The following is a 131,581-nucleotide window of genomic DNA, read 5'->3' on the forward strand; positions in this document are numbered from 1 at the left end:
TCCGGATCGGGCGGTCCGGTTCTCGATCAGAATCGGGAATCGGACCGAGAATCGCCATTTTCAATTTTCTGGAATCGAAAGCTGAACTAACGCCCTGGAAAAATCAGACCGGACCCCTAGTGCGGTCCAAGCGATTTCTGGTTCGGTTAAGTAGTAAGTAATAAATAATTTCTGCTTCTTTTATATATATATGTATATATATAGTAGTTTTTTTCAAGGGAAAAGAAAAGGAGAAAGAAAAGGAGTGGACGGAGGAGAGGGCCAGATCTGGCGAGGAGCGAGGGACATCTTGACGTGGGACCCGGGCACCGTTTTTGCCCTATCGGTCCAGCTAATCCTTTTTAACACCTTTCGTCTTGTTGGCGCTCTTCTAACCATTCCACACCACCGTTCTCTCTCTTCCCCTATCTTTGGCTTGCGGATATTATGAAAGCCCTCGTCTCCATTTTCCTTATATTCTTTTTCATTATTGAATATAGTCGAGAGAACCGCTAACCCGACAGTCCGACAGTAGACTGTCAGTTATTTCTTATCACACGATCTCTCAATCAACGAGTGTCTTATACAAAATACGTGATGATGAACGAATCTACGGATGAAATTGTATTTTCCTTTCTAATTTTTGTTCTTCATCCTCTCTTTTCCTCCCCTATATAAACCATTTTCCTCCCTCAATCTTTCCACTCCAGGGAAAAAAGTTGTGTGCTGATGCTCCCCCCTCAACCCGTTTTCCAAAAATTATGATCATGAGCTTTTGCAAGAAAGGTCTCTACTCTTTTCTGGGCCTCACCTACTTCATTGATAGTAACACCACCGTGGCCGCCTCCGTCGCCTGCCCCGCCGCGAAAACGTCGCCTCCTGCCTCCACCACCGCCAGCTTGGCGAGAGGAGTCGGTCTCACGACGGCCACCGGGGACATGCGCCGCCTGCCGAACGTGTTGGAATCGTCCGCCGTCAAGTCGTCGTCGCCGGCGGCAGCGAAGGAGGGGGACCCAGATGGGAATAATAGTAATGTGGGGATGTTCTTGGATGACATAGGGGAGGTGGTTGATGGGTTGATGTCATGCACCGAGAGCCTAGGGTTTGAGAGCTCCGACGAGCGGAGGGTCGATGGCCAGATGATGATGGAGGACATAGAGAGCATGAGCAACAAGAACTGTGATGGTGAGGGGCGTCACGTGGGGAGGACGAGGACGAGGTGGAGGGAAGAGAGTGAGAGGAGGAGAGAGAAGAAGTTCCCACCTCCATTGTCCTCCTTGAACCACAAGGGCCAACCTAGCTTCTTCCTCAGGCCTGTGAGGAGGGATGGGAGGTTGGAGCTGACCGAGGTGAGGCTCGATCGGCCCGAGATCCTCCGCTCCTCACGGCAGGATGGGCGACTGCGGTTGGACTTCATTAGAGACGAGGAGGAGGAGGAGGAGGAGGAGGAGGAGGAGGAGGAACAAGGAGAACAAGAAGAATTGGAATATGAGGAGGAGCAAATAGTAGAAGAAGAGGAGGAGGACAGCGACCTCTGCGAGGCGCAGGATTCCGGCGATTCGATAGAGTACTGGACAAGCGAAGACGATGGTCACGACGAGGAGAGATTTGAGTTTGAAGAAGAGGAAAGGGTGGGCGACTGGAGGTTTCATCATCATCATCATCATCAAGTGAGCAATGAAGGGTTTGGCAGATGCCACGGACTGTTGAACCACCATGAACACCACCACCACCACCATCCCCTCCATCACCACAATAACTTACATGTGTGGAGGCAACCTTGTGTGACCACAAGGTGAAGTTAAGCACATGTTTCACAAGCGGTTGTGTGAAAAGGACTTGGTATGGAAAGAAGGTGGCTGTTTATTTTTGCGTCGAGGGTTAATGTGTTTACCTTTTTCTTTTTCCTTTTCGTCATTGGGGTTGTGCATAATATCTGCTGAAATTTTTTAGAGAGAGAGAGAGAGAGAGAGAGAGAGGTGATGATGTGTCTCAAAATGGACCAAAGTACTTCGGGCACAAGCGGTCGATGTGGATAAAGGTCGAATCTTTGGAAATGTCAATGACAGCAAGGTGGTCTGCATGAGATCGGAGAGAGGGAGAGAGAGAGAGTGAAAATATCAGTTATGTTTTTACCAAATTTAGAAATGCTTCAGCTACTAGAGCTCAGCAACCCACATCATCATCTTTCCAAATACAAAAAGTCTACTGTTCGATTAGAATCCAGAAGTATTTTGCTTCCAGTATCAGAATTTCATCTTTCTTTTCCGTTTTGTTGGGGGTTTGTGAGGGAAACAAGGTGTTGGAGATTGAGATTGTGAATTGGTGGTGCTGAATGGTATATTCTGGTCTTGTAAGGAACTGTTCTTTTCTTCCCCATTTCTCTGGTCCCTATCTCTGTCTCCATATCAGAATGCAAACAAGAGAGATCTTGGTGAATCCATCTGCATGATCTCTGGACAGACGAAGGAAATGAGAGATTTTGAGACACGTGACAAAGTTGATGAAAAGGAATGGAGAGAGAGAGAGAGAGAGAGAGAGAGAGAGAGAGTTCATTGGAATTGACAAGACAAAAGGAAGGCCAACCACCGGAGGTGTCAAAATGGGCTGAAAGCTGATATTTTAATCCATATTTAATGTGATTTGTCAAACTAGACATGGCCGGTTCCGGTTCCTAAAAAAGGTAGAACCGGAACCGGCTCTTGAAGGGTCCGTTCCGGTTTCGGGTTTGGAACCGTCGGTTCCGGGCCGGTTCCGGTTCGGAATCGCCGGTTCCAAGGCCCAATTGCTCTTTTCACCCGGCCTCTTTTTTTTTTTTAATCGGCCCGGAACCGCCGGTTCTGAGCCGGTCAACGGGCCGGTTCCGAGCCGGTCAACAGGCCGGTTTCGGGCCCACGGGTCTATTTGGCCACCTCTATGTCAAACATGAATTTGTCAAGTTTTACTAAAAAAGTTCGAAATAGATTTGAATTGTAAGCCCAATCACATGTGGGTTGTAAATGGGTTTAAGGATAAACTCATTTACAACCCATTTAAATTATAAAAGTTATTCGTTAAGTCTACCCATTCAAAGAGAAAAGTGTCCAAAAAATCATAAACATTTTTGCATTTGTGCTAATTATATCATAAACCTTTCAATTGTATCAATTTAATCCTAAAAATTTTGCATTTGTGTCAATTGAGTTCATCCGATCAATTTTGTCTGAAAATAGCTAACATAGACGTCGGTAATCCTATGTGACCCTCGTCGACGCTAACATTTTAAATATTATGTACTTTTTTTTTTAACAGAGGACCAATGGCTCTTGCCCGGAGCCAGCGCCATCACTTGGGGTCAATGAGGACGGCGACGCCCTTGCCCGATCTTGGAGAGGGTCAACAATGGTTGCGGTGCCCCTGCCCGGTGCTAGCAAGGGTCATCGGCCCTCTCTATAAAAAAAAAAAGGTAAATAAAGACCAAAAAATTTGCTAAAAAATAAAAAAATTAATAATTGTCCACATTAGCTTCAACTGTTCAACGTAAGATAATCGGAGTCAACGTCAGCGACTTCTAGCAAAAATTGGCCGAATTGACTCAATTGATACAAATGCAAAATGTCTATGAATAAATTGGCACAATTGAAAGGTTTATGACTAATTGCATCAATGCAAAAGGATTATGACTTTTTGGACACTTTTCCCCCATTCATGAGATGTCATCCTCTTGAACAACTTTCATATTTCTTTATTTTTTTCAACCTACACGCCTATACCGGGAGAGGGCCACGACCCTTGCCCTACCAGCGAGGGCTCTCTGGCCTTGCTAGATCTAGGTGAGGGCCCGAACCTCACTCGCGGTTGGAGAGTGTCGGCCGGCCCTTGCCGAATTTCATAGGAAAAAGGGAAAAAGAAAATTAAAATATTTAAAATTTCTTTGAAAATTATAAAAACTGTCAATTGGATTTATATTGTATGAAAGTGTTTTAGTCATACAAATTTTTAAAAACTATAAAAGCATAAGTTTTCCTATATTTGCATAAATATGGAAGTGCTTAAGTAATATGAGTTGAGTCAAGTATATGTCGTAAGATTTCTATTGCATGAAAATGAATCAAGGGTTAAATAGGTCAATTTGGGTCAGACAATTTTCATCTCGATCCATTTGACAGGTTTACTAACGACTAGGTGATTTCAAAAATCTTCAACATATGACGTTTTCAGTGCAACCATTTAATTTGTTCCTTAATAGCTCAGTCATGTTTAGGATGATCAATTCCTGGGCTGGTCTGATCCAATCCTACCGATGAACCGGGAACTGAATTGATTGCTCGTTTCTAGATTTTGGAACTGGACCACTTGGTCTTGAAATCGATCTGCTTCCCCAATGGTCCAATAAAATTGGTCGCATTTTTTGGCATTCCGATCGTCAATAATGAGATATATAACATCCATCCCCATTACCTTCTCTCTCCCTCAGCTCCAGCTTCATTTCCCGTTGCATTTTTCACCCTCTGCTCTTTGTTGCAGCTCTGTTCTTTTCAGCAATGCACTCCGGCAATTTTCCTGCAAAGACCGGTCTTTTCTCTTTGCTCAAATTAGCTAAGGCAATCCCTTGACTTTAAGTGCTTCTTTGATAACAATTCTCATTCTCTAGTTCTGTTGCCCGAAACAGAAAAAAAGATAATAAACTTGTCTGGTAATGTAAATAATTCTAATTTTTAAATTATCCGATTCTGTTACCGGAAGCATATTTGGAGCAAAAAAAAAAAATTTTTGATTCTTGGTTCCAGAATCACTTTTGAGAAACAAAACCAATAAAGTGAGAAGACTCAAGGAAGGCACTCACTTTGTTCCCTTAACCCAAAAAGAAGAAGGAAACCTCATGGAAGAACGCTCAACTAATTAGCACCCCTCGCTCGCCCGCTGCTCCCGTCGTTCGACCAGCCGGCTCCACCATCGTCGTTCTCCGCCATCGTCACACGACTCCGGTGAGTTTCGTTTCATCGTTCAATTCTCTCGTTGTCTCATCATACGGTTCCCTCGTCACCTTGTAGTCTCTTTCCCAAGAATCTCGCTCGGGGAGGCCCTCTTCAACCTCGGGCGAGGGCTGCCTCGATCGACCGCGAGCGATGGTTGTCCTCACCAATTTGGGTACGGCCTCGACCGAGGGTTGTCTTCGCCAGCCTTTTGTTCATCGATCCGGGCGAGGGCCGCCCTCATCAGCCTCGAGCGAACATCGTCGCTCAAACAACGTCCCATTTTGTCTCTACCTCTGCTTGATTGATGCTTGCCTCCGCTTGATTGATGTATGTCTCTGCTTATTTTTTCCATTTGTTTTATTGTCCATGTCTTTGCGTATTGTAATTGCATCTTGTGCTCTCCATAATTGCATTCATGACCAAGACATGATGGATAAAAAAAAATTCCTATATGGAAATCTGGATTACCTATTTGGACCTATATAAGAAGAGGTTGTAGATGATATATCGCATGAGAAGGTAGCTAAGATAAACATGCTTTGGAGAATTATTGTAAATAAACTGGCAAGGGACCACAATATGCGTGAAGTTTCATGACTTTGTGTCTCCGGCTTTTATAATCTTATTTTTTTAAATATTTTGCAACATTTATATTTATCATAGCAAGCAATTTAAATGCAAACTTTGTGGAGTAGTACCATTGAGCTTATGTTCAATCCATCTTTACATGATTAGTACCATTATGGGGCAGTCTAGGGATTATTCAAACTTCTTTCATAAGCTAATTTAAGTGCAAATTTGCGGCAAAAATTTAAGTGCGAATTACGTATTGAGCTTATGTTCTTTGGATCTTCCATATGTCTTCATGCTCCACGAAATAAATAGACCATATGGATTATGCATAATCTGTATTTATTTTATTAGTGATGCTATATATATATAGACTTTATAGCGACAAAATGTAATCATTTGACTTGAATGAAAAAAATTCGGGAAGAGAAATTGCTCCTGGGAACAGAAATTCCGTGCAATTACTGAACGCATTTTTGTTTCAGGAAGATAAATTTTATGCAGTTATCAAAACGTGTTCTGATTTTCTAAAACTCGATCATAAAATAAAATAAAAAAAATCATCCCGTAAAACTTCCTCGAGTCGCGTCCACTTCCATTTTGAGCTTAACCTTCCAGCTGCAGCTCTTCAGCTTTGACCCGTCCCTTCCCGAGAGCTTTTAACTTCATCATACTGCTATTATTGCTGCAATTCCAGCTGCAGCTGCTGTTGTCGTTGCTGCTGGAATTCCCGGTCCAAGACAGCAGGGCTGCCTCTGTAACCTTCGGCCAATGCACGCTCGCAACCTCTTTGCGTCTGAGCCAGCTGCCATCTTCAGCTTCATTTTCCAGCCTTGCGCCCTATAATTTCCAGCTCAAGTGGCGCCAATTTAAGAAATGAAGAGATAACAAAAGAATCGGTCCGGTCCGGTCCGGGGAGGGCGGTTCCGCTTGAGAAATTGGACCGAAAATCGCCACTTCTAATTTTATGAAACCGGGAATTGTCCAAGACCGGCTGATCTGATCCGATCTCGATGCCGCTTATGGGTTTTTAGCTGAGGAGGGGTTGACGCAGGTAGAGCTAGGTGATCTGCAATCCATTTGTCCGTACTGGATATATTTTATGGGTGAAGTGTCAATATCTAACCCGGAACCTGACCACACATCTTTTGTCCATTCACATAGGACGAGGAGGAGGTGTTCAGTAGTTCCCGGAGCTCGACAACACAGTGGACACAAAGGGATCTTGGTACCATTTTTAGCATACAGAGTAGGTTTTCTGTGTAATAACGCCCTGCTAACTACAGAAAAACCTACTTTGCATTGAGCTAATATTACAATTACATTGAAAATCGGAAGAGAAAAGAAAAATTAGAATAACAACACAAGTGATCCATTGACTTTGGTCTGATATGAAATGTGGTCCCCCGAACGTTTAATTTATTCAAAATGGCCCTTAAACTTTAGCTGGATATGCAATATGGCCCTTGGACTTTCGGTGCATATTCAATTTAGTCTATAACTTATATGAAATACGTTCAAATGTTCCTTATATTAAATATGAGTTTAGGGACAACAAGGTATGTATTCTTATAATTCGATGATTAAGCTAAATTTGTACAAAAATTTCAGGGACCATATTGAATAATTTAAAAGTTTAGAGATCATATTGTATATTGGATTGTAATTCGGGAATCACATTGAATATATTAAAAATTTAAGGATCACAAATACGTGTTGGGTCAAAGTTTGGGGGACTGTTTGTATCATTTTCCAAAAAGAAAAAAAAACAAGGAATTGGACCGGCCCATGGGCTTTAGTTGGGCGGGAGTCGAAACACAATGCGGCCCAATAATCTCTATCGGGAGGCATGAAAGAAGTGAAAAAAATAAGAAAGGAATCGCAAATTGTTCTCGTTCCCGTTCCCGTTTCAGTTTATTCATCCGAATCCTTCGTTCTCCTAGGGTTCACTTCCCTTCGGTTCCTCTGAAACTTCAGCTTCAGCCAATCTCTTCCTCGGTAAGACTCTCCAACCTTCGCGATCTTTTCATTGCTCATCGCTGGAAAAGATCACGAATTTTAGGGTTCTTCGTTCTTACTCTGTCTAGGTAGGAATAGTTTGGTATGAATGCTCTGAGACCGCCTCGTGTTCGTGTCTGAGAAGATTACAGTGACACCTCGCTTGTCTTTTGTGGGGGAAAGTTGAGGCATCCTCTGACACAGCTATTAGAACAAGAAATGTCGTGTGTGGACCTTTGTTTTTTATTTGATTTAACTGGAGATTGTTGGTATAGTTGATTATGTAACCGATTGCGACATATGGTGAAAGACTGTCGAAGTGTTTTATAGCTCGATTAATGTGAATTTTTAGACCAATTTTCATCTTATTTTCTGGGTTAACCTGGGGAAGACGTTTCACCATTCCTGGATTTCGTAGTCTGAATCAGGATTTCAAGCTTTGTATTGGTCTTTTGAGTTATTCCGGTGGATCGCAGAATCGGTTTCTATGTTCTGCTGCTTCTACTACTTTGAAGCTTTATATTTATCTTGTTTAGTTATTCTGGTGGATCTCAGAATCGGTTTCTGTGTTCTGCTGCTGCTTCTTCTTCTATCTCCATATTTGATCATCGGACTGTTTTTTTTTTTTTTTTTTGGGTTGATTGCATCAGGTCAGTTACGTATATTTCGTTGGGTCATTTAAATGTTATGGCGCTTCTCTGCTTATTTGAACAAAAAACTGGCGCAATTGAGCTTGAGTATGTACTCGATTGAGTTCTACTTGAGTTTTGGGTGCTGAGTATGTGAATTGAGAGCTTAAGCTTAAATCTGGATTGGCTCACTTCAGCTCAATTACATCCTATTCTTGGTGGGATTCATTGTCGTTCTATACTGCAATTCACTCAAGACTGACCCTTTTTATACTCAATTGAATTGTACTTGAGTTTTGGGTCCTGGGTATGTGAATTGAGAGCTTAAGCTTAAATCTAGATTGGCTCAACTCAGCTCAATACATCCTATTCCTGGCAGGATTCACTGTTGTTCTATACTGCTTTTCACTCAAGACTAATCCTTTTTATACCCATAGATGTCGTACATGCATGTTTTCTCTCGCCCGGATTCCCACATGTAGTGATGTCTGATATATGCAAGAATTTTTTATATTTTTTTTTTTGTACACATGCCTAAGCAAAATTTAAGATGAGGTTATTATGACCATGACATGCAGATGGCGGGACCATTTGCATTCAGGAATCTCGCTCCCAAGACAAAGAACCTGGTCGTCGCGGGCGGTCTGACGGCATTCGTGTTTGGAGTGTACTTCTACACAATGAGAGCTGTCGGCGGTACGGATGAGCTCCAGACGGCCATCAATAAGCTTGAAGAGCAAAGAAGCAAGCAAGAAGCTTAGGCAGAGAAGTTGCCCAATGCTCGAGACTGGACGCGGCTTTGACGGTGGCCAAACTATAATTTTGGATTTCCTGGACTCCACATGCGGCTTGCACGCTTTTTGATTCTGTTAATATATGCACACATAGTGATTGTCAAGTGCTGTGATAGTTGAATGGTCGATCCCGAATCAGGCAATGCTGGTGTTATGAGACGATCTTGCATTCAATATTTGCCCATCTCGGGCCCTAAACATGTAAACGCGCATGGCAAAATTCATTAGAAATTGAACTTCTAATCACTTCAATTTATAAATACAAAGCCTGAGCGCGAAATTACTATGCATGGTTCTATGATTCTACAATTGGCATTTTTCATAAGCTCATAAATGAACCGCACTTGATAATGACTCTTAGCAATGCTGCTAGAAGGAGTGTAGGCGAGAGGGAGCCTCGACAATGGGTTCACCTTATTTACCCACGCCCAGGAATGGGACGGGCCTGTCCTGGGCGTTCTTGATTCTAGGGTGGCCGCATGAAGCCCTGGAATTAGGGTGCTTAGGGCGCTGCATTGGTTTCCATAAGATGGACACAGCAAATAGGATGGACCAGTCCTAGGTTTGAAACATTGGTTTACATAGAAAGCTGCGAGGGTTTCCTAAGATTTGTGTGCACGGTGTAATCTAGCGTGCCCTAAATTATTTTTATCGTAGATCAACACAACGTATCGATTTCTCAGCACTTGTTATCAGAGTCGCATGTCGGTCTGCAGTGCGTCTGCATCCATCGGTCGGGATGTATATAGTCCACACTTTTGATAGGAATCTGTAAATTACCCTGGAAATCAATGACTGAATAATTGGATTTAGGTGCCGGATGTACAGCGAAGCATGAGCGAATCTGCGTATTTTTTTTCAACGTAATGCAGAGACTGAAAATCTCTCCGGTGTTGTTTTGATTGGCAATGCGTACAGGACAGAAGTCAAATGTCAAAAAGTCAAAAGAAGAAGAAGAAGATCCCAAACGATCCCAAAGAGAGCGACGCTATCTAAGACGAGAAAATATTAGGTGGAGCGCCAACACATCTATGAACCACTCTACTAATAATTAATTAACACATGTCATATGGGGCCCACATTTCCGATTTTTCAGAATTGCACTGTTCACTGATCTTTTCTTTTCCCTAAACACCCCTTACTTCATCTTCACATCCCCAACAAAATCGCCAGCCGAGTCGCGGTTGAAGCGACCTCGCGCTCGTCTGCGGCCGGCAGCGACGGAGACGCGGGCTGAGCCGCCCAGATCGCGGGCGGCGAGGACGCTGCGGCGGCTAGGCGGAGGCGGCAGTCAAGTTCTCTGCTCACGAGCTCCCCTCCTTGAACTCTCTCCCTATTCTCTGTTATTCTCTGGGTTTCAACCACCCACCCACAAAACAGACTTCTGCCATTTCCTTTCTCGGTCAATCGCCCAAAACTGAGCTCCTCCCGTTTCTCTCGCTGCCTTTTTTTTTTCCTCAGTAGAGAACCCCCCACTGACCTTGGTAGAGGGGAGCTCATTCAAAAAGAAAACAAAACAGCTATCCATTTTAGGGAATTTGGGAAAGTTTGCGCAAGGCAAACGACAAGTCATGTGGTGGTGGTGATAGGACCCCACACTTTCAGGCCGAGTACTTGAAATCTCGACCCACTTTAGACACCGAATCGAAGGGAATCGAGAGGCCGTCGACAACGGCGAAGACCAAGGAGACGGCGCCTCCGTGAGACTCAGCCATGGCGGTGCCGTCTCGGAAGAGGATGTCGTGGCAGTAATTCCCGGCGACGAGACCGCGGGGGATTGAGAAGGCATGGTCGAGTCTCTCACCGTGAGGAGCTTGTGGGGCCAAGAGAGAGAAAAGATTGAAGGAGCATGAGAACTTTGGGGAAAAATCCAAAAAAGGGTTCGAAGTCCTTTTATTTTTTCAAATAAGAGCATCAAATGAACGTTGTTTTAAAAAAAGGCTCGAAGTTCTCATGTTTTTTCAAATAAGAGATTCAAGTGAACACTATTTCAAATAAGAAATTGAACCGATCACAAAATATCAAAAAAAGGCTTGATTTTGATTTAAGGACATTTTAGTCTTTTTACTTATTTAATTTTTTTTTTATTATATTTTTGTTATCTGTTTTCTCCAAGGAAAAAAGAAAAAAGGAAGAAAGTGGACGTTCATAGGCTACCCCTCCCGCCTGTGGCCACCGCCCCATCGCCGGAGGGTGGTAGGCGACAAAGGCCGGCAAGGTCGCCGGCGCCTTGGCGAGGGCCGGCGACCCAGGTGACCGGCGGGGTCGCCGACCCCACACTAGCGGTGGGCCGGCGGCCACGGGCGGGAGGGGCGACCCTCCCGCTTTGTGCGTGGCTTTTTATAATTAGAAAAAAAATGAATAAAAAAATTAAAATGTGAAATGACGAAAACGCCTTTCAGGCCAAATCCTTTTTTGAAACATTATGATCATTTCGGACCCTTAATTGAAAAGTACTATGTTACTTTGAGCCTTTATTTGAAATATAATTCATTTTTAGTCCTTATTTAAAAAAATAAAAGGACTTCGGGCCTTTTTTTTGGATTTTTTCCAACTGTGATCTAGTAACCATCATGAGTGAAGAGGGAAAGGAAAATAGGAGGGTTGACGGAGGGTCCATGGGAGGAGGCCGACAAGAAGAGAACAGAGATTAGAAGAGAGAGATCAGAGGGCGGCGAGGAGAGATTTTGCAGAAACTTTGGAGAGAGAAGGTGGGTCGTGGGGGTGTTTATGGAAGGGAAACGGTGAGTGAAAAACAGATTTTAGAAAAATCTGAAACGTGGGGCTTATTGGACACGTGTCGAATTTTGAGTGAATCTTCCTCGTAGATGTGTTGGCGCTCCAAAAGCACATAATATTTTCTCACCGACGCTGAGGAGCGCGTATGTATAAATTTCACTCGCAAGCGGAAGGGAACCATCGCCATCAATTCATCATCCCTCGCACGTTCGATCGCACGAAGACGGAAAACAGCCGGCGGAACGCAGACGCGATGGTGCACCCGCAGCACAGCTCGCTGCTCCCGAAGCGCATAATCCTCGTCCGCCACGGCGAGTCGGAGGGCAACCTCTCGGAGTCGGCCTACACCACCACCCCGGACAACAAGATCCCCCTCACCCCGCAGGGGATCGCGCAGGCCCGCCTCGCCGGCCATCAGCTCCGCTCCCTGATCTCCGGCGGGGGGAGTGCAGCGGACTGGCGCGTCTACTTCTACGTGTCGCCGTACGAGCGGACCCGGTCGACGCTCCGCGAGATCGGGCGGTCGTTCAGCCGGGGCAGGGTGATCGGGGTGAGGGAGGAGTGCCGGATTCGAGAGCAGGACTTTGGGAATTTCCAGGTGGAAGAGAGGATGAGGGTGGTGAAGGAGGCCAGAGAGCGGTTCGGCCGGTTCTTCTTCCGGTTCCCAGAGGGCGAGTCGGCGGCCGATGTGTTCGATCGCGTTTCCAGTGAGTTCTTTTGTCATCCTTCGGTCTTCATTTGCACGTCATGGTTTTTATATTTTCGCTCAATGGGATTTCATGTGAATGCTGCGTGTTGAGTGAAGACTGGCTTGAATTCGATCATTCGACTTTGCTTCGTTACTGGTTTCGTGTGCGGATGAACCACGAGAGATGTTGGCAACAGAAATACGCTCGAGGAATGAATTGGTTGTGGCTGGCTTACCAAATCATACTTGATCATTTGTTCTTGTTGTTGGTCAGAGAAGTCTGCTGTTTGTCGAATTTTGCTTGAGTATATGCTCTTGCTCAATTTGCCAAATTAGCTGACTGAGCGAGCTCCATAAATGGAAAAATTAAACGAGAGGTTAGAATTTCGTGAAGGGCCGAGTTTGGATTGTTGAAGCTCGACTCATTGCAATGAGACTCACATATTTTTTAGAATCCATGCTCTGCAACTGTTCCTGGTGAGAGCTCCTCTTGATCTTGCCTAAATGGTTTCTGGCTAGCTTCTTTTGACTGAATGGATTCTTCTTACCAGGGGAGAGAGAGAGAGAGAGAGAGAGAGAGATGCCCGTACTTTGTCAACAATGCTTGGGTAGGCTTTCCGAGGAGCAAAGAAATCCTATTCGAAAATTTGACAGGGGACTCTTAATTTAGTCAACAAGTTGTCTCAAAGCTGCATTTTCAGCCTGCCCAGAAGATTGATTTATCTGCAGTTAATTCAGAAAGATTAGGCTTTATTACTTTGCTGCTGGTTTCACCAGCTAATCTACAAGTATTGGTTTTTGTCTGATCCTCTGAATGATGTACTTTAAAATTCCAAGAGCTTGAATTGTTTCCTTAGTGTGCAGAAAAGAGAATGCAAACATATGGTCATCCAGCTTTGGGATTACTGCAGTTTGAGGGTATAGCTTATCATCGATGCGAAATCTCTGCACATAGCATTGAACCTGTCTCGCTTAATGTCTTTCGGGCCAGACCAAGTATTTTGGTTCATGAGTAAAGTTGAAGGTAGAATCTTCGAGGGTGAAAAAATATCTTGATGACTGGCATTCACATTGCTCGGTCACATCATAAGCTTACCTATGCTTTTTATGTCGACGATGTGCTTTACCAATACAATGTTCGGTATGGTGAATTAAATATTTCATGGAAGTTTCGTACTAATCCTATGGAAGATGAGAAAGGAATAACATGGGACTGCTGAGGTGACAAAATGGTTATAAGTATTTTGACTCGGCTAGTATTCTAACAGTAACTTGCAGTGATTGGTTGTTCTGTGGTTATCAGGGAGGTAAGGTAAGCTGACAGACGAATATGCAGCTTTCATTTATTTTTTAGTGTGATGTAGAGTGCTCTTTTTTGATGTTCTACCCCAAGAGGGGCAGCCAAATAAGCTTCGTGGAGTCTCGTTCATACAAAGTTCTGGTTTTTTTACTGTGCATTCGATACTGCAGAACTGCAGTTAAGAAGCATGTAAAATTCTGCAGGTTTTCTGGAATCGTTATGGAGAGACATCGATATGAACAGGCTTCACATTGATCCTTCTCACGATCTGAATCTCATCATAATATCTCACGGATTGGCATCGCGTGTCTTCCTCATGAAATGGTTTAAGTGGACGGTTGAGCAATTCGAGCATCTCAACAATCTAGAGAATTGTGAGTTCCGTGTGATGCAGTTGGGGGACGGCGGAGAGTACAGCCTTGCCATCCATCACACAGAGGAAGAATTACGCAAGTGGGGCCTTTCCTCAGAGATGATTGCAGATCAGAAATGGCGAGCTGATGCGAGGAGGGGTGAATGGAACGAACACTGCCCTTGGTACCTCGACGCCTTTTTCGATGTATTCGCGGAATCGGATGATAATGCAGGAGAAGGGGATGATTATGCATGCGCATAGGTGCTGCTAACAATTGGGTCCATTCCAATTTGACGTGGCCGATGGTAATCCGATCTAATAATTCTCTTTTCTTGAAAATATTTTGACATTTTAGCATGGAAGCCGTGTAACCTTTCACATTTGCATTCGGCCTTGTGATCATGGTAAATATGATAGAAGATGGAGACAGACGCAAAACATTTAATTAACTGGCAGTGATTGAGAAATACCATTGACTATTCTTTTCTTTTCTGTTTCGCTACTTACAAGCGTCCATTTGATTGCTACTTTACAGGTTAAACGCGAGAGCCGGTGAAATCGCAAGGCATTAGCAATTTAGCACAATGATGCAATCTTGGAGCATACGCAAAAGATGCAGAAGATTACAGTGTTGGAGGTCAGAACTTGGGAAACAGGAAGATCAAGGGCTGCAATAACTTGCCGGGACCTGAGTATGAAAGAGTCCACCCAGAGGAAGATGGAACGCCAGCAAGAGGACACTCGACAATAGAACTTAGAAGACATGCCTCTCATTGCAGGCTGTAAAGAACTTAATGCAAATTTTGTAAGTCGAGCTACTGCGAATTGCTTGCAATTTATGCATATATCCAATTCAACTCAGAATCTTACCCATAATCGGGCTCAAACAGTTCAGAGGAAGTTCAAAATAACTTGAAATTACCACTTGGTAAAGCTTACAAAGAACCAACATCCCACTAAGACCTTCTCAGGTCCTTATGTCATGTCAAGTTAAGATACGTTAGGTCAGATTGTTTTCACTGACCCTGCACCTGACTTTTGCCAACAAATTGGAACACGTATAATCCCCTCAATTGCCTCCTCGATTCAAGAATCTTCAATTGGAATCTAAAGCGGAATTTCCATATTCAATGGGGTGTCAGAACTTGTTCGGAGGTCTTGTGAGCAAGCATCAGTCACTGTCAGTTATCGGAATGAATAACAATAGAACACAAGCTGAAATCCACGCTTCTCAATTCTCAAGTCAAGTATAAGCTATCCAGAACTGCGAATCCAGCAGCAACTCCACCTTCATTTGATGACGATGTCTTTGTTCTCATTAAATAACCACACTGTTCGTTTACGATGAGATTCTCTTTGTTCCTGTTAAGATGAATCTCGGATTACCATGAGCACGTCCAATGCATTTACAAACATCGTCATTGAATTCACTAGTGCTAAAACATGTAAACAACTGCAAATATTAAATTCCAAGTCAACGATCCCATTTGACCAGAGATAACGTCCATCAAACCAGTGACGGACATGGAGTAACATCAGATAATTACCTCAAATAAGCACCATATACCCCAAGTTCTGACACGGCGTGATCTTTATAACAAATGCCATCACGAATGAGAGTTGTGGGAGAAATGGTCGGAAAAATTCTTTGCATAAGGATGTAGGCAGCATCCTCCTCAGTCCCTTCACGTTGCAGCCTCAAGAGGGTTTCTCTCACATTGCCATCGTAGATGTTGTTCCCTAAAGAGAGAAATGACTTCATTTTATAAAGCAGATAGCACGGCTCATAACAAAGCAATCCTTAAATAATAGTCAAGGTGAGAGATGATTACCTCCCCCTTCCCTCTGGGGCTTCATGACAAATAGCTCAGGGCTTTCAATTGCTTTACCAATGATATCAGGGTCTTCTAAGCTCCATAGCCCTGCGAAGCATTTCCGGACCTTGGCAATGTCTTCTTTGTTGTCAAGGAACCTGATATATGCACCAAACGATGAAGTCTTATAAGCGAATAAACACGAAGTAGATAGAGCCTATTCAACACTGCATCTTCTCCTGTAATTCAATTGACTACTAAGGTTCTCATTGATATGTTATCGAAGCTGATTGGTAAGACATAGGAAAAGAGCTAAAATGGCCATTTGGTATTAAAATAGTCCTTCATTTGCTGCCCTGAGTGCCATTGATCACATCTCAGCTTCAGATTCAATTGAACATCATCACATCAACTATATACATATGTACATATATATGCACGTGTGCAGCAGTGTTTTTCTAGGAACACTACGACTCATGTATAAACCACAGAGGATAAAGAAACACGATCTTTAGAACAAAATATATCACCTTTCAAGTACATTAGGTTTTGCAAGTTCTTGCTGAATCTTTTTGGTGCCTGCTAAATGATAAGATATCGATGGGCACTTAATAGCAGCCGACTCTTCCATGAGTAGCCTGGCTCTCCACTCCTACAACACAGCAAGAAACAAAACTCAAGTCAAATCTTTCAAGCATCAACCCAGAGCTTCAGATTTCCGCATGACTTACTATTATATAAAGTAGGGTTTTAAAGTAGTACTATTTTTTCCGACAAAAAAAAAAAAGTACTGCTATTTTGACACTTAACCACTTCTTAAGCTAGGTTTGGTGAAGAATGGATTTCTTATTTCCTTTTTTCGGTTTCTTTCCTTTCCCTTTGTTTACTTATTCTTTGGGTAATCATGTATTTCCCCTCCACCTGAGAAACTTTTTTGATTATATTTTCAAGGTCAGTTTTGGCAATAACCGATTGGACATACTTCGTTACTTGGAGAAAATGCCATGATTAAATTGTTTATTAATCTCTTATGTTGCTTAAGATATATGTTTTGACCATGAAGCAATTGTTTAACTAAGGTTGGCTTACTAATGTTCACATGTCCTTTATCAAGCAGTGTTCACTGAGGGGAGTCTCATAGAATTATGATGGTAACGAGTGAGTCCTAACAATCAAAATGCGCAGGAAAAAGAGAAACAAAATATAATCTTAAATCTAGTAGAAATAATCAACTTGCATTATTCATTTACAACAATACTAATAACTATTCATTTCAATCATCAAAACATATGAAGGAAAATATTTATGAAATATAGAGTATGGTTGCGGTCAATATAACATTGATGAGAAAAAAAAAGCCCGCTGCAAAACGCGGCCTTTTTCAATATATAGTACTTAAACATATCAGTAAAGAAGTATCTGGTAAAGCTCAAAGCAGGGAGAAAAAGTTTCTGAAAATTAATCACAGCCACAGTCAATATTACAAGAAAGACAGTCTCTTCTCAGTTGCTATTAGCTAATAATTACAACGATGCTTAGGGAAGTACCGATTCTGAAGGATAATCATTTGGGGTATAACCAGCTCTAAAATAAATAACTGCTACAGGGACTCCACCTCTGCACCAGCAAAGCTTAATATTTAAGTGAAACATGCATGAAAAGCCACATTTCAAAGAGACAAATAGAAATATGAACCACCACATACACAAGTAACGTGCCATCAGGCTGAAGTTTCGCCTCTGCATCAATTTCTGCTAAGGTCTTTCGAATAGACCTCACATTATGTGTGTTATAAAGCTAAGGAAGCATCTAAAGAAAATTATGGACTTGACGAGAATGAAGGACAGAAATAGAGAACTTTATAGTTTAGAAAGCAAATCTTTGGACACTGAGCATCAAAGCAGATAGATGTAAAATACGAGGAAAGATTTCAGAGAGCGAGATAGAGAGACATAATCACAGATTTAACCTACCCTTCTGATATCTCAAACAAAACACTAGTTAAAATTACTGACAGGGTACACAGATATAGAAGGATATCTTTCCCTCAAGACAGAGCAAAGCCAGTGCTGGTCGTACATATTTCGTTCCTCCATCTGAACCACAACTAGAACAGCGGCCCTGTTACAAGTAATCAATTGAAATCAGGTCTTAATGAACTGAACTCCACATATGCAGACCTAGCAATTAAAAAAAGAAAAAAGGACGGCCATAATTATCTTGCAGTTCTCACTTCGGGTTATTGAACTCAATCCAAGCTTTGGCCAAGGCCTCTGCATAACGACTCACAGCAGCATTGGCAGGAATCCTCCTGGGATCTAACCCAAGAGTTTCTCCATAATGGTTGAGCAAGGACCTGTGTCATCACCACCTGACGTTAAGATCAAGCTTTTGGTTTTACATGACCATCTTTGACGGTGCATGTGAACAGGCGCAAACAGGCTTAGCGAAATCATAGGGAATGTACGAGTCAGTATATATGACCAACCTAACCTGTGAAGCTCACTAACAAGACAGCTAAGACCCGGAAATGAGGATGATATGGTGTTCAATTCTATCTGAAGCAGTGACTTGGTCTGTTCATCAAGCATATAATCTGATCGATGCAGACCTAGTCGTATCTCCTGTAGAGAATTGAGAAAGCAAAATTATGTAGCACAATAATCATAGTCAGCAATCAGCATATACTTCTTTAAGACAAGGAAAGCAGCCCATCAAAGTGACAAGAACTTGAAAAGCCAATTTTAATTTACTATTGCGACCAAACTGAAGGTAAAGCTTTCACAAAATTCTAATTCCATGAACTTACATATTTCTTATTAGATTCCATCATCTTGGAATGGATATCTAAGAGTCGAGAGGTGAAAGCATCCACCTTCTTTGTTCTGCAATAAGAAGAAGTTACATCATGTAACTCAACAGTAAATTCGGACTTGCTTCATCAATGTGAGAAACTTAAAACTGAACTACAAAATAACCACTGAGAAAAAAAAATTGCAAGGAAGGTAGAAGGGCTCATAATATCCAAATAACAGGTTTTGAGAAAAAAAAAGATGGAAGACCTGAAAAGAGTTGAATTTGTCATGAGCTCAGAAACAACCAAGAGCATATGATACAAGCTAAAGCGGAGTGAGAAATAAATCCATAAAATAACACCTAAGAATTCATGTGAAACGATGGTCTTAATCTTGTTGAATCGGACACTAGATACTTGCAGTATAAGCTACATGCCTAGACATATAGATAAAGCAGAAAACTTCCAGAGGTTCATGCTTGGGTAGCATAAATAATGTAAAAGGTTAAAGTGAGATTGTTAATACAGCACAGGCCATCAGAAAGGAGAGAAAAAATTATTAAGATTATAGGTCAAATACAGCAAAAGGAGTAAGTTATGCGTTCCATTGATCATTGAAAATCAAAACAAAATCACTGGCATGTTGGGTTGATATGGCATCGAACTACAACGAGCTCACATCTCAATGGATATAACAGTAACATGAGCCGGAAAGATATGCCATGGAACCGATGACCGATCATTTACTTCATTGAAGATTGAGAATACTCATATATAACTAACATCGGTAACTGTTAATAAGTACCTGGATAATGAATATTGTAAAAACTTTCCGTCCAAACTCACACGATCAACAAGCTCATTGAAAATAGGAGCCAATTCGCAAGCCTCTCTGAAATGACTCTCCGGGAATGAGATGGGCAATAGAGCAAACGGAGCATGCACCAGACCGACACCGGGTACTTTTCCCGATATCTGCAACACATCAATATATACTATTGTCAATCAAATTATAGAATTAAAAACCCAGTTCAAATTCAACAGGAAACTTCATAAACAGCACATCAGAAAGTCGCATAATCTTTAATTTAAGCAGAGAAAAATAGCATCTTTACAATCATCAACCCGAAAACATGCACTTTTCTATGCTAAAATATATGAACTTTGCGATACAATTCAACAGTATTATACCAGAAGAGAACTCCACAAATGCCTTCATCACAAGCACTTCAAAAAAATGCAAGCTTCTTATCTTCATGGGTACACTGACCTTAACATTTCTGTCGCCAACGACGAGCCCATGAAGAGAACTCCACACAAGAGCGTCATAAACCATCTTATCAACCAAATCCTGATCAATTTCGACGAAACCCAACGTGGGTTTTCCTGCGACTTCATCGTTCTTGGTCCCCATCTCGAACCTCGCACACTTCAAAGGGAGAGACTCGGAAAAGATTGAATTTTGGGCAACGGTACTCGTGAATATCGAAACGGGTGGCCCTAGGATTTTATCTTCTCTCCGAGTTCGGCCAAAAAGGGAAGAGTTTGATTTGGATTTGGACACTTTGGATACGCAAGGAGGAAGAGTGGAAGTCACAGGGACAAAACGAGGGTCAGTGGAGAGAGCTAGAGAAGATGAATGAACGGCTCCCATAACTCGTTCTCTTTTGACTTGGTTTTCTTGGGATTTTTCAGATACCTGAATCTTCTTGGGCACAAATTCACAATGGAGGCATTGCCCCGGCAATAAAGCAAAGACAAATCCGATTTGCATTGTTCAGTTAGTAGCATTCATTCGATTCTGCTTTTCTTTATTCTATGGGTGGGCTAGCTTTGTGGCCAAATATTCGTATATTCTCCATCTCGACATCATTTTGCAGATTGGACCATGATCTATTTGAGTCCCCCTTCTTCGGAAAAGTTACACAATAAGTCATAAATAGATTATATGATGGCCAATTAGATTTTAAACATTTCAATTATGTCAATTCAGTCCTAAATATTGAATTTGTTCAATATAATTCCCGAACTTGAATTAATGAAATGACAATACCGAACATCCAGAGACTAAATTGAACATGTACTAAAATCTAGAGACCATATTAAATAAATTAAAAGTTCGGGAGCAACATCATAAAATGAGCTAAAGTTCAAGGACCACATTATACGTTAAGCCGAGGTTCATAGATAATTTCTATCGTTATCCCTTTATATTGCCTACCATAGAGGCGCATGATTTGTCCTCCAAACCGGATCTCTGCGGAGATTTCTTCAAGTTTCAGGTTTCATAAGAACCATTTCTTCACTTTCGGTGTCATGAAAGTTGGTTTATTTCCCTTACCAAAAAAAAAAAAGCTGGTTTATTTATTTAACCAAAAGCTGGTTCATTCTAACCAGTCTTTCTCCGATGCTGATTCTGCATGCTTTCCATATTCTATCAGGAAGAATACTATGAAAATGCATCGAACCTGGACATGCTTTATAATACTATGAAAATGCATTGAATCTGGACATGCCTTTATGCTTCTTCACCAGACACCAGCACAGATCATATGTTGTTTACCGAGAAAACTGTCCAACAAGTCTTAAATTTATTACACTTTTATCAATTAAGTACTAAATTTTTTTTTTATTTTACCAATTGAGTCCTAAGTATTTTCATATTTTGCCAATTGAGTTTTTTTTTTTTGTCGAAATATTTTGCCAATTGAGTTTATCCGATCAATTTTGGTCAGAAATTACAAATGTGAATGCCGGCGGTCCTACGTGACACGATTGGCGCCGACGTGGATAATTTTTAATAATATTTTGATTTTTAATATTTTTTGAATTATTTATTTATTTCTTCTCTTTTTCCTTTTCTTCCATTTTTTTTTCCTTTTTCTATTCAAAAGGCCAGCGGCCCTACAAAGGGTCGATGACCTTCGTTGCCCTCGTTGTGGCCCCTCACCGGCCGTGGGCGAGGGGTTGCGGCCTTAGTGAGGAACCGACACCCCTCACCCGGGGACCAACGGTCTTTTGAATAGAAGAATAATAAAAATAAAAAGAAAATAAAAAATAAAAAATTGTTTACATTAGCATCGGCCATGTCACGTAGGACGATCGTCAGCGATTTCCAGCCAATGGACTCAATTAGCAGAACATAAAGACGTTTGTGACTCAATTGAAAAAATTAAAAGGTTTAGAGCTGAATTGACAAAAGTGCAATAGGTTTATAACTTTTTGGATAATTTTCCCGTTCTTTAATCTATTTTTTTTCTTGTTCAAAATATCTTGTTTATTCTTTCTATTTTATTTGGGTTCTTTAATAGGAAGAAGTGAACGCTTGATGGCAAAGAAAATGCCTGCTCCTTTGTCTCAATCCTTTATCTATGTCAAATGGAATAAATCCAAGAGAGAGCAAGCGTTTGCTCATGTCCAACATGGGAAGGCAGCAATAACCAATTACATGTTCTCCCAAAGCATAATGTAATTTATCAGTTTGTCCACGTCAATGAATATGTTGTAATAAGAGTATAAACAGTTTCCTGAGTTGGAAATCATTTGTAAACATTAGCTGACAGACAATCACCACTCTCAGACCTATCAGTTTGCACAGAAAGTTCCTGAAGTTCTACTTGTACTAAACGTTTGATGGAAGAATAACACGGCAATAGGCTTCTTCATTTCGCCTACGGACCGCGTCATCGTGATTATCTGGGTTGAAATTTAGATGCAAAGACCAACCCTTATGTTGAAACAGCTTGCGTTGGAGACAATACAAAGAGAAGAAAGAAAAACTGCTCTATGTGAATCCCTTTACTGTATTATATACAAATAGACGACTTGTTTCCTCTTTACCCTGAATACTCACGATGTCTTGGCTTCATCTGGTTGTTGTGTACTGGGGTCCGATGTCGCATCCAGGCCCGAACCCATCTTCAGAATAGGCTTGAGAGGCGTTATTATCTCGTTGTCGTCACGCTCCCGCGAGCTCGTCCTCTCTGTTGATCTAATCTTCTTCAATTTTCTCTTCCTCCGTTCGATTATCTCTACCTTGTGATCAAAGCTAACGGCCTTTCTCACACCCTTTTCCTGAGACAGATATTCGGGGTTTGGATTTTGCTGCTCTTTTTCGCCGGGAACATCACAACATGAATGCATTCTCTCCTTGTCGTCAACATCGTCACTGGTGCCGTTTACAGGCGGATGTTTGTCATGATCGTTTGGAGCCGACTTGCCAGGAAAATTATCCTTCTCCAAACTCAAACCTTGACATGAAAGATTTCGAGCTGAAGGATGAGACTTTCGTTCTGTGCCAGCATTGGAACTGCCCTGTGATTCTACGGTGTCGGGCGCTTCGGCTGATTTATTGCTGAGCCTAGGATTGCCCAATGTGATGATCTTGTGAGTCTGCGATGCTAGGCAATTCATGATGACATTGAATAGCTTTCGGCATATGGTCGGCGATTGGCATTGGTTCTCTCTACGATCCATCTGATAGTACTTTTCTTCGAAGATGTCGAGTTCGGTGTTCGATATAGAGTTTGCAATAGCGGTAAGAAAGGAGATGTGAAACGTTTGAAGTTGAGTTGCAAGTTAGAATTATTCTGCTTGGGGAACATATTCTTTTCTTTGCTTGGGGTCAATCTTAGCCCAAAAGCTATTACTTAAGCAGAAAGGGAAAGGGATCCATGAAGAGCTCCACAAAGAATTTCTTGCAACGATAACCTTCCTTCCCTCTATTTGGTCACTTTATCCTTTTTGAGATATTGAAAAACAAAGTTACATAAACTTGGCGGCAAAGCAGAGGAAACTTATAATAACAATTTAAACAGTGCGAAAATTGCGATGAAGTGTCCTCCCCTCTCTTTACAACCGATCTCGAGCTTCCTTGCACATTTATTGATCCTCTAAAAATAATACTAATGACTCCTTGGACAAAACAAAAGGAAAAGCAATGGCACTCACCATCTGATTTAGGAATTTTCATGACTTTCTTCTGCTACGCTAGTAGGTGATCCAGGAACAAATGGAGCAAAACCCCTTCCACCAAAGACTGGCCTCATGAATTTGTCGTCAAATTTCCTCCACAAGTAATGGATACTTATGCCTGGGTTCGTCATGAGCAACCTCCAGCTTCGCTTTCTCTGATCACTTCGCTGTTCACTCGGGTCGCCGTTTTCAATGAACAGAAATCTCAAGTCCTCTAGGCTTGGATCATCAGTGGCATCAGAAAGCATCGGTCTCGAGTGCCGTAGCAACAGTGCTTCTATTAGAGGCTTTGTTATGGAACCGAACACCTGTCCGAAAAATTGAAGTGTCTAATAATATCCAATATTGAGGAGATTCAATCAATAGTACCACCAAATACAAGTGATTTCATGATGTAGACAAAATCATAGAAGAAACTGGATTCATCCTAGTTGCATTGTAGATCCTTCGTGCAATGTCAAAGGATTCATGGCTTTGCCCTGCTGTTCTGTGAGCAACATGGCAATCTGGTTTTGATATGCATGAAAGAAAACTTTGGAGATCAACGGAGAGTTAACTTACAACTGTACTAAACAGAACAACTATTATGGTGGAAGTGATCATCAAACTATCTTGCGCTGATGTATCCGATGACGATGCAAACTGCAATAAAATTGCATAGATTGAATTGATCAACAAGTTGACAATGCCGGCAAGTAGAGAGTCCTAACTCATGGCAGGGCAAAGCTAGTTACCTCGCTGTAAGACAATGCAATCGTAACCGCACCTCGCATCAGACCTGCCCACCAAATAATGAACTGAAAACATGAATGGTTAATAATGTGATAAATCCTGAGTTAAAGGATGGGATCGATCTCATATTCCACAAGATCACCTGTTGGCGAAACTCGATTTTGGTACCATCTCTACTTTTAATGCAATTCCTGATGTTTGAGATGGGAAACACGAACGCAGCCCTTCCAACCAATAGTAGTGCAACCAAAGTTGAACTGACGGCAATCGAAGTTCCTGCGCTGAATCAAAAACATGTGAAGCAAGTTAGGACAGCTCTTCGCACATTACCCCAACAACAGACCTCTGAACTGCAGAGCAGACAAACCATTCAAATCAAACACCGTTGAAGCAGTCTCAAAGTCATCGTCATGAGAAAAATTAGGGTAGATTCAGTCTAAAGTCCACGCAGTAGACAGGACCAATCAGAGTGCAGGAAGGAAATCTATGGGATTCATTTTCTTTAGCGGGGTCTGGCATGTGCTTTTTGAGATGATGTTGGCTTGTTCTACTAGAGCGATTCATGATAGTCTGCAATAAATGGTTACGCGCAAAATATACATTTATTTTCAATTTATCTTCTACTACTATAGTTGATCAAGCCACCCATGCACTTTCTCTTTGGAGATCCGATGCAACATGTCCAGTTTTCAACTATTGATCTGCATAGGAATATGAAGGGGGAAGGTACCTTGCCTTGCTGCTTTTCCATTTATCAATGTCCAAGGCGTCCATCCCAACATATAAGAATATGAAAGTTTCGGAAATGAATGAGATTGTCGCAAATGCATGCCTGAAATCATCGAACCATTTGAACAGTACGGATGCAGTCAGAATTCCTTTGTCATCTTCTCAGACATAACTTGCTAAAACATGATTGGAAACAAGGTGAAGCATAGGTGATGCATACTTAGTTGTTATCCGTGAACTTTCTGTGACGTTGTGCCATGTGTAGTGAGACATGACGATTCCACAGAAAAAAACTGTTAATATCCCACTGAGATCCATAAGCTGCACAGACCAAATTAATCAGTTTATGAGATGCAGTATGAACAATTAACAGCAGCAATAGACTATAATCTCAACTCCATTTCGCTAAGGCCAGTCATATATTGGTTTCTGAATTGGTGATATATACCTCAGTAAGAAATATCACATGCTCATTGTAGTTACTGGAGTATAGGGTTAGTAGAGAATTCAGGAAAGTGGGATTGAGATGCAATTGAGAAGCACTAGATTGGAGATTTTCTTGAAATGAAAGCTTCAGAATCATAGAGTTGAGAAGCTACGGATAGGCTTAAAGCTACTAATGTTTCAAGTTATTCTTAACAGCTTGATTTATAAAATAGAAAGTTTTCATGGTTAAAAGGATATATTTACCTCAGCCAACATGTATGACAAATAAGCCATTAGCATCATCAACGCGACTTCGCGATCTGTTGAATGCCTGTTGGTCAAATATCGGTAATGTCAAAAGTGTACAATCAGAACCTCTTTCACAAAGTTAGTAGATCCTGTGAAGACTTGGTCGATGCATAAACTAGAGAACTCACTGGGAATACCCAGGATTTAAGCAGAACACCAACATATTGGAGACAATGTCTAGAAAACTTCAATGCAAGAAATCTAGAGTGCAGAGAAATGTAACGTTGATGCTGGAGTCAGAAATAAGTCATGAAACTTTAGTTTACCTTCCAAAGTAAAGTGTCTTTATGATGAAAGCACTCAAAAGTCCGGCCTGAAATAATTAAAAAATTTCAGCCAGGATAATGCATTTATTAGGAAACTCGAACAATATAAGCTAGCTAATCGAACATTTATGGTAATTTTTGGCTCCAATTATACACAATGCCAGTGTGATAGTAAATCATGCTATGTATGATCTTGACACAAACAATTTATTGGTGGATATTTTTTAAAGAAGCCTCTAGAGTCACATTCCACTTCAAGTGCATGAGGGAAAAACGGGGAATGGTACTATTCTCTGGTGTCTTACACAAGTATGAGGTGTTAGCAGTATATCGCAATGCAGAAAACATATGGGAACTTGTCTGAAAAAATGCTTTGCTCTCGATGAATCTCATAATGATCCAGTGCACATAACTAACATGGAAATTAACCATAACTTACCACGATACCAAGAGCGGTACTAGTGAAGAACAGGTAGAGGAAGGTTCCGAGCAGATTTAAAGCTGTAAGGCCACTAATCTTTTTCAAGTCAATTGACTGTACAGCATTATAAAGCACGATAGATGTTGCATCATTCACGACTCCTTCTCCAAACACAACACTGTAAAGGAAGGGTGTCTCGTCTTGATTGAGCACCTATAATATCAGATTTATCTTTGTATTAGTGAATATTCTATTGCCATGTAATAAAGCCCTGTCGAAACCGATATTCCAACACGTACCTGTAGCGTGCAAACCGAATCAGTGGCGGAGAGTATTGCACCAACAGCTGTGCACACATAAAGCCCTCTTTATCAGTGTACGAATGGGTAGATTTAAATTTAAGGAAGTATGTTGATCTACCTAGGTAGTCCTGAACACTGAGGGATGTCACACCGATTCTCTTGAACACCAAAAATACACCTGCAAATCGCCAATGGGAACCGGCAATATTAAACCACCATGTGAATAAACATAGAATCAGTGACTTAGCAATGACCAGCTGAGACTTCGGTCCAACAAGCAGTTTGTGACAGTGCTTCTGGACTAATAGCTTCAAGCAAGACAGAAAAACTAAAATAGCATAGCCTGCTAAGAGTTTGATATCTTACCAAGCGATATGATGCAAAAGGAAATAACAGTTCCGAGCACTCCAAACAACAATATAATCGATATATTCTTGAAGAATTGCTTTTTCTTGACCTGGAACCTGTAATCAGACGAAGAAATGCAATGGTCAAAATGACAGAAGAAATAAATTTCCTTTTGACTGCTGAAACATGTACCCTACAGTTCCTCAATCAACCATTTATTTCAATTCCAATTCCATTATAACCTCTCACAAATATGAGAACTAACATATCGAGTCTGCTACTGCAATCACGCACATGAGAGAGAGAGAGAGAGAGCATACCCAGCATTGAAGATGATTGGTGGAAGCAAGTAGAGGAAGAAGAGATTCTCACTAAAATTGAGCAACTTAGAACTCTGCCCTTTACTAACCAGCAAAACCACCCCTCCAGAGCACAATCCCTGAGTACCCACATGATCAAATCATCAATAACCGAACAAGAACGATCGACCAGTCACCGGAGAGAACTAAAAACGAGTCCTTTTGCACCATAACATCACATACCAACAAAAGGGCAGTGATGGATTCGTTGGCCCACCGGTTCCCGTGGAGGAGATGGCCAATGATGATGCAAGCACACAGGAGAGCGAAGAACACGCACAGGGCAATAACGGTCGTCAAGTTAAAGAACGACGAGCCCTTGACCTGAACGGGCAACTGCGACAACGTGGTCTCGAGAACCTCCATGTCTGAGCTTCTTGATCTGAATTTGGCATTTACAACTTGTGTACCTTGGAGAGGGTGCGCTCCAAAACGATCTTGGGCAGGGGGACTTTTAAAATGGACTGAAACTGAGGTGTGACAAAGACAGCAGGGAGAAGGGCCAGCGCAATGTCCCGTCTTCTGGGTGGGGGGTGCTGCTTCAAGATTCAAAGCGGAGGGGGAAGACTGGCGGTTGAGGGAAGGGTTGGCATCCAGTGTGTGGGGCACAGATTGACACCAGGCACTGCGACTTGTCGTTTTATTTATGGGTCTGTAGACCCCCTTGGAAAAAAATCCCATCTGAAAAGTTTCACATTGATGGGAAAATACTGAATGTAACAGACTAATTAAGCTCAAACTTCACCGCCCACGTATTTGGACCCGGAACCAATATTTCGTGAGGTTATAATATCACGAAAAATCGAAACTAGTATAGTCATGTTGAATTTATCATAAACTAATTTTTTTATCGCGAAAAATCTCGATCTAGTACATTTGTAATACTAATTTTTTTTTTTACCATGAAATTTTTCAAACCGATACATCCGTGACAAATTTATCTTAAACTAAATTTGTTATCATCAAAAATCGCAAACCGATACACCCGTGATAAATTTACCATCCGTTAGTTCCCGTTAAATTAGGTTATTGTCACGAAAAACTCTAAATTGATACACATGTAATAAACGGATAATAAAAATATCAAATCGGTACACCCGTCAATTGGTACGTGTATATGTCATCCAACTTTAGCGATTTAACGGTAAAATTTAACAAAAATTAACGAAGGATAAAGTTGTCATGGGTATATCAATTTGGAGATTTTGATGATCAAAAAATTAATTTGAAATAAATTTATCATATATGTATCGGTTTGAAGTTCTTTGTGGCATTTAATCCCATTTCATACCATTTTCTCAGTTTTCTTAGATTTGTGAAATGACCGGAGCCCTTGTCCATTGCAGGGAGCATGGAGTGTCCGATGAAAGGCTCTGTACAGGATTAGGACAGAAGCGGGTGCTTCAGCCGTTCGTTGGCGCTTCGAATATGACCGTAGAACTATCTCAGCCATATGCCATTTTAAGATCAAGAGACGTGCAAGAGACTGCAATGACTGATGTGATGTGAGGCAGACCGTCTGCGTGGACCTCGTCCATCATTGGGGTGGGGTTGGGAGAGGGGTGGAGCAAAAGAAATGAATAAGTATTCTTGAAAGTACTGTATCAAAAAGATCATGGGGTGGAATAGAATAGTCACGTAAAATCCCAGATCTACTGCATGATGATGTTAGAAAAATTGGAGTGCAGGAATCAGATCTCTGTAGTACAGTCAGGGCCAAGAAAGAAGGTCAAAACAAAAGAACATTCTGGGAAGTGGGTGTTCGAACCGAGAGGTTTCTTGGGTCCGAGAAGGATTTCAAATTCGATGACTGATAATAATTCTTCCGAGGCCACCGCATTTAACCTTGATTATTGACTTTGGATAAGGATGAATATGCTTCCAGAGTATAATCGAAACTTGAAGAATCGAATTGGCAAATAAATGATAAGTTTTAGAATATGTAGTACATGTTTCGAATTTCAAAAGTAAAAATACCCATGCCGATGGGTAGGTTTCATCGGAAGGATCTTAAAATCCCTCGCCCTTAACTCTGAAAAAGTCCAGCTTAGAGATCGACCAATGAGGAAAGCTAATACCTTTCAGATAAGGCATCTATGAACAAGAATGAGCAGACGTCGTACAAGTCTACCTGAAGTTCTTGATGTTGATACCCCTTTTCGGTGTTTTTGGTAGTTGAGCCCTTTTTGAGATCTCAGCCCGCTGATCAATGGACGATGATCAGACCGTCCTTCGTCGCGATGATAAGCCACAGTGCTTTTCTTTTTCACGAGGGGGCCTCACGGTGTGTCATGGTCTGTCGCAATCATCGGCGACACCTTGGATCCATGGGGGAGGACAGGACAACCCACAAGATTGTACCGTGAGAAATATCATCTGCAGCATCGCAGGAACTGGCGACAAGTGTCTCTGTCATGAGAGGAGACAAATGAATGCTTGAAGACAATGCCCAACTGTCTACTGGGTTTGGTTGTAGCTTCGGTGAGTTGCATCTACAGCTGGCCGAAGTTCTTTGTTAAACCCAGGAAAGGAAAGTAAGTAGTCGTACGGAAAACCAAAAGACTTGCTAAAGTTTAAGCTTTTATATTCTGAACAGGGTGCTGGAATAGGAGTTTGTTACTTGAGGGAAATGCATTGCTTCCCAAAGCAAGCAAGAAACAAGAGCTACTGACTTCTTCATTTGGAAAAGCTGATGTAGTCTAGAAGGAAACAGCTAAAATGCACTTGAATTAGTCTCAACTTGGTTGGAAAGTGATGGTAACTTGTCGTCACTCATAAAGAATAATTATGTGCATGCTTGGAGACTGTTTCTACTTTGTCTGATCCTCAGCAAGGGCAGGAGAAAAACCAGAATGAAAAGAACCATGCACAAACTATGGCAGATGGAAATTAGAAGACAGGCTTTTAGCCCTTCTTTTCATATTTCTACGGAGACGGTCTACGCATCTCATTGCTTCGAATATAGATACAAATTACCAAAAGAATCATAGCCGGCACTTCAACATGACCAATCTCCGAAGAAGTTTAAATATACCCATGCAGATGGCTCACGGATAAACGAGGTTCAAAATTTCCCTCATTCAAGAATTCTCCACCAGGTTCTCCAACCTCATAAAATAATAAATGGCATGAGGCCAGGTCTCCATGTACCGAAGCAATTGCAAATGAATGCAGCTATCATATCCATTAGAAACTTCTCACGCATAGGCAGATCCGTTAGCATTAAAGCCCGACAGAAGTTGCAAATAGAACATGTGCAAAATTACCTGGAAAGGAAAAACAGTAAGTGTTCCATATGAAGGTCTTCAGAAGTCAAAATGTCGATCTACTTGATTAAACTAGACTAAACATGTGCAAAACAAGGTTATTGCAACAACCTTCTACGTCCAGCAGCATGGTTAGAGAAGTTTGAGGGATATAGCAGCAGAGCGGAGGCGCACTCCATCATCTTCCCATTTGAACTGCGGAGCTGTTGCTCCAGCAATAAATGCCTGTAGATGGCAAACCATGCATTCATAAGTAATTTAAGAGGAAAAGAGTCTTCTATTCGACCTTCTTTGCGTGCAAAATCGAGAGCTTTGTACCATTTCTTTTTATTGGCATCAGTTCCGATGCTATAACACCATCCCCATGTACATCAAAGAACGTATATGTTACGAGCTCCCGCATCTTGTATTGGAAAAACCTCGTACAATCAATATATCATTTCTTGGGAGGAGTAATTTTGGGCATGAAAATGGCATACTGACTCTTAGAGTTCAATGAATGCGGCTAAGACCTTCTACCAGCAAAGTTCCCCAGCAAATGTCTCGAAGGGTCATGTCTGCATGACATAGGAGTTTAGAAGTTGAAGGGGATCAACTAACCTTTCCACTGTCCACAGCAGCAACCAGCGCAACACGTTGCTCATCTCTAGAGAATTCATAGAAGTAATATGTCCTGTATCAATAAAGCATTAGATCAGTATGGATTAAAGAGTCATGTGACAAGAAATCCTTTTGAAACACTGGATCTGTGTGGCATTTTACAAACAAGTTATCAAGTGGAAAATTTGCATAGTGCATCTGCTATTAAGAAAATGCTGCTGCACTAACAACGGCCACTGAGATTGGAGAACTCAAAACATTTCCGACAGAGAAGAATAAACTCACTTGAAACCTTCTTCCTTTATTTTGATATTTCGGGCAGAGTATACAGTTGCACCACCTGCCATTGCAATGCAGTACACACAAAATCATAAGAGACCTATGAAAAGTAAACAGCTGAAAAGAAAACAATCCGTCTACGGTGAAATAATGAACAAGAAGGAGATGAAACAGCTCAAAAATTCTGAAGACACATATTGGTGAAAAACCACTCGGTGGCAGAATCCTACCTGGAATGAAAATTTTGGCAGCCTCCTTCAAGGAACCCAAGTCGGTAATATCTTGGGCCTAGAAATGCTTGTAGTCAATGGCAATCCCAAAAAACAGCACACAACAGTCGATCAAACATGTAACAAAAGGATCCAGACCCACTCAAATGTAGCACTAACACAACCAATTTAGCACTTCTAATTAATATTCTAGGTGCAGACCACAGCAAAGCATAAGTCAAAATGGAGGATCACGTAATTTCTATATCCTTTTTATTCTTTGTGGGAGCTAGGTAAGATGGGACTTAATATCTTTGTAAGGAAAATTTATTCATCTTCACGGGTATCCATTCAGCTGCCAAAGGGTAATCCTTCACTTCTCTAAAGTATGAATCCCGCTTCTTATGCTCATAGTTTTTTGCTAGGATATATTTAGGCCAACAAAATGAACCTTATTCTCCCAACAGAAGCAGAAATTAAGCGCATTATTTACCCTTAATCAAAGACACAGAACGACAGCCTCAATCTTCAATTTTCTTGACTAATTGCAAAGCAAACTCCCCTAATAGATTCAATGTCTAGTGAATGAAATAAATGGAGTCCCACTACAGTCGCATCACGAAAGCTATCTCGATAGCAAAAAGCTCTTTCTCGAATACTAATAGGGTATCATGAGAATTCAGAATTTCCTATTGTATATACACTAACCTCCAAAAATGTGATCTTGAGTTGGTTGGTCGGGCAAATCATGACACTTAAGACTTCAGATCTGCATCAGATTAGCATTGAAGTAACTGTTTATATAAGTGCTATCAAACAGTTTGGATTTACAGTATAGCAAAGAGACCTGAGGTTACAATTATCAGCCAATGGCTAAGAAACGGAGATGGAACGTACTATGAACAGAACCCAACATGAGTAACATACCCATCAGGCGATGCAAACCGAGCTGCAAATTTTTTTGGCTTTGCCTTATCTCCATAAAGAGACATACCAGCATTAAAATCCTGAGATCACCAAACCTTTTAGACCACAATCAACAAGAGGGAATATGATGAGAACCGATAGCCAATGGTTTAACTCTCTCAAATGATTATTCAAAGATTGTAAAATCACCCGAGACTCTTTTTCACTGTTGGACCAAAAAAATCCAATCTTTCAACGAAACAGAAGATAGCAAGCCACCAAGATTGATTGCTCAATGAAAGAAACAATCTTAATAACAATCCGCACACCCTATAAGCAATTCCCACTTAATTTATTCCAGCATGTAAACAAAGACCAGCCGAAAAAGACAACACAAACTTTCTATTTTGCGAAAACAAGCAATTTCTAGCGACTGTCAGGCAAAAATGTAGTCACACATGACAAGGGAGCAATACCTCGGGCTCCATAATGTCCTCAAACTGAGGTGGGACGCGAATTGCGAACCCATCGCCATAAAACTGGAACCACGACTTGGTGTTGGCGATTCCCAAAGGAGCTGACTTTGGAGGTGACGACGGTTCAGCCGAGCACTGAGAGAATGTCCATGTGGGTGTGAGTGAAACAGTCAAGAATTTAGTTGTTTTGGAGATGAATTCTCTCTTTGAGAACTTAATGAAATGAAGGCCACTATCTATGGAGGAGGAGGAGGAGGATGACGAGATAGAGGGGCTGTTTGGTGGGTGGGGAGAGAGGGACAGACAAATGGGAATGGCCATTTGGGAGAGCGGGGGTAATAATACTCATGGTTGCAGGAAAAATTGAAGGGAGATGATGGTGTGGGAGTAAGAGTTGGGATTTTCGTATGTGCCACTGTGATTGGTAGTGGGGTAGATCATGGAAATAGTCAGGGGTGCTTCTGTCTTGAAAAATGCCGTAGAAAGTTAGAAACCAATATTAGGTTCTTTTCTCAATACCCATAATGAGATAATTAATGGTATTTAAAGTTTGAAACGGAATATAATTATGATCACTTACATTGGAGCGTAATTAATAGACAATTCAAAAATCATGTCTACCGTAACAGTCTTTGAGTGACCGTAAGAATAACAGCATATTATGAGCCATAAATTATTAATAAAGTGAACTCCATAATAATTTTTAGTTAGTTATTATCTCTTTTTTATGGTGCAAATTGGACGGTTAGTCTTACCGTAACCCAGAAATTATTACATAATCAACTCCCGCTCATTTAAATAGAGCACTTATCCCATACACCAAAATGAGGCCTTAAGCTGTTTTCTTAACCTCCTAAATCTGACTGCCAAAATGACATTGATGTGTTCTGCAAAATGGACCAAAAAGCCCTCAACTGTTTCCATGGCCAACACCAACGTTATCCCCCCACCAAGTATCAGCCAAAAAATCCAAAACACAAACAAATGCCATCCACCCAAAATCCGAAACCAACACAAACCAGGAAAACAGTTGAGCACAGCAAGCAATCGGTAGAATTTGATATGTTCTGTCCTCTCTGTGTCATGATTCACAGATTCTGAAGACCGTTTGATCTCGTAGCCATGGAGACCATCCTCTCTCCTCGTTCACTCTCTCCACTCGTCGCTCCCAAGCCATGCTCTTCTTCGAGATCTTCCCAACCCAGATCAAGCACTCTGTTTTACACCAGACCCATCTCTTGCATCCTCAAAAGACACCATCTTGAGTCAAAAGACCCACCTTTCAGCGAGACGAAGAGCTGGTTCTCTCATGCCCAACAAGGACTAGCAGCTCTAGCTCTCACTCTGGCACTCAACTTTTGCCCTGTACCACTGGACAGTCCTGCATTGGCTTCGGAGTTCGATGTACTCAGTGAGGGACCACCACAGGAGTCTTATATTGTGGATGATGCTGGAGTCCTCAGCCGAGTCACGAAGTCCGACTTGAAACGGTTGTTGTCTGATTTGGAGTCGAGGAAGAACCTCAGAATCAATTTCATCACTGTCCGAAAGCTGACAGTAAGTTCTATGGTCAACACATGTTAATTTTCTTTCGTTGGAAGCCATTTTGCGTCTGGCGAGACATATTCAACTCCTGGTCAGAGTTTGCCACAATATACCGATTCTGTACACCATTTACACCTAGAGTTTTCCCTTGAGATTGTTCAAAGCTCATTGGATGGTTGACCAGCAAGCATGTCAGTGCTCACTGCATACTTGTGTAATTTCCTAGACTGCATCTTTTTTAAGCAGCTCACACTTCATTTTGTGTGCGCACAGCAAGAGGATGATAGTTCATGACGAGATTAAGTGGCGATGTAATTCTCAATTCTGCTGCAGAGTAAAGCTGATGCTTTCGAGTATGCTGATCAAGTTTTGGAGAAGTGGTATCCGACAGTGGAAGAGGGCAACAACAAGGGCATTGTTGTTCTTATCACAAGTCAAAAGGAAGGAGCAATCACAGGAGGCCCTGAGTTTGTCAAGGCTGTCGGAGATAATATCCTCGATGCAACTATCTCAGAAAATCTTCCAGGTAAGATTGCATTTTCTCTTATGTGATCTACAATCCATGGCTGCTTTGTCCAATGATCAGTGGATCAGAAATTCAAGTTTGTGGCTGATTATTGAATATGAGAAATTCGTCGACTAGGTGCTATTCTTGTCCTTTGTTGACCGCCGCTTGTGAAAAATTTTATTTTCCTATAGGGATGAACGTCTTAATAATCCTTGCCGTGTTCTAGAAGCATCTGAATCTAGAGTTATCCTTCTCACGTATGCAATAATGTCGGCGACATTCATCAAACATGCCTATATTTTAAGGCCAGTGTCGCATTATTCTGTCCAGAAGTGAAGAGTTATTAGAGGCTCTTGGTTGTTTCTTTCACCACATTCTAGGAGACGCTTCCATTAGTGCAAATTTGTATGCATGCACCAAAAGGAAAAGAAATAGTGTTCAATGGGGGCCATGATGCTTTAAGTTATCGGAGTCCATATCAGACTATGCTAAGATTTTAACGAACATATAGACATTACTCACTTGAAGCTGGTTTTCTGCTCCATGATGCTGCGGTACTGATAATCAGACTATCGGTTTATTCATTGCAGTATTGGCAACAGAAGAGAAGTACAATGAAGCAGTTTATAGCAGCGCCAAACGGCTAGTCGCCGCCATTGATGGTCTCCCGGATCCAGGTGGGCCTCAATCCAAGGAATATAAGAGAGAATCCAATTTCAAGACCAGGGAAGAAACTGAGGAGAAAAGGGGGCAATTTAGTCTTGTAGTTGGCGGTTTGTTGGTAATTGCATTTATCGTTCCGATGGCGCAATATTATGCTTATGTCTCCAAAAAATGAGCAAATGTATATCTTTGTTTGTTAGATACTTTCTCCGAATTCCTCCTGCGCTGATTTATAAAGAGCATGTTCAGCAACCACGGTTGTGAACATGATGATACTACAGATAAATGTTTGAGAAGCTTGCCCATCAGAGGATAATATGATTTTGGCATCTGAGCAGTATCATCGGTATTTTATTCTGTTTTCCAGTATACAACGAGAAATTATACATACATGAAACATCCATGTTTGAGTGGATCCACGAGTAGAAGCACTTTCCCGCCCTGCAGAGTGCTACTTGTATCAAACCATAGATAGGATCCACTAGATTGCATTGCACCGAGTTGAATGATTTCAACAAATTGTCAAGTGCATACTCTGTTAGCATATAACAAATCAGCAATCACTCAAATACATGAGTTGTCATTTGACTATCATGTATGGCCTTTAGCATTTTCGTGTCCAATAGATGCTGAGGAACGGTCAAATTTTTATAGCTGTGGAGGATGATCATCCTTCAGAACTTGAGCTTCATTGCAAAAGGCATTTTGTCTGCAAAAGGCGGATCTGAGTATCTTCCTGTTAGTATTTGAGAGGAAACGAACTGGTTTGCAGCCTCGGTGTAATGAATCCCATCCCAATTGACATACTCGGTGCTGTCATCGCATGCTTTGGCCGTGACTGTGGTCCCGTTGAGAACCTTTGTTTGCCCACAAGAAATCCTGCTGTCGTAGTTCAGGGGTGCGCCCCCATAGCCGCAACATGCCATGAGCGGTTGCTCAAATCCTGTAAAACATATTACACAGAATGATTGTTCTTTCTTCCCAGATTCAATCTTCTATAAATTAAGCATCCAACTTCAAGATGGAGAATCTTGTTGTCACAAACCAGCAATTGATGTTCCAAACTGACAGTAATTTCCCAATCAACCATGAGACCTTAAATTCTTCTCTTATGCAATCTTAATTCTGGGAACTGGCAGGATGAAATACCATGGATAAATTGAGGAAGAGGCAACTGCAGGCCACGACTTACCATAGCGGGAATAATTGGCGATGAGGTTGGACTTTATGGAGAAAATATCGACATATGTGATACTGGCATCAGTGTATTGGCCCCGCAATTTCATGCATAGAGCATGGAGTTGCATGTTGAAAAGCTTAGCCGCTTGGTTATGTCCGCTGACACATCCAACCTCATCAAGCTTTGATGGATCAGTCCCGAACTTTGCAACATTCTGAGTTATGCATCCAAGAGGACCCGTGTTGTGTATCCAAAAATTTCTACCTCCTTGATCATACAATGTCTGTAACAAGACAGCAAAAGTAAATTGGAGCAAATTAGAATTTTATCTTCTGTGCTTGCTTCTTTCCTGATTATTTACATCCTTAGATAGAATTCCTGTATATGTCGAAATTATAAAACGGGTGTGTGCAAAGTTAAAAGAATAATGAACATGCTGTCATCAGGATGAAATGTACCTTGAATCCATTTTCAAACTCTACAAGAATAGTCGGAATCAAGGCGAGTATCTGATCCAACGACTTGGAGTAAAATGCGCCGGCAAGGTCATTCTGTCCTATATCAAACATGTAGAGGCCCTCTGCAAAGTAATCTTCTGATGGTAGATACTTGTTAAGCTTCTTACCTGGAACAGAATTTGCAGAGCGCCATGAAATTGTCGATGGCTTTTAACAGCAAAGCTTTTCGTGAAGTCGAGGGAGAAAAAGAAAAGCAAAAGACTAAAAACCTTTGGCCAGCAACTCGAGCACGCGGGCTTTAAAACGGAGAAACTGAGACACCTGAACTCCGAAAGAAAATGGGCTCAGCGATGTTGCAGTCGCCGGAAGTATAGTCGACGCCGCTGTTGCATAGTTGCAACCTCTCCGGAAATTCGGTGTGCCGATTGAATCTAGATAGGCATTTAGAAATGGAAGGTCCATTGCATCCACTGCAGCATCAAACAAGACGCGTTCAATTTCTATTCTCGAAAGCAAAATTCATCTATACCATAGAAAAGAAAGATAACAAATAGCGGCAACAACAACAGCAAAGCATGAGCGGAATGAGGAAATAGAACAAACAATGACATGACACCAACAAATTGGAACAGAGGGAATCCAAGCAACATCAAAACCGTTGTTCTTGCGTTGATTGGTGATTTACTCAGGAAATCAATGACGAGGCGGCCATCACAGTACCGCCCGGACGGCTGCTGGAAATAGCTCTGGCCATTAGGAGAGTAGAGGCCCTCGATCCCGGCGGCGATGAGATTGCCCGTGTCGGAATTGGAGTCACCGAAGTTGAAAACGGCGGGGAAGTCGAAGAAATCAACTGAGTTGCCAAGAGGGAATGGACAGAGCAAAGCCAAGATGACAATGCAGGTTTTGGAGGCCATGGATGATGCTGCAGGAAGCTTGTGATTTTCTCTCAAAACGTTAGATACCAACAACATGTAGTTCATGGTCCCCTCTCATTATTTTTTTTTTTTTGTGTGGGTCTAGGTTGCTTTCTATGAAGGAAACCCATATTAAATAAGATATTTAAGAAGGAAAGTTCCCCTGTTTTCTGCCTTTGTTCACCAACTAGAGGGTGGAATTCTACAAAGTCTTATCTTATTCCCTTGTGTTCTACAGAACTAGTTTGATAATGTTAGTATATTAGAACTATACCTCTCATGCAGTAGAAATTGGAGGACAACCAAGCAGGAGACAATCTACTGTTTCTTCACATGTTAAATATTTGCTCACTGTTCAAGGGAGACACATGTTGCTCAACTCTTGTTGGCTAGTTTGAGCTCATGTACCCCAAACTCCACAAACATAGCTGGAAAAAACAATCATCTCTAGCAGTACAAGCATATAGATGGCATGAGCAGTCTGCAATCCGCAATTTTTCCAAATGAATGATGGGGTAAGGAGTTAACTGAGAAAATCGACGATGAGGCGGCCGTCGCAAAATCTCTCCGACGGAGCCTTGAAGTAAGTTTGCCCATTGGGAGGGGCCAAGCGGATGCCGAGCCCCGCGACGAGGTTACCGGTGTCGGAGTTTGAGTCCCCGAAGTTGAAAGCAGCCGGGAAATTGAAGTCGGCGGAGGTTGCAAGGGGTAAGAGGATGGAAAATGAGATGAGGATTTGAAAGGGGAGGATATTGGTGGGCATGGCTCTCTGTGGGGTATTGTGCTTTTGTTCTGTGGGTTAGAACATTTTGCAAGTAGCAAAAGGCCAATCTCCAAAGCTATGTAGTTTTTGGGGGGGCCATTTTGGGTTGGTATTTATGTGAACAGGGAGAGATTGCTTCAAGCCTATGGAGGTGGCAACATGAATGCCCTAAGCAAAAGATTTATTTCCTTTAAATTACTACTCTGCCACTGTCCTCCCAAGTTACTAAACTGCCCCTGGTGGATAGAATTGAACTATGAGCAGCTCAGCACAACTGCACAGGTCGATTGTAATTTTACTGCGGTCGAACAATCTATGACCATGCTCAATTGCTCGTGGTCATTGCATTTGTAGATAAATTAATAACTGAGAATCATGATTGATGAAATGATTTTCTTGTACATCGGAAAATATGAGAACAATGGAAAATGCGATGCGAAATTTCCTGTACACAAAGATATAGAGTGAGTGCATATTGCTTCACTCGGCTCGTGAAAATTGATGATACACCCATCCATATTTGACGAAGTTCAACTACCAAAGTATTCACCAAAGCTACCTAAGTTAGTTCTCTAGCAATTTCAAAGGCCAGGGACATATTTGCATGAGAAAATAATGGAAAATATCTGATGCTAGCCTGTTGGCAATCCTAGCAATCAAGGGCAAAAGGCAAAAAATGAAATTGTGGAAAAGCGAATTGAGAATTTGGAGTAAGCAAGGTGGACGCCATTCTGCAAGCAAGATGTTGAATTTTCCTTGCAAGGGCAGCAAAAACTATTTTTTTAACATAGAAAATATAAGGGAAAAATCAATTAAAATATTGCAAATTACTTGGAGTGTTCCGGGACAAAAAGAGAAGGAATCGAGGAAAACGATAGAAGGAAAAGAGGTGCATACCGTATAGTATGATCTATACACATAGCAGTATTTCTATTATAAAAAGTGATTCCTCTCTTCTTTCAGAAACGTCTTTGTTACTAATTTTACGTGTGCCAAGACACGTTAATAGATATAATAGCTTAGAAAATTTATGGCATAAAAATTCGTATAAACCATTTTCTATTTTCACTACTTCCAATTATGCTTTATACCCTCTCGAATGGAGTGTTCACTTTTTGATTCCCGCCCGATTTTTCCCTATCACATTTTTAATATATAAGTCTTACAAAAAATTTCGCATTACATTTTCCATGTAGAAGTCATTGTAAATTATGAGTTTGCAAATTTTAATGCCATTTTTCTGTCTGAGAATTAATCATATAAACACAACAATTCGATTAATCCAGGAATATTATTTTAATGTATCCGTGTATATTTTCTGTGATATACTAAAAAAAATGGAGAATATTTCAATATATTAATGCTCCGTTTGTTTCGCGGAAAATATGATCTTTCCGGAAAATGTTTTCCACGAAGTCATTTTCCAAGAAAATGACTTCCTTTTCTGATGTTTGGCAAAAACTTGAAAAAGATCCGGAAAATATTTTTCGCCGTTTGGTAAGGAAAATTCGTCTTATTTTATGGTCGGAGACTCGATTATATTAATTTTTTAATTAATGTCCTTCCGGTACCAATTTCATGAAAAAAGTTCAATTTGGCAATTTCGATGAATTTTGACTTGAAGTTCAAAGCTCCTCCTTAGAATGGAGCTTCGCTTGGCCGTTAGTAAAAGCGCGAGAACAGAGGGAGAGAGATGCCCCTCTAATTTTTGTGGAAACAAATGAAGGTGGTCCCCGTCGACTACGCTGCGGAGGTCTCGCAGCGCCTCTTGGAGGCCACCCTTGGCGGCGACTCGGAATCGACCTTTGAATGCCTCGTCGACCCACTCATCGACGTCAACTACGTCGGGGCGGTGAGCCTCAAGACCGGAAGGCCGACGTCATCCCGCGCGGCGAGTCCGCCACCGAGCTCTGCGTGGAGTACAAGAAGTTCGGGACGGACGTCACGACTTTGTTCCTTGCTATAGCTTTCCTTGCTCAAGGCCGGAGCCACGGGCTGCGGCCGTGGCTGGCAACCCGCCGAGGGAGAAGAAGAAATGCTATAAAAAAAACGACAACAAAATAATAATAATAAAGAAAGTAATTAAAAAATAGATTTTATCCGAAAAATAAAAAATGAAATTTTTGAATTTTGAAAAAATAAATAAAAAACGAAAAGAAAGAAAAAAAATAATTAAAAAGAAAAAAATCGTTGAAAGAGAGGAGGAATGAAAAGTGTGGAAAATGTTTTCCTCTTCTCAAAATGAGGAAATCATTTTCCTTAGTTTTAGAAGGTTTTTTTTGTTGACCGGAAAATATTTTCTGTTGACCGCTCATTTTCCGCCCCCCAAACACCGGAAATTGGGGAAAATGTTTTCCGGAAAAATATTTTCCGTGAAACAAACGGGGCCTAAGTTTTGGATGAATTTCCGGTTTTTCCATTGCCTAAATAATCCGATTTGAGATTCGTATTCAAGCCGACCCAAAACCCGAAAACCGATCCAAACCCATCTCCAGCTTCCTCCTCCTCCTGCTCACAACTCCTGTCTGTTGAGGGCGTTGCAGAGAACGAGGTGAGAAGAAATAATTCTTGAACAAAATGGAGAAATGGAGAAGCAAACTGCGAGTCTCCATTTAATCTCTTGTGTTTCTCGCCATGGAACCCGCTGACTGCGTGATATCACACGCGAGGTGAAATCTCCTCTGTTTTCACTGATCTTCACCTTCTTTTTCCCCTGGTCTTTAGAGTGTCTTGATCCTCTGTGCATTGAATTTGAAGCAATTGTCTCTTCTGTCCGAAACCCAGATCACTTGGTGGTGGGTCCGTGACAGGGGAAGTCCAGAGGTTCGTCTGGGATCATGGGTGGCATCAGTAAAGCTGTAAGTCTTGATTCAGAGCTTTTCCCAAACTTAGGGAACCCGAATGAACCGAAGTGCCTTTTAAGTTTAGCTCAAATGTTGATGTTCTTTTACTTGGTGACGCCATTTACACTAGCCGAAATGATAATGTACTTCTGTGGAAGTTATTGCTCTTGTTGCTACTTTTTGAGTTGTTGCTCTTAGCCTGCTAGTACTAGCTCATGTGTTAGTTCTTGATTATTAGGTTCGTTGCCACATGTTTTTGCTGCATTATTTTAGTGAAGGACGTTTACTGTGTATTTCTCTGAACAGGCGGCGCGTGATGCAGATTGGCAAGTGTCATCATGCTCCATGCTTGAAATGCTTTTTGAAGGAACTCATATCAGAAATTGAGTCTAATCGTGGTAATCCGCCAGATGAATTGTATGAACTGTATGCAGAGCTCGTGACTTATGTAAAGGTGAAGCTCTTGTTGTTAATTTCTCTTACAGCGTGATGTGTCTCATTTCTCCTGGTTTATTTATTGATCCTTAATTTACCAATGACAGAGTCTTTTGTTTTCACCAGGATGAAAATGCAGTCAAATCGAATGTGAGGGCCTTGAAATATATTTCTTGTCTTATCCCAGATGGTAAAGTTTTCGTTACTTTTTTCAGATCCATCAACCAAATCCTTGGCTAATAATTTCCTAGATGCAGGTTGTGCGGATGGCATGTTGAGGAAATTGGTGGTTCCACTGCGTTGTCCTCTCAACATGCTTGAAGCCGATACAGGGTACGTATGGGATTGGTTCGTGTATGTTTCTTAAGAACTGAACGATTGTCCTGGGTCATATGCTTGCTTGGTTTCGTTCAACTAGATTACTAGGCTGTCGTCCTAAGATTAAGGAGTTGATGTATTCTTCTGTTCTTTTCTTTCCTGGCAAAAAAGGGCGACTTTATCAATCATCAAGATGGTCTTAATCGCAGATGGTTTACTGTCTCATGCATTTTGTGGATTTGTGTGCCGACTATAATTAGCTTCCAGTCCATTCTCCCATCTGGTGTTCGATCCGGCCAGCCAGTCTATTGTTGTCAGAGTTCATAATTTACTTTCCGGAAATACTCTTCAGCAAAACATGATATTGAACAAGCTGTCCGAAGTGCATCGAAATTCAATTTCTTGATTTTTCCATGTTAGAGTTATTTCTGTTACAGATATTCTGTTGGAATATTTTTGCCAACCTTATTGTTTTTATTTTCTGTAGTGACAATCTGAATCATGAGATCCAGTAATCTACAAAACACGTCAGAGATCAAACTTGTGGTCACATAATCACTTTCCCCATTTTTTTCTGAATAGTTCTTCGATCTGTCTTAACTTTATATATCATGCACTAGAAGTGATCTCAGATTCTCAGGAACTGACTAGAGCATTGGACTTAGGTTGGCTCACGGGTTGGCTTGGTGGGCATCTTTCTCACCCATGTGAAAGCTTCAAGGTATCGTCCTTGAGCTTCAAGCTCCTTTCTCTCTTGGGTCTTTTTCTTTTAGTCGAACCTTCATATGTTTATGCAGTGTTCTTGTTCCATCAATCAGTATATGCAGATATACTATGGTGCTGTTCACTGTGGTTTTCGCGAGCTACTCTTTTGCTGTACTTGGTTCTTGTAATTGTTCTTGTTCCTATGAGCTGGATATCAAATGCTGATTTTGTTGCGAAACTAGTGATCTGTCCTTCAACACATATACAAACTTCGCTGAATAAGGTGGACTTAGTTTGTGATCGTATGATATAGCAGCTTAGAAATCGATTATATTCATGCAGGTAATGTTAAGTGATGGCGATCTATCACCTTTAAGCATCATGAAGCTTGATTTGAAGATGATAATTGAGCATGGATGATGATGAGCCAGTGTCTTTGCAATGTACAGATTCTGTGAGTGATGATGTCATTATCCTTGCACGTTCGATCAAGTTCCAGTTTCATATTTAACGCGCACACTCCGTAGTTTTCCTTCTTAGATCCCATCATGGACATTTCTTTAATTGGGTATGGTAGACATCGTTATGTAATGCCTTGAGCCTAAAAATGGATTTTATGAAGAAAAGCATGACTTGAATGAGGTCTTCTCGGTCAAGCGATGATTGTTTCCGAACAATATTCATTTTATGTGATCATGTGGATCTTGATGCAGTTTGACCATGCACAAAGTGGAGAAATACGAACTGAGGTTGATGTTATTTCTTCATCCCAGGTAAAATGTTTACACCTGCCTTGGGATTGTCCATCTGAGAGTGAACTCCGGGATGGACACCGGACATTATGTGAGTAATTTCTCCACTAACACACCTCTGCTGTTGAGCATTAATCTGAGATATACGGTTGTTTTCTCTTTTCTGCAGTCAGTGAAGGCTTAATTTCTCATTTTCTACAGCTTAGGTGCTGACGTGACATACGACCCGTCGTGCCTGCCACACCTTGTGCGTTTGCTCTCCAGTCATCTTTGCGATTCCTGAGAGTAGGTTGTGATAGTGCCATTGGCGGTTCACATGATTACAGCGATGGATGTGATTCCCTCGATGTCGTGGCAGCTTGGCGACAGTGCAGGAAATGCCAGTCCCATTAAGCATCCAATGGCTAACATTTCATCCGTCATCCGCAATGCCAATATTTTCCATCATTTTCTTGCTTTAGTTGACGAGGCAAACCTTGCCGTTGCTGACCTGACCAGAACGCTTCGACCTGCCAGTTGCTTCCTTACATGCAGTCATACGATTGATCGAGCATTCAACTGTTCAGGCTCTAGAGCAGATGAGGCTTGGTGTTTGCACCTTACCATAATGCGAAGTGTTTGTGCCCCATTTTCGAGTTAGCACATTCCCGCGGGCACGGATTGCAGATTGTCCTGATAGTGATCATTGTCGGGGCATTTCTCGGACGTTTTTCCTCTTATATTTTTGCTTGGCCTATGGAATTTGATGTAGGGACAGCGAGCATTGTTATAGTAGTTCTGAGTTATTAGAGGAAATGCTTCACCCTCGCTCGTATGAATGAAGCTTACTCCATGTTGTGTCGCGACCTAAAAATTCAAGTTAATGGATTATCAGATCAATTAAATTAACTAACCTAATTTAGATCCTCCCAAGTCCTATGAAATCGCAACTTAGGTTTATTCATAAAAAAATGTTCAATTGCAGCCGTCATTAATCATTTATGGTAGGCTGATTAGAAACTTAAATAAAATAGCGAGAGAACTATTTTATATCTACGAACCAGAGAAAATGAGTTCGGAGATTTTGTTACATTAATTGAAAAATTAATACCCTTTCGATACCAATTCCATGAAAATGACCTTTTCGATTGAATAATGTGAATAAAATGATTTTAGGAAAAAAAAGGTGACGTGAGACCATATGATAGGCAAAGATGATTTGATTTTTTATTTTTGGATTAGATGCAAAAAAGAAAAAAAAGAAACATTCAAAAGCAAACAAAAATTTGAACAAAATTAAACAAAAATGCCCATAAGATACCTTAATATCTGAATTTTTCCGAAAAATTCACTCATTCCCAAATATCTGAGTTAGAGAAGAAATTTTATCCGCTATATCCTCGAGATTCGAGTCGGTATGTGGATAGCGGTATAAGACGACAACGTCCCTTTTGCCAAAGGGAAAAAACACGAAGTCTTATACTAAATCACCATCTCATTCCATAAGATCATGGATAAGGCGTGTGATTCAATTTCCGACGGGACAAGGCACATAGAGAGCATATGTTATGGGCAAATTTGTTTAAAAATGTGCAAACTTTATAACAAGCAAGATGAAAATAAAATAAAGACGAGTCAATTGAATTTGAAATTTCGAAAGTTTAGAAGGATGGCCGAAAATATGAGATTGGGGTCCACTTTTCCTAGTCTAAAGTTTGATCCAATTTAATTTGAGAAAATTATCTTTAAGAATTGAAAAAATTGGTTCAAGATAATTTTCAAGAAACGTCGGGTAAACCTTCAATCCAGATCAAATCTTATCTCAAATCAAATATACTTAGATAAAATTGCAAGAGATAAGATAAGATAATCATTAGATAAACATTTCAACCAACTCATATGTTAGAGATAAGAATCAAGATCAAGAATTATCCATAACAAACCCGACACTATCCAATTCAAATATTTTTGAAAATTAGAAAAAGTTCAATATACTAAACTACATCCATAACATGGAGATAACATCAGAAGTCCATGCATAATGTCAATTAACCAATTCAAAACAAGGATCAACGTGAGCATAGGGCAATTCGGCCAAGTGTGCACATGGATTCAATTCTCCAAAAAATCCAATTTCCGGCTTTAGCATGGAATAGTAAAAAAGGCTTGAATTCTTCTACTTTTATTGCAAAAATCAATTTGTTCAAAGAGATCTAAGAACAACAACACAAGTTACCAATCAAACAAGTGTGATTTAGCAATCAAAAGTTGAGAAAAATTTACTTTTCTTTAGCAAATTTCCAGCATGCGTGCAACCTAGGATCTTTGTCCGAGATCGCACCTTTTCGAGCTCAATTTATCGCCAAAGCTTACCCGGACGAACTAGCACAAATAGGGGAAAGACTAGAACTTCAAGTAGTGACAAAAACAAGGCTAATCGACCTCAATTTGGTGTCGAAAAGTGGCTGAACAACGGCGATTTTAGGACTGCACAGGGGCGGTTTTGATCGCCGATTGATCCTTGGGACGTCGGGGCTTGATGTGGATTGCTAGAGTCCGAGATGAGACACAAACAGGGCTGCTGGTGGTCGGAGATGTGGTTGTGGTGTCGCACATGGGTGAGCAAAGTCAGTTCGAGCTTGCGGACGCCGGAAGGAGTTCGGTGATGTGCGCCCAATCGGAGGAGAAACCAGCTCTAATTACCAGCGACTTTTAATCCACAAACGCTGACCAGCTGACTTCACAGCGTGCATGGTGAGATTGCAAGGAACCAGAGAAAAGAAAATAATAAAAAAATGGATGAAAGAATCCCCCTTTTCGTCTTCCCTTCTCCTTTTCCTTCACATCATGGACGAACACCAAATACTGCAACGGACTTGCGTGAGGAGTTCGACCGCCGACCTCTCTTGCTCTTGAGATTACCGAATTTTTTATGTGTGCCGAATGGGAATGCCGAACCTTCAATGTGCCGACCCGATTGAATGTGAAGAACCCCTCATATATATAGAGCTAGACCCGATAGTCCTAGTACAAATAAGAGTTTACTTGAACCGTCAGATTAACTATCCTAGCTTGAGTAGGACTCGATTATGACCTTTAGATCTTGAGTTTCCACATCTACTAGATCTCTAGCTAGATAGATTTCCGATTTTAATTAAACTCTTGGATTTCTCGAAATTTTGAAGAGACCTGTCCTCGTTAGGACACTAAGGAACTCGGCTTCTCGATGGTGCAGATGATGGCCGAATTCCACACTCTCTCGTGGATTTGCAACAATGTCTCGGGCATTTGTTAATTGAATGAATATTAATTAATGGCCTGACATAATTTTAATAAGAAGAATGGGCTGATTTCATTTTGATTTTGAATATCTCCTCAAGGCTTTGGACGAAAATTTTAATGCAAATAATGGGCTGGTCTTCAAATAAGACTTGTTGAATAACGAACATTTAACTGTAAGCCTTATTCAAACAGTTAAGCTCAAACCGAATAAAATTGGCATGAAAGTAATTTCAACTTACTCAAACAAAATTTGGCACACTCCCTATGCTCAAGTCGAAAAGTCCACATTGGATCTAGTCCAATTGACTCACCTTTGAACTTAAATGTAATGACTGACATAAAAAATAAATATACGGTGCATGAGAAATTATTTTTGTGAGGGCTATGATTAGTTCTCATTTTATGCATGAATTTCTTAAAATCAAAATTTAGGTGTCAGCATGTTGTGATCTTAAAAATCAAAGGTTTTTCATTTTAGGTTAATGGATTATCAAATTAATTAATTAGATTAATTAACTTAGCTCGAACTATCTCAAGTTCTACCAAATCGTGACTTACGGTTCAAATGATGATATTGTGAAAAGATTTTTTTTTAAATTTTTTTCTTAGCCGCCTCTAATCGTTTTTTGATTGGTCAATTAGAAGCTACGTAAATTAGTGAGAGAACTAAATTCTTTCTACGAACCAGAGATTTTAAGTTCGGGATTTGGCTACGTTAATTTTTTTAAAATTAATGCTCTTTCGATATCAATTTCATGAAAAAAAAAAGTTCAATTTGGCAATTTTGATGATTTCTGATTTGAAGTTCAAAGGTGCCTTTTTTTGGGTTTTCTTTTTTATATATTTTTTTTGTTTTTTTGTGAAATTTTCAAAATTAAAAATTAATGAAAATGAGGATGAATTGGTTCAAGATTATCTTAAAGTTTTTGGATTTAACTTTCATTAAGCCCCAAAATTTTTAAGAAAATCTTTATATCCTATGTTTACATCTTTTAAAATCTACCCTAATGGATTCAAACGGATTTTATTTAATGGAAATGATCCATTAGATAGCATTTTAGAAAATAAAAAAATGATAAGACATGATTTTTAAGAAACCATATCTTGCTACATTTTTAAAAAAATATTATTTTATTTGTGAGATGAATTAAAATGTGAGACATGAATGATTTTTTTTTAAAAAAATTGAATTTTTTTTTATGTGCTTTTAGATTAAAGTTGAAAATCTATTAAATTGAAAAGATAATTACCGCTACTTCTCTAAAGTCCGATAGATCGATCCTAAGACTTTAAAATACCCGCTATGAAAATAATTCCATGTAGAGGCTAATAGATAAACTTATTTCCATGTTTGCAGTTGCGGATAATGAAGTTTCCTAATCGATTACATTGTGAAATGTTTTGGATATCTTTGAGTATTTTTGGAGAATTTTAAAATTATGACAAGATTATCACAAAATCCCCAAAATATTCACAATGCATCACAGTCTTTCCAATTCAAGCACAAAGATTTTTGAAAATATCTAATGTACAAATTTGACGTGCAATCTTTCAAATTAAGCAAATAACATGTTGCAAGATTTCTAAAATACCTAATTTAAACATGCGATTTTCCGATTTAAGCAATCAAATATCACAATGCTCTAAATCAAACGACGGAATTTTCAGGATATGCAAATTGGATACTACTAGCATTCAAAATAGGAAACTAGACCTTATTTTGCAAGATTTGCCTTTCCTGATATGAAATTCGCCAAGCTTGACGACCAAGCTTGAGAATTGGACAGGCTCGGATTGGGACACGCACGGCGGAGCTCATCGGGCAAGGCGACGAACGGGTACGAGACGATTCTCGAGCACAGCTCGAACGATGACGCCGATTGTAGAAATCCTCCGCTCCTGGGTACGTTCGCCTAGATTGTCGCAGCACAAACCAAGGTGACTGGATATTGATCAAGAAGTGGCTTGAGGAGACATCAAAGACCCACTTTGCTGATCTGGGCTTATTTCGTGGATGAAATTTTTTTTTCTCTCTACGCCATGAATATGCCGGGAGTAAAAATTCTGTGTACGAGAGTCGATCTTATAAACCCTAGGCTTAAGCTTGTTTAGATAGGCAAAGACGTTACAAGCTTAGGGCCTAAGTTTTGTTATTTTCGCAAATATATCTTGAATTAAGTCCCCAAAGGCCTGAATTGCATAAATTTAAGACAAAAAGTTCGGCAACCACGATGAGGACGTAGAGCCAGCCGAAAATCTCATAGCTTGTGGGTTATCGCGCGTTTTTTGGGCTCAAATTAGGCTTTATAAAAATAATTGACATTTTAATTAGAGACTTTTCTCTAATTAATCAAACTTGAGTAGGCTGGTTTGAGCTCAAAATAGGCTTTTAAGGCCTAACAAATTTCGGCACTCCCTCTTTTATGCTTGGCCGAGAATCACATGTGAGTTCGAGTCCTTCCGCGCATCAATTTGAAGCTCAATTCCCCGCCACCGGTCCAAATCGATGCGAATGCAATGCATGCTAAACTAAATTAAATATGTTGTGCATGAAAGCTAATTAACTATTTCCGGCGAGAACTGAAATTAATTCTCATTTTCATGTAAAATGCACGATTTAAGGAAAAATCAAAATTTAGATGTCAACACTCGATCTCGAGATTCTTTATTGAACAACAGCGGAACAAAACACTTTCCGAGGATGACGAGTTATGATGGTCACATATCTTCGATCCGTGCTTCCCCTATGCTGTAAATTAATCCCTTTGATGTACATCTCCTTTCAGTGAATCCAAGGAACGTTCGTCGTTTCACACTTCGCACGAGCGAAGACCACTAATGATAACATCTAAATTTTTTTTATTAAAAAAAAAAAACCGACCCTGTTCTTGATGATGCTTTCTTTCCCGGTCATGGCGCGTAACATGCATGTGTTCTGGATTCCCGACAACGAGCAAAAGGCTTGACATTTCTGGGAACAGTCCAAGACGGCCTCCGACCGACCTTCGAGGAAAAGACATTGGTTTGCCGTCTCATCGAAAGTTATTGGGGGCCACTCTTTTTTCTTGCGAATCTTGGGAAAATTTTAAATAAAGATACGAAATACCTTTTTTTTTTCAAATAAGAGAGCAGGCATTATTTCAAATAAGGACATTAAGTGCTTTTATTTTTTTTAAATAAAAATATAAAGTGAGCTTTATTTCAAATAAGAATTTGAAATGACCATGTTAATCTCAAAAAATGATCCTTGATGGCCACAGTAAGAATAGGAAAGGAAAAAAAAAAGAGAAAAGAGAAAAAAAAAGATAAATAAAACAAAAAAGATATATTATTAAAAAAATTTCAGAGTATGGTCGGCCGGTAAAATGGACTGAATTATCATAATTATAAAAAGTTTAGAACTCAATTGGCAAAGAAAAAAAATTAGAATTGAAGTGACATAAATATAAAAAGTTTAAGATATTTTTTTTTTGGGGTAATTATACCCACCGCCACTTGTTCGATGTCGCAACGTGAGGTATTGACCAAATTGTTGGTTTCACATACACGTTGGACGTATCGGCTTTACATGCAAGTTGCATCTGTTTGTTTTTTTTTATTTGGTCCAATGCAAGTTGCATCTTGACCGGCAACCCTAAAAGACAAACGCCAAATCCCACCAATCCCCAAGTTCCCGTCTCACATCACATCACATCACATCACGCCACGACATGGTCAGCGGTTTTCTCCTGCGTATTACCTAAGATTCCCCGAAAAAAATGTTCATTTTGGATCACGAAAAAAGAATTTTTTACTAAATATTTTTCCGGAAGGAATTTTTCCAGAGTTTTAATAGAACAAAACCCACACGTGTGTCAGACAACTTTATCCACCAGTTCCGCGTGATCTTTCGTGCAAGCACATTCCTACGGCTCTGTGTGACTGTGTCTACCGGTTCTGCGCTCCCACTTTATCTCCAACTGTCATCGCAACCCACCTAGTTTTTTTTGTGAAAAATTTCAAATAAAGATTTCAAATACTTTCATTTTTTTCCAAAAAAAATCTAAAATGGTTCTTATTTCAAATAAGGATATTAAATTCCCTCTTTATCTCAAATCAAGGTCTGAAATAATTGTGATTGTTTTAAATAAGGGCCTGATTTCACCAGCCGGTTGGCCGATCTCGCCAAAAATTCGACCGATCAAAGGCGTTTTCGTCAAAATATAATATTAATTTAATTTAATTAGTTAAATTAAAATAAAAAAAGAATTAAAAGTTAAAAAAAAAATGGGAATGAGATACACAGGCGGGAGGGCCCTGCCCTCCCTTGCCATGCCTTCTTCTTCGACAAAAAAAAAAAAAATGTCTTCCTTCTTTTTTCGTCAAATTTGACAACTTGTCGAAACTAGAAAATATTGGATGCTCCTGGAGCGCCACGTCATTTCTAAGCCATCCGATTAAAAATTTGACACGTGTCATAGGGTTCACTTTTCAGATTTTTCACCGCTTTTTTTGGGGGTCGAATACAGTTCCTTTTTTCGCTCACTTTTTTTAATCCCAAAACACCCCTCACCTCCCTCACCGTAGTCTCCTCCCTCAAGCCATCGCGTCTCTCTCTCTCTCTCATGGCAACAAGAGAAAAGCTCAGCGCTGCCATCCCAAACCCTCACGGCCTCAAAGAGGCCCTGGGGCTGGTACGCCGCCGAGATCCGGGACCCCGGCAAGAAGACCCGGGTGTGGCTCGGCACCGTCGACACCGCCGAGGAGGCCGCGCGCGCCAAGGCCAAGACCAACTTCCCCACCTCCGCTGAGCTGATCTCAAACTCCCGCGGCCCCAGCCAGAGCAGCTCCCTCGATGAGCCCTCCCCTTTCCGCAGTGCCGACCGTCGCGGCCCTCGCCCTGCCCCTCGACCTCAGCCTCGGCCGCCACCCAGTGGGCGCCGGGCCCGGAGCTTACTTCCCTGGCACGGCCGCAATGTGCTTCCCGGCCGTGCCCGTAGTGCCGCGGCCTGTGTTTTTCTTCGACGCTTTCGCGCGCATGGAGCGGGCGGGCGGCGCCGGCGGTGGCAGAGTACGACAGGCCGGCGCGCGGCAAATCGCACCTCCCCACCCGAGGCCGCTTGATTTTCCCGTTTAGATCGGTGGATCGGGACGATGAAATTTTTTATCTTTTTTTGGTTTCATGGGTTTGTTAAGAACTTATTCTCAACCCGACGCGAGATTTCTCTTGCTCATCCACCGCGCCAATGATTTCACCACCCCGAAATGCCGTCCTACGTCGTCGATGCCGGCTTCTGGCTGAGCGTTCATGTGTAAAGATGGGTGTGTATGTATCTGTATTCATAAATGAAATAGCTCTAGTAAGTGTCGCCATTGTTGGAAATGCTCCTGCTTCTGCTTATGCTTCGCATTTATTTTCCTCGTAATCTTCATCATCGTCTTCTTTTTGCAGAAAGTCGGAAGAGAGAGAGAGAGAGGAAGGAGGGGGCGGGGTGGGGGTGGGTGGGGGTGGGTGGGGCCGGGGGTGTTTTTTTTTGTCTGGTCAGACGAGCCGTGGGGGTATTTATGGAAAGGAAAATATGAAAGAAAAATAAATTTTAAAAAAAATGGAAATGTAGACCCTACTGGACACACGATCATTTAATGAGGTGGTGAGAGAATATTGGGTGCTCTTAGAGGAGAGCGCCACTTATGCGTTTAGATTATATTTAGAAAAAAAAAACGAACAGCAAGTTGGCTAAACTAGGACACGTCGTCGTCTTCAGCAGTGTCCCTACCCATCGCCCCGTTCCTTCCTCTCTTTCGAAGTGTCTTCTTCATCGACCTCCCGCACTTCGCCACGAGCGGCGCTCGGGCTCGGAGCCCCGATCTCGCGGCGGATGACGAGTTCCGGGTGGCCGCGATGTCGTGGCTCCATGGAGCTGGAGCTTCGGGTCACGGGTCGCCCCGCTTTGAGGACCTCCGCGGCGTGACCCTATCTCCTCAGCCCTCTGACCCGAGAAATCGTCTCGCTGTCGAGCCCTCACACAAAAACCTCATCGCCATCGCTCCCTTCATTCTCACCCACTTCTTCCTCCTCTTCCCTTCCTCTACCTTTCCTCTCTCTTCCGCCATCTCTCTCTCTCTCTCTCTCACGCAGACAACACACTTGAAGAGACACACACAAACTTGAAGAACCCTCATACGATAACCTCATCATCGCCATCGCCAAACTCTCTCCCAGTTCATTCTCACCCACTTCTCCCTCTTCCTTTCCTCTCTTTTCTCTCATCGCCGTCGACCGCTCTCCCCCAAGTTCATTCTCACTCACTTCTGCCTCTTCCTTTCCTCTCTCTCTTGCGCCATCTCTCTCTCACGCAGACACGAGAAGAGACACAAACTTGAAGAACCCTCATACAATAACCTCATCATCTTCATCGCCCACTCTCTCCCAGTTCGTTCTCACTCACTTCTTCCTCTTCCTTTATCTTTTTCCTCTCTTCCAAAGACCGTATTCATCATCCCTGTCATCAGCCTTTTTGGCAGCGCAGGTGACCATTTTAGCTTTCCCAACATGAGTTCTCTTGTTCTTCTCTTCACTGCAATAATTATCTTCAGTTCTTGGAGTTTTGGGCAGGTAAATCCGCTCGAGCACAAGTCCATTAGAGTGCAAAAGGGCCACAAGACAAAATGGTTATGGAGATCATCAACCAGGTATTGACTACATTGATGCAGTTGATGTGGAAAGTGGTGCGACCTCAGGATCTCAAACCTGGGGATCACGTTTACAGATACGGGTTGTATGGATTATACAGCCATCATGGTGAGTCCTCCTCATCTTCCTGATCTTGCATTAGTCCTTTTTTTGTTTATCCTCCCCCTTTTTCTAGCCAATCTTTTTGCTCTTTAGCCGATCATTTTACACTCATCAAATCCATTCCTTCTGAGGGTTAAATGAAGTACACCGGTTAATATCTGCGCTTGTGGGTTGTGGAGTTCGCTTTCTCGTACCATTTCTCCCAAGCAAAGCTCAAACGCGGGTCGAGCCGCACCTCCACCTGGTTTACCTTTGGCTCTGGAGGCTCCATGAGTGTTGAGTTTTAGTCCATCCCCACCGTTCAGGTTTTTTCATATCGGATTTCTGTTGCCCGAGAAAAGGCGTGAAAAGTTTCTAATAACAATTGAATTCTGATTTCTCCCGATTGCTCGATCTCATGATGGATGGCTTGTGAGTCCACTTTCTCGTACTATCTCTTCCAAGCCAAACTTAAACACTTGCCCTCAGCCCAGAATGAATGTTAAAAATCAATTCCCGCTCTCAAAGAACTGGGACGAGCTGCGGCTAAACTGAAGCCACTTTTCGAGGCTCTATCAGAGTTGAGTTTAATCCGCTCCCACAGTTTCACTCTCCTCTCTCTTCCCTTCCTTTTATTTCCAGGCAATACACGCCTGAGTTCAGTCGAACATGCCATCTCGCCAGAGAAAAAGGCGTGATACGGTTCTGATAACACAATGGAAACCCTAGACTCTTGGTTGGGGAGAGAGAATGACAAGGATTCCGCCTTGAGACCCACCAACCAGTCAACCCTAAAAGACTAAAAAAATCATAGACCTACGCCCCAATGACGAGTCAATCTCATGTTAAAACTAGAAAAATCCAATCCTCTTTGGTTGCGCAGCCATAAAAACATTAATGAACGTCGACTCGTTTGAAATGGTCTGGTCGGAAGCACTCTCTTATGGGATTAACTATGGTGGTGTTCCATTCACAAAAGAGACTATATAGTGATCGCACTTAGAAAAAGAGACCAAGAGATGGCTGCAAAAGATATAGCCGAATGAGCTAAAAGCCAAAAAAATAATAATAATAAAAAAATATACTGTTGTCCTCGGTTTTAGAGCGTGGAAAATTTGTGCGTGTCTCCGTTGAGTAGGAAGCTGGAGTGAGAATTCTAGGGCTGAGCTGGAGCTCCAGCACATTTAGTGTCTATTTAAATAAAAAATCGACCTACACGTCCACCAGATTTTTTCTTTTTCCATTTTGGACTAAACTTGATTCTTTACCAGTTTGCATGTACGTATGACAGGAATTTACGTCGGCGACGGCTACGTGATTCATTTCACCCGAACACAAAGCGAAAAAACCATATTCCCATCATTGTCCAAGACTAGTGACAGGCAAGAACTTTCGCCCCCTTGCCCAAAATGCGGATACCAGGAGAGCATCAACCGTGGCGTCGTCAAAACTTGTCTCGATTGCTTCAGGCAGGATGGCAAAAGGCTTCGTTCCCTCCACCAGTATGAATACGGGTGGCCGCTGGTAGGGTTTAAGCTGGCAAGGTCGGGAACTTGCACCAGGTTAGCCAACACCAAATTGCCCCATCAAGTCGTCGATAGGGCCGAGAAGCTTTACGAGGACAAAGCTTTTGGCGACTACAGCCTTGTCAACAACAACTGCGAGCATTTCGCCACATATTGCCGGACCGACAATCGTGTGAGCGAACAGGCAGCACTTGCGAGCGGTTGTGGGCGGAAGATTAAGGAAGCCAAAGAATGGACCACGAAGTTGCTGCGGAGAAACTGAACTCGAGTGATCCAACCTTCCTCCAATCTTGTATTCCTCTGTCTGTTTGTCTTTTATAGAAAAGAAAAGTGTGCCCTACTTAGATTATTCTCGTATGGACATGTTTATGTGGAGATACATGTATAACTATATATGGTCATTATGTTTTTTTTTTTTTGTCAGAATATGGTCATTATGTTTTTATTTTTGGTTGAAATATGGTCGTTATTTTTTTTTTCGGTCGAAATGCCATTATGTTTAGGAAGGACCACATGAAATTGATCAAATCAATCACCAACGAGGTGCAGTTTGTTGTTTTGGCTAAACCTAACACCTAGAGAAGGTGAATAAGTTTTTATAACTTAACTCAAATAAATAATGCGAAGTTAAAATAATCGAATTTAATAGGAAAAATATAATAAGTAGAATCATGCAATGCTTTTACTAAACAGTAAATACAGGCAAGTAGAGAGTAAAAGACAATGCACAAGAGATTATAGTGATTCGGCTTATGATAAGTCTACATACACTCTCCCACACAAATAGCCAACTAGCTAGAGATTACGGAAAAATGTAAATGTTTGACCACAAGCACTTCCAATAGAAGTAAGCTATGCCTCTATTAAGGCTTTCCACTCTACACATTGGACTCTGTCTATCACCTCTCACAAGATTTCAAATAAACACTCAAGTATACAATTAATCAAATAAAGCTCTCTTGGAATAAAGATGATGAATTCTTGATCTGTCTCCACGATCTTTGAACTTGGTGCTCTTTATACTCATCATCTTCCACACTTCCGGTTGGACGAGAACCACTCGAGGGTCAATCTCCCAAAATTAGCCATTGGTTGATTGATGAATAAAGATCACGAGCCGTTGAAGTGAGAATGATCATAATTTTGAGGTAATTTGTTCGCCAATACAAATAAATCGTAGAATCCTTAAACTAAGCATCTAATAAAGATAATTGTCCAACAGATGATTACCAATCAATCAAGACTCCTTGAATGGAAAGTCTCTAGAATATATTTGAGATTGATTAGTCAATCAATTTAACTTAGGAACACAATCCTAATCGGATAATTGACCGTTAGTAGGGAAATTTAATCCGCTAAAATAATAAGAGAATAAGATTTAATTAAGCAATGAGGATAAATCAAAGATCAAAATATAGCTCATCATGATTCTCGTATCATCCAGCATCACACACAAATCCCGCTTCCGTCATAATAAAAGCGTTAAGCATATTAAGTACAAAAGGCATGGAGATATATTCGTAGTGAATCATGAAAATATAAATCAAATTCTTTTCAACAAAGTAGGGTGGTTTTGTTTCCTTCAAAATCAAACATAATTTCCTAACAATCCCCCCTTATTTTGATGGAGACAAAATCTTTCAAGCGTTCTAACTTTTGAAAAGATTTTGATAAAACGATACTTGCATAAGAGAATTATTTTCAATTTAGATAAAAAAAAAAAAAAAAAGAAGCAAGTATGACAGCTTAGGTAAAAATATGACAGTGACAAATAATTTCACATTCTTTACCTTAGCTTTTCTTTAACACAAAAAACTTACTATGAAGTAACCGAGCTTGAACTTCATGTGCTTTCTCCCTCTTTTATCAACAACATAAACAGGCATAAATAGGCATCAAGAGATTCATAACAACAAAAGCACGCACAAACTTATTTATAGATGTAGTTTATAGTACCAAGGTACATTGCACTTCAACCAAACATCTAGCAAACAGCACCAAAAGAAAAGGAGTTCAAAACCACTAAAATGAAATGCAGTTATTTGGAAATATTTTTCATGGTTAGTGGCAGTGCAAACGATGAGGGCTTGAAGGTGGTGATGTTAAAAGGTGCTCGGACAAGGTTGAATGTGGACAACTCATTCGGTCTCATATCAAAGACCTCGGTTAGGTTCTTCAATTCCTTGGCCAGAACCCGATTCTTGCCAAATTGAGCTAAGTCCCCCCCAAAACCCGATCCTATGCCTTTTTGACTTCTTCTCGGAGAAATACCTCATGGTTCCGAATCCGTTCCTTCGGTATCTCTACCTCCCCGAAAAGCTACGCTCGAAGTATGTCTATCCGCTTTCTGAATCCGTCCTGTCCATCTTGAAGATTAGTCATAGTCTTCATGAAAGTGTCAAGAACTTTGACACCCCCTAAGCAGATGATCCTGCGGCAAGGTCGGCCAGATTCACTTCTTTTCCCAATGTCACATTCATTCTCGAGCTTTTCGCACGCTTGTTGCTCAAGGTGGCAAAATACTCTTCCCGATGCTTTCTCTCTTCTGCTTCCCTTTTCTATCTCTACTTTTCACTACCCTATAGCTCAGTAGCCTTTCTCTATTTTTCTTCCTCAATTACTCATTCCACTACAGCAGAGACCTCTTGCTTTGCTCTGTCAATGATCTCTTTCTTTGAGAGAGCTTGAGCATCTAGTTTCTTTTTTGCACCGGCTTTAGCTTGAGCTTTGGCATCTACCAACACCTTTACGTATGCATCTCCTTCTTCTTTTGCCTTAGCTTCAGCTTCTACTCTGGATTTTTCACGGTTTGCAGCATCAAATCCTCTTATTCTATCTTCGTACATCCCAATTGTACTTTCCTGGCTCTCTCTCATACTTTTCTCACTTTCGTCTAGCAACTATCTCTTTTTTAAGAGCAAGGACTCTCCTTTGTCCAGTGACTCTTCCAACCTTTCTTCAATCACAGCACGAGATGTCCTTTTGCTCAAAGGAGATGCTTCTCCAGACATGGTGGTTTCCGAGTCAAACGACTTAGCAGAAAAAGCGGACTTCTTTGCCTTCTTTCCCTTCTTCTTTTGACGAGAATTAGCAAAGCCTTCTTCTTCGGCTTGCTCTTTCTGTTGGCAAGAGTAACATCAATAATTTCTTTTGCTCTTTCATCAAGATTGCATCTAATCGTAATGAAATTCCCATCTTTGTCCATCCATCCATCCGGAGTCATAGTGAAATGCATTTTTAACAAAGTGTCTGAATCAACGATCATACCTAGCAGTATCTCCTACCTCATCTGTGAGGGTGGCTTCACTTCCAATGCTCGAAAGATTTTTGTGATTAGCGCACCATATGGCAATTGCCCCGCTTTCTTCGTTATTGTCCTGTACATATGAAAAATGATTGTGTGTACAAAAAAGCAAGACAATCCTCTCACAATTGTAGCAATCATCCTTGCCTCATAGCACGAGACATCCGTAGTAGATGATGCCTTAGGTCTTATGTAGCCAATAAAAATCTTGTGTACGATCCTATACGGTTGAGGCATAGATGCATTCTTGATGTATGTTCCCGTGGTTCTAGTGAACTTATCATGTTCTGTGATCATTTGTAGGCCGCTTTTGACTTTACATCAATTTTCACAAAATTGGATGCTTTCACTCCTACAAGAGATGCCAATAGATCGGATGTGACCACATACCAAAAATCACCAATAGTGAAAGTCATTCTATTGGGGTCTTTCGAAAAGTGAAGATTCGAATAAAATAAGGCCACAAACTTAGGATATCATGTTTCCGACTCTGTGCATAAGTTAATCAAATCCAACTTCTCAAACATTTCTATTATTGCAATCCCATGATCACTAAGATATTCAAAATCAACAGTCTTGTGTGGCATGACTTTTCTTTCCAAGAAACCATTAAACGAGTGCATATAGTCTTGACTCTTAAAGATCTTTGTCGAAACTTATTGTCTTTTGCAAATCCACCAAAGTATCGAAAGATTTCTAACACTTGATCATCGTCATCGCTTATCTTTACTTGTGACTCTGTTTCCTCCGCAGTTTCTTCCTCGAACTTGGAACCGCTAGAGTTTTCTTTTAACTCTTTTGAGAATTCGACAACTTTCTCTTTTCCTTTAGGAGTGACAGTGCTCTTTTCCATTAACCCAGTGGAACCAGCCAACAATTTCAACTTCTAAACCTTACCATCTACATCGGACTCAAAATCGAACCAAAAGTTCTTCACATACAATTGAATATCACTATCATTTAACCCCGATTCACACATAAGAGCTATCAATTTCTTAATTCCATTCAGCGCGTCTAAAGACTTGATTTAGTGATTCCTTTGAAGGCGAACTTGCTAAACCACTCAATCCAAGCCCCTCTGAAGAATCAAACAAGCTTTTGCTTTCCTCATATGCAAGATTTATCCGTGACTAGGTTTTGTTGCTTTCCTAAACCTATTATAATTTTGTCAATTTAGTCTTAAACCTTTTAATTTTTTCGATTGAGTCCTATTTTTTTTTTTTTCTATTTTGCCAGCTCAGTTCATTTGGCCAATTTTGATCGGACATTGCTAACTCATACGCCGACCGTCCTACATGGTACTGCTATTATTGATATGAACAAAATTGGTGTTTAAGGACTAAAATTGCTCCCGACTTCCCTCCAACAGCAAAAATGTTTGCAGGCACACATAGGAACAGAGCAATATGCTGAGAGGAGAAGCAAAAGGAAGATTACCTAGAGGAAGACCCCGAGCAGAGATCAAGCGATACCATAAATTCAGTTGATGTCTCCATCAAATGATTCCACGCCTCAATACGACTTCTGATCTTCCAAAGAAACAACCTTAAATTGTTGACTCCAAAGTCAAAGTCCTTGATTAAAAAATGCTTTTATTTGTTGGGTTTCTTAGGGTGAGCATGGTTTAAGGGTAGAACTGGGAACCGGAGATCGGACTATTAAACAGCCATGTAGTTTGAGGTTTCGGGATATGCGTGGTAGGTTTCGGGTTACAAAAATTGGAGAACCAATTCTGACGGTAGGTTTCATACTTTAGGTCTACTTGGAATCTAGAACATTTTTTAAAAACTAATTGTCTTCGTGCGATCTGTGTCCAATGATAAGTGTGTAATATGAAATTACTAGTCTAAGCTTCCATTTTCGACAATATCTAATAGTGATCAATGGATCAGAGCGATAAATGATGATCATTAAAGGTGATAATTCACTGCAATTGTTCAAATTAAAAATATAAGTTGAACCCGAGTAGACCTTAAACCTGTAACAATCTAGATTTCAGGATCCAAAGTTATGTATGGTGGGTTTTAGGTTCTAGAAATTGGAAAACTAATTTCAATGGATAGATTTCAAATTCTACGTGAAATTTGAACCAACTTTAGAGCCACTCACCCCAAGAATTTTTCTTAAGAAATAAAGAAAATGACTCTCTCTGCGAATTGCTTTCCTCTCTTCTTTCAAGAATTGCCTTACTATCAATATCGCCTAATTTTAACACATGAAAACAAACATGATAACACAAAAAATTTAAACGATCGGATGATATCACCATTTACTAATTTCACTATTTCAAAAACATGCTTCCATTTTTCTAGCCACATGTCCTCCCGAATGGAGTGTTTACTTTTTTTTTTCAAAAGGAAAAAAGATGATATTTCCGGATCACATTTTTAAGGGAAAATTTTAAATAAGAGCCTGAAGTGGACCTTATTTCAAACAAGGGCTTGATATGCCCTCTTTATTTCAAATAATAGCTTGACCAAGGATAATTTCGGCATTTCCTCTTATTTTGATTTTTTTCCTTTTTCTTAAAAGTTTTCTTTTCTTTTTCCTATTTCTTTTGTTTTGGAGGCGACAAGGCAGCGACCCTCCACCAGGCCCTCGTTGGTTGGCGGCGAGCTTGTGGCCGGCGAGGGTAGCCCTCGCCCGGGTGAGGCATCCCTTGCGGCCATCAATGGCGGCCTCGCCCGGACGGTCACGAGCAAGGCCGCCATCGCAACCCAGCTTGCGGCGCATAGGAGACGACGAAGCGCTAGCAAGGGAGACAAAAAGGACGTAGGATCGCAAGCAAAAGCTTCCATGGTTCGATCAAGAAAATGCACCGCAATACGATCCTTCAACGCCATTATTTCGTGCGATTCTGTCTACTCTACGGCTTCAATTCTTCTTTGTTTTTGGGTTTTTAAGTATCGTCCGTGATTGGACCCAAAAAAAAAAAGTATCGTCCGTGTAGAACTCTCATCGGTTCTACGCATTTTGCTACCTGCGATATTAGGACTTAGAGGTTTATGGGTTTTAGGTGTATGTGGCTTCAATTCTTCCGGGTTTTTGGGTCGGCGCCCTCTTCGGCGACCAGCGAGGGCGGCAACCCTTGCCAGTCGAAAAAAAAAAGCGAAAAAAAGGAGTAGAAAAAAGAAAAGAAAATTTTAAGAAAAAGGAAAAAGATAAAAAAAAATGAAATGATGAAAATGCATTTGGTTAGGCCCTTCTTTGAAGCAAAAAGGGTATTTTAGGTTCTTGTTTGAAACAATATCCAGTTCATACTTTTATTTGAGAAAATGAGAGGACTTCGAGTTTTTATGTGAAATTTTTCCCCTTTTCAATAACCAAGTAAAGATATACCCTTTTTTCCTCAACTTTATTCATTACATTTTCCGTCAACGTAATTTATGCGTGTACAAATTTTAATATCATTTTTCTGTGTCGCATAAAGTCAATTATATAATTACCGACTTTTCTCCCGAAATAAAATCAATTAATTAGTACATTAAAGATTTTTATGAGATTACGAAAGTTATTAAATAAATTTTCATACTTTTCTCGCAATTCCATGCCTTGGAAAAAGGTATTATTCATGCAATTCATTTGTCAAGTATAGTATCGTTAATCTAAATTTGCTTAAGCCTATTATTGAAATACTCTAGGTCTTCTAAGAAGTGATTAGTTTAGTTGTATGGTTTTATAGATTTAAAAATGGAAACAAAAGAAGGTTTTATTCTTTCCATGGAAGTTTTTATCTGTTTTTACGAGTTTCGGATGAATTTCAGATTTCTCTCATGCCTAAATAATCCGATTTGAGATTTCACGTTCGATCCGACCCGAAACCCGAAAACCGATCCAAACCCATCTCCGTTTCTCGTCGGCTCCTTCCTCCTCCTGCTCGTGATTCCTGCTCCGAGGATGTTGCAGAGGAAGAGGTGAGGAGAAATTATCTTGGAACAAATGGAGAAGCAAATTGCGAGTCTCCATTTGGTCTCTGCGTTTCTCGCCATGGAACCCACTGACTGCGTGTTATCCCACGCCAGGTGAAATCTTCTCTGTTTTCCTCTTTGCGCGCGCGCTTCACCGAGCTCAATCTCCTTTTCACCTGCTCTTTAGATTCTCTAGATCCTGTGCGTAATGAATTTGAAGCAATTGTCTGTTCTATTCGAAACCCAGATCACTTGGTGGTGGGTCCGTGACGGTGGATGTTCAGAGGTTCGTGTGGGATCATTGCATCAGTAAAGCTGTAAGTCTTGATTGAGAGCTTTTCCCAAACTAGAGAACCCAAAACAAAAAAGTTAAAAAGACTTCTCAACTGAATTGTCTTTTAAGTTCAGGTCACATGTTGATGTTGGTTTAGGAAATAAGTGAAAAAACAAGAAGTAGTCTTTTGTGTTTCCTCTGTGTGTCATATCTGCTAAAGTGAAACGAAATGATTATATGCTTCTGTGGAAGTTATTGTTCTTGTTACTAGTGTTGGAGTTGTTGCTTAGCTTAGTAATACTAGCTCATGTGTTAGTTCTTGAGTTTCAGGTTCATTGCCATCTGTTTTTGCTGCATTATTTTAGTGAAGGACTATTACTGCAAAATTCTCTGAACAGGGGGCGTGTTGTTGCAGATTGGCAAGTGCCATGCTCCATACTTGAAAAACTTCTTGAAGAAGCTCATATTGGAAATTGAGTCTAACCATGATGATGTGCTAGATGAATTGTATGAACTGTACACCGAGTTCATGATTTCTTTAAAGGTAAAGTTCATTGTCATTAATTTTATTACAGAATATTGTGTCCCATTTCTCCTGGTTTATTTATTAATCCTCAAGCTACCAATGACAAAGTCTGAGTTCATTAGGATGAAAATGCAGTCAAAGGGAATGTGAGGGCTTTGAAATATATCTCTTTTCTTTTCCCAGACGGTAGCTTTCTTTTTTCAGGTTTTTTTTTCACTTTGAGTTATAATTTTTTGTGTGCATAATCTGAATCTTTGGCTTATAATTCCCAGATGCAAGTTGTAAGGATGCAATGGTAAGGAAATTGGTGGTTCCACTGCATTGTTCGCTCAACATGCTTGAAGGAGATACAGGGTATGTATGCAATTGAATCATTTATATTCTTGAAGAACTGAATGCTTGTCCTGGTCATATGCTTGCTTGGTTTTGTTCAATTATATTAGATGCGGATGTATACTTTTTGTTTTTTCAGAGCTCAATTTTTTATTAAATATGGAGACGCTCTTAATCGCGGATGGTTTATTGTCTCATGCATTGTGCGGATTTATGTGCTGACTGAAATTAGCTCAGTCCATTCTCTCATCAGGTGCTCGATCTGGCCAGCCAGTCTATTTTTGTCAGAGTTCATACTTTCCATTCCGGATATGTTCTCCAGCAAAACATGTTTTGAAGTAAGCTGTCCAAAGTGCATCGGAATTTTCAATAAACATTGAGGTGTCATGGGTTCAATTTTCCTGATTTTATCCACGTTAGATTTGGTTCTCTTATAGACATTCCGTTAGAAAAGTTTTGCGAACATTATAGTTTAATTTCTGTGGTGACAATCTGATTCATCAGATCCAGTGGTCTATGGAACACTGCAGAGATAATCACTTGCCCTTCTATTCCCTCCCCCTTTGTCTGATTAGTCCGATATGTTTTAACTGTATAAATGCACTAGGACTGCTTTCAGGTACTGACTAGAGTATTAAACATAGGTTGGCTCAGGTGTTGGCTTAGTTGGTATCTGTCTCTCCCATGTGAAAGCTTCCAAGGTACTGTCCTTGAACTTCAAGCTCCTTTCTGCATAGGTTTTTATCTTTTACTCGATTCTTCATATGTTTATGCATTGTTCTTATTTCATCAATCAGTATATGTGGATATGCTTAGGTTTGCGCTTGCTATGGTTTTGGCAAGCAACTCTTTTGCTGTAATTGGTTCTTGGGATTGCTCTTGTTCCTATGAGCTGGATATCAAAAGCTGATTTGGTTGGGAAAATAGGGATCTGTCCTTCAGCACATACACAAAACTTGGCTGAACACGCTGGACATAGTTTCGTGATGACACATGGGTAGCAGTTTAGGAATTGACCGCATTCATGCAGGCAATATTAAGTGATGGCGACCTATCAACTTTAAGCAACATGAAGCTTAATTTGAAGATGAATCAATTGAGCACGGGAGATGATGAGCCAGAGTTTTCGGAATGTTCAGATTCTGTGAGTGATCATGTCTTTGCCCTTGCACGTTCCAAACTAAGCGCCCACTTTTTCAAGTTTTTAGTTTCATATTTCAGACACGCACCATAGTTTTCCTTCTTAGATACCATAATAGATATTTCTTTCATTGGTATGGTAGACATCGTTATGATAATGCCTTAAGCATAAAAGAGTAGTCCTGCTGCACGACTTCCCCATTAGTTCTTTGGTTACTTCGATAGCAGTGTGGTTTGTCTTTTTCCATTGAACAAATTGATTTTCTCAAGAAAAGCATGACTTTGAATGAGGTCCATCTGAACAATATTCATCCTCTGCGATCATGTGGATCCTGATGCAGTATGACCATGCACAATTGGAGAAATAAGAACTGAAATTGATATCGTTTTCTCGCCCCAGGTAAAATGTTTACACCTGCCTTGGGAATGTGCATCTGAGAGTGAACTTCAGGGATTGGAGCCGGATATAATGTGAGTAGTTTCTCTACCAACATGCTTCTTCTGTTGAGCACTATTGTGAGATGTTCGGTTGTTTTCTCTCTTCATCAATCAGTGAAGACGTGATTTCTCTTTTTCTACAGCTTAGGTGCGGACGTAATATATGACCCGTTGTGCCTGCCACACCTTGTGCGTTTGCTCTCCATTCTTGTGGATAAATCAGAGCCATCTTTGCGATTCCCGAGAGCAGGCTGCGACAGTGCAATTGGCAGCGATAGGTGCAATTCCAAGGATGTTGAGGCAGGTTGCGACATTGCAGGAAATGCCAGTCCCACCAAGCATCCAATCGCCTACATTTCGTCTGTTGTCCGCAGCGCCAGTACTTTCGATCGCTTTCTTGCTTTAGTTGATGAGGCAAACCTTGCCATTGCTGACCTGACCGGAACTCTTCAACCGGCCAGTTTGCTTTCCTACATGCAATCATACGATAGATCGAGCATACGACTGTTCAGGCTCTCAAGCAAATGAGGCTCAATGTTTCTGCCTCGCCCTAGTGCATAGCGCTTCCTGATAGCGATCCCCGTGAGTGGCATATTCAGACATTTCCTTCGATGTTTTCGCTTGGCCTATACGATTTGATATTGTTTGATGTATGGACTGCAAGTATGGTTGTAGTAATTTGAGTTATGAGAGGACATGCTTCATCCACAGTTATAAGCATGATGCTTAACTCCGCAACAGAGAACTTTGTAGGACAATAGCGCAACGAAAGCTTTACCGGGATGGCGGGTTATGATCTCATGTATCTGTAACCGGATGTGCCGACCCATTCTTTTCCTCGGTGTCGTAAATTTCTGAATAGTTGAAGCTTTTTTGTCAAGGGGAGAATCACCAAAAATATTCTAAATCTATTGTTATTGTGTCCTAAATTTTTAATTTGTTAATGTGCCAATTTAGTCCATTTGGCTAGCTAATGTTGACGTGGGCGGTTTTTAGTATTTTTAATATTTATTTATTTGATAATTTTTTGTCTGTCTTTTCTTTTCTTTTCGGTTAGGGCCGACATGAGGACGCTAACTCAATGCGCGAGGGCCGGTGACCTCCTTCGGCTACTGCATGAGGGCCGCAACCATCGCCAGCAGCTAGCGAAGGCAAGCTTGCATGTCTTCACCCAGTGGCCGATGGCCAACAGTCTCCTACCGACCCTAACCAAAGAAAAAAAAGGAAATTTTATTTAAAAATTAATTAAGAAATTCATGAAAATACTAAAAATTGTTCACGTCAATATCGGCTGCACTACCTAAACATCGGTCAACCAAATGAATAGAATTGGCACAATTATATAAAATTTATGATTCAATTGATAAAAAAAAGTTTATGATTAAATTGGTATAATTACAATAGGTTAGAGACTTCCTTTGGTAATTTTTTCCTTTTTTTTATGTATAATTAAGAGTAGGAACCTCACCTTAGTGGTAGATAAACGTCCTGGCAACCTCATAATGACGACACATGGGCTTGAGGAAATTGTCAAAGTTAATATAAAAAATATGTTCTTTTCTTCTTTTAAACCAAAAATCACAGCTAGGTCTTCAAAGATTTTGAGAGTGGTTGGGCTCAGGATGGCAAGGACGTCTAGGATTAAGATTGAAGCCGGTGGACCAAGCAATGGAAATAATGACCGATTAACTTGCTTTAAACTACGTAGGACGTGGTGATGCTAATCTAATTGAAACAAAGGTGATAGAAAGAGAGACCTCATTTCTTTTTTGAATAATTTGTTAAGTCATAATAATCTTGTCGCGCTCGGCAATCTTCGAGATCGTGATTGTGGTACTTTAAAATCCAGGTCGCAGTTGTTCTCACCGAGTGATGTAGCCATATGAATGTTTGACATGGACAAATGATCGACACAAATGCCAGATGCACCTTCTTGTCGTGGGACCATGTTCATTTTAAACGGAATGATGCCTATTTAAACCAAGAAATATCGCATGCCATGCACGTTTACGACGATCACATTGGATTAGTTGCCAATAAACGAAAGAAGTATCACTTCAGAATCGTTGCTCTTAAATATGTGTACGACCTTGTGTCTTTATAAAGAAAGTGCAAATTTGCAATATGTCTACCACCATACATCTTACCGTCAGTACCAATCTCGTCGAATTTTGTCCCCAATTGGAGGGGAAAATTATTTTAAACAGTCATAAACCTGTTGTACGTAGGCCAACCTAATCATACGTTTTTCAACTGTGCTAACATAATTCTAAACCTTTTGACAATTTACCAATTCGGCCTTAAACCTTTCGGTTGTGTCAACTCGGTTCAAAATTTTTTAATGATTTGCCAATTCTACCCTAAACATTCTGATGATTTGACAATACAGTCCTTTCGACTCAATATTCAAATAATAGATTCAGAACAAAATTGATAAATTTTTAAAAGGTTTAGGATTAGACTTGCAGAAGAAGGGAAACAGCGAGAAAAAGCTGGGAGAGAATGATATGAAAAAGTGGTGGGTGTGTGGCCGACATCTCTTGCATGAAGGCTTAAACAAAAGGGTGACAAGGATCGAGACTGATCAAACCCTAATTCTTTTCTTTTCTTTTCTTTTCTTTTTATTTTTTAGCTTGTTTTGAGAATACACAGCTGTGTCTGGGAAGTTTTTTTTTTTTTTTTTCCTTTTTCGATGGTTCATGGAAGGACTTTGCGAAAAATATTGCCCGACCGGAGTCACGAAAATTGTGGAGCGATCCACCTGTAGAAGCATTCGAGAGGAATTCGGATCGCCTAACATTGAGATTTCCGTGAGATTACCCAAATCGGATCGTCAAAATGATCCATTCCACTGGCCGAAAGATGTATCGCGGTAGACGTATTAAATCCTTTCGGGAATTTTGGGGGACTCAAGCTTCCCCCTATCGTGCTCCTAGATTATTCCTTCGAATTTTCCCTTTCACAACCAAATGTTAACTTTAAATCTTCGAGAATTCCTCTTTATGTAATTGAATTTCGATAATACTCATTTATTTATTATTAAAACTCCATAACACCCTTTTATTTATTATTTATTATGATAGAGTAATTAAATATTAAATCGCGCCTTCACCTAAAAACGTAAATTTTTAAAATAGTTACCAGTGATCCCATAAATTTTAACATATTATCTTCTTCTTCTTCTTGGTTGCTAAGGACCACCGATTACTAGAAGTTCATCCAAACTGTACAATCCGGTGGCCAAAAATGACAATCATTTAATTGATTCTGATCGTAGCATGTCTTTCTTTTGGTCATCCAATGATATTGATATGTTCAATTAAATTATCCAATCAATATGTTCTGTAAGGAGTGTCTTTGGACCGAACGTAATCAAATTGAGTCGTGCATGACATACTATAATTGACCATCACACGTGTCTGCACCTGACCCTTTCGCGTGTATATAAAGCCCTAGCCAGATGAAGAAAAAGTCATGTCTTTCAAAAGTCAAAAAGTTCAATGTATAAACCACTGATTACTAGAAGTTCAATGTTTTTTTTTTTTCCTTCTTTCAAATGGATGAGCAACTTGATATTTCTTGGTCGGTTTGGGTCAATGGGAATGTCATACTTTTTGACTCCTGGTGCACCTAAAATCTCTCTTTGTTGATTGTTCTTGAATTGAAAACATATATAATCCAATTTCGATATTTACAATCTCAAGTTTTGTCTAAGCCTATTTCTTGACATTTAAGACTTTTTGGGGGCGAGGGAATTTGCCTCGAGAGTGACATGGCATCGAAAATTAGGTCATAAGATGGAGTAACACGCTCACAATTCCCCTCTAATTCACATCCACAAAATCCATCGTATATTACGTGAGGCCCACCAAACACACTTGGTCATATAGCGCTTAAGTTAACGGTGATTAATGTTTTAGTGACAATTCTAGATTCAAATGTATAATTATGCCGGTTCATGACTCGATTCCATTAACCCCCCTTGCCTAATCAAAATTATTTAAAATCCCTTCTTATAGATTCCTTCTTATATCCATTTTCTTACGTATTCTTATGCCGATTTTTTTTTGTCAAAATTATTATGCCGATTGGGAAGCCCCATTTTGCTTTTTGTTTTTTGGATTTTTCTTTTTTTAATGGAAAAACAGTGGGGGAACCATTTTTGTTCCATGACAAGCCCGTTCGGATCGAAAGAATTCCAAATCCATTTCCCTTAAGATGTATCGATCTCGCATGCCATTATTAGCTACCCATTTCCCTGCCTTGACCTTGAACATACCCATTACCCAACGACCATGACAGGGAGAGAACTGTTGGCCTTTTCTTTTGAATTCATGTTTGTCCGCTTATGATATCTGGGAAGAGAATCATATTTGTTCGTATGTGATGTCCTCACTTATCCCTACCCTACCACTCCCATCAGCCCGCATAAATCTCGTAATTTTTCAAATGAGCACAAAAGAAGGTTCATGAGAAGTGACCCTACCCTTTGAATAGCAAAATAGACAAAATAAGGAAATCAATCGGATACCGGATTTACGTGATTTGATCGTATAGACCTACATCCATGGAAAAAGCAGCAACAAATTCTACTACGGATCAAACGATATAACGGAGATTACAAACCACGCTCGAGTCACTGAAATACTTTCGGTATTTCCTAATATCAATTACATCCAATAACTCACACAGTATTTAACCCTTATGATTTCTCGCGAAATAATCCCTCAATCTTACAAGAAATTGAGCAATATCTTAAACAAGATTTTCTATTGACTACAAATACTCGTGGCTCTTCGCTGGATGCATTGCGCGAAACACAGTTTCGCTTCACGGACGACAAGAAGACCTACGCTTCACACTTTCTTTTTTTCTTCTGTTTTTTCGCCAGACGAAGGACACCACGTGGAGATTTTGGTCAAAGTCTGGGTTCTCAGTAAAATCCAACACCAGATCTATATAGGAATATCAAGGCGCGCATGATAATATTTTTACTTCAAAAATCAATAATTTTTAGCAAGAAGTTGATTTTCTATTTCTACTCAAAAACAAAAGTTGATTTTTCTGCTGCGACTTCATAAGTTGATTTCTAATCGGAGAAATTTGTTTGGTAAAGGTTGAAAATTTTTATTTATGAAATATTATTAACACAAAATCTTCTATGAAAAATTATTATTGACCGCCCAAAGATTTCTATTTTATTTTTATACTTTTTAAATTTCTTTAAAAAATAAATTTTATTATTAAAAAATACTATTTCTTGGAAGCCCAATTTCAACTCCTTGGAAGATTCGATTCACACCCACGATCCCTCTCCGAAAACCCCTCGTCTGCCACTTGTCTCTCTTTTTGCAAAGCCTCAATTCCACAGAATCTGCTTCTGGTGAAAATTGTCGCGCCCCCTTGTGTCTCTACCTCTATAAAGTTGACAGAAACGCCAAAGCGCGTGCGGTCAGTTCCAAACCGTACAAACGGAGCCCACGTCGAAGGGAACGATAAATTTGTTTCCTTTTTGGCTGGGCCACGAGCGAACGGTACGGGAACTGAATCAAGGTCGAAACTTTGCGCGAAGCTTGTTGCTATATATAGAGAGATACGAGGGCGATTCGACGCGGGATTAGGTTTTGATTCGCACGTTGGACGCATTCCATGTTTGGTTATCCGTTTACGAGGACCATGACCAGTTATTGGCATAGAGATCACGTTTGTCGAGGGAAGTTGGGGGAGAGAGATAAAGAAAGTAGACGAGGGAATGAGAGAAAAAATGAGGGATTCACCCGGAAGAAAAATACTATTTCTTGGCAGTCGCGAGCGGCAATGAACTTTCCTGTTTTCTTATTTATTTTCTTTTCTTGGTTGATAAGGCTGCGCATGAAATCACTTCTGATTTCTCATTTCTTTACCAGAAGCCCATCTGGCGGAGAAATGTGTTTGATAAAAACCCGATCGAAGTAGAAATCTGTTTGGTAAAAAAATTGACTTCCGGTAGGATTTTTCACTTACGGTAAGATTTTTTACTTCTGACAAGATTTTCGGTCAATTTTGAGAAGTAAAAAATTTTAACTTTTCAGACCCAGAATCACTTCTTGAACCACACCCGCCTTCGCCGGCCACTGCCCATCCACCGCCGCCGTTCGCTATCGCCCACCGACGTCGCCCGCCACCGCTGCCCGCCCACCACCGCCGCCACCGCCGCCGACCACCACCGCCGACCGCCCATCATCGCCGCAACCTCCACCACCGCCGCCACCGTCGCAACCACCGGCGCCGGCCGCCCACCACCACCCGACCTGCGCCCCGCCGGCCACCGACCACCGCCAATCGCCGACCACCTCTGCCGCCGACCACCGCGACCACCGACCACGGCGGCCGCCGACCATCGCCGCCGATCGCCGCCACCGCCACCAACCATCGCCGCCGTCGACCATCGCCGCCGAAAATTTTGTTAATAATGTTTCAAAAATAGAAATTTTCAATTGTTACCAAATAAATTTTTCTTATTAGAAGTTAATCGGGAGCAGAAGTAGAAAAATCAACTTCTACTTTTGAGGAGAAGTGGAGAAATCAATTTTCGATCGGAAGTTGATTTCTTGGTCAGAAGTGATTTCATGCGCACCCTAACTCTTGCCCATAAATTTGACCTGCGAACAAAATAGGAAATATCCAATTCATAATATTGAGACCTCCACAATTAACAATTAATCTTATGTCGGGTTTTATATAACGGGCTTAAATTTGAGACATATTTTAACTCATGAGCTCATTGAACATTGACATACAAATCAACATCGGAGTTCTCAATGCCCTTTTTCAATTTTTTTTTTAAAAAAAAAGACCCTTTCACTATTGCTCTAGTTCAATGTTGTTCCTCGAGCTTAATTTTGATAACGAATTCGACCCCCAACCTAATTTTCGACCACGATTTGAAGACAAATGTCCCATTTTTCGATCCCAATGCAAATAGCAAAATTTAGATAAAGTGATAGAGATTACACATGGCCAACGTGTCATGATTAGTGAAATTCAGTGAATTTTGGGACTTTAACTCATGTGGCCGGTGGCTAGCCTGCCACTGGCAAAAAGAAAAGGGGAAGAAAATAAATACATTGAAAAAATCTTTTAAAAACTATAAAGAAAATTTTAGAGGTGAGCGGTTCCCGGTCCGGTCCGGTTTCTATAAAAAATCGGAAACCGGACCGGTAGTCTCGGTTCCCAATTTTCTGAACCGCGGACCGGACCGGCCACCCTCGAAACCGAGAACCGGATCGGACCATCGGTTCGGTCCGGTTCCCGGGCGGTTCTAAGGGTTTCCGGTCCGCGGTTCCGAAAAGTGGATACACACTTTGATAGAAGACGCGATCGAGCTTGAGGTCGAGAAAACAAGGGTCGATGTACCACAAATTCGGCGGAGTCAAGACCTCTTCAATTGGTAGCTCTAGATCGAATCTTAAATGACCTAAACCTAAACAAAAAGTAAACGTTAGGTTTGTTTAAAAAAAAAAAAAAATACCCGTCATTTCTAGAGCGCCCCATCATTTCTGAGCCACTCCATTAAAAATTTGACATGTGTCATATGGGTTCACATTTCAGATTTTTCACCGCGTTTTTTTTTTTTTTTTGTGGTCAAATACAGTTCCTTTTTTCCCCTCCTCCTTTCCCCTGCTTTTGCTCTGCCCCTGCTGATGTGGAAATGAAGGAAACTGGTAAAAAAACCAGCAACAGTTTCTTTTGCCTTCCGCAGAGGAACAACAAGCTTGTCGTCTTCTGGCTTACCGTTAAACTGATCTGGAAAAAAAAAAATCTGGTTTTGCCGGCTTTTACAGGTAAGAAAACCGTAGGAAAAATGTTAAGACAAGGTGGATTGGATTATCATTGGCTCTTTGACTCTTCCCCTACTTTCACTCGTTGACTGAGATGAGAAGACATAAGTTGGAGCAAGATGGGAAAAGGACAAAAGAGGAACAAAGTTTGGACCCACCAGATTTCACCGCCATCGCCCACTCTTTCCCCTAGTTCATTCTCACTCACTTTTTCCTTTCTTCTTGCCTCTCTCTTCACTATAAGCCATCTCTCTCACACCCGCGCACTTGAAGCACTGTCATAGCGTAACCTCATCGTCATCGGCCAATCTTCCCCACTTCATCCTCTCTCACTTCTTCCTTTATCTTCTTCCTCTCTTCCAAAGACCGTATTCATCATCCCTGTCATCGGCCTTTTTGGCTGCGCAGGTGACCATTTTAGCTTCCCCAACCTGAGTTCTCTTGTTCTTCTCTTCACTGCAATAATTATCTTCAGTTCTTGGAGTTTTGGGCAGGTAAATCCGCTCGAGCACAAGTCCATTAGAGTGCAAAAGGGCCACAAGACAAAATGGTTATGGAGATCATCAACCAGGTATTGACTACATTGATGCAGTTGATGTGGAAAGTGGTGCGACCTGAGGATCTCAAACCTGGGGATCACGTTTACAGATACGGGTTGTATGGATTATACAGCCATCATGGTGAGTACTCCTCATCTTCCTGATCTTAGTCCTTTTTTTGTTTATCCTCCCCCTTTTTCTAGCCAATCTTTTTGCTCTTTAGCCGATCATTTTACACTCATTAAATCCATTCCTTCTGAGGGTTAAGTGAAGTACACTGGTTAATATCTGCGCTTGTGGGTTGTGGAGTTCGCTTTCTCGTACCATTTCTCCCAAGCAAAACTCAAACGCGGGTCGAGCCGCACCTCCACCTGGTTTACCTTTGGCTCTGGAGGCTCCATGAGTGTTGAGTTTTAGTCCATCCCCACCGTTCTGGTTTTTTCATATCGGATTTCTGTTTTCCGAGAAAAGGCGTGAAAAGTTTCTAATAACAATTGAATTCTGATTTCTCCCGATTGCTCGATCTCATGATGGATGGCTTGTGAGTCCACTTTCTCGTACTACCTCTTCCAAGCCAAACTTAAACACTTGCCCTCAGCCCAGAATGAATGTTAAAAATCAATTCCCACTCTCGGAGAAAAGAAGGCAAGAGAAGGTTCTAACAACACGATGGAAACCCTAGATTCTTGGTGAGAGAGAGAGAGAGAGAGAGAGAGAGAGAGAGAATTTGACGCAGATTCCCGCTGGACACCCACCAACCAATCAAACCCTAAAAAGGTTGGACCAAAAAAAAATCAAACCCTAAAAAGGAGTCCTTTTCAGCTCCGACATATCCGATTAAGAACGAGAGATCCGAACTAGTCAAAGAGATTAAGGCAAGGCAGCAAGCAGCTCAACAACTCTAAAGTCCATCAGGGGTTATATATTTATATGGGGAAAATGGTTTTCAGATGCTGTCCTCGCTTTTTGTGCGTGGAAATTTCGTGCATTTTCTTGGGTAGAATGCTTGGAGTGAGAATTCTAGGGCTGAGCTGCAGCTCCAGCACATTTAATTTCTCTTTAGGTCAAAAATCCGCCTACACGTCCTCCAGATTTTTTTCTGTTTCAATTTGGACTAAACTTGATTCTTTACTGGTTTGCAATCATGTACGTATGATGACAGGAATTTACGTCGGGGACAGCTACGTGATTCATTTCACCCGAACACAAAACGAAAAAACCATATTCCCATCATTGTCCAAGACTAGTGACAGGCAACAACTTTCGCCCCCTTGCCCAAAATGTGGATACAAGGAGAGCATCAACCGTGGCGTCGTCAAAACTTGTCTCGATTGCTTCCTGCAGGACGGCAAAAGGCTCCGTTCCCTCCACCAGTATGAATATGGGTGGCCGCTGCTAGGGTTTAAGCTGGCAAGGCCGGGAACTTGCACCAGGTTAACCGACACCAAATTGCCCCATCAAGTCGTCGATAGGGCCGAGAAGCTTTACGAGGACAAAGCTTTTGGCGACTACAGCCTCGTCAACAACAACTGCGAGCATTTTGCCACATATTGCCGGACCGACAATCGTGTGAGCGAACAGGCAGCACTTGCGAGTGGTTGTGGGTGGAAGATTAAGGAAGCCAAAGAATGGACCACGAAGTTGCTGCGGAGAAACTGAACTCGAGTGATCCAACCTTCCTCCAATCTTGTATTCCTCTGTCTGTTTGTCTTTTATAGAAAAGAAAAGTGTGCCCTACTTAGCTTATTCTTGTATGGACATTTTTATGTGGAGATACATGTACAACTACATATGGTCATTATGTTTTCTTTGGTCAGTATATGGTCATTATGTTTTTTTTGTTGTTGTCAGAATATGGTCATTATGTTTTTATTTTTGGTCGAAATATGGTGGTTATGTTCTTTTTTTATGATCGAATAGTCATTACGTTGAATGTCTGCAATTGCGGTCAATTATATTAGGATAGGCTAAACGGTCATAGTCAAATATGCGGGAAGAAAGGCAATTAGTTGATGCTGATAGTTCCGGGGGAGGGGGGGGAGGGGAAGGAATTGGAAATGTTTAGGAAGGACCACAAGAAATTGATCAAATCAATCACCAACGAGGTGCAGTTTGTTGTTTTGGCTAAACCTAACACATTTATCTGTTTGTCTTTTATAGAAAAGAAAAGTGTGCCCTACTTAGCTTATTCTTGTATGGACATGTTTATGTGGAGATACATGTATAACTATATATGGTCATTATGTTTTTTTTTTTTTTGTCAGAATATGGTCATTATGCTTTTATTTTTGGTTGAAATATGGTCATTAAGTGTTTTTTTTTTTGTCAAAATATGGTCTTTATGTTTTTTTTTTTGGTCGAAATGGTCATTATGTTGAATGTCCGAAATTGTGATCAATTATATTTGGATAGGCTGAACGGTCATAGTCAAATATGGGGGAAGAAAGGCAATTAGCTGATGCCGATAGGATCTCACAATGTGATATTTGGGGGGGGGGAGGAATGTTTAGGAACGACCACATGAAATTGATCAAATCAATCACCAATGAGGTACGGTTTGTTGTTTTGACTAGACCTAACACCTAGAGAAGGTGAATAGGTTTTTATAACTTAACTCAAATAAATAATGTGGAATTAAAATAATCAAATTTAATAGGACAAATATAATAAGCAGAATCATGCATTGCTTCTACTAAACAGTAAATATAGGCAAGTAGAGAGTAGAAGACAATGCATAAGAGATTATAGTGGTTCGACTTATGATAAGCCTACATGTGCTCTCCCACACTTACAGCCAACTAGCTGGATTCCACTAAGTAATCAAATGAGAGATTACAGAAAGATGTAAATGCTTGACCACAAGCACTTCCAACAGAAGCAACCAATACCTCTATTAAAGCTTTCCACTATACACCTTGGACTTTGTGTTACACCTCTCACAAGATTTCAAGTAAACGCTCAAGTAGACAATTAATCAAATAAAGTTCTCTTGGTATAAAGATGATGAATTCTTGATCTGTCTCCCTGATCTTCGAACTTGGTGCTCTTTATACTCCTCATCTTCCACACTTCTCATTGGATAGAACCACTCCGAGGATCAATCTACAAACATTAGCCGTTGGTTGATTGATGAATAAAGATCACGAGTCGTTGAAGTGAGAACGATCGGAATTTTGAGATAATTTGTTCGCCAATACAAACAAATCCTAGAATCCTTAAACTAAGCATCTAATAAAGATAATTATCCAACGGGTAATTGCCGATCAATCAAGACTCCTTGAATGGAAAGTATCTAGAATATATTTTAGATTGATTAGTTAATCAATTTAACTTATGAACGCAATCCTAACCAGATAATTGACCGTTAGTGGGAAGATTTAATATGGTAAAATAAATAAGAGAATAAGATTTGATTAAGCAATGAGGATAAATCAAAGATCAAAATATATCCTGTCATGATTCTCGTATCGATCTGTCTCTGCCACAAATCCTATTTCTATCAAAATAAAAGCATTAAGCATATTAAGTACAAAAGGCATAGAGATATATTCGTAGTGAATCCTTAAAGTATAAGTCAAAGTCTTTTTAACAAAGTATAGTAGTTTTGTTTACTTCAAAATCAAACATAATTTCCTAACAATCCCCTCTTATTTTTATGGAGACAAAATCTTTCAAGCGTTCTAAGTTTTGAAAAGATTTTGATAAAATGATACTTGCATAAGAGAGTTATTTTCAGTTTAGATAAAAAAAAAAAATGCAAGTCTGTTATTTTCAGCAAAAATAGCAGACTTCTTCGCCTTCTTTCCCTTCTTCTTTTGACGAGAATAAGCAAAACCTTCCTCTTAGGCTTGCTCTTTCTGTTGGTGAGAGTAGCAACAATAATTTCTTTTGCTCTTTCATCAAGATTGCATCCAATCTCAATGAAGTTCCCATCTTTGTCCATCCATCCATCTAGAGTCATAGTGAAATGCATCTTAACAAAGTGTCTGAATCAACAGTCATACCCAGTAGTATCTCCTGCTTCATTCGTGGGGGTGGCTTCACTTCCAATGCTCGAAAGATTTTTGTGATTGGTGCACCATACGTCACCTGCCTTCTTTGTTATTGTCCTATACATATGAAAAATGATTATGTGTGCGAGAGACAAGGACAATCCTCTCACAATTGCAGCAATCATCGGTGCCTCATAGCGCGAGACATCCGTAATATATGAAGCCTCGGGTCTTATGCAGCTAATAAGAATCTTTTGTACAATCCTATAAAGCAGAGGCGTAGATGTATACTTGATGTATGTTCCAGTGGTTCTAGTGAACTTATCATCTTCTATGATCATTTGTAAGCCGCTTCTAGCTTTACATCAATTTTCACAAAACTCGATGCTTTCACTCCTACAAGAGACGGCAATAGATCGGATGTGACCACATACCAAAAATCACCAACAGTGAAAGTCATTCTATTGGGGTCATTCGAAAAGTGAAGATTTGAATAAAATAAGGCCACAAACTCGGGATATATTGTTTCTGACCCCGTGCAGAAGTTAATCAAATCCATCTTCTCAAACATTTCTGTTATTGCAATCCCATGATCACTAAGATATTCAAAATCAACAGTCTTGTGTGGCATGACTTTTCTTTCCAAGAAACCATTAAACGAGTCCATATAGTCTTGACTCTTAAAGATCTTTGGTCTAAACTTAGTGTCTTTTGCAAATCCACCAAAGTGTCGAAAGATTTCGAACACTTGATCATCGTCATCGCTTATCTTTACTCGTGAATCTGTTTCCTCCGCAATTTCTTCCCCGAACTTAGAATTGCTAGAGTTTTCTTCTAACTCTTTTGAGAATTCGACAACTTTCTATTTTCCTTAAGGAGTGACAATACTCTTTTCCATTAACCCGGAGGAACCAGCCAACAATTTCAATTTCTAAACCTCACCATCTACATCATACTCAAAATCGAACCCAAAGTTCTTCACAAACAACTGAATATCACAATCATTTAACCCCAATTCACACATAAGAGCTATCGATTTCTTAATTCCATTTAGTGCGTCTAAAGAAACATGAGTAGTGCTTTGCGAACCCGATCCTAAATGAGACTCGGGTGTTTAAAAGACCTAGGTTAGTGATTCCTTTGGAGGCCAAATCGCTAAACCACTCGAACCAAGGTCCTCCAAAGAATCGGACAAGCTTTCGCTTTCCTCATCCGCAAGATTTATCCCTAACAAGCTTTTGCTGCTTCCCTAAACCTATTGTAGTTTTGCCAATTTAGTCCTAAATATTTTAATTTTGCCAATTGAATCCTAAATTATTTTCTATTTTGCCAGTTCGATTCGTTTGACCAATTTTGATTGGAAATTGCTCACTCGTACGCCGACCGTCCTACATGGTACTTGCTATTTCGATATGAACAAAATTGGTGTTTGAGGACTAAAATTGATCCGGAATTCCCTCCAACTACAGAAGCTTTTGCAGGCATGCATAGGAACGGAGCAATGTGCTGAGAGGAGAAGCAAAAGGAAGATTACCCGGAGGAAGACCCCGAGCAGAGATCAAGCGATACCACAAATTCAGTTGATGTCTCCATCGAATGATTCCACGCCTAAATATGACTTCTGATCCCGCAAAAAAACAACCTCAAATTGTTGACTCCGAAGTCAAAGTCCTTGATTAAATAATGCTTTTATTTTTTAGGTTTCACAGAGTGAGCATGGTTTAAGGGTAGAACTGGGAACCGGAGATCGATCTGTTAAACAGCCGTCTGGTTTGAGGTTTCAAGACATGCGTGATAGGTTTCAGGTCACAAAAATTGGAGAACCAATTCCGACGGTAGGTTTCACACTTTAGTTCTACTTGGAATCTAGAACATTTTTTTAAAACTAATTGTCTTCATGCGATCCGTGTCCAATGATAAGTGTATAATCTGAAATCACCAGTCTAAGCTTCCATTCTCGACAATATCCAGTTGTGATCAATGGGTTGTAATAGTAAGTGATGATTATTAGAGGTGGTAATTCACTGCAATCGTTCAAATTAAAAATATAGGTTGAGCCTAAGTAAACCTTAAAACCTGTAACAATCTAGATTTCGGGATCTAAAGTTATGTATGGTGGGTTTCGGGTTCTAGAAATTGGATAAGCGATTTCAATGGATAGATTTCAAATTCTACTTGAAATTTGAATCGACTTTAGAGCTGCTCACCCCAAGAATTTTTCTTAAGAAATAAAGAAAATGAGTCTCTCTGCGAATGAATGTGCATCCCGAACGAATCAAAAATTGCACCAGCCGCAACTCGGTTGTCTTGAATAATATCAGCACTTCTTTCACATAATATAAATGGTCAGCGCAGGGTCTGACCAAAAAAAAAAAAAAAAAACACCGGGGCCAATACTTACTGTTTTTCGCGAATTGCTTTCCTCTCTTCTTTCAAGAATTGCCTTACTATCAACATCGCCTAATTTTAACACATGAAAACAGACATGATAACACAAAAAAATTCAAACGATCGGATGATGTTACCATTCACTAATTTCACTATTTCAAGGACATGCTTCCATTTTGTCTAGCCACATGTCCTCCCGAATGGAGTGTTTACTTTTTTATTTCAAAAGGAAAAAGATGATTTTTACGAATCACATTTTTAAGGGGAAATTTTGAATAAGGGCACGAAATAGACCTTATTTCAAATAAGAGCATGATATGCCCTTTTTATTTCAAAGAATGGCTTGACCAAGGACAATTTCGTAATTTCCTCTTATTTTGATTTTTTTTTCTTTTTCTTAAAATTTTCTTTTCTGTTTTCTTATTTCTTTTGTTTTGGAGGGGACCCTCTACCGGGCCTTTGTTGGTCGACGGCGAGGCGACCCTCACCCGAACCGGGTGAGGGCTAACCTCGCTTGTGGCCAACGAGGGTAGCCCTCGCCCCGGTGAGGCCTCCCTCGTGGCCATCAATGGCGGCCTAGCCTCGACGGTCACAGGCGAGGCTGCCATCGCAACCCGGCTTGTGGCGCAAAGGAGATGACGAAGGACCGGCAAGGGAGAGAGAAAGGATGTAGGAATCGCGAGTGAAGGCTTCCATGGCTCGGTCAAGAAAATGCAGCGCAATACGATCCTTCAACGCCATTATTTTGTGCGATTCTGTCTGCGGCTTCAATTCTTCTTTGTTTTTGGGTTTTTAAGTATCGCCCGTGTAGAACTCTCACCAGTTCTACGCATTTTGCTGCCTGCGGTTTTAGGACTTAGAGGTTTATGGGTTTTAGGTGTATGTGGCTTCGATTCTTCTAGGCCGCCCTCTCCGGCAACCAACGAGGGCGGCAACCCTTGCTAGCCGAAACAAAAGCGAAAAAAAGAAGTAGAAAAAAGAAAATAAAATTTTAAGAAAAAGGAAAAAGATAAAAAAGAAGAAGATGATGAAATGATGAAAATGCATTTGGTTAGACCCTTCTTTGAAACAAAAAGGGTACTTCGGACTTTTGTTTGAAACAATATCCAATTCAAGCCTTTATTTGAAAAAATGAAAGCGTTTCGGATCTTTATTTGGAATTTTTCCCCTTTTCAATAACCAAGTAAAGATGTACCCTTTTTTTTTCCTCAAGTTTATTCATTACATTTGCCGTATAAAAATCAACATAATTTACGCATGTATAAATTTTAATCTCATTTTTTTTTGTGTCGCATAAAGTCAATTATATAATTACCGAATGTTCTCCGGAAATAAAATCAATTAATGAGTACATTAAATATTTTTATGAGGTTACAAAAGTTATTAAATAAAGTAGTTTCATACTTTTCTCGTAATTCCATGCTTTGGAAAATGATATTATTCATGCAATTCATTTGTCAAGTATAGTATCGTAAATCTAAATTTGCTTTAAGCATATTATTGAAATACTCTAGGTCTTCTAAGAAGTGATAAGTTTAGTTGTATGGTTTTAGAGATTTAAAGATGGAAACAAAAGAAGTTTTATTCTTTCCATGGAAGTTTTTATCTGTTTTTACGAGTTTCGGATGAATTTCATGCCTAAATAATCCGATTTGAGATTTCACATTCGATCCGACCCGAAACCCGAAAACCGATCCAAACCCATCTCCGCTTCTCATCGGCTCCTTCCTCCTCCTGCTCGTGATTCCTGCCCTGAGGATGTTGCAGAGAAAGAGGTGAGGAGAAATATCTTGGAACAAATGGAGAAGCAAACTGCGAGCCTCCATTTGGTCTCCGCGTTTCTCGCCATGGAACCCACTGACTGCGTGTTATCCCACGCGAGGTGAAATCTTCTCTGTTTTCCTCTCTGCGCGCGCTTCACCGAGTTCAATTTCCTTTTCACCTGCTCTTTAGATTCTCTAGATCCTGCGTGTATTGAATTTGAAGCAATTGTCTCTTCTATTCGAAACCCAGATCACTTGGTGGAGGGTCCGTGACGGTGGATGTTCAGAGGTTCGTGTGGGATCATTGCATCAGTAAAGCTGTAAGTCTTGATTGAGAGCTTTTCCCAAACTAGAGAACCCAAAACAAAAAAGATAAAAAGATGTCGCAACTGAAGTGTCTTTTAAGTTCAGGTCACATGTTGATGTTGGTTTAGGAAATAAGTGAAAAAACAAGAAGTAATCTTTTGTGTTTCCTCTGTGTGTCATATCTGCTAAAGTGAAACGAAATGATTATATGCTTCTGTGGAAGTTATTGTTCTTGTTACTAGTGTTGGAGTTGTTGCTTAGCTTAGTAATACTAGCTCATGTGTTAGTTCTTGAGTATCAGGTTCATTGCCATCAGTTTTTGCTGCATTATTTTAGTGAAGGACTGTTACTACAGAATTCTCTGAACAGGGGGTGTGTTGTTGCAGATTGGCAAGTGCCACGCTCCGTACTTGAAACACTTCTTGAAGAAGCTCATATTGGAAATTGAGGCTAACCGTGATGACGTGCTAGATGAATTGTATGAACTGTACACCGAGTTCATGACTTCTTTAAAGGTAAAGCTCGTTGTTGTTAATTTTCTTACAGAATAATGTGTCCCATTTCTCCTGGTTTATTTATTAATTCTCAGGCTACCAATGACAAAGTCTTTTTGTCATTAGGATGAAAATGCAGTCAAAGGGAATGTGAGGGCTTTGAAATATATCTCTTTTATTTTCCCAGATGGTAACTATCTTTTTTTCAGGTTTTTTTTTTAATTGAGTTATAATTTTTGTATCCATAATCTGAATCTTCGGTTTGCGATTTCCTAGATGCAAGTTGTAAGGATGCAATGGTAAGGAAATTGGTGGTTCCACTGCATTGTTCGCTCAACATGCTTGAAGGAGATACGGGGTGTGTATGCGATTGAATCATGTATATATTTTTAAAACTGAATGCTTACCCTGGGTCATATGCTTGCTTGGTTTCATACAAGTAGATTAGATGTGGATGTATACTTTTTGTTTTTTCAGAGCACAATTTTATATTAGGTGTGGAGACGCTCTTAATCACAGATGGTTTATTGTCTCATGCATTGTGTGGATTTATGTGCCGACTGAAATTATCTTTCAGTCCATTCTCTCATCAGGTGCTCGATCTGGCCAGCCAGTCTATTTTTGTCAGAGTTCATACTTTCCTTTCCGGATATGTTCTCCGGCAAAACATGTTTTGAAGTAAGCTGTCCAAAGTGCATCAGAAGTTTCAAATAAACATTGAGGCGTCATGGGTTCAATTTTCCTGATTTATTATCCACGTTAGATTTGGTCCTCTTATAGACATTCCGTTAGAAAAGTTTTGCGAACATTATAGTTTAATTTCTGTAGTAACAATCTGATTCATCAGATCCAGTAGTCGATTCCGCAGAGATAATCACTTGGCCTTCTATTCTTTTCCCCCTTTGTGCGATTAGTTCAATCTGTTTTAACTTTATATATCATGCACTAGAACTGATTTCAGGTATTGACTAGAATATTGGACATAGGTTGGCTCAGGTGTTGGCTTAGTTGGTATCTGTCTCTCGCATGTGAAAGCTTCCAAGGTACTGTCCATCAGCTTCAAGCTCCTTTCTGCTTTTTTCCTTTTACTCGAACCTTCATATGTTTATGCATTGTTCTTATTCATCAATCAGTATATGTGGATATGCTAGGGTTGTGCACGCTATGGTTTTGGCAAGCAACTCTTGTGCTGTAATTGGTTCTTGGGATTGTTCTTGTTCCTATGAGCTGAATGTCACAAGCTGATTTGGTTGTGAAACTAGCGATCTGTCCTTCAGCACATATACAAACTTGGCTGAATACGTTGGACATAGTTTCATGATGATACATGGGTAGCAGTTTAGAAATTGACCACATTCATGCAGGTAATATTAAGTGATGGCGACCTATCAACTTTAAGCAACATGAAGCTTAATTTGAAGATGAATCAATTGAGCACCAGTGATGATGAGCCAGAGTCTTCGCAATGTCCAGATTCTGTGAGTGATCATGTCATTGTCCTTGCACGTTCCAATCTAAGCGCCCATTTTTTCAAGTTTTTAGTTTCATATTTCACACACATGCACCATAGTTTTCCTTCTTAGATCCAAATGATAGATACTTCTTTCATTGGTATGGTAGACATCGTTATGATAATGCCTTTAGCATGATAGAGTAGTCCTGCTGCACGACTTCCCCATTAGTTCTTCGGTTACTTCAATAGCAGCGTGGTTTGACTTTTTCCATTGAACAAATTGATTTGCTCAAGAAAAGCATGACTTTGAATGAGGTCCATCCGAACAATATTCATCCTCTGCAATCATGTGGATCCTGATGCAGTTTGAACCTGCACAAATTGGAGGAATAAGAACTGAAATTGATATCGTTTCCTCACACCAGGTAAAATGTTTACACCTGCCTTGGGAATGTGCATCTGAGATTGAACTTCAGGGATCGGAGCCAGATATAATGTGAGTAGTTTCTCTACCAACACGCCTCTTCTGTTGGGCATTAATGTGAGATATTCGGGTGCTTTCTCTCTTCATCAATCAGTGAAGACGTGATTTCTCTTTTTCTACAGCTTAGGTGCAGACGTGATATACGACCCGTTGTGCCTGCCGCACCTTGTGCATTTGCTCTCCATTCTTGTGGATAAATCAAAGTCATCGCAATTCCCGAGAGCAGGTTGTGACAGTGCAATTGGCAACTCACATGATTACAGCAATAGGTGCAATTCCCAGGATGTCGAGGCAGCTCGCGACCGTGCAGGAAATGCCAGCCCCACCAAGCATCCAATCGCTTACATTTCGTCTGTCATCCGCAATGCCAATACTTTCGATCGTTTTCTCGCTTTAGTTGACAAGGCAAATCTCACTGTTGCTGACCTGACTGGAACCTTTCAACCTGCCAGTTTACTTCCTTACATGCAATCATACGATAGATCGAGCATACGACTGTTCAGGCTCTCGAGTAAATGAGGCTCGATGTTTCTACCTCACCCTAGTGCGAAGAGCTTGTGCCCCGCTTTCCAGTTAGCACATTCATGCAGGCACGGACTGCACATTGTCCTGATAGTGATCCAGGTCAGGGGCATATTCTCGGACATTGCCCCCTGATATTTTTGCTTGGCCTATGTGATTTGTTTGATGTATGGCAGAGAGCATTGTTGTTGTAATTTGAGCTATGAGAGAAATGCTTCATCCACAATTGTAGGACGATAACGCAACGAAACCTTTTCCAGGATGACGGGTTATGATCTCGTATATCTTTCATCGAATGTGGCGACCCATGTATTTTTTTTTTTTTTCTGAGTGTTGAAATTTCTGAATAGTCGAAGCTCTTTTTGATGTCCAAGTGAGCGGCTAACGATGGCCAAGTACCTTCCTTGGCATTCTGGGTAACATGATTGGAGATTGAACATCCAGTGTTCTATCGATTTCAACCTCTGGACGGCTAACTCTTACATTCTGGCCGGCCATTGTCCGGGAAAGAACTTTCACCTACGTCGCGACCTTTTGCGATTTCTTGTTTCCAGAAAAGCAAGAGAAGCACAGAGGTATATGAACAAAAAAAATACAAAGACAAAATCACTTAAAACGATTGCGCATCGAGGCAATGGAATACTGGTCAGTACTGCAGGACTGCATTAAAAATCATGCATGAAGACCACGCTGGTACAATTGAAGGATTATCTTTCCTTATGACCATAGGAATCAAGTACGTGCTAAAACTCGGGTTGGATGGTCTAAACTGAAGATTGTTTTGCATTCGGTGACATTAAGAATCAAACATGTGTCGTGCGTCCGATTCACACGCATGTTTGTTCCTTAATCACGAATTCAACTCTAAATGATTTTGTTGTTTTAGTAGGAGGATACGTACAATGTTGACACATGGGGACAAGAAAACTGTCAAAACTGATGGAATCTAATGGGTTCTTTGTTCTTTAAATTAAATCATCGTGGGGATCTTCAAAGATTTCAAAATTGGTTTTGCGTTTGGAAAGGTGGGGTTGGGACGCACGGCAAGAAAGTCAAGGGAAAGATCAAAGCTGTAGCACCAAACACCGGAAAAGGATGACAAATTTGACTCGTCATGTACAACGTAAGACGTAGCGATGCTAAGCTAATTGAGATAAAAGGTGATAGAAAGAGACAGGGAAGGAGACAACCGCTCCAATTGTGCACGCCAATTTCTAAGGATATGGTCATTGATTTTTTTCTTTTATAAAAATAACACAGCAATCTTCAGTAAGTGAGTCATCAATGAGTTTAAAATGATAAAACTCAAAATAATATGGGTGTTAAATGCATTTGGTCGTCTGGATTTCTAGTCGTGATGAGATTGGATAGGATAGGATATGAAATTCAAGGATTTTGCCATATCATATCCATTGTTTGGTTAATTGCAGTAATAAAGTCGAATATGTGCATATCCTATGATGTTCATTGTTTGCATTTGCACACATCGATGTAAACGAACCCGAAAATGCACAAATGGAGAGTATAAGAATCTCCCATAATTCACTTCCAACGATAGTAAGAGAGAGAAAATATGATCATTCACATTTACAATTACAAAAAGTTTTTTCCTCTCGTTACTTTGGTTAAACTTGGACATGAGCCATAAAGTTACGGAGGAGAATGAATTTTGATTCTCTTTCTTCTTTTATAAACTTTTGATGTGAACCAAAAACCTACTATGGAGAAGAAGTTTCAACTCTCTCACCATTTTCATAAAGTTTTGACGTGAACTAAAAAATTACAACGGAATGTTGAAACTTCAACATGAACTAGAGATACATAAGAGAAGAAGATGGAGATCTCTAGGTTTTTTTTTTCTTTAGAAACTTCATTTTTATTTACTTATTTTTTAATTTTTTATATATCTTTTTTCATTATTTTTATTTTGTTCTATCATTTCTTAATAAATATTTTATTAAATAAAAAAATATACCACGATAATTAAAATATGTAATGATATGGATATGAAGTGTCTGTATGCACAAAATATATATTATAAAGTAGAAAGAAACTCAAATTTATAAATACATACAAGTGTATCATGGATATAAAAAATCATATCCACTCCTTATCCTACCTCTCTCATGGGATAATTATATCCAGGCTATATCCCATTTTATCATGTCTTAGGCAAGAGCCAAACACAGGATAAGACCTATCCCGATTTTTGTCCCGACTACCAAACGCAGAGTTTAGGTATGAGTATTCCTAGATTTGGTTAGATATGGAAGTATTTAGTTCTCATACAGAAAGGAAGGCCGTATCTCTTTCGTTTTGAAAGAATGAAAATTGAAAGTGAAATAATGAACAATGAGAAAGAACACACCTTTTCGTGTCCGAAAAAGTGGTAATTCTCATACACCATTTCGTTGTTCGAAAACAGTTTTTTTTGCCTAAAAATTGCAACTCTTCGTGCCCAATAACAGATAGTTCAAACATACCTCTTCAAGTTCAAAATTGTACATCCAATCACACTTTTTCATATCTGAATCACATATTTTCATATCTGAATCAATAGTTATTTCCAAACGGACACAAGCACTCCAAAGATTACAAGAGTGTCAATTTGGTAATTATGTCCGAACGGACATAAATCTTCCAAAAGATGTAAGAGTATTTTATATCCAATAACACTTTTTCATGTCCGAAACGCACATTTTCATATCTAAATCAATAGTTATTTCCGAATAAACACAAGCATTACAAAGATTACAAGAGTGTCAATTTAGTAGTTATGTCCGAATAGACATAAACCTTCCAAAATATGTAAGAGTATCTTATATCCATGAACAATCGCCTTGTTCCAATGAGTCATGAAATTTATTTATATAATAATAATTTTAAAATAAAAAATTAATTAATTAATAAAAAATAATTATTGAATAGAGCCAATTCTAGACTACACAAGTGTGCAAAGTTTTAAGTGCGCCTAATAATCGAATACCCGAACCCGGGCATAATGGGGAGTAGCCCACTTGCTTATTTATTTCTACGAAAGACTATGTTATCTTTCTAACTAATAAAGTGACTTTTTCTCTACCTTGCATCCTGTGTGGGATGCCAAAAAGGCATTATTTTATTTTTTTTCAAACAAACTTCAACAAAATTCACCACGTCTTATATTCGGGATTATTCTCATTATCCGTAGTGCTATTGGAAAATTTAATGAGTGCCGCAAAATTTATTTCATTAGTTGATGCCCGAGCGAGAAAATTATGTGTTCGTGCGTACGTGAGTACTTTTCATACCATTAACGGCAAATGGTGTCCCCCTTCTTATACCATTGAATCCACAAGTACCGGCGGAGGACCAAGAAATTACCCGATCCGATACATCTGTAATAGTCACAATGGTAATGTTGAAACACTCACTCACTCTCCTACCTAGTACCTACCGCCTCACTCAGGCCAAAATCACCACGTGGAAAAGCGTATGTAGCCCTTTAGAATTTTTCATACGTCAATGTCATATTCTCAAGTGTGGGTTACAACAACAGGTTTGGGTTTCAACCGCGTCGACCTACGAATCTCGAACTCACGCGTCAACTAGGTCGGACCTCGACGAGAATGGGAAAAATGTGCGGCGACCCGGAAACAGGATCGGATTCTTTGTTTGCGATCGGGGGCATTCGAGGGGAGCCCCGTGTGCATCCTAAACAAGCGAGACTACTAACTAAAGTGTCTCTCGACTCGCGCACGGCCGGCCCGTCGCCTTCCGAGATACTCGTACGCTGTTCTTGGTGACCACTTCAAAGTTTTGACAGAGCTGAGCAGGAGGAGCAAGATGAGAGGACTGAGCGTGTCATCTGTCCCATGCCCTGAGCTGGGGTTTGGTTGTCCCATGGCCCGCTTCCGACGTCCAACAAAGGGGAGCTGTCTCTCGGAGTGACTGAGAATTGATTAGGTTTTGCCCAAACATTATTGAGCGCCCACCATTTTGACTTTTGGCGGCACGAATTCAACACCCGATCGAGAAGTCACCCCCATCTGCCTCTTCATTTGTCATTATTTGTGGGTCTCGAAACGAATGGGAACGTGACCAACAGAGGCCCGCGTGCCCCTTTGCGCCTCGTCTTTATAATATTGGGAATGAACTTTCCCTCACCCTCAGTTCATTTTTCTCTTCGCTTTCGCTTCCCTCTCTTCTAAAAAAACAAACAAAAAAAATATGGGGAGGGGAGCTATGGGGAAGGCGGTGACGCCGGAGGATCTGAACGCCGGAGATCACATATTCCGATACGGGTTGCACGGCATGTATTCGCACCACGGTACGGTTCTCGTGCCTCTACTGTCGTGTTAGTATGTTTCTCTTCTTTTTATTAGACTCGAACTTCACTCCGTTCTATCAGTTTCGTAAGATGATTCCAATAATCAAATTTTGCCTTTCAAACTCCAGTGCGGGTGTTGAAAGTTTAATTTCATCTGGTTGAGATTTTGCACTTCTACTCTCCCAAGAATTCCTCTTTATGTAATCAAAAAGTTCGATATTGAAAAGCCCTTGATTCTCTTAATAAGGGCCGGATCGAGCCTTGGCTGTCGTGATCGTGGCTAAATTTTCATCATTAAAATTCGATAACTCCTTTATTTATTTATTTATTTTGCTAAAGGCCACCGGATTCCATCAGTACAATCAAGTGGGGCCAAAAAAGGTAATGCTCGTTTTGTGGATTCTGATTGTAGCATGTCTTCTTTTGGGTTATAAAGTGACGAAACATTTTTTAAGGAGTGCCTGAGATATCGTAAATAACGATGACACGTGTCTCTACCGTCTTATATCACTTGTGAGGTCCACTAAACACGCTTCGTCATAGAATATTTTAAGTTAACAGAGTGGTTAAATTTCTTAGAGACAATTCAATTTCCAAAATGTATAATTATGCCCGTTAATGACTCGATTTCGTTAAAACACCTCTCCCCCCCTCCCCCTCTCTCCTGCCTTGAGCAGGACACACTTGTACGCTGTTCTTTGTGACTACTTCCAAGTTTTGACAAAGTTTGAGCACGAGCAAGCTGAGAGGACTGAGGCGTTATCCCACGCACGAGCTGGGGTCCGTCGTCCTATGGTCCCCGCTTCCAACATACGACAAGGAGGGCTGTCTTTCCTGGCGACTGAGAATTGATGGGTTTGCCCAAAAGCATTCTCGATAGCCCGCCATTTGACTTTTGGCGACACGAATTCTACACCCGTTCGTGAAGGAAGTCCCTCTCGTCAGCTTCTTCATTGTCATGGACTCATCAACGGCGACGCTAACCTAATGGGAACGTGACCAACAGAGGCCCGCGTGCCTTTTGCGCCTTGTCTATATAATATTTGGAAATGAACTTCTTTGTTTGCATCGGGGAGTTCGACGGCCCCGAAGGAGGTCGCCAAACTGCTGCGAAGTTTGAGCAAGACATACTTCCAAGTTTTGACAAAGTTTGAGCAGGTGCAAGCTGAGAGGACTGAGGTGTCATCCCATGCACGAGCTGCGGTTCGTTATCCTATGGTCCCGGCTTCCAACGTACGACAAGGAGGGCTGTCTTTCGTGGCGACTGAGAATTTATGGTTTCGCCCAAAGACATTCTCGATAGCCCGCCATTTGACGTTTGGCGACACGAATTCTACACTTGCTTGCGAAGGAAGTCCGTCTCGTCAGCTTTGCATCGTCATGGACTCGTCAATGGGGACGCGAACCGAATGGGAACGTGACCAACAGAGGCCCGCGTGCCCTTTGCGCCTCGTCTGTATAATATTGGGAATGAACTTTCCCTCGCCCTCAGGGCCTCAGTTCATTTTTCTCTTCGCTTTCGCTTCCCTCTCTTCTCCCAAAAAAAAAAAAAAAGGGGAGGGGAGCGATGGGGAAGGCGGTGACTCTGGAGGATCTGAACGCTGGAGATCACATATTCCGATACGGATTGCACGGCATGTATTCACACCACGGTACGGTTCTCGTGCCTTTGCTGTCGCGTTAGTATGTTTCTCTTCTTTTTATTAGACTCGAACTTCACTCCGTTCTATCGGTTTCGTAAGATGATTCCAATAATCAGATTTTGCCTTTGAAACTCCGGCGCGGGTGTTGAAAGTTCAATTTCATCTGGTTGAGATTTTGCACTTCTACTCTCCCAAGAATTCCTCTTTATGTAATCAAAAAGTTCGATATTGAAAAGCCCTTGATTCTCTTAATAAGGGCCGCATCGAGCCTTGGCTATCGTGATCGTGGCTAAATTTTCATCATTAAAATTCGATAACTCCTTTATTTATTTATTTATTTATTTTGCCAAAAAAGGTAATGCTCGTTTTGCGGATTCTGATTGTAGCATGTCTTCTTTTGGGTTATAAAGTGACGAAACATTTTCTAAGCAGTGCCTTTCGTCGACTTAACTTGATCGAATTAATTTGAATTGCGCATGAGATATCATAAATAACGATGACACGTGTCCCTACCGTCTTATATCACTTGTGAGGTCCACTAAACACGCTTCGTCATAGAGTATTTTAAGTTAACAAAGTGATTAAATTTCTTAGAGACAATTCAATTTCCAAAATGTATAATTATGCCCGTTAATGACTCGATTTCGTTAAAACACCTCTCCCCCCCCCCCTCCCCCTCTCTCCTGCCTAATCAAAATTTTCTTAAATACGTACATCCTTTATTATGGGTTTCTTTTTACATCTGTGTTGCTCCATCTTTACGTATTCTTACCGCGATTACGAAAGGAAAAAATGACACAAATTGTCCATGAACTTTAGCTCAATATGTAATGTAACTCCCGAACTTTCATATTGTTCCGTAGGGTCCCCGGAACTTTGGAACATATTCAACTAAGTTCGTGAACTATAATAAAATGCCCAATGCCGTCTCCGAACTTGAATTAATGGGAAGGACTACATTGGACATCTTTCTATAGTTCAGAGATCATATTGATCAAATTAACAATTCAAGGAACACATTACTTATTCGGTCAAAATTCATGGACCATTTATTTCGTTATCCCATTGGAAAAGCCCTTTTTCCCCCCATTTTCTGACGAGTAAATGTCTTCATTGCCAATGTGGAAAACAGCGGGGGGGAAAAAGCCCAAATGCAGGAATAGGCCTAAGTTCACCCTTTTGAGTTTTTTTAAAAAAAAAAAAAGAAAGAAAGAAAGAAAAAACTTTGTCATAGTTCTTAGGGAAGATTCCAAATAAGGGCTCAAAGTGGATCTGATTTCAATAAGGGCCTGAAGTGCCCTCATTAACGTTCCGGCGTAAGCAATTGAGACATGGTAAAGTAATAGTTCCAATAATGGATATTCTAATGTTGGCGCCTAATCATCCATAACCAAAATATTCATCTTCATTCTTTCGGGACTGAAATTTTGATTCTTTACCGTGTTCTGCACCGGTATACATGGCAGGAATTTACGTAGGCAACGGCTACGTGATTCACTTCACCCGTACAGAGAACAAAAAAAACATTTGCCAATCGTTGTCCAAGACTAGCCCCAAGCAACGAAGTTGTCCCGATTTCCCGAAATGCGAAAACCAGGAGACCGTCAAGCTTGGGGTCGTCAAAACTTGTCTCGATTGCTTCCGCCGGGACGGCAACAAACTCCGATCCCTCCACTGCTATGGGTACGGAGGGCCACGACTATGGTTTATGCTCGCCAGGCCAGGGACTTGCACCACCTTACCCTGCACCAAATCGCGCGATCAAGTCATCGAGAAGGCTACCAAGCTTCACGCTGACAATGCTTTCGGCGACTACAGCATGATAAGCAACAACTGCGAGCATTTCGCCGTATTTTGCCGGACCAACATCCGCAGAAGCGAGTAGACATCATTTGTCACGAATTGTGAGCAGAAAATTGTGAAAGCCAAAGAGCGGACCATGAGGTTGGTGCAGAGGAACTGAGTTCTAGTGGTCCAACCTCCCTCCAATCGTGCATTCTGTTTGTTCATTTTTCACAATCTGTTCCGATGTATACTCAGATACAGACTAGAACGGGCGGCGGCAAGTCGTAAATTCCTTACTGTCCCCATGTATCTAATTGCCATTGGAATTCCTCCTCTTGCCACATGGATGTAACCCAGATGTAAGAGAGATTGACCAGAACTGGTATCCTGATACAGCAACTAATGCACAGAGATTCAGTCAAGTATTCATGCGAATTGCAACAGCAAACACAGGGCATTGTCGCATCTTTCGCTGGATCGATCGTGCAATTTTGTTTGCAGATGCTCCTTGGGCATTCCTCTAAGTTCCAACTCATCGATCGTGTGATGAACACAGCTATTTAAAGCACAAGAGGAGGAACTCTCACTTTAAGTGATAATCAACAGCAAAAGATTAGAACTTTAACCTAAAATGGCCACTACATATACTTCCTGCTTCTAGGCAAACAGACAGGATTGCAATTGAACATAGATGCACCAACACATAGCAGAAGCATTTGCTTGAGATTGTCCTAATGTACTTGCTGCTAGGATTTGCATAAAGATGAAGGCCTTGGGCGAGTAGCCCGAAGGCTAGGAGAAATATTGCACACTTACAAAAAGTTCCCGACCTGAGTCCAAGCTCCAGAAGCCTCTGAGAGCAGCAAGCAAAATGGCGGCTCTCGTCATCAGCAACGCGAGCAAAGCCAGCGAAGAATCCTTCCCCCAAGGATCTGAAAGAACGGCGAGAACTGAATGAACCACAGTATCCCATGCCAAATCAATAGCATTCAACTGCAAATGAGCAAGATTATGCAACACATTAGAAGACGGTTGAGAGTCTTGGACTGCATACAGGCTTGTTAATATACCATGTAGATAGCATCTCAAGATCCACATCTCAGAGTCCTAAATTCTAAGCTGGCAAGAAGAGCTGAGCACTCGGTCAGCGAGAGACCGAGATTCCAATCACATTGGGGGCAGTAAACAATCTAACAGCGCATTATTAACCAGGCGACATCAAATGTTTCCAGAATTGCAAAGTAAAACCAGATAATTGCAGCCGCACTATTCACAGATGATGCAGATTCGCGGTTTTAACTTCAGATCAAGCTTTACTGAGACTAAAAGGTACTAGCACTTGGAATACAATACCTCCATATAATGCTCTGGCCATGACAAACATGAACCACCACGAACTATAGCACGAGAAACCCCGACTCGGCAGTATCATTGCGAAATAACAATCAGTGATAACTCAATACTAACGTCGTAATACTATCGACGAGAAAAGCGCAAGCAACATCTGCATATTCATAGAAAAATACGGGCTTAGAACAATGAGGCCGAGCAGCATTACAAAGGAAATGCATCACGACTTCAAGTCCGACAACCGAGTGATTTAAACATGATAACACCAACCCCAGAATGCACTGAAAACAACCCGAGTCCTGTGAATCCGAAACTCTCGAAAGTTGATACTTTTTGGGAATTCAAAGAACGGAAACAAGAGTTACCCAATTCAGGGTTCGCAGGCCTGGCGGGTCTATCTATTAACGTGTAATTTATATGTATTACGGAGGCTCCCAGCCGGTGGATGGATTCTCACTGCACCCCACGACTCCATTGTCCTAAAAAAACCAGCACTTGTGTTCATGGTAACCGCTGGCGCTGGTGCAGTTGCAGATAGTAATGAACGACACAAAAAAAAAAAAAAAAAACATGCGCATCCGGGGAATCGAACCCCGGTCAGTACCGTGGGAGGGTACTATGATACCACTACACCAGATGCGCCCTTTGTTGGCTTGATGTGTACTTTTTATAATACTTAAATGTAATTTACAAATCGCTGTCTACATTCTTTCTAACCTCTTCGTTTCGTATGATACTAATAAGATTTCTTGATTTAATTTTACCCCATGCGCATAGAAGCGGTCTCGAACTCGGTTCTTTCTGTTTTATCCTACAATCAAATGGTATTCGCCCGCAAACAGGAATGATTAAACATCGGCATCTACAACGAAGTTCTTCGCACCGTGATTGGCGGTCACATCCCAGGAAAGTTGTACCGAACAAGAAAAGAACAGAACTGATAAGACGCCGAAGAGTTCTCGAGGAGCACGGAGTATAAATCGCTTTTACCCACTCAATTTAACCAATCCTTTTCAGTTTTCATACTAGACTCACAATTTTGTTTCCAATTAGTAGAAAATTAACTAAACCCACCTTAGAGTCATGGCCCCCTACATCAGCTCCGTTTTCTTGAGTTAGATCCAAGCAAAGCCCAAGGTTGCCTTAGGCTCCTCCCTTCACCTTAATCCGTGATTAACGTTCTTAAACCCTCCAAAGTTTCTCATGTTTATGTAATTAACAAGGGAGAGGAGGAAGCATCCTCAAATGGTGCAAAGCCGTGGAGTTTTTCCCCTTTCCAAACTTTGCACCTCAATACACGCCAACAATAATAGTAAACCCTAGACAGCTTCCTTAATATTCCGATGGGAAAGGGCCACCAAAGGAACTTTCTATTCCATAGCAAGCAAAACGATTCAAAAACAAAACCTAAGTACGTTTACATTTTTCCATTTATATCGAGTGACTAATAAATTTTTAATCGTAACGATGTATGCATGTGTAAGTTGGGTCGATCGCGAATAATCAGTATTACCGGATATCATGTGAAGTTCAATCCCCACTTATTTTTTTCTCCGGGAGACCATTAAAAGCACCTTTTTCCCCACTCTTTTTTTTTTTTTTTCATCCAACCTTGGTTTTACTGGAGGGGTAATTTCTCGTTTCGCTTTATGCGATGCGTCTTTTCGCCCTTCTGCCTTTATACTGTTTGATCTAGGGCAAGTCACTTTTGTCGACTCAATTATTCCTTATATCTATATGGATAACGCACGCATCAACCTGTGGACGATACGGGGAGAATTACCAAAAAAAATAATAAATTTATTGAATTGTGTATCAATTCAATTTTAAATTATTTTTGTCAATTCAATCTTAAACATTTTGTATTTATGCCAATTCACTTCATCCAGTCAATTTTGACCGATCGACGCTGATATTGACACTTTTTTCAATTTTTTTAATACTTCTTCTTTCTTCTTTTCTTTTTCTTTTCTGGACTTAGTGTCGATGAGGGTCACCGACTCGCGTGACCACAGGAGAAAGGCGTCACAACCCTCGCCTGGTCTAGGCTCGACGCCCTCGCCTAATGCCAATGAGAGAGTCCCGGCCCTAATTGGAGGGGAAAAAACTGAAGAATATAAAATAAAAAAGTATAAAATTATATAAAAAAAAAATCACATCAGCATCGGCAGTGTCACGTGAGCGTCGGCTGATCAGAATTGATCGGATGGACTAAATTGGTAAAATAAAAAAAAAAGGTTTAATACTGAATTGACACAATTACAATAAATTTAAGATTTTTTTTGTGATAATTTTCCTCTAATACGATGAGCGAATTGGCCCCATATCATATCCACTGCGTGTTGCTTCGTTAATTGTATAAATCCTTCTCCTTTTAGGAAGCAACACCAGGAAGTTATAATATTTTTTCTTTCTTCTTTTCTTTTTTTTTCTTGGACTTAGTGTCGGTAAGGGTCATTGACTCGTACGACCACAGGAGAAAGGCATCACAACCCTCGCTTGGTCTAGGCTCGATGCCCTCACCCAATGCCAATGAGAGCGTCCCAACCCTAATTGGAGGGGAAAAAACTGAAGAATATAAAATAAAAAAGTATAAAATTATTTAAAAAAATCACATCAGCATTGGCAGTGTCACGTTAGCGCCGGCCAATCGGAATTGATCGGATTGACTGAATTGATAAAATAAAAAAGGTTTAATATTGAATTGACACAATTATAATAAATTTAAAAAAAAATTGTGATAATTTTCCTCTAATACGATGAACGAATTGGCCCCATATCATATTCATTGCCTGTTGCTTCGTTAATTGTATAAATCCTTCTCCTTTTAGGAAGCAACACCAGCAACCCTTTTACGCTTTGCATGAAAAGCTCACGATCCATGGCTTCTTTCTGCACAATAATTACAGCAAAAAAAGTCACTGACATCTCTCTCTCTCTCTAGAGAGAGAGAGAGAGAGACCAAGAACTGGAATCATTGAAGCCCCATGTTCCATGCACAAGCAGACAAGGAGAAAGAAACAGGAGAAAGCCACAGAAAGGGCTCGGGCGTTGAAAGGAATCTTCTAAAAAAACGAAACCCTAGAATACTCCTGGCACATTTCTCACGGAATCGTAGCAACAGTTTTTTCGTTTTTTGTCATTTTTTTCCACTTTTTTTTTGCTTTTGCTGGTGGGTGAGAACTTTAGGCTCTACAATTCAGATGGATGGACTTAAAAAATAATATCGTCTCGGACACATCAATGAAAAGCTGTTGGATCTTTCCTATCTCTCTCTTCTCTTGGCCTGTAGGGGGCGTTGTTCATCAGTGTTCGCCAGGGCATGTTGTAGACCTCCACGCGTAAAGCTGCAACAATTGGGATCATCCTCCTTGGTTCACCTTCCATTCATTCAGTAATAGTAAAACTTTGACTCGAATTTGACCTTGTTAAAGATGACTCTTGATCAAGATAATCTCGGAGCTGGCAACACAGACGGGTTTCGCTAGAATAATAGTCATCGAGTGTATGTAAGAGTAACAGCTTGTCGATGAGCAACAAATTCTTGAAGGAGCGAGCACCATAATAATTTCTAATTTATTTGTTATTTATTTTTTCTTTTTATGGCTCAGAATAAGATGTTAATCCCACGATAAGTTAAAAACAATCACGTAATCATTTCTCTTACGCGACTAATCGCAAGAGTATAGGTGATCATCGAGGTAATTGCCAAGCCGAGCAATACATCGACACTAATGCAACTAATTAAGCGATTATCATCTTGCATGAATGCTTTTGAGGTGCCAAAGACTGTTTGCATTCCTCGCATTTTGAACTCATAACTATGTGTCCCTCGACCGGAGTGTGGCGAGCCTTGGTGCACTCGACAATCTCTCGAAGTCGTGGAATATATTGTTTGATGGTATTGCAAATCTCTAATACTTATATGAAGGGCAATTTTCGGGTTTTTTCTTGATTCTTTCGCCCAATTACAACGGAAAACTATATCAATACAAGGCTAACTTGAGGGACTAGCAATGGCCACCAACCCTAAGTGCTGGGGGTTCGGTGCGATTTTTATCAATTAATGTTCTTCGTACTTTCTAACGCTGAGTTCACTGTTACGGATAAAACATTTTTATTTATGCCATCTTGCTGAGTTAATGGCAAAACCTTTTGCGTCCAACCATCTTATGATATGCATATGGTCTTGTCATTGTGCATATTTAGGTTTTGGGAAGGGAAAAAAAAAACCCTTAAGTTACAAGTTTTTAAAAAAAAATATATATCGAGTGCTCTAATGTCATTATCAATTATTCTGCAATCCAGGAAGACAAACAAGACCCACCACCAGCAACAAAATCTACTTTCTCATCCTTGGGATATGAAGCATCGTACAGCTTCATGGGGACATCATTTGCATTCAATCCGCAAATGATTCCCATTTGAAGTTCAAATTTGCAGACCATCATACCTATTCTAGATAATCCCAAAATCCCAAAAAGCGTATTCATCATTGCAGCCTGGGCTAAACTTTCCCAACAATATCATTCAATAAGGAGTCAGCCACACACATAATATGACAAATATATGTATAGTAAAGACTATGTTTGAGTAACCAAGCCAAAAGTTAACTCTTCTTGTCGCTCAGTCAAACATTATTCAACGGTAATTTCGTTTTTCACCTCATGGTGAATCTAACAATAAATTCATGTTCACGATGTGAACAATTTAGTAAGGATGTGTAAATTTAAAGCCTAGGTACGATTTCATCTGTAACGATGCCCCAAGATTATGTATTTGTGGGGGGACACGCGATTAGTCAACTCGATTCCACGCATTGCGACCCGAAGAAAGCCTAATTAGTCGCTGCCTTATTTGTCCTGGACTCCTAGAATGGACATTACGCTAAAGCTACACATTATGAAGTCTTCATAAATCAATTTCGAATGAAATTTGGCTAGCTTTTTTGGATTATCACATCACAACAGGCTACAATCTACGGGGCAAACAAGAGAGAAGCTACGTTATGAGTCTGTAAAAGGTTACAAACAGGAAGGGAAAAAAAATTACAAAATGAAATAAGTAGAATCAGAGGAGGATGAGGAATTTAAAGGTAATGATGAAATCTAATTAAATCGACTCTTCCTGAATTTTGACGAATATCTGATACACAGATGACGAAATTTCATCCGCTGCCGTCAGCTTGCAATCATCTTCTACCTGCGTTCACATAATATAAGGTATGAATACAGACATACAAAACGTTATGACGATGATGATGAATGTAACTCAAATTAAGATGACAATGGCCACGATTGTCGAAACAAAGCAAGAGAAAACAAAGTAGCAAGAAATGTATGACGAAATCGAATCCCAATTCGAGAGATAATCAAATTCGAAATCCCATCGACCGGGGATTATGTCTACAAAGCGTAATCAATTCGGGCGTCGTGATTTAGGACTGAAATCTAGCATAACAAAATCAACAACCGCTCGAAACGGCGTGCTCCGGGGACTACATGTAAACCATACACCGGTTCGTCCCCGAACGCAGCGATCAGAAAGCACCATAATTAAGGTCTAACCTTGACGCTGATGGAGTAGAGGACGACGCGATCCACAGTGGCGACGTTGAGGTGAAGGACTGTTAGCCTCAGCGAGTGCAACCCGGACACCACCTTCAGGAGCTGCTTCGGCCTCCTCTTTGTCCTTATCCTCAGGCTCGCGTGGCTCTCCACCACGGTCACTTCTATGTCCGCGACCGCCGGCGCCCGCTTATTCCCAGCGGCTGCCTCATTGGTGGAGCCATAATGAGCTGTCGCAGCTGCCGTTGATGGGGATGGTGAGCTGGATGAGCTGTTGTTGTTGCTGCTCCTGCTGTACTTGTGGAAAGTGAAGAACTCAGAGAAAGGTGAATTTGGTTTATCATCATGGTCATCATCAGATTTTGAGCACTCCATCTCCTTATGAACACCAAGTAGTTGCAGCTTTTGCTCTAGCTCCTTCACAAAATTTATGGCCCCTCCTATGATTGATGCTTGGTCCCCCTACACAACAGTCATCCAACATCTCTACTAGATTAACCCTTTTTGTTTTGCCTATTAAGACAAAATGCAATTAATTAACCCTTGCAAAGATTAGCTCAAAAAAAAAAAAAGCAAATGTTTTGTATTCCATATGTGCACAAAATGTGAAAAATCAAATTCAAATATTTGATGACAATCAAGGGTTTGCCAAAAGAAAGGGTTTAGAGAGAGAGACCCTTTGAATATAAGATTCAGGCATGAGAGACCGGAGCACGGCGAGATACTCGTTCATTTGCTTCCTCCGGTTTCGCTCCACGGCAATGTGAGTCATCCTCTGGCTCTCGATATCTTCTTTGTTCTTCCTGCTCTTGGTGCGGCGCCGCTTTGGCCGGCCGGCGACTGTGGCTCGGGGGCTCGGCGATCTATCCTTGCTGTTGTCCTTGTTCAAGTGACATTGTGCTGTGCTGTTCCCAGCATCTGATGAGCACGTATTGTTGTTCCACTCACCGCAAGGGAAATCCTTCTCCGTTGGATAGTCTAAAAACTCTCCGCCCTCGTTCCGATCCAACCCGGAGTCGAAGTAACCCCAATTGCTTTCGAGCAAGTTGTAAAGCTCTCGGCTTGTATAGTTGATCAATGGATCTTGTGGAAAGACCACTGCTTCTAGTGCCATTTTTCCTCTCTCTCTATCTCTCTCTCTCTCCGTGTGAGCCCCAGAGAGATGAGAGAATATCTTGGAAAGCCAAAGGAAACTGCCTTCGCTTTTGGTACAATGTGTGGGAGGGAGGAATGGAGGGTTTGAGCTTTTTTAAAAGGGCCATGGTGAATCATTGCAATGTCCACAGCTTACTGCACGTGAAATAGCCATGTTTTTAGGGTTTTGTTGCAAAAGAAATAAACATCAAAGGGGTATGATGAGATCTTGTAAATGGGGTAGGGGGAATGATGGGGTTGGATCAAAGAAATCGACATGCCCATTTTGGGGACAAGCCTCTCTTGTCATCAACAAATTAGGATGACATCATTATTAACCCATCTAAGGAAAGCCACCCCCACCACCATATATTTGCAAAGATACGGTTTAGTGATGCTTTCATAAGATTATGTGGAAACAAAGGACATCATCTTTTGTTTGAAGCAAGAAAGAACTACCATATTGGTCTCCTCCTTGTCTATAATGAACTAAACAAGAATCTTCAAAATTCCATTTGGCTCTCGCACTTGATTACGTATCTAATATTCTCATTCTTTTTTTTTTTAACGGCATTAGCTCATCCTCGATTCTCTATTCCCTAGTCTCTAAGTTGCTTACAAACTAAAGAGAAATGCTTCTCTGACAATACTATCGGGAAGGATACAATCTCAACCGTAGATCCACATATTATCAACGCATATTTTGCATGAAGTACTTATTGATTGGGAGATCGTGTGATCTGAAATAACCGACAGTACTATCAAACTATCGGACTAGCAACTTCCTAAACTAAATGTTTCACTCCTCTCTATCTAAATTCCATATTGTTATGTTGTTAGTCTACTTATCAAAGTTGGTCGTGTCTAAATCTTACAAGGATTGCATTATGGATGCCCTTAAGTACAATCCTTGGGGAATTTTTATGATAAGATAGTCCAAGTCGAAATAATTCATTGAAAGCTGAGAGAAAATATCGGACACATATGTCTATGCTTTTTTTGGCCATTAAATTCACTTGGTATTCCTTTGCATATTATCTCAAAATCATCTGGAGAAGCAAGAGTTCCTAAACCAACTTGCACTTCAGACAACCCATCCACTTGAAAATTCTTCTTCACATGTAAACTCGATCGGATTACAAACTAATAAGAAGTTCCAACAACCAAACTCAACCGGTAGAGTCAACTCATAACATACGTTTGACCCGATCTGATCTCAAAACATCCCTATCCAATACCCTAGAACGCATACCACAAGAAGGTTGCCATACTTTCTTGAATCGATAGAGTAAAGCTGAAACAAACTTTTATTCTTTGTTCTGGCTTTTGCTAGTTTAAGTGATAGTTGTATTTGAAATGACCAGTGAAGTCCATCGTGGGAAAACGAGGGACTAATGGATAAACTTATGGCACCTCCTTGGTGCATCGTGAAGATCAAAACCCTAGAATCAAACTTTCCTTATAGTCATTTGGTAATAATAATACGGTCCACAGTACGACCGAAGAGAGAGAGAGAAAGAGAGCTAACAGATGCGAGCAGAGATTCTTGCCAAGGAAAGAGAAAAACGAGGCCTACGAATCGAGAAGAGAGAGAGACCTCTCGAACTTGTACAGTGCCACAGAGAGAGATGAACTGAAAGGAATCCATGTGACCGTACAAACATATGGAGCTTCCATTTTCAAGATTAGGGCAGACACGTTCCCCTAGCTAGTCCTTACAGTTCATGGCGTTTGCTTTCTGAATTTCATAAACCAGCGTTTCCATTAACTCCTACTGCACGTAATATAAAAGTTCTCGAAATTTCCATGCAAAGTCCCACTTTGTAAAATTCTCAATGCAAGTGAACATATCAACGACCGTGTCGAACAAATAATATAATGATGAGAAAAGATAGCAGACTAATTCTAAAATTTATCTAACTTATCAAAATAGAATTGAGAAGAAAATAACATTGATAATCTTAGAAGCAAAAGTTTGGAGATGCGATAAATCAATCAAATAAATATGTTATAGCATCCAATTTTACTAGAACCACTAGATATAAAATTCAAATCTTTACACATACAAGAAAGATATCAAACATGTGATAGCGGAATTTCCTCTTTCATTTACTATCCTATAACTAAGTATAGTAAACCTATTCAGCTTATCAATCCACTATATCTCTATGTGAATTTAAATAAACATAAGTGTATTAAAATCTGTGAATATCCTGGGATAACTTTATCATCGAAAGCCACACAAATAACATGGTATATTTCTATCCACAGTTAGATCATGGTTATATATTATGCAAAACATTTGCATATTATCACTTCTCGGTCTCAAACATGCACATCGGATCATTCAAATGGTGATCAATCACTTAAAAGCATTAAGCACAATAATATATGACTCACATGAATGAAATCACTTACAAAACATAAACATAATGAAATTCATATCATCATGGTTAGGCTACATTGTAGCCCCAATGAAAGAAAATTAGAACATAATAGAAGAATAAACGAAAATATAAATTCAATCAAACATCTTGAATTAAAGAACAAGAATTCTGCTTTTGTCTTCTCTTCAAAATATCCAAGAACAACGAAAGAACGATGTGAAAGTAAGAAACTAACCATCTCCCAATCTCTCAGTGCTATCCTATTTATAGGATAACATCCAAAACTCTTAAAAATAAGAAAATGCCTAGCTCTCAATGCTATCCTATTTATAGGATAACATCCAAAACTCTTAAAAATAAGTAAATGCCTAAAGATAACATTAAGAGCTCCTAAAAATAAGGCAATCTTCTAAGATTTTGTGGTGGCATCTTGATTTTCTTCTTTTTTTCTTTTCCTTATCTTCTCCATATATTATAAGGAAAATTTGAATAAACAGAAGGCAATCCAAATATTTTTCTCACAAATATCACATTATTTACTGCCTAAAATAAGTAAAATAATGCTATTTTTTATACACTTAACAGCCCCCATGCAAAATGCAATTCTATTGTGTGTGTGTGTGTGTGTGTATATATATATATATATAGAACAATGTTTCGTATGTGTATCGAATCCATGCGAGTCCCTAACAATCTATTAAGAATAATGTTATGCAAATGTGATCATCATTTCCTTTTTCTTCATGGACATTAGCTAGCCTAACATGGTTCGAGACAAAAGGCGAGAATTCACAGCCCTCATAGAAGGTAAAAAAAAACGGCCAAAGAAGATGGTAGTTTGCAACAATCCAAAACATGGGGTCAAAAATTTGACATGGAGATACATCCAAAAAGAAACCACCATTGCCCCTGAATTTTTCTTCAATCTTGAGTTGAGTTAACACTCCCACACGAGAATATTTAACTTTTACCTATCTAGATATTGCATAGAAGCAAAATGAAAACGTTAGTAGGTCGATTTTGTCCGATTGCAATTAGCATTTAGAGCTCTATTTTTGCATATATCTGCATGACTTAAGAATCTTGAAGTGCTTTCCTCCTCCTACTCATAGAATTATAAGAAAGAGTAGACCCAATTTGGCTCTTCTTTGATCAAATCAACGAATATTCTTCTTCTAAGAGATACGAGATGATTTATTTATCAGGAAGCTTGCAAAGTAAATTTGGATTGACCCTCTTAAATCAATCGAACAAGTTTCAAGAATCTTGATGAACGGTGTGTATCGATTTTTGGAGAATATATGCCGATTGGTTGACTATTCGCCGGAGCACATACTTCCAAGAACTATATATTTGGATGATTTAATGAAGATTAACTTAGCGGCTTAGGATCTTCCAATGAACTATACTCTTCTAGTGGACTTGGGTTATGCATATATGCTTTCTCTGGTTTGAAGCCAAATATAAATGAGCAATGATTATGTGGTAGTCCTTAATCTACTATGAGATTATTAACCTATTCTAGACCAGGAAAAAATAGATAATTAAAAATTATTGTAGGGTCCATCCCTACAAGAATTTGTGGCGTACAAGATGCCGTTACTCTCATGGTCATTCAAAGACTTTTATGCTAGTAAAACCCTATTCAAATTCAATTTAGTTGTTATGGTATTTTTTATTTGTTTCTTTAAGCATGTGAAATTCAGTCTATATTTGCATGCATACTTGCGCCATATTCGATTTAAAGTCCTGTCTTTGTTTGTGTCGCGTCAATGCCTTCTTGTGATATTAGAGTCGATTCAAATTCGAACCTGGCTAGGACATTAACCTTATCTCTCCTATACGACGATTACTTGATATTATGATACACGATATCTACTGGGCCCAAAATGATCGTAAACCCTCATGTCCTATTATCAAGAATATTGTCCAAAAGTCCTAAACCTACTGTACTTTATTCAATTCAATCTTAAACCTTTTAATTTGGCCAATTTTTTTTGTCAAATTTTTAATTTGGCCACTTGAGTCCTTAACCTTTTCACGTTTTGCCAATTAAGTCCATCAGGCCAATTTTGACAAAAAATAGCTAACATGGATACCAACCGTCCTATGTGGCACGACCGACGCCGACATAGACTATTTTCATAATATTTTAATATTTTTAGGATTTTTTATTTTCCATGTTTTCCTTCTTTACTTTTTTTCTTTTTTTCCTTTTCTTATTTTTTATTTTTCTCGTTTTCCCTCCACCATGCCTCAACAATGGCCGGCGACCTTTGCTGGCCTCAAGTGAGGGCCGCCCGTGCCAGGGCCGGTGAAGGCCGCACGCCGGAACTAGCGAGGGTAGCCCACGCCAGCCTAGGCTGTAGAGTCCCTCGCTCGAGGTCAGCAAAGCGAAAAAGGACAAAATAAAAAGAAAAAATAAAAGGAAAAAGGTAAACAATAAAAAGTAAAGCAAGAAAACATGTAAAAACAAATAAAACATTAAAGGGCAAATGAAAAATTTTCAAAAAAATATTGTAAAGTATTAAATTATTATCAAAAAAATTTCATGTCAATGCTGGTCTTGCCACGTTGCACCGTTGGCATTCACATCGTTGATTTTTCAATCAAAATTGTTCGAATGGACTCAATTTGCAAAATGTGAAAAGGAACGTTAATGTGAAATTATGTGTGGTCTTATCGCATAAGGGTCGTCAATGCGAAATCATTGTGAAGTTGTAATTAGATGTATAGCGAATAATAAACACCTAAGCTATGTCATCTAGAGTGATGGAATTTGGTGAGACTCTATGCCATACAAAGGCACAATAGGCCTTTTTCAGCATCAATAATAGTGGATTCTCCATCAATTTTTTTGGGACATCATCAACAGCAACCTTGTCTCTATGATCGGACAATTCATGCATTCTTTCCTGTATGAGAGCATATAGCTAAAACCCTATGATCATTAGCTTTCCATACAACTTAATCGATAGTTAACAAAAAGCATTGAGAGCAAGGTGTAGGGTTAGCTCAGCGACTGATGACTTTTGAAACCTCCAGAAGAACATTATGCTAATCATAATCATTATCACCGCCAGGTTACTTCCAACTGGATTAGCTGGAATTGGAAATATAGTTGCAGAAGGTTTCCACTCACTTGTCATCGAAAGATGGAGCACCCAACTAGGGTAGATACAGCAGTGACTTTCTATGTGCCACAAGTCAACATTTTCAGTCTACAAACTCCAAACTTAGAGAGCATATTTGTGACAATATAAAAGTGGGATAGTCCAAAGTTTAGAATTATTTTATAGGTTATCTTATTTCTCACATGTGTGTGTGTCTATATATATATATATATATATATATATATATATATATATATATATATATATATTCAAGATGAACTTTAAGTGTTTTGCGTAAACGGGTGTAAAGAAGGAAGTTCATGTGCATATTGGTCATTTTATTTTGCTTGGAACTTTGATGTACAACAACAATACTTAGATTTCCATCCAAGAAATTAAATTCTTGTTTTGTTTGTTAATTAAATGGAAGTTTCATTTTGAGTTAACTTACGGCCATTTTTAACCTACTCTTTTGTTTAAAAAAGGAAGCCAAAAAGAAAACCAACTATACTTTGGATACTCGTGAATCATGTGATGTAGGGTAATTGTGGTCTAGAAATTCGAGCCCCATATAACTCTATGTAGATCCACTTAACCATAGTCTTTCTCCCTTTCATCGCATTAATTGTTTGCAATTGGTAGCTAATGCTCTTGCGGTCGAGTTAAATCGTGCGCTGTTACGATACCAATTATGTGTTGCACGTGTATCCTCGTCGCTGATAAAATCAAGAATCTAGAAGAAAGAAATAAAGGTACAAAAAATCAATAAATAAATGAATGACAACGACTCAACGTTACTCAAGACAAAAATTTATCACATTTTTAAGTCCTCTTCTTTTATTTCTATTTTTATTTTTCTTGCAATGCTAGCACATGATTGGTGTGGGGTCTCACAATCTACGCGTCTTTAAAACCCAATCTGAGGAAGATTTTCTGATTAAAAGAGATGGTGATGTTTTTTTTAATCGAAAGATAATTGTATTCATTGCTAAAAAAAAAATGTGCGAGAATTTCATAGACTTCCATCGCAAAGCAAATCAAAGTAGAACAAAGCCCAAAACACCACAAAATAAAAGCCAAATTCGGAAAACAAGGAGGATCGGCAGAGCATCAATAGGGTTAAGCACACACTCATTCCATGAAAACGGATTTGTCGAGCCCAATAATGAGCGCACACGCCACAAGTTTCTTCTTCGATAAATGCGGCAGTGCCAATTAACGATGTGCACCTTGTTTCAACTTCATCTATTCTATGACCGTATGGAGACAATCAAAATAGGTTGAACAACACAAATCTAACATTTGGAAGAACAAATCATCGCGATTCAGTGAGACGCCGGAGCTCCTACGATCATCATTGAAGCTGGAGGCAGAAAAACTATTCATGGACAGAGTACATGGGGTATTGCAAATAGCTCCTAAATCTATAATTAGATCAATCCCCGCATCTACAATTAGATCGGGAGAAGAGAGCTCTCAAATCTAAATAGGGAGAGAAAGAAAAAACGCAAACAAAATCAACAAGAGGGGGCAGACGAGGGTGAGATTAGCTCAAACCCTCTCACGGGTCGTGGCCGTAGGTTGAAGAAAACGATGGGAGGGAGGAAAGGGAGAGAAAAGGACTTCTCGGCTGGACAGTTACATTGGCCTCGAGATGCTGATGTTCAACAACTGTTAAGACCACAACTCAAACGACAGATGTCGTGCAGGCTTCATTGAATCGGACCCCAATCGGTCCCCATTCTCCGAAGCCGACTCGACCAATGAAAGTTCAACCCAATTAAATTCCAAAAGGCAAGATGGGACCTCCGCACATGAATCTCAACGAAAAAACAAACAAATACAAGGAGCAAGGGAAATCATGGTCCTCTAAAAGTTCCAATCATGTCTTGCATCGCCCGCCGACCACAGCGCTAAACTTCACCCACCTATTGCTAACTAAAGCCCTTAATTATCATTATCCAATACCCAAAAGTTCGTTATTTTTCAATTACCTTAGATCTTGCTTTCGCAGCGAGTTTCCATGGAATTCAACTAATTTTCTCTTGCTTGCTTCTTTTCCGTTAGTGCGGAGTCCCCAATGTTCTGCTGAATTAACATAATCGTCCGATCAAACCTTTTGCCTCAATGAGTTTTTCGATATTTTTTGAAATATCCGTCCTGGAGACGTAAAGTTTAAGCAATTTAAGCTTTATAGAACGAACAGTCAAGTCACGCACTTATGATCGTATAGTGTCAAGCGATTGTCAGGTAACTACAATATTTTCTCAGAAATTATTGGAAAAGCACGGTCTCTATTTGTCTTTTGAAGACGACGATATCAGACAAAACCAAATCTAGACCAAAACTCTCGATTTTCTTTTTTGTCATGTAGTTGCTATAATTGATGATAGCATCGTGCAGCCAAAGAAAAAAGGGCGAATTTTGTCCGGCGAATGCGGCTTTGAAACTCTCGAACTTTACCCAAAATGTTCAAAATAAAAAAATTATTTCAATAGCGCACTATGACAATAGGGAGCTGCAACTTTGACAGTTTGGCAATACCGTCATTATTTCTAACCCCACGATATTTCAATTAATAAATATTTTATGCAAAACACACGGTAATGATGTGTGAATCTAAAGTCAGAAATAACTTTATGAAAGCATTTCCCATGGCAATATAGCTAGAAATAAGCTTCAAATTCCACTTGAATGTTTTAAGGATTAATACCGTTAAAAAATTTCGAAATGACCATACCACATTTATCTTAAATTGATTTTCACGTAACAATGAATCTCAAACTAGTATATGCATGTCACATTTATCCATTATTGATTGTTGTCTCACAAGAAAGCTACCTTCTGTTGGCTTCGATATAGCATTTTCGTTAATTTGCTCGAGTAGAAACATAGGTTGGCAACTTACTTTGATAGTTGGCGTGTGATGTGAATCAAACGTTGAAATTCAACAGAAATGAGTTCCCTAAATGACATCGTTCCGAAGAAAATGAAATGAGATTAGGGTTGCATATATTTCAACAACATTTCCGAAAAATGATTACTTGAATCACTTACAAAAATGAATGAGCGAAAAATATTTTCATCATCCACAAAAACATTTAGCCATTTATTGTCGATTATGAAAATATTTTTCATTAGCTAATTATTTCAAACGGTGCAAACGATTATTTTTAAGAAATATATTAAAATAATTCATTATTCGCAAAACAAAAGGAGCCTAAGAAATATGCTAAAATATGCTAATTTTGCCATAAGAGCTCCCGTCCGTTTCGAAAATCTGCTAAAATTCCTCATTTTGTACCAAATTCTAAATTATGCCATAAGATTTTGATAAATTTATCATGGGTGTACCGGTTTGAAGTTTTCTTTCTTAGATTAGTTTTGAGTAAATGCGGCATGTGTAAAGGGATTTTCAATTTTCAGGGCGCGGAAATTATTCTTGATAAATGCAACACGAGTACATCAATTTGAGAATTTTTATGGTATTAAGTCATCATTTTAACATGTTGGAGCGAAAAAAAATTAGTGAATTCTTAATGGTGAATCCACAATAAAAATATCTTTATCACGGTTTGAATTAGGGGAAGGCTTGAAAATTCACTGTAATTTCCATCGGGAATTCCTCGCACCCAATTGATCTTTGATAGAAGGAGATAGGAAAGGGGACAGAATAGAATACACACTAAAAAATAAAAATTTAAAAAAAATTACCAAATTGGGGGTAAAAAAACAGTCCTTCGAGAAATAATCGAGAAAAACAAAAAATATAATCCAGCTATTTTTCGTTTTTTTTTTAAATTAAAAAATTATGGTTGTTGGTTGCAAATGTTGAGATTTGACGTAAAGGTGATTTGACGCGATGCGTTTTGGAAAGGGCACCTTAGACAAATTCCAAATCCGACACCGTCCGTACGGGGTCGGTCCTCATGATAAGATCCGGTGTACCATCACCCCGTCCCGTGCGAACCCAAGGAAACAACGGCGCAACAGCAAAAACACCGTCTTATGTGGGCGGTTTTCTCCTCTCATTATTCCTCAAAAATAAAAAAATAAAAAAAGCGAAGAAACAAATGTCTCGTCGGATGCCACGTGGCAGTACATCCTACTCCCCTCTTTTATTTTTTTTTTGGTCAATACTTCCCTCATCTTTTGAAAAAGCGTTTTATGTGTCGGATACATCTCATGATTGCAACATTTTCAAAAGAGTTTAGCAAGTCATATGTGATTAGTGATTACCATATGTTATGTCGGTAATACAATCCATCGTTCTCGATAAGTGAAGGGTTTTCTTCGGTTGAATCCGTTAAGAAGAAAGCATGAACAAGATCAGAATGTCGCAGGTTGCTAGTCTGTCCGAGTTGTAGATCGAGACGACCTATCGAGGTCGTTGCTTCGTCGCCTGCTCAAGGGATGATCTCTCTCCGGATCCAAAGTCCCAAAAAAGAAAGGTTATCATACGACTCTATTTATTTCGCGAAAAATAAATGACTCGAAAGTCTTGTCTGGAAAAGAAAAATGACTGTTTCTATTGCTTGAATGATTAGTTTATAAAATATAATTTCATTATCGGTAACAATTTATACTTAAATACTTTCATGGATAATAATAATACTTTTTGTTCATTCACTTTTGTAAATGGCACAAAAGTTTGCTTCTAGAAACATATTTCTCAATTAATTCATACTCAATATATTTGATTTATGTGTTATCCACGTATGCATGAAGAAATATTATTTTTTGGGATGTATTCACTAAAAGTCCTAAAGTTTGTCACGAAAGTGCAATTGAACCTTAAAACTTGCAGAACATGCAATCGAGTACTTCCATTAACTCTGTCCAATTTGGCCAATGAAAAATGATGACATAAATTTTTTTAATATTATCTTTCTCATACGTAGCAATGACATGGTAAAACAAAATCGTTTCGTCCAAATTTGATTTTAATATAATTTTTATTTAAATTACTTTTAAATGTAAGGTTTAAAAAAAAAAACAGAACTAAGTCTTATTTCTTGTAGCCCCACCACCTCTAGAAAGAGCCGGCAGTAGTGGGGAAGTAATCACCGAGAGTTGTCGAGCCATGACCAATGACTTGGCCACCCTCGCCGAACGCCGGTGAGAACCTATTGGACCTCACCCGGATCTAGGGGACGGCTAATCGGCCCCGAGTAGAGGCTTGGCGACCCCCGTCGTCCATTTTTCAGCCATCGCCCGCCCTTCCGGTAGTGGTGGGGCGACGGCAAGAAGGTTGTCCTCGCCGGTTCTTGTTTTCTTTTAAACTTTATCTTATTTTCAAATTAATTGAAATAAATAAAAATTTTATTAGAGGTCAGATTTGGACCAAAACAACGTCGTTTTATCGCCCAGTAAGAGAGAGAAAATATTACAAAAAATTACGTCAGCATTTTTTGTTAGTTAAATTGGACGGGATTAACGGAAGGATTCGATTGAATCAATTTAATAAGTTTTAAGAATTGATTGCATTTTTTTTATAAATTTTAGGATTTAATTATAATTTCGTGATAAAGTGAGAATTTTTAGTAAATATATCCCTAACGTTTTTAACATTTAGTTATCATGATTATTCGAATGGGTGCACATGGATGGTATGTCAGAGGACTTGACACAAATGAAAAATGAAAGTAGCTGACTTTACGGGAAGATAATGATAATATTCATGATGCACCACACCACCTGTCACTTCCTGAGCTGGAGCAATGTGGGCCCCAGGATTTGTCACGTCAGCTTCGCAACTTTTCACTAGATTTTGTCCCCCCGCAATTAATCCTGTGTTTAAGCTTTAATTTATATGTCCATTTATTTACTTATGTTGTTTTTTAATTTTCAAGCAGTATAATGATATGTCCTTGTTTCCTTTTGTCTCCCCAAAGAGTCCTAGGCCAAGGGGGCGCGGGCGAAACACAAACCCCACTTTGAGGCTAGACCAGACCTTATTCCCGTGAACCAGATCATATGATATAGCTCGTTAAATCACATCATGACTAGGTTGTTTTGATCGCATCACCTTTAGTTCCAATTATGAGCAAAAAATATGCCCACGGCAATCCAAGGCTGTTTCTTTCTTACGATGGCCTTTTCAAAGTATAACGGTACTGGAAAGGCGGAACTCATATTGAAATTAATTGAGAATCAAGAGAGCGCCGGGATCTCGTCACAAGTCGGCACGTGCAAAACTCATTTTTCTTTTACAAAAGGCTCTACGCCCGGTGAACTATGTTGTGCTAATTAAAGAACTTGTTTGTGTAATAATTGGAATGTGCTATCCTACTGTTTATTAACCGCGTGAAAAATCCTTCTGCTGGAAAATGTTTCCTGCAGAGCAGTGTAGTGTCATTCCCGAACATATAATTTGTTCAATGTGGTCCCCGAACTATTGATAAATGTACAATGTAGCCATTCCGTTTGCTAGAAAAAGTTGGGCATTATTTGACGGCATGGATTACTGTCGGCTGAGTTGTACTTTTGAAAAATGACGAATCAGCATGTCAATCATTTTACCCCTCCACTTTAGAAAAAGGAAAAGGAAATTATGGCGTTAACATGTCTGATGTGAATTATTATATCCTGATTTAAGATGAATATCTTGGGTAATCTAAGTGTAACTTTACTTTGACGTATTAGAAGCCACACCAGTAGACCCTGTTAACTTGACTTTGTGCAAAGATGACATTAAATATGTTTGTACAGTTTATGGACTAAATTAAACATTTATTAATAGTTATTAAAAGTTCAAAGACCACATTGCATATCATACCGTAATTCTGGGGCGATTTACGTTATTTTTCCTTGGGATTAGAGGTGGCAAAATGGGTCAATAACCCATATTTTAACCCATAATTAAAATGTGGCTCATACATGGATTGTTTTTTTTTTCTCAATAAATGGGTTGATTAACAAACTTAAATAGGTCACATACAACTTAATGAGTCTTAAATGGGTCATAAATGAGTTAACTAACTAACTTAAAAATTATTTTTTTATTTTAATTTTGTTAATTATAAAATTGTCCATAATGTTTTAGTAATATAATTTTTGTAATAATTCAAAAGTTTTGCTAAATTTGATTAAATATAAAAGTGTTTTAATAATATGGGTCGGATTGGTATTGATTGGGTCGAGTATGGGTTGTTAGATATGTACCGCATAAAAATAAGTCAAAATAGATTAAATAAGTCAATATGGATTGAATCATATTCGACTCAATTCAAACTCGACTCGACTCACCCGTTTAACACCTATATTTGACGTTAATATACTGTGCTAACTAATCATGGACTCACTGGCCCGTCTTAGTAGGATTTGGAAACTCGTCCTTCATTAGTAAGTGGGAACTCGATGCTTCTTTGAGTAAAAAGGGTGAAAAGAAATTCGAAAATGATTAGTTCTCCTCGTGACCAATATCACTCTTAATGCATGATTACGCACGTAATCATGATTACTTTGAACCTAAAGCAAAGTTCCAAAAAGCATAGCTATAGAGATCGATAAGCCTAGAGATCTAGAGAGAGAGAGAGAGAGAGAGGAGCTTGTGACTCTCTCGTGTCCATTTCCTTGTTCATGTTCTCTCCAACGATTGGTCCAAAATTGAAGTTGATAATGGAAATAGTCTATTAAAATCTTGTCGGGTAGTCGAAACAATGATCATGTTAAGATGTAATCGATTCTTTCTCAGTGAAAAGGCACTTGTGGTTATGATGCGTGGACGCATCGTTTTGTCAAGGCTCTTTCGGACATATGCATTAATCGAGCAAACTGCGTGTTTATAAATTACAATCGCCCGCCATTGTGGCGGATAAAGGTAGGGATGGTGGTTGTCACCGCCCTCCGGCCGCTAGATGTACCTTCTGATTTGCCTCGTGAAATTTTTTACGGACATCGTTTTTCATCTTTAGTGAATTTCGAGAATAATTTCAACCGACCAAATCCTTATGTCCGCCACGACACCTACTAGTCAATCAGACTAGCGGCCATTATTGTACGGGTAAAATGTTGGATATGTTCATCTAGGAGTGAGCAAATCAGATCGCTCGGATCGAACCGGGATCGATGGTCCGATTCCCGGTTCTAGAGGGGTCCGGTTCGGTTCCTAAAATTGGAATCGGTGATCGGGCGATCCGGTTCCCAGTTTTAGGGACATAGGACCGGACCGGTAAAAAAAAAAAAAAATTTAAAAGTAAACCTAATGTTTACTTGTTTAGGGTTTGCTTTGCTTCACTTCACGGCCCTCTTTTTTTTTGCCTCTCTACTTCTCTTGCAAGTCCCAGCAGCAAATCCTAACTATCTCTATGCCTCACCTCACCCATTGTTCTTACTCAGTGTTTTTCATGGAAAGCCAAGGAACAATGCACAGCCTCTCTATAAAAAGCTGAAGAGTGCATGGCGACATGTACCGAAGATTAACCCAAAGAAGGCCACCGACAAAACATAGAAGAGGAAAGATGTCAAGCTGATGCAAGATTGAGAAGATAATTACGGGTGCAAAAAAATTTCACGAACACAGGTTCCTAGGAATCGCTCGGAACCAGACCAAACCGGGACCACCGGTCCAATTCTCGATTTTTTAGGAGAACCGGACCGGGGACCGATCACCCCTGTGTTCATCTAGAGAACTTTATTTTTCCTTGTCTTTTTTTTTTTTCCATTTTAGTCAAATTGAAAAATTGGGAAACTACAAAAGTTGTTGATTTGAAGACTACGTAAGCGAAACAATTTCAGATAAAAGATAGAAAGCCCATGGGCCACCACCTATCGTGGGCCTCCTGTAATGTAGAAGTCCATCCAATCCATTAAGTCGAGAATGGGCCTGGTTGATTTGTGCTAGTGGCAACAACATTAGGAACATCACCTAAAACAAGGAAAAACCTAGGTGATATACCTTTTAAATGAAACCATCTTATGCTTTACTATAATTATTTGACTCGAGATTTACCTATCTAAACTTGAAAGCTCGTCTATAAAATGCATGCCAAGTATGGACGACCCGTCTACTCCCGTGTTAACGACTCTAGTGATCTCGCGACCTATGATCACATCGAGTTCTTCTCTCTTTTTTGATTTTGTAATTATTTTGCGTGATAATATATATGTATGTGCACGTGCGCGGATCCCATTGACCAACTACACAAAAGCATTTTGTCACATGCGTTATTGTGTCATCTTCCATTAAAATTGTCTTCAAATAATTGCAAAAACTAATGAATATTGCAATTAAATCAAAACAAAATCATCGAATAAATTATAAATGATTTATGTGTTTCGGTCCAAGTATTAGTCCTTACTTCACGGGGAGAGCTAGTGGCAATCCACTAATCAATCGTAGGATTTTAGACTAACCATTGGGTTAAGTATTCCAGTGTTTTTCAATCCGAGGCTTCATTTGTTTCGTGAAAAATGATTGACTCCTAAAATATTTTTCTAAAACTAATCACTTGTATAACTCACATAAAGAGTGAACGAAATTATTTTCATTGCCCACGAATATTGTTTGGGCATAAATTGTTTTCTATAATGACAACTTTTTCATTAACTCATTATGTCAAGTGATACAAGCAATTATTACTTTAAAAATATTTTTTAAATTATTCATTTTTTGCAAAATAAATGGAGCCATAATTTACACTCAAATCCACCGTGTTTACGAAAAAAAACTTACTTGACGCCGACATAGAAATCATGGCACAATCCACACCTTTTTCTACCCAAAAAGTCCTAAATCTATTACAACCGTATCAATTCAATCCTAAATATTTTGTATTTGTGTCAATTTAGTCATTCCGACCAACCTTTATTGGTTAGCACTTATGTGACAATTTTTATAATATTTGAATGCTTTTTTGAATTATTTATTTATTATTTTTCTTTTAATTATTCCTTCAACCGATCTCTTGATCGGCGATCCACCGGAGGCGAGGTCAACCTCACCCTCGCCGTTCTTGAGCCGGCTCGGGTTTGCCTAACAATGGTGAGGTCGAGCCTCGCCGGATCTAACTAGGCTCGCCCTTGCTGGTGGTTGTCGCTCTCACCTCAAGCCTATCAACGATTGGATTGACAAAAAAAAAGTTTTATGATTGAATTAACACAATTATAATAGATTCATGATGTTTTTGGTAATTTTTCCATTTTCTCTTCTGATCAGCACACCTTGTTTATACGAACTCCCCTTTTTGTTTTTCTTTTTATACCTGGCTTTAAGGAATCCAATTACCGTGCGCCAATCTTGGATTTGATTTTCTCCAAGAAAGAGAAAGGAAAAAAAAAAAAAAAATCAAACCCTCCAATATTTGTGTGCCCGTTCGTTGGATAACTTGAGCAATACTAGTCCAAATAAAGAAGTGATTTGCTAGGATTTCTTTCCCAACACATTCCGGTCAACAATAATCGATCAACATCCTTGATCGAATCGAGTTTCACATACGATTTCAAATTCGATATACGATTTAACAACAACAAAAAAAAAGATTGATCTATTGACGGCACGAGATTAAATGACAGATTTTCACGACGCGTGAGGGAGATAAACGAAAATTTGGTATTAAGTAATATCATTGTACAAGGGGATCCAAATCCTTTCTTCGCGTCGGATATCCTCGTTCCCCTCCCTAAGGCCGTAAATGGGTCCCGATCGGGATAGCCGAACCGATGAGGTAAGCAATAATACTTGACGCTCTAAACACGGTGCATGGTGGCAACACTTTGATTTTTGTAAAAACCAATTTAAACATGCCAATATCGTGGTGTTAATTAATTTTGGCCATGACACTAAACTCGTCGGACGCTGATCGCCGCATCTGCCGGCGTTATTTGTATTACAAACACCAGCTTTCATATCCCAATATCGAGTGGCAACAGCCGTAAATAATGAATGGTTTACTAAAAGAAGCGAAAAATAATTGCCCTCTATTAGCCTTCCCCGTAATAGATAACGATCATTTCAATACACAGCAAGATGAAGATCCCTCCTATTTAAAACTTTTGTGGGACCCACGCAATTGTTTTTTTTTCCATGTTGGTTTTTAATTGTTATGTCTAAAAGCAAAAAAAAAAATGGAAAATTGATGATCGCCAAAGTGCCCTTTTAAGCTCAAGCCGCCCGGTTGACTTGGCCGTCGTTTCTGACTGGGCCCCTGGACACTCCCACGAATCTTCCTCCTCCGCTTTCTCTCCTACCTTGAAAAAGGCGGAGAAACTCTACGAACTTCCCGTCTTTCTCTCGCTTCACCCATGCCTCCGATCTCATATCCACCGCCGCCACGGCGGAGGCTCGCCGCCTCCGCCACCGCCCTCTGCCTCTTAGTCCTCCTCCTCCCAACCCCTCTCCCTTCCGCCGCCGCCCAACCGGCTTCCACTCCGCCGAGCGACGAGTCCTCGTCCTCCAACCCGGCGTACGGCAGCTTCAATCCCTCCGTTGGCCTCGTCATGGTCGTCATCATCGTCATCCTCTTCCTCCTCGCTTCCTTCTCCGCCTACGTCCTCAACTGCTCCCCGGCCCCCGAGGGCTCCATCGGCCGCGCGGTCCGCTCGCTCCGCCGCCTCGGCGCACCCCGCGGCCTCGACCCTGCCGTCCTCGAGACCTTCCCGACCGCCGTCTACTCCGCCGTGAAAGGGCACAAGGTCGGCGAGGCTTCGCTGGAGTGCGCCGTGTGCCTGAACGACTTCGAGGACGACGACACGCTCCGCCTGATCCCCAAGTGCGACCACGCGTTCCACCCCGACTGCATCGGCGAGTGGCTCGCCTCCCACACCACCTGCCCCGTCTGCCGCGCCGACCTCGCGTCGCAGCCGGCCGGCGACTGGGAAAGTCAACAGCCCGAGTCAGGCACGGAGATGCCGCGGGTCGAGGTGAATCCGGCTGACGGCGGCGTGTCAGAGAGGAGCCCACGAGAAGGAGGACGAGAGCAAATCCAGCAGCCGCCTTCGCCGCCACCAGATCTATGGGACAAGAACGAGAGTGGCAGCTTCAATAACCGCAACCGAACACGTGGCTCGGGCAGGATCCGCAGGTTTCCGCGTTCTCACTCGACCGGGCACTCGCTAGTCCGGCCGGGCGAGGACACGGAGCGTTTCACCCTGAGGCTGCCCGCCGAGGTGAGGAAGCAATTGATGAACAGGCCCGGGCCCTTCTTTCCCCAAGAAGGTTCGTCGAGGCGAGGATACCGGTTTGGAGGCGAAGGGAGCAGCCGAGGAAGGTACTTCAGGAGACCGGACCGTCTGGACGGGGCGGCCAAATCGGACAGGTGGGCTTTCAATAGGATGCCGTCCTTCCTTGTGCGCATGTCATCAGCCCTCTCGCCGAGAGTGGCTGCCGACGGCGGCGGAGGGTCCTCTCGTGCTTCAGTGCAACAGGCTCGACCAGCCATTTAGTGCGGAAATTACTTTGCGTCCAAAAAGGAAAAAAAATAGGACAATTTCAAGAATTTCGAGGCCACAGATTTCTTTTGGTGGGTGATTGCCAAACAAATTATGCCTACTTTGTATATCGTGTTAGACGAATTTTAAGAGATTAGTGACCAGAGAGAAGAAGCTTATAAATTGAAGTCGATTAAAAAGATTGATTAGTCCTCGTTGGTTTGTCTTAACGTGGTTTTCTCAAATGAATTGGGGCGTAATGGAAATCAAACACAATTGATTGAAAAATCCAAAAAAAAAAATGTTAATATTTGATTTAAAATGATTTGATCCGGATATTTAAATTCTTCGTAGTAGGATAGAAGTGTAAATTTTGTGCACCGATGAAATCTACTGGTGTAAGGATATGCAAAGTAGTTTTATAAATACCTATATCTATTTCCTCGTTTGAGTTTTGTTTATCTATATCAGTCAAGCGTTTAAAAAGAAGATACGATCAAATTTTGGACTTTAGATAATAAACGTACCCAATATTCCACCCCGAAAATATTTAATATCAAATCTTTTTCAGGCTGCGAAATTTCCTTTGATATTTAAGAGTGTTACCGAAACTTCTGAAAAATAAATAGTGTTATACGTTGCATAGTTAGATCAAACTACCATTTCACGTCACTTAAGAAGAGTTAAGATAAACTAATCAAGGGCCATTCTTTTTGTCCATGACCAAAAGGAAAGGAACATCTCTTTTCGGGGAAAATTACCAAAAGAGTTCTAAATCTATTATAATTTTGTCGATTCTGTCCTAAACAAATTTTTTTTTGTCAATTGAGTCTTAAACTATTTACATTTATGTCAATTTAGTCTATTTGGTTAACTAGCTGACCTAGTAATATTTTAATTTTGTAAATATTTTTTTGAATTGATTTTTTTCTTTCTTCTTTGCTTTTTGTTTGTGGTCGGCAAGAATCGCAATTGTCAAGATCTGGGCGAGGGCGGCCTCGTCGGTCGTAAGTGAAGGCGGCCTCTCCTGCAGGTGGCGAGGCCATGATCGCTTTTGCCCACAATCGGCAAGACGCAGGCGAGGCCTTGGTGTGGCCGCCGTCATCCAAATTTGAGCGAGGATGAGGCGAGGGCCGTGACCCTCTCCCACCACAAATAGAAAGCAAAGAAGAAAGGAAAAAAAGAAAAGAAAGATAAAAAATTTGATTACAAATTTAGAAAAGTAGTTAAAGATTACAATATTATTACAAAATTAACCACGTCACCGTCGCTCGGTCAAATAGACTCAATTGGAAAAAAAAAATATTTAGGATTCGATTAGCAAAAACAAAGGGTTTATGATTGAATTGATATAATTACAATAAATTTATGATTGTTTTCTGAATTATCCCATTCATTTTGTCCTAAATCTCTTTTTTTTTTAGTCAATTGAATCCTGAATTGTTTTGAACACGTCCCAATTCTTAGCACGAATCACATGGGCCAAAATTCCACTTGGGAAATGAGAAGGACATGTACCCAATCGAAAAGTCCACCACTCGAGTAGCACCACAGAAAAAGAGGAGGGAGTCGACGGAATGTGAGAAAATCGTGGCGAAGGGTCAAAAGAATCGTCACCACTTTGGCTGCTTTTTATCAAATTTCTGTTAGCCGGTGATGTTGGTTGGTTGGTTGGTGACCCCTGGCCCTGACTGTGCCGTTTTCGAATTTGCTTGCGTTGGCCAATTGAAGACCAACTTGTGATGCTGCCAACCTTCGCAATATGATTGATTGTGATTTGCGACATCATTCCTCCTTTTGAAAATTCCCCCCAGAAGAAAAATTGAGCTGTAATTAATGCCAGATTCCTGACTTTTTGTCTATCAGGAGCAGGCCATAGCAGTTCTGACGTTTTAGAGCCCAAGAAGGAGGTGGCGTCATGCATTGCGTAGCTGTTCTTTAAGCCCCCGTGCGTACGCCAGATTGGGAAGTTTGGATTCGCGAATTCAATTAAGACGACCCTTGACTAGATGGGAAGGTATGGGTAAGTAGGCCCTCCCAAAAAAGAATGCGGCAAGGAAATGTTACGTGTCAATGTATTATTATGAAATTATTAATATAATGAATACGTTTGTTTCACGAAAAAATAAAATAAAATTTCAAATAAAGACTCAAAGTATCCTCATTATCTCAAATAAAAATATGAAGTGATCATATCAATCTAAAAAATTATCTTTTTTCTTTATTATTTTTTTCTTTTTTTGCATTTTAAAAATTAAAAAATATAAAGAAACATAGGTGAGAGGGCTTCCTCTCGCCTGTAGACGTCGGCCCCTCGATGAGGGCCAGCAACCCCACTAACTAGAGCCGGTTTCACGAGAAATTGATGATTTGAAAAATATTTTCTTAAAAATAATCATCTATATCACTTATAAAAATGAATGAACAAGCGAATAACATATTTTCATTATCCAATAAAAATATTTCTACATAAATCGTAGTTGATAGTGAAAGTATTTTTTATAAACGATATAAGTAATTGTTTTTAAGAAAATATGTTTCAAATCATTCTTTTTTCGAAAAAATAAACTTATCTTATACATGTTAATTTTTAGGGATTTGTGCACTAAAAGCCCCAAAACTTGTCATAAAAGTACAATTGAGTCTTAAAACTTTCAAAAAGTACAATCTAGTCCTAAAAATTATCAAATTGGTGCAATCGAGTATTTATGTTAACTCTGTCCAATTCGACTAACGGAAAATGCGAATGTGATTTTTTTATTACTTTCTCTATCCTACGTGACACTAATGTGGCTAATATAAGAAAAATAAGTCCAAAACAAAAGGGCCGACGGTGGTGAGCAGAGGTTTGGTCGGAGTCGCCGAGCCCAAACCAGTGGCCGGTGACCCGGGCCGACCGCAAGTGAGGTTGCTGGCCCACGCCCAAATCGGGATAAGGGCCGCCACCGGCGAGGTCGCCTTTGCCAATGGCTATTCTTAGTCGATTCGGGTGAGGGCTGCGATCCTTGCTTGTGCTCAGCCAAGGTTGATGATTGACCCTCACCCCACCATTGCCGGAAGAGTCGATGGTCGATGATGGTGGGCCGAGGGTTTGTCGGGTCGCCAACCAGAGCTCGGATAGGGTAAAGGGCCGCTACTGGCGGGGTCGCCTCCATCGCTAGCTGGGGCCGAGGTTGGCGGCAACCTCGCCAATGGAAACTCTAAGTTGATTTAGGGGAGGGACACAACCCTCGCCTATGGTTGGCCAAGGTCGACGATCGACCTTTGTCCCACCATCACCAACCCTTTCAGCAATGGCATGAGTGAAAGCTACGAGGGCTCTGCAGACACTCGTAAATCGTGCCTTTTGTTAATTTATATTGATTAATATTTCTTGTAAAAATCAAATTTGAACCAAAACAATGTCTTTTTTTTATTTATTTACCTTTCTTGTTTTAGCCACATCACGTAGGAGAGAGAAAGTACTAAAAAACAGCCACATCAACATTTTTGGTCAACTAAATTGGATGGAATTAACGGAAGGACTCGATTGCACTAATTTTGATAAGTTTTAAGATTTGATTGCACGTTTTGAAAGTTTTCGGGCTTAATTACATTTTCGTGATAAGCTTTAGGGATTTCTAATAAATAAATTTCTAAATTTTAAGCATGTACCCAGCCATTGCGCATATTTTATTCGCAACATCAGCCAACATGCACATTATCGAAATAACTTTATTTTTGAAATTAAAACTAAAAGTAAGAATTACTTGGAAAAAAAGAAAGGTTGATGATAAAAGGGAAAGAAGACCATTGGGGCCTGGGGTCGTTGGAGCCGGCCTCCCCGTCCGCCGGCGCCCCTCGCTTGAAGGTGCATGGCTGTTGCTAAAAGGGAGGCTCCGGCACCGTCCCCCGTACATCCCACTGCTTGATCCTTCATCAGCTATCTTGGTTTTAATCAATTTTTAGGTTATTCACTTCACAAGTCCTTAGCTTTTTCATTTTTTTTTAATGCGACGTGACCACCTCATTCTTTAGGACTTAAAAGTACGAAATCAACAAGTTTTGAGGCTTGCGCCCTAATTAACCTAAGCATTTGATTTCTCGTCATATGCTGTAAGGACCCGTTCCGACGAGGGCATCGTTCGTGCGTCGCTGGAGGGGCGATGATTTGCTTTCGCTTGAAGGTGCATGGCTGTTGCTACGTATTGCGGAGGAAAACCGGCGTGGTTATGGTTTAGTTGGCATGATCTATGTTTGGCATATAAAAGATGGACTTTGCTAAGAGGAAGTATGCAATTCTGACCATATATTTGTTTCACAAGTTCATGGCAACCGGTTGGGCTCGCGGAGGAAATTTAAGGTCAATTTTATAAGTACGCATACCTTGTTTATCCATACAATGAAAGCTAAAGAGAAAAAAACAGACAATGGCACTCTAAAATGTTTTTGTTCGAATTGGTCGTTGTGTTGATAAAGTAAGTGAGAATACTAATGTGGTCGACTACTCACCATTGAACAGCGACGTGGTGCTGAAGTGGCATCTTACATCGCTTTCAAAACTTCTTTTATAAATACAAGACAAAACAAATATAGAAAAAAAAAAACCAACAACAACAACAACCCACGATCACTTGAACCACGTTGGCGCTCAAGAGAATTTCAATGATTTTCACTCATTTGGAAAATTGAATCATATCAGTCACTATAGCCATTTTCATAATATGATTTGCAATCACGGAAGAAATGAGTGTCTTCAATTGTTAATATTACTTTTTTTTAAAAAGAAAAGTACTTTATTATTGATTGACTTCTAATATATAAGAAACGACGTAGGGTCAAGAGTCACATGATCATGTGAATTTTCTCAACGAACCAAACATTGGAGCTATATCGACTAAAATTTGTATAGTATTTTATTGATTTACTTTTTTAACTTTAGCCTTGACTCACGCGATCCTCAAATTAATCTTGTTATATTTTTTTAAGGTCTTTGCCTTCATCTACGAGATTCAAATGGACAGGGTGATTTTATCGTTTACTAATTAATTATACGCAGTCGACATCACCGATCTTAATTCTAGTCGCTGAAGAGTGCTTCCAAAATCACTTTGATCCGAATGAAAAGAACGAGGAGCTGTTTAAATGTACGATGATTTCATTGTCAGTCTCGAAGTTAATCTTTCTTGCGTTTTTTCATCTTCAATTTCAAAAGATTTTTTTTAATGACATTAACTTTTCTTCTTCTTTTTTTGGGTAGAGATAACATTATTCCTAAACGATTTCGAGGACCACGACATGCTCTGTCTGATCCCGAAGTGCGGCCAAGCTTTCCATCCCGACCGCATCGGCAACGTCACCTGCCCCGTCTGCCATGCTGATCTCGCATCGCAGCCGGCCGGCAACTCGGCAAGTCAACTCCCATGGTCAGGCCCCTATCCGCCCTGGGTCAAGTTGAGGTTCGAGGCGGCTCCGCCCCATGGCGGTGCGCTGGCAGCTTCAATATCCGCAACCGAACACGTGACTCGGGGGATTAGGAGGTTTTCTCGTTCGCACTCGACTGGGCACTCGCTAGTCCGACTGAATGACAACACCGAGCGCTTAGCTGCGGTGCGGAAGCAATTGATGGACCGACCTGGGCTGGTCCTGCCACGGGAAGGTTGCTTGAGGAGAGGAAACGGATGGGGAGGCGAAGGGAGCAACTGAGGGAGGTCCTTCAGGTTCAGGAGGCCGGATCGGCTCGACTGGGCAGCCAAGTCGGAGAGGTGGGATTTCAATAGGATCTTGCCTAGAGTGGCTGCCGACGGTGGCGGTGGGTCCTCTCGGGATTGGTTCAACAGGCTCGACGGGCCATCTGTGCCTACTTTGCTTATATTAGTGATCAAAAGAGAACGAGTTTATAAATTTGCGGCATGAAGTTGGACAAAGAGATTGATTAGTCCGCGATTCTCTGTTGCCTCATTTTTTTCAAATGAGTTTGTGTTGTGAAAATTAAAGATAATTGATTGAAAAATCTGAGAAAATGGTAATTTTTAATTTTAAGACAAATGATCGGATCAAACTTAGAAAAGATGAAAATGTAAATCCCCTGCCGTGCAATGATGAAACTTACTAGCTTAAGGATATACGAAGCATAAACTTACGTAAATATCCGCATTTATTTGTTTGTTCAAGTTTTGGTTATCTGTCTAAGTCAAGTATTTCAGAGCAAATATGATCAGATCTCTTGAACCTTTCATAAATTTCGAGATTTAGATAATAAATGTCCCATATATAAGTAAATCTCTTATGCAATAGCTCGAAGAACATCCCTCGCTCGCATTTAAAATCATTTTTGAAACTTCAAGCATATCACATCGTACGATTCTAATTTGTATCGTGAATAACATGGAAGCTACTAAATTGCAAGTTGACAAATCGGGCCAAATTCCACTAAAGGTACCATCTGCGAATGCTAGCAACTTTGGAAAAAGGAAACTAATCTGTCGAGAATTAATCCGATTGAAAGCACCGTCGTTTGCTGCGATTTGCAACATCATTTATTCTTTCGGAAATTCCAAAAAAATTCAGCTGAAATCAGTGCTATCTTCGCGTCCCCGTCTCTATTGGGCCGAAGCGGAAGAAGAAGCTTGCGTCCTGCATTGCGGCGTCACTTTAGTGCAGTGCACCTCTATTTCCTAAAGCCCCACTACAAGTACAGATGCCAACGTTAGGGATTTAGGATCCACGAATCAAATTATGACAACCTTCGACTTCATGGTGGACGAGATGGAATTTCGCCGGAGACGGTGAAGGGCTCGCACCGCCATATCTAGTGTTGGCGGCTGTTGTCTGAGGTTGCGCTACCTTCGGTGGCCCATTGCCGACTTCTCTCATGCAGAGAAGACGAACAATTATAACGAGAGCAAAATTGGAAAACTGAAAAAATCGGTGAGGGTAGCTTTGGAAGAGGAAAAAAAATGCTACCTAAGGATAAGCATGCTGAGAAAAATTGAAAGCCCAAGAATCTCAAGGTTTGCCTTGGGTTTTCAGCTTTTCCAAAGCTCACTTTTTCTCTAGGTAATTTCAATTTTTTTTCCAAACACCCCAATGTTCGAGGACTACATTATATATTTAATTTAAGTTCAGAGATTGTATTGAATAAATTAAAAATTCAGGAACTATATTAGCTAAAATTTTGAGACCATTTGTGTCTGATTTTCTCATAATTGAAATGACAATATATTTCGACAAAAAAAGAAGGACAATATATGGTGCGGTGAAAACTAAGAAGCACCGACACTCTCTATGGGCTTTCGTGTCGTGTCGTGTCCGATACTCTCCGATATGTCATCGACATGTAATCAACGTTTCGGACACGCCGGCGATACACTAGTCCTCTCTACACACCATTTTGACAAACACGAGGTTAATTTTAAGCATTTTTAATAAATTAGAGGTCAAAATGTAAATTTATCAAAAATATAAATGCTTAGGTCATATATCCAACAACCCCAAAATTAGGAAAATTTTTCAAGGGCTCGAAATGCCCTCTTTATTTCAAAAAAGTGTGTGGCCAAGGGCATTTTAGTAATTTTCTTTTTAAAAACCTTTTTCCTTTTCTCCTTTTCTTTTTTCCCTTTCTTTTTGTTTTTACCCTAGCTCTTCTCGGGTGACCAATCTCGATGGCCGGCCACCAACGAGGGCGATAGAGGCCTTGCCCGGGCGAGGCCATCGAGGCCATCCCTCTGCGTGCGCAAGCGAGGCCCACGCCGCCCTTGAGGACATTTCGAGGGTTGCCCTCGCCATCGGATCAAGCTCGATCTCAGCTTCCCTTAGTTACATTCTACCTTGAAGGCTAGGCAAGGCCACCGGCAAGGGTAATGGACGAGTAGAGGGTGGCCCTCGCCGGCCTTCCCCGGGTGAGACGAGAGTTGCCGTCCTTAGATCTAGGCGGCAAGGGCAGCCCCGAACTCGCTCGGGCGAGGCCACCGAGGGCCGCCCTCTACTTGCCGGAGCAAGGCCGCCGCCGCCGCCGGTGGCCAGCCATCGAGATCGATCATGAGTGAGGAGCTAGGGCAAAAACAAAAAGGAAAAGAGAAAAAAAAAAGAGAAAAGGAAAAAAATTTAAAAAAAGGAAATGATTGATATGCCTTAGGTCGGACCCTTCTTTAAAACAAAGAGGGTATTTCGGGCCCCTATTTGAAATAAGATCCACTTCGGATATTTATTTGAAAAAATGAGGGTACTTTGAGCCCTTAAACGAAATTTTCTACCAATATTATTATATCCAATCAGCAAAAGAGAAAATAATCGAAATTGTCTATTCTTTTAAAAATAAAGTGTCAACATATAATATTATGCCGCATCACGTGTCGCACGTTTGGTCAGTGCGATAGCCACTCAGCGAAAAACGCATAGCTTCAATAGAGTCTCGCGATAACATGTGAAACCCGTCACATGATGCCTACTTTCCCATCATGGAGCCACAACTGCATTTACTGCTCCAAAGGCCCCTGATCGAAAATGGGGAAGCAAAGCAAGTGCGCATATTTAACCTGCGAAAGGGACAGGTAACAGGCCCCGTAAAAGAGACGAGTCTTCACCTCAACTAGCTCGAAGTTAAAAAAAAAAAAAAAATTGGAGGGAAGAATAAGTAAAAAAAGCCTGACATTGCATCGAGAAGACAGGCGTTTTGCTAGCCGCCCTACAAAAGGAAAATACAACTTGGTTAACGAGTATCCAAATTTGACGGTTTATAAATTTTTAATTTATTTAATATATTTCATGAGTTTTAGTCCGACGTGTACAACGATCTCTGAGCTTTTAGTTTACTCGATATGATTTCTAATTTTTTTGATACGTACTAAATTTAGTTCCTAATCTATATAGAAAATATCCAGTACTATCCCCAAACTTGAATTGATGGAAAGATAATATCAGATGTTTTCATACATTCATAAAAAAAAAATTAAGGAGCTATATGAAACAAGTAAAAAAATTCAGGAAAGACATTTTAAAATTGGGCTAAAATTCAAGGCCCGTTTGCGTAATTAACCCAGCATGAAATCCTTAACTTGCATCGCCAAAAAGAACAGAAAGTGAGAAAACCACTTTAGGAAACCCGGCCGAGCCCCACCTCCAGAATATTTTGTGGAGTCAAGGACCACCCACTGAAGTCAATTCTCAAGTTCCCCACTCTGAAATCAATTCTCAATTTTCGAAATCAGGACCAAGTCTGATTCCCGCGCGTGGTCCAGCGAAAATAATTGCATATGCTTGAAACACATATTCGCATATCGTTTATATTATGTTGCAGTTGAAGTGTGTGCACCCTTTTGCATCACAAACGTTGTCAATCAAGACAAGATTAAAAAAAATCGAACTACTTCAAAAGAGGCATCCAAAATTATTTGAATGGTTTCATCTTTTAGAGAAATCCTGAACCGAGTTACTGTCATTCCACGACCATCCGTAGCAATACCATAATAATTAAGAGTTCAAATGTTTTTTTTTTTTTAAGAAATAAGATATAAAATAGGCAATTCGATCCAGGTGGTTGGTTCCACCCCTAGAACCGAAAACCGAATCGGCGCCCCCAACAATCAAACCGAACCTATCAATTCGGTCCAATCCGGGCGGTTCCGGGTTCCGGTCGATTCTTTTTGCCCACCCCTAGCCAATGAATACGAAAAGATGATGAAATTGCAAATCTGTTTCAGAATTACGAAAGTCGTTCACCGTCAAAATTCAAATTACTTAAGCGATATTTCTGCATAGAAGATCATATGATTCCATTAGTTGATCGAAATTGCAAAATAGAGACCCCGTAAACGCGAGAGATAAGTACGTTGGAAGCCCTTAAACTTGTCACGAATGTGCAGTTGACTCCCGAAACTTTCAAAATGTGCAATTAAGTCTTAAAACTTATTAGAAAGTACAGTTGAGTAATGAAACTTGTTAAATTGGTGAAATTAAGTTATTCCGTTGATTGCACTTTTTGAAAGTTTCAATACTCGATTGCACTTTCTGAAAATTTTAATACTCGATTGTACTTTCGTGACAAGTTTTAGAATTTGACAATACATTTCGAAATTTTTTTGGACTCGACTTCAAGCAATGACAAATTACCCAACGAGGTTTGATTTATTACTAGAAGAGCTAGCCTCGCCTTAGGATTTTGTTGTACATTTAATTAAAGTTGTCCTTTTTTGCAAAAGCTTTAAGGAAATTCGGTGACGTGAATGTACGGTGGTACAGCTCAGATGTAATGGTGCCACCAGGTGGGACCCTCCAAATTGTAAAAAAAAAAGAAAAGAAAAGACACTTACTTGAAATATTATAATCATAAATTATATTTTGCACTTAATGTAAAGAGACCAGTTTAAGTGTATTTATTACTATACAAACAAATGTAAGATTTCTATTAACTGCACCACTTAGCAATATAAAAACAATTTTCACACATTGCAGTCCGGAAAACCCGCATTCGTCATTCTCTCGCTTCATTCTCATGCCTTCTTCGATCTCAGTCTCGCATCCACCGGCAACATGGCGGAGGCAATGTACCCCTCCTCTTCCTTCCGCTGCTGCCGCCGCCACCGCCGCGCCACGAATCCTTCTTCTCCACCCTGGTCTACGGCTTCTTGGGCCCCAACGTCCAACATGTCATCCTCTAGGTCTTTCTGTCCACCATGTTCTCCTTTTATCTCCTCTGCGTCGGCGTCCTCTGCTTCCATTATCCTCTGATCAGCGCTACCTTCGATTCCGCCTTTGTTCTCGCCTTCCTAGGGGTCTTCTTCTTTCTCTTACTCTCCTACTTCATCATCTCTGCCTTGCTATATCCTCCGCTGCTCGACCCCGAGACCTGCACCCTTGACCGCTTCGACCCCACCATCGTCCAAGAGCTTCCCGACCGTCGTTTACTCTGCCGTGAAGGGGCACAAGATCGGCGAGGCATTGCTGGAGTGCGCCGTGTGCCTAAGCGATTTCGAGGACCGCCACACGCTCCGCCTGATCCCCAAGAGCCACCACGCGTTCCACCATGACTGCATCGGCAAGTGGCTCGCCTCCCGCAGCACGTGCCCCGTCTGCCGCGCCAACCTTGCGTCCCAGCCGGCTGGCGACTGGGCAAGTCAACTCAGCACCGAGCTGCTGCGGGTCGAGGTGAAGGCCTACTCCTGGAAGGTTGCTCGAGACGAGGATACCGATGCGGAGTCCAAGGGACCAGTGGAGGGAGCTACTTCAGGAGGCCAGACCAGCTCGATCGGGCAGCCAAGTCGGAGAGGTGGGATTTCAGTAGGATATCGCCTAGAGTGGCAGGCGACAGCGGCGGAGGGTCCTCTCGGGGTTCGGTTCAACAGGCTACTTTGTATATCATATTCAACAAACTTTAAGAGATTAGTGGATCACTTAAGTGCTCATGCGGATATTTGTGTGAGGATATATAAAGCAAGGGCTCATACGGATATTTGCATCTATTCGCTTGTTCGAGTTTTGCCTATCTATTATGATCAAACCTCTTATATCTTTCGTAAATTTTGATTTAGTTGGTAAATGTCTCAAATATGATTAAATCTCTGAAGCAATAGCTCCGAGTTTTACCTCTTTTTTTTTTTTTTGGTCGCATTTACGATCAATTTTGAAACTTTCAAGCATGTCACATGATATGATTCTAATTTGTACCACGAAATTCTGTTCTCCGAATGAGTTTTAGAGAATCATAATGCGTTTGGTAACTGCATAAAATTTTTATTTCCGGAAAAGAAACACGTTTGATAACCGCACAAAATTTATGTACTGGGAAATCATTTATCTTCCCAATTTGTCATTTAAATCAAATAATTACATAATCACATTTGATAATTTTTTTCAAACCTCACAATTGCGATCATCTTGCACCATGACATATTTTTTTGGCCAAAATAGGGATGCCTTAAATTTGTTCCTTGGAAAGATAATATGCTAAAATTATTATTTTCACATGCTTCTCTTGAGGCTATACATATGCCAAGGATGAAAGAGATGATTTTGATTATCTTTTATTGCTTAGAATGAATAAAATCCATATCTGCCACATAGATCGCTCAATTTTACCCTTGGATATCATGCTGATAATCATTGATGCAGCATGGTACTCCAACAACAAATCAGGCAAGGCTTAGGAAAAATCGAAAGGCAAAATCACCAAAAAAGGATTGGCTAGTTGAATGGAATTTTCGGGATTTTTTTGAACGATTTGCCCATGAGGAGAAAAATCGTAATTTGAAAGAAATCGAAAGGCAAAATCATCAAAAAATTGGCCAATTGAAATGACCCTTCTCCTAATTTTTTTTTAAATTTTTGAATTTTTCTGATTTTTTGAAATTTTTTATATTTTTATCAATTTTCCATTTTTTGGATTTTTTAATCATTTTCTGATTTTTTTGTCAGAA

The 131,581-nt window shown here is 40.3% G+C and overlaps 14 protein-coding genes, 1 non-coding gene and 1 pseudogene across 29 annotated transcripts; 9 read left to right on the top strand and 7 right to left on the bottom strand.

Annotated features, from left to right (window-relative positions):
• Window positions 1-625: 625 nt before the first annotated feature.
• LOC115743835 (LIM domain-containing protein A) lies at window positions 626-2,202 on the top strand. The gene is made up of 2 exons (XM_048281150.1): window positions 626-1,958; window positions 2,090-2,202. Exon 1 carries the CDS (start codon window positions 741-743, stop codon window positions 1,776-1,778), a length of 1,038 nt encoding a protein of 345 aa, XP_048137107.1. The 5' UTR covers window positions 626-740; the 3' UTR covers window positions 1,779-1,958; window positions 2,090-2,202.
• Window positions 2,203-7,387: 5,185 nt separating this feature from the next.
• On the top strand, window positions 7,388-9,106 carry LOC115743901. Its single transcript, XM_030678895.2, has 2 exons — window positions 7,388-7,505; window positions 8,713-9,106. The coding sequence occupies exon 2, from the start codon at window positions 8,713-8,715 to the stop codon at window positions 8,893-8,895; it is 183 nt and encodes a 60-aa protein (XP_030534755.1). The 5' UTR covers window positions 7,388-7,505; the 3' UTR covers window positions 8,896-9,106.
• A 2,723-nt stretch (window positions 9,107-11,829) lies between these two features.
• On the top strand, window positions 11,830-14,878 carry LOC115743900 (phosphoglycerate mutase-like protein AT74). 4 transcript variants are annotated; one of them, XM_048271749.1, is made up of 3 exons: window positions 11,830-12,374; window positions 13,859-14,271; window positions 14,546-14,878. In XM_048271749.1, exons 1-2 carry the CDS (start codon window positions 11,921-11,923, stop codon window positions 14,269-14,271), a joined length of 867 nt encoding a protein of 288 aa, XP_048127706.1. In that variant the 5' UTR covers window positions 11,830-11,920; the 3' UTR covers window positions 14,546-14,878. The 4 variants fall into 4 exon arrangements, 3 of the variants coding, with proteins under 3 accessions (XP_048127706.1, XP_030534753.1, XP_030534752.1); XR_007196779.1 differs by having other exon boundaries at window positions 11,831-12,374; window positions 13,859-14,414; XM_030678893.2 differs by having other exon boundaries at window positions 11,831-12,374; window positions 13,859-14,315.
• Window positions 14,817-20,382, bottom strand: LOC115743897 (glutathione synthetase, chloroplastic). Of its 2 annotated transcripts, none has more exons than XM_048271719.1 (12): window positions 19,889-20,382; window positions 19,424-19,593; window positions 18,634-18,709; window positions 18,318-18,448; window positions 18,058-18,180; window positions 17,863-17,945; window positions 17,530-17,608; window positions 17,372-17,441; window positions 16,433-16,476; window positions 15,843-15,982; window positions 15,558-15,750; window positions 14,817-15,372 (listed from the first exon to the last, which is right to left on the bottom strand). In XM_048271719.1, the coding sequence occupies exons 1-12, from the start codon at window positions 20,270-20,272 to the stop codon at window positions 15,249-15,251; spliced, it is 1,617 nt and encodes a 538-aa protein (XP_048127676.1). In that variant the 5' UTR covers window positions 20,273-20,382; the 3' UTR covers window positions 14,817-15,248. The 2 variants fall into 2 exon arrangements, with proteins under 2 accessions (XP_048127676.1, XP_030534749.1); XM_030678889.2 differs by having other exon boundaries at window positions 16,355-16,476; window positions 17,530-17,610; window positions 17,865-17,945; window positions 19,889-20,380.
• A 2,929-nt stretch (window positions 20,383-23,311) lies between these two features.
• On the bottom strand, window positions 23,312-27,996 carry LOC115743898 (sodium/hydrogen exchanger 1-like). Of its 3 annotated transcripts, none has more exons than XM_030678891.2 (15): window positions 27,668-27,996; window positions 27,446-27,564; window positions 27,144-27,241; window positions 26,896-26,955; window positions 26,775-26,821; window positions 26,494-26,688; window positions 26,055-26,101; window positions 25,744-25,810; window positions 25,274-25,374; window positions 25,055-25,156; window positions 24,467-24,605; window positions 24,327-24,389; window positions 24,154-24,234; window positions 23,569-23,900; window positions 23,312-23,357 (listed from the first exon to the last, which is right to left on the bottom strand). In XM_030678891.2, exons 1-14 carry the CDS (start codon window positions 27,848-27,850, stop codon window positions 23,577-23,579), a joined length of 1,626 nt encoding a protein of 541 aa, XP_030534751.1. In that variant the 5' UTR covers window positions 27,851-27,996; the 3' UTR covers window positions 23,312-23,357; window positions 23,569-23,576. The 3 variants fall into 3 exon arrangements, with proteins under 3 accessions (XP_030534751.1, XP_048127681.1, XP_030534750.1); XM_048271724.1 differs by having other exon boundaries at window positions 23,312-23,522; window positions 23,565-23,900; XM_030678890.2 differs by having other exon boundaries at window positions 23,312-23,900.
• Window positions 27,997-30,333: 2,337 nt separating this feature from the next.
• Window positions 30,334-33,603, bottom strand: LOC115744007. Its single transcript, XM_030679079.2, has 8 exons — window positions 33,221-33,603; window positions 32,766-32,845; window positions 32,547-32,607; window positions 31,860-31,917; window positions 31,636-31,690; window positions 31,351-31,423; window positions 30,862-30,975; window positions 30,334-30,750 (listed from the first exon to the last, which is right to left on the bottom strand). The coding sequence occupies exons 1-7, from the start codon at window positions 33,539-33,541 to the stop codon at window positions 30,883-30,885; spliced, it is 741 nt and encodes a 246-aa protein (XP_030534939.1). The 5' UTR covers window positions 33,542-33,603; the 3' UTR covers window positions 30,334-30,750; window positions 30,862-30,882.
• Window positions 33,604-34,177: 574 nt separating this feature from the next.
• LOC115743912 (UPF0603 protein At1g54780, chloroplastic) lies at window positions 34,178-36,300 on the top strand. Its single transcript, XM_030678914.2, has 3 exons — window positions 34,178-34,777; window positions 35,099-35,291; window positions 35,864-36,300. Exons 1-3 carry the CDS (start codon window positions 34,343-34,345, stop codon window positions 36,109-36,111), a joined length of 876 nt encoding a protein of 291 aa, XP_030534774.1. The 5' UTR covers window positions 34,178-34,342; the 3' UTR covers window positions 36,112-36,300.
• On the bottom strand, window positions 36,301-39,337 carry LOC115743911 (GDSL esterase/lipase At1g54790). 3 transcript variants are annotated; one of them, XM_030678913.2, is made up of 6 exons: window positions 39,020-39,337; window positions 38,260-38,499; window positions 37,844-38,044; window positions 37,575-37,741; window positions 37,129-37,399; window positions 36,301-36,879 (listed from the first exon to the last, which is right to left on the bottom strand). In XM_030678913.2, the coding sequence occupies exons 1-6, from the start codon at window positions 39,252-39,254 to the stop codon at window positions 36,611-36,613; spliced, it is 1,383 nt and encodes a 460-aa protein (XP_030534773.1). In that variant the 5' UTR covers window positions 39,255-39,337; the 3' UTR covers window positions 36,301-36,610. The 3 variants fall into 3 exon arrangements, with proteins under 3 accessions (XP_030534773.1, XP_030534772.1, XP_048127687.1); XM_030678912.2 differs by lacking the exon at window positions 38,260-38,499 and having other exon boundaries at window positions 39,020-39,335; XM_048271730.1 differs by lacking the exon at window positions 39,020-39,337 and having other exon boundaries at window positions 38,260-38,987.
• Window positions 39,338-41,691: 2,354 nt separating this feature from the next.
• Window positions 41,692-44,889, top strand: LOC115743913 (annotated as a pseudogene).
• Window positions 44,890-58,469: 13,580 nt separating this feature from the next.
• LOC115743851 (tol-Pal system protein TolA-like) lies at window positions 58,470-60,005 on the bottom strand. The gene is made up of 4 exons (XM_030678832.2): window positions 59,883-60,005; window positions 59,133-59,225; window positions 58,801-58,967; window positions 58,470-58,641 (listed from the first exon to the last, which is right to left on the bottom strand). The coding sequence occupies exons 1-4, from the start codon at window positions 60,003-60,005 to the stop codon at window positions 58,470-58,472; spliced, it is 555 nt and encodes a 184-aa protein (XP_030534692.2).
• Window positions 60,006-62,961: 2,956 nt separating this feature from the next.
• LOC115743910 (putative uncharacterized protein DDB_G0277003) lies at window positions 62,962-85,826 on the top strand. Of its 7 annotated transcripts, none has more exons than XM_030678908.2 (11): window positions 62,968-63,174; window positions 63,308-63,377; window positions 63,750-63,878; window positions 63,983-64,046; window positions 64,133-64,214; window positions 64,447-64,531; window positions 64,838-64,894; window positions 65,224-65,337; window positions 65,734-65,804; window positions 65,915-66,021; window positions 85,237-85,798. In XM_030678908.2, exons 1-11 carry the CDS (start codon window positions 63,092-63,094, stop codon window positions 85,527-85,529), a joined length of 1,155 nt encoding a protein of 384 aa, XP_030534768.1. In that variant the 5' UTR covers window positions 62,968-63,091; the 3' UTR covers window positions 85,530-85,798. The 7 variants fall into 7 exon arrangements, with proteins under 7 accessions (XP_030534771.1, XP_048138755.1, XP_030534770.1 ...); XM_030678909.2 differs by having other exon boundaries at window positions 62,970-63,174; window positions 65,915-66,049; window positions 85,280-85,798; XM_030678911.2 differs by lacking the exon at window positions 65,224-65,337 and having other exon boundaries at window positions 62,962-63,174.
• Window positions 85,827-91,408: 5,582 nt separating this feature from the next.
• Window positions 91,409-93,804, top strand: LOC115743850 (protein LEAD-SENSITIVE 1-like). The gene is made up of 2 exons (XM_048278226.1): window positions 91,409-91,493; window positions 92,951-93,804. The coding sequence occupies exons 1-2, from the start codon at window positions 91,409-91,411 to the stop codon at window positions 93,367-93,369; spliced, it is 504 nt and encodes a 167-aa protein (XP_048134183.1). The 3' UTR covers window positions 93,370-93,804.
• A 1,386-nt stretch (window positions 93,805-95,190) lies between these two features.
• On the bottom strand, window positions 95,191-95,261 carry TRNAG-CCC. Its single transcript has one exon. It is a non-coding gene; the product is annotated as a tRNA-Gly (tRNA).
• Window positions 95,262-99,533: 4,272 nt separating this feature from the next.
• On the bottom strand, window positions 99,534-101,416 carry LOC115743997 (transcription factor bHLH94-like). Its single transcript, XM_030679062.2, has 3 exons — window positions 100,863-101,416; window positions 100,187-100,648; window positions 99,534-99,821 (listed from the first exon to the last, which is right to left on the bottom strand). The coding sequence occupies exons 1-3, from the start codon at window positions 101,298-101,300 to the stop codon at window positions 99,732-99,734; spliced, it is 990 nt and encodes a 329-aa protein (XP_030534922.1). The 5' UTR covers window positions 101,301-101,416; the 3' UTR covers window positions 99,534-99,731.
• Window positions 101,417-117,997: 16,581 nt separating this feature from the next.
• LOC115744008 (E3 ubiquitin-protein ligase ATL31-like) lies at window positions 117,998-119,231 on the top strand. Its single transcript, XM_030679080.2, has one exon. It carries the CDS (start codon window positions 118,065-118,067, stop codon window positions 119,202-119,204), a length of 1,140 nt encoding a protein of 379 aa, XP_030534940.1. The 5' UTR covers window positions 117,998-118,064; the 3' UTR covers window positions 119,205-119,231.
• A 5,235-nt stretch (window positions 119,232-124,466) lies between these two features.
• LOC125314900 (E3 ubiquitin-protein ligase ATL6-like) lies at window positions 124,467-124,874 on the top strand. Its single transcript, XM_048278231.1, has one exon. It carries the CDS (start codon window positions 124,467-124,469, stop codon window positions 124,872-124,874), a length of 408 nt encoding a protein of 135 aa, XP_048134188.1.
• The last annotated feature ends 6,707 nt before the right edge of the window (window positions 124,875-131,581 follow it).

Source organism: Rhodamnia argentea, chromosome 1, assembly GCF_020921035.1.
Source record: "Rhodamnia argentea isolate NSW1041297 chromosome 1, ASM2092103v1, whole genome shotgun sequence".
Taxonomy (NCBI): Eukaryota; Viridiplantae; Streptophyta; class Magnoliopsida; order Myrtales; family Myrtaceae; genus Rhodamnia; species Rhodamnia argentea.

Coding starts and splice junctions, on each gene's coding strand:
- LOC115743835 (XM_048281150.1), top strand. CDS start 741: ATGATCATGAGCTTTTGCAAGAAAGGTCTCTACTCTTTTCTGGGCCTC.
- LOC115743901 (XM_030678895.2), top strand. CDS start 8,713: ATGGCGGGACCATTTGCATTCAGGAATCTCGCTCCCAAGACAAAGAAC.
- LOC115743900 (XM_048271749.1), top strand. CDS start 11,921: ATGGTGCACCCGCAGCACAGCTCGCTGCTCCCGAAGCGCATAATCCTC. Junction 12,375..13,858: donor TGTGTTCGATCGCGTTTCCA/GTGAGTTCTTTT, acceptor AAAATTCTGCAG/GTTTTCTGGAATCGTTATGG.
- LOC115743897 (XM_030678889.2), bottom strand. CDS start 20,272: ATGGGAGCCGTTCATTCATCTTCTCTAGCTCTCTCCACTGACCCTCGT. Junction 18,449..18,633: donor TGGAATCTAATAAGAAATAT/GTAAGTTCATGG, acceptor AATTCTCTACAG/GAGATACGACTAGGTCTGCA. Junction 15,751..15,842: donor GCCCCAGAGGGAAGGGGGAG/GTAATCATCTCT, acceptor TTCTCTCTTTAG/GGAACAACATCTACGATGGC.
- LOC115743898 (XM_030678891.2), bottom strand. CDS start 27,850: ATGGAGGTTCTCGAGACCACGTTGTCGCAGTTGCCCGTTCAGGTCAAG. Junction 26,689..26,774: donor ATTCGGTTTGCACGCTACAG/GTACGTGTTGGA, acceptor CTGATATTATAG/GTGCTCAATCAAGACGAGAC. Junction 24,390..24,466: donor AAATCGAGTTTCGCCAACAG/GTGATCTTGTGG, acceptor TCATGTTTTCAG/TTCATTATTTGGTGGGCAGG.
- LOC115744007 (XM_030679079.2), bottom strand. CDS start 33,541: ATGGCCATTCCCATTTGTCTGTCCCTCTCTCCCCACCCACCAAACAGC. Junction 31,918..32,546: donor TCAAGATCACATTTTTGGAG/GTTAGTGTATAT, acceptor AAGCATTTCTAG/GCCCAAGATATTACCGACTT. Junction 30,976..31,350: donor CTGCTGTGGACAGTGGAAAG/GTTAGTTGATCC, acceptor TGCCATCTACAG/GCATTTATTGCTGGAGCAAC.
- LOC115743912 (XM_030678914.2), top strand. CDS start 34,343: ATGGAGACCATCCTCTCTCCTCGTTCACTCTCTCCACTCGTCGCTCCC. Junction 34,778..35,098: donor TCACTGTCCGAAAGCTGACA/GTAAGTTCTATG, acceptor ATTCTGCTGCAG/AGTAAAGCTGATGCTTTCGA. Junction 35,292..35,863: donor TATCTCAGAAAATCTTCCAG/GTAAGATTGCAT, acceptor TATTCATTGCAG/TATTGGCAACAGAAGAGAAG.
- LOC115743911 (XM_030678913.2), bottom strand. CDS start 39,254: ATGCCCACCAATATCCTCCCCTTTCAAATCCTCATCTCATTTTCCATC. Junction 38,500..39,019: donor CCTCATCGTCGATTTTCTCA/GTTAACTCCTTA, acceptor AGCTTCCTGCAG/CATCATCCATGGCCTCCAAA. Junction 37,742..37,843: donor GCTCGAGTTGCTGGCCAAAG/GTTTTTAGTCTT, acceptor ATTCTGTTCCAG/GTAAGAAGCTTAACAAGTAT.
- LOC115743851 (XM_030678832.2), bottom strand. CDS start 60,005: ATGGAAAAGAGCACTGTCACTCCTAAAGGAAAAGAGAAAGTTGTCGAA. Junction 59,226..59,882: donor CGGAGGAAACAGAGTCACAA/GTAAAGATAAGC, acceptor TCATATGTACAG/GACAATAACGAAGAAAGCGG. Junction 58,968..59,132: donor AAGCCACCCTCACAGATGAG/GTAGGAGATACT, acceptor TCTTGCCAACAG/AAAGAGCAAGCCGAAGAAGA.
- LOC115743910 (XM_030678906.2), top strand. CDS start 82,310: ATGGAGAAGCAAACTGCGAGCCTCCATTTGGTCTCCGCGTTTCTCGCC. Junction 82,594..82,965: donor ATCATTGCATCAGTAAAGCT/GTAAGTCTTGAT, acceptor GTGTTGTTGCAG/ATTGGCAAGTGCCACGCTCC. Junction 83,432..83,666: donor ATGCTTGAAGGAGATACGGG/GTGTGTATGCGA, acceptor TTCTCTCATCAG/GTGCTCGATCTGGCCAGCCA.
- LOC115743850 (XM_048278226.1), top strand. CDS start 91,409: ATGGGGAAGGCGGTGACTCTGGAGGATCTGAACGCTGGAGATCACATA. Junction 91,494..92,950: donor CGGCATGTATTCACACCACG/GTACGGTTCTCG, acceptor TATACATGGCAG/GAATTTACGTAGGCAACGGC.
- LOC115743997 (XM_030679062.2), bottom strand. CDS start 101,300: ATGGCACTAGAAGCAGTGGTCTTTCCACAAGATCCATTGATCAACTAT. Junction 100,649..100,862: donor CTGAATCTTATATTCAAAGG/GTCTCTCTCTCT, acceptor ACTGTTGTGTAG/GGGGACCAAGCATCAATCAT. Junction 99,822..100,186: donor TCTACTCCATCAGCGTCAAG/GTTAGACCTTAA, acceptor ATGTGAACGCAG/GTAGAAGATGATTGCAAGCT.
- LOC115744008 (XM_030679080.2), top strand. CDS start 118,065: ATGCCTCCGATCTCATATCCACCGCCGCCACGGCGGAGGCTCGCCGCC.
- LOC125314900 (XM_048278231.1), top strand. CDS start 124,467: ATGCTCTGTCTGATCCCGAAGTGCGGCCAAGCTTTCCATCCCGACCGC.